The sequence below is a fragment of the Rhinoderma darwinii genome, chromosome 5, assembly GCF_050947455.1.
Source record: "Rhinoderma darwinii isolate aRhiDar2 chromosome 5, aRhiDar2.hap1, whole genome shotgun sequence".
Lineage (NCBI taxonomy): Eukaryota > Metazoa > Chordata > Amphibia > Anura > Rhinodermatidae > Rhinoderma > Rhinoderma darwinii.
Window position 1 is genome coordinate 147,221,221 of NC_134691.1, and position 121,896 is coordinate 147,343,116.

Below are 121,896 nucleotides of genomic sequence, written 5' to 3' on the forward strand. Positions count from 1 at the left end.
AGGCAGAAGCACGGCAGAAGCAGGCTGGAGCAAGGCAGCAGTGGGGCCAGGAATCCTAGAAGAATAACAAGCACTGAGGAAGAGAACACGGCAGGTATAAATGGACAGGGGGCGGAGCTAACTCCGACTGACCAGGCCGCAATAGGCTCTCCCACTCCTGAGCCTGCCACCCTGGTTGGTGGGAGCCGGTGTCAGTCTAAGAGGTCTGGCCTCAGGTGTCGACTGATTAATCCCGGGAGTATACCCAGACGTAGTACCTGGCAGATCCTTTACAGGTACAAACTGGGGACCTAACTTCTATATGGGGGCATAAACAGGGCCTAATGTCTATATGGGGACACAAAGTGTTGTTTTATGCCATTTTACTGCTGCCGTGAGTTCCCCCGCAATGGGGCCTACTAAGTTTGTGTCGCCCAAGGGCCCATTTAAACATGGAGCCGGTCATGAGTATGATTGCATATGTATCATAATACTTGCACTTAAAGAGGCTCTGTCATCAGATTATCAAATCCCTATCTCCTATTGCATGTGATCGGCGCTGCAATGTAGATAACAGTAAAGTTTTTTGTTTTTCAAAAACGAGCATTTTTGGCCAAGTTATGAGCATTTTTATATTTATGCAAATGAGCCTTTCTTATGGACAACTGGGCGTTTTTAATCTTATTTCCAACTGGGCGTGTATTGTGTTCGTTACATCTGGGTGTGTTTACTTGTTTTACTAGCTGGGCGTTGTGAATAGAGGTGTTTGTGAGCATCATATGTCAGCATCATACACTTCTATTCAGAACGTGTGGATGTTGTTTGGAGGTTTTATTGGAGAGACCTCGGCTGTTTGCACAGGACTTATGGTGGTTTATCCGTTGGTTATCAATGTTTGAATGTTTCGAAACGGCAACATATGCTCAGTAACATAGCTGATAACACCTGACAACAGCAGCATGCCCTCAGTAATATAGCCGGCAGGATACAGGTTTCCTGCTGTGTTTGTGTTAAAAGTTATCAGTCTTTATGTCCATGTTCATCCTTCTTTTATGTACATTAGATTAGCAATGAAAATAATTGTTTTCAATGGAATTCCTTGGGCAAATCGCTTTAGGCCTGAGACCAGGTGGAAGACACTAAAGTATTTTGTGTAACTGAAGTTGAGCCGCTCTTCATAGACTTCTGTATCTGTATATATTTTCATCCTCTTGTTCTTTTCCTGTGTTTTCATTATTGTGTCATGATATCTCCTCCCATGATCCCAAGTTGTGCAGGTCTCCAAGCACAGGCTCACACACAGTATTAGGCCACATGCACACGACCCTAAAAACGTCCGTAATTACAGGCCGTAATTACGGGCCGTAATTACGGGGCCATAGACTTATATTGGCCACGGGTACCTTCCCGTTTGCGTACGGGAAGGTGCCCGGGCCGTTGAAAAATATAGAGCATGTCCTATTTCAGGCCGTAATTATGGCACGGGCAGCCCATAGAAGTCTATGGGGCTCCCGTAATTACAGGTGGCTACGTGTGTGCACCCGTAATTACGGGCGCGTTGCTAGGCGACGTCAGGGGATTTAAATTTTTGAATAAAGAGAAGCAGAGAAAATGGCGTCTGAGCGATCATGTGACATAATTTCCAGCCCCATTTTTTTACGGGTCCGTAAATACGGGTTTAATACGGGTTAAAAACGTGTGACAACGGACCCTTATTTACGCCCAGGATTTACAGGAGGGAAAAAATACGGTCATGTGCATGGGGCCTTAGAAAGTCTTTCCCAATTTTTATTGGTGCTCAAGAATTAGGCCGTAAGGAACAGAATCATATCACAGGAAATAGAATCATAAGCTCAAGAGAAGAATATGTGCATTAAACCCACATGAAGTTTAACCCCTTGGCTCCGCAGCTATGTGTAAGTTTTTAACTTTTGTTTTTTCCTTCCCGCTTTCCAAAAGCCATAACTATTTTATTTTTCAGTCAACATAGTCGTATGAGGACTTGTTTTTTTGCTGGAAAATTGTAATTTTTAATTGTGCCATTTAATGTAACGTAACATATGATGTACTTGGAAATTGCAATAAAATTCTTTGTGGGGTGGAATAAAATAAAAAAACAGCAATTCCTCCATTGTTTTCTGCACTTCGTTTTTACGGAATTCACTGTGCAATTAAAACATGTTAACTTTATTCTGTGGGTCAATACGATTACGGCGATACCAAATATATATAGTTTTTTCTATATTTTACTACTTTTACAAGTAAAAACCTAAGTGTAAAAAATACAATTTATTTTGTGTCGCCATAACTTTTTTATTTTTCTGTCAATTAAGTGGTATGAGGCTTTTTTTTGCGGGATAAGCTGTAGTTTTTAATTATACCATTTTGGGGTACATGCGACGTTTTGATCACATTTTATTTAATTTTTTGTGGGAGATTAGGTGACCAAAAAAGAGCGATTCTGGCGTTTAGATGTTTATTTTTTTTACTATGCTCAAAGGGGAAAATGGGAAAAGGTTTTTTTTTTTAACTTTTAATATTTTTGTAACGATAGGGGTGGGGAAACAGACAAGTGAGCCATAATCTACCCGCCACTCAGTCCCTGCCTACTTGCAACGACCCGCCCTAGGCGACGGGGTACAACTGGGCGACGGTTCCTACGCTCAATAAGTGCACGACAGACAAACAGACAAGGGTACACAGAAGCTAAGGGAAATGGGGCAGTTGCCCACGGCAACACCGTGAGCAACAAGAGTGGTGAACGAGCCGAGTCAAACCAGGAGTGTACGAGGTACCAAACGCAGAGCAGGAGAGTAGTGAACAAGCCGAGTCAAACCAGGAGTGTACGAGGTACCAAACGCAGAGCAGGAGAGTAGTCAGTAAGCCAGAGTCAATATGAAGCAGGGTCAAATAGTTCAGAAGCTGCAGCAGGGCCAGGAAACCAAACGAGAAGAATCACAAGCAAGGAGCAACAGGAAAGGCAGGTATAAATAGACAGAGGGCGGGAGCTAGCTCTGTCTGGCCAGGCTGTGATAGGCTCTCCCACTCCTAAGCCTGCCATCCTGAGTGGTGGAAGATCGAGTCAGTCTCACAGACATAGAAGCAGGTGCAGACTGATTACCTATGGGCGTTGACACAGAAGCTGTGCCTGGCAGATCCTTTACAATTTTATTTTATTTTACATAAAAAAAAACTTTATTTTACACAGTTTTACTTTTTTTATTAGTCCCCCTAGGGGACTTCAACCAGTGATCTAATGTATTGCAGTATATCGTGATTCTGACAGGCTTCTATTAAGCCCTGCCGGAGCACAAAGATGGCGGACCTGGGGGCCTTCATTAGGCCCCCAGACGGCCATAGCAACCATCACAACCATCGCAAACATCGCCACCCCGCGATTGCATTGCAGGGGGGGCGCGATGAGCTGTTAGAGGGGGTCGCCCACCCTCTTTCTAACGATTTAAACACCGCAGTCGCTATTGATCCCGCTCGTTACTCCCTAGTGTCGGCTGTAACATACAGCCGACACCCGTATCGTATGGAGCGGGTTCACTCCGTTAGCCCGTTCCATACTTCCCCTACACGACTTTGGCATATGGATATGTCAAATGTCGGGAAGGGGTTAATGACTAGAATCCTACAAAAAAAGTGCTAGACAGGCAACATGTAGCAAAATAACAATCATTCATTAATTCATCATATAAGACAATCATAAAATATTTTAAAATGCAGAGCATCACATACAATGGACCGGACAGTGAGCTGGCTGTACCATGAAACAAGACGTATGTATACACGCAGTTAAAGTGCGTATGTGCTAATCATAAAACAATGACTATACATCAAACATATATTCTCAATATCAAAGCAGTGTGAAACATTCACCTTCAGTGGTGCTTGAAAGTTTGTGAACCCTTCAAAATGTTCTATATTTCTGCATCAATTTGATCTAAAACGACATCAGATTTTCATACAAGTCTTAAAAATAGATAAAGACAACCAAATCAAACAAATGAGTCAAACATATTAGACTTGGTCATTTATTTATTGAGGAAAATGATCCAATATCACATATCTGATTTTTTATTTTTTTTGTTCATGGAGTGGTGTGAGGAATTTTTTTGCGGGATGAGCTGTAGTTTTTATTAGATCACTTTTTATTCAATTTTTTGGGGGACGGTAAGTTGACCAAAATAGAGCAATTCAGGATTTTTTGTTTTTAATTTACGGCGATCACTTCGCGGGTTAAATAACGTTATATCATAATACTGCAAAGTTTTATGGATGCGACAATACAAATTCTGTTTATTTTTTACATTATTTTAGGGAAAATATCTAACTTTTAATATGTTGTTTTTTTTTGTAAATTAAAAAGCGTTCGTTAACCCCTTAATGACCAGCCTATTTTAAACCTTAATGACCAAGCCATTTTTTAAGTTTTTCCATCGTTGCATTCCAAGAGCTATAACCTTTTTATTTTTGCGTCGACATAGCTGTATAAGGTCTTGTTTTTTGCGGGACAAGTTGTATTTTTTAATAGAAAAAAACCTGAAATTTCGTCACTCTTTTTCGCGTCTTAAATCTACGCCGTTTACCGTGTGATATAAATAACACAATAACTTTATTCAGCGGGTTGTTACGATTGCAACGATACCAAATTTGTATAGTTTTTGTATGTTTTACTACTTTTACACAGTAAAAACGCTTTTTTTTCAAAATTATTTGTTTTTGTGTCTCCATATTTGAAGAGCCGTAACGTTTTTATTTTTTCGCCGATGTGGTTGTATGAGGGCTATTTTTTTGCGGGAAGACTTGTAGTTTTTATTGGTACCATTTTGGAGTAGATGCGACTTTTTGATCACTTTTTATCACATTTTTTTAAAGTCAGGATTCACAGAAAACAGCAATTTTTCCATAGTTTTTTATTACATTTTTTACGGCGTTCACCGTGCGGGTTAAATAATGTAATAGATTTATAGTCGGGGTCGTTACGGACGCGGCGATACCAAATATGTGTAACTTTTTAACTTTATTTTGTTTTTTTTAATAGTAAAGCATTTTGTAAGGGGAAAAGCTGGGTTTTTCATTTTTTTTCAAATTTTTTTTAAATTAACTTTATTAAACTTTTTTTTCACTTTTATACTAGTCCCATTACGGGACTATAATATGCGATTCTGCGATGGCATTTATAATACACTGCAATACTTTTGTATTGCAGTGTATTACTGCCTGTCCGTTTAACATGGACAGGCATCTGCTAGGTCATGCCTAGCAGGCATTCACTCCAGGCAGTCCTGGGGGCCTTTATTAGGCCCCCGGCTGCCATTGGAGACACTGACACTCGGCGATCGTATCGCCGGGTGTCGGTGGGAGAGAGAGGGAGCTCCCTCCCTCTCTCCAAAACCACTCAGATGCGGTGCACGCTATTGTGCACCGCATCTAAGGGGTTAAACGGGTGAGATCGATACTAATATCGATCTCACCTGGCAGAGCAGGGACGCTCCCAGCCCTCAGCTGCCTCTGGCAGCTGAGAGCAGGGAGATTTGACAGCTCCCTGCTCTGTTTACTTATTCCAATGCCGCGACGTAAAAAGTCTATGGCATCGGAATAAGGCCCGTTAGTGACCGACGTAAAAACACGATGGGCCGGTCACTAACGGGTTAACCTTTTTAAAAAAAATGTTTTAGTCCCCCTAGGGGACATGAACAAGTGATTGTTATGTTGCTGGTAAAATACACTTGTAACTTTTGTAATTTTTACCAACTCCTATTAAAGGAAGGGTGTCGCGAAAAAAAAAATTCTTACATCAATTTGCTTTTAGTGTTCTATTAAAAAATGTTGTATTTATTTGTGTGTTTATGTTTTACTTTTTTTTATTTTTGCACTTTTTCTTGTCTATGGGGGCTGCCATTTTTTTTCCATCTCTGTATGTGTTGATTTACGACACATACAGACATGGAATACGGCACATACAGCCCCATAGAGAATGCGAACGGGACCCGTTCCATTCACTATGCTGTACGCCGACTGTGTGGGAACGGCGCATGCACAGTCCAAATTGAAGGCCTTTGGCCGAGCGACGTCCGGCGCCATTTTCTTGTGGACCGGAAGCCGCGGCCGGACAGTAAGATTACTACTTCCGGTCGCGGCTTCCGGACTTGTGTTCTAATGCAAACACTTGGAGCGGAGGGAGCAGACGGAGCGGACGGACCGGAGGGAGTGGCGGCGGCAGGAGCAGGTAAGTTATTTCTGTGTATGTACGTGTTTTAGTGTGTGATTACTACTGTATGTAAGCCTACTACACTGTGTGTTCGCTCAAAAAATGGCGACACACTAGCCAGGATAAGGGAGGGGGGATTCTGTGAGCTCACTAGAGCGAGTGTGTCTTCTCAAATTTTGCAGTATAAAGCAATGTGGTTGCTTTACCACATGCCAATGCTGCAATTTTGGGAATTGCTCCATCTAGTGACCAGCACTGGGAAATGTTATAAATTAGAATCTAATTTATAATATTTCCTAACTCGTGAAAAAATTAAAAAAATTAGAACAATGTTTAATCATTTATACACTAACTGTTTAACTAAAGGCTTACTAGGAGCACAAAGATGACAGACCTGGTAGCCTTCATTAGACCTCCAGGTCACCATAATAACCATTACCACCCCGCGTTTGTGTCGTGGGGGACGATGGAAGGGGCCCCTCATCTTTCTAACAGCTATGATGCTGCGGTCACACTTGACCACTGCATCTAAGTGGTTAAAAGGACTGGGATTTATGTTATCTCCGATTCCAATCGTTGCAGTAAAGTGTTGCCTGTAACAATCGACACTCGATGAGAATGGAGCGGGTTCAGCCTTTGAGTTACATCAACGTCACCAAGGGGTTAAGAGGTTGTCCCATCCTATTAAAACATCCTACTTAGGACCGTCCCTTCAATAGCAGAAAGCCACTAAGAAGTAGTGGTTCTCAGTTTGGCGGACTTGGGGTGTCCATATATTACATGGACTGCCATTCATCTGAATAGAAGCCGTGTATACAAATATATAGCCGGATAAATATTCCCAACTGATTTTGCTGGAGGTCTTGGAAGAGGGATACACAGCTGATCGCCATAGAGGCTCTTATATTACACTGGTTATCTGTCATCTACCCTAGTCTTACGTTATATCACTAGACAGTTAACTGAGTTTGTTATAATCAATCCCAACCAACGTTGCTAACCGTAAATTTACTGGCAGTCTGCAAAAAAACGCGTGTTTTTTAGTGTCCGGCAGAAAACTTTTGTAAAGTTTTGTAAAGTTTACAATTGACAGCTGATACTGCCAGACCATGTAGGGGAGAGACTGGAGTCAGGCTCTACTTTGCAGTTGTACTGTCCAGTCTTTTTCTTCTCTCCGTACAGATTGAATCTTTATCCCTGCTCCCCCTTCTGTATGTGACACAGCCGGGGATAGAGGCACTCCTGTGCCATTGTGAGTGGTGGTGACTGTCAGTGGGTGATCGGGTAGACTGGCAGCGCTCAATGAAGCATAGTGAATGATGGTAGAGGGGAGAGTTGTGAGGGCTGTGTGCTGCCCGGGGGTGTGGTGCTCAGAATTGGCGGTAGTGTGCTTCTCTCTATGCCTCCTATTATTTCTCAAATGCCCTAAGGGCAAAAAAAACAAAACCTTGCACTACCTTTTAGTGTTAGTTTAAAACATAACTGTGATTGTAAAATAAATAGTTAGCCATTATATTGCAATTAGATTTGTGTTAACAACGATTTGCTTAGCGGAGGATCTGTGGATTTAAAACAGATTTGTCTTTTGTGTTCTCCAGTAATGTGTTGAACTAACATTGATAGGTAGTGTAAGTTTTTTTTTGCCCTTAGCCCAATTGGGAAATAATAATAGTTCAAACTCAGCTCCTATCTAAGGGGATGCTCTTTTTCTTTTTTGTACCTCTTCGTGCTCCGCTCCTTCTCCTTGCTCTATGGCTCTGGCATGTGCTGTGCTTCACTTGCAAACAAGGAAAAGCCACAAAGATGCTGCTCTGATACCTCCCATTGCTCCAACCTGATATCTTCCAGACTAGGGGTTAGGAGGACGAGGGGGGAACACAATAGAGGGAAGCAGGGACTGGGCCAGGCACAGATATCTAGCAACAGGCAGGGCAATGCCAACAATCAACAGGGTCATCTAGGGTCTTCCTTAATTAATTATAGGGCCTGTCTTGATTAAAGAGTTATTCCAATCACAAGCATTATTAGCATTTCCACAGTCACCAATTTTGAAAACACGGGTCTTTTAGTTTGGACAGGCATCGGGGGCCTGCTTTCTCGAAATAGGTGAACATCAGAGAGGTGGGACCCACATCTATCATGAATTTATGGTATATCCTGCGTATATGCCATAAATGTCTATGAAGGGAATATCCTTCTAGTCCTGGGGTCTGTCTTAATTAATCTTGGGACTGAGGTCTGTTGAGTTAGGTCGAGTGCATTTAGGGGTGCGGATTATATAAATGAATGGGGCATGTATCCGTAACAATTTTGAGCCATCCATGATTTTTAGCTCAGTTGTCTAGAAAAAATTGAAGAGGAGATTGGCAACCCCGAACCCAACATCCCTAAGGCTTAACTTATTTTTTATTCTATTGAGATTCCGTCCTCAATAAGAGGAAGATACACACTGGATACAAATATAAAACCTACATTACTATATGTGATATTTCATCTGTAATTCATTCATGGCAAAAACATTATATGGAAAAATGTCAGTTTTCAATATGGAATGTAAGGCCCCATGTACACGTCCGTGCCCGTAATCACGATTGTCGGCACGGCCCCCCGCATTTTTGGGCCGTGCTCCCATACAAAGTATGGGTGTTAGGGATCTGCCAGGTACTACATCTAGGTATACTCCTGGGATTAATCAATCCACACCTGAGGCCAGACCTGTTCGACTGACACCATCTCCCACCAACCAGGGTGGCAGGCTCAGGAGTGGGAGAGCCTATCGCGGCCTGGTCAGTCGGAGTTAGCTCCGCCCCCTGTCCTTTATTACCTGCTGTGTTCTCCTCCTCAGTGCTTGTAATTCTTCTGGATTCCTGGCCTCACTGCTGCTTGCTCCAGCCTGCTTCTGCCGTGCTTCTGCCTTGCTGCAGTTCCGCTTGACCTGCTTTGCTTTGCCCCTGGCTTGCTTCTGTCTCCGTGCCCGCTTGGGTGTACTCACTTCGTCCTGGTCCTGACTGTTCGTTCGCCGCTCCGTTTCCTCGTGGCGTTCCGTGGCTACTGCCCCTTCCCTTGCGTGTTCCCTGTCTGTTTTCCCATGCACTTAGACAGCGTAGGGACCGCCTTCCAGTTGTACCCCGTCGCCTAGGGCGGGTCGTTGCAAGTAGGCAGGGACAGGGCGGTGGGTAGATTAGGGCTCACTTTCCCATCACCTCCTTCCTGCCATTACAATGGGAGCATGGCCTGTAAAACATGAAAGAACGGACATGCTCCATAACTCCTGGCACAGTTCTACAGCACGGGCACCCATCCGTAGCGATACAGAAAGGTGTCCGCAGCCAATAGAACTGAATGCATCCGTAATTACGGAGGATTTTTACGGTCATGTGCATGGCATATGATTGGCAGTTACTGTTCACTACCTGGCACGTGCACAGTTTCATTTGTACTGGTTGTTTCAACCAGATATCAACTGCCCTGATCAGTAGAAGTGAATATTCATCTTTATCTGTATTTTTTTTTTTTTTTTTTAATTCTTTATTTTTGTGGCCAATAGCCACATTTTCACACAATAAAAAATACAGTATGTACATATGGGAAGAAAAAACACATATACAGAACTGAAGATGAATGAAACTGTACAGCCTACTGTATACCTTTTATATGTTGAAGCTTGGGTGCCTTTGAACACCTAATAGGAAATCTGGTTATTCTCGAAATTCTGCCATGAACCTGTTAGGGCCATTGCAAACTGTATACGCATGTCACTGCTAGATCTGTGTTCCTGCATCAGTAAATGCTACTCACTAGGCAAGATCCTAAAGGGGCATTCCCATCTTAAACATTGCTGGGCTATCCATGAATACCTAATAGTCATTCCACCTCTGGGACCTTCACCTATTATGAGAAAAGGGGTCTCATCTTGAAGCGTATAGCAGTTACAGAAACTGCTAGGACTTCTTGCTCAGGCCTTTCTGTGAAACCACTTTAAGGCTATGTTCACACGCTTACTATAAAACGCCTGAAAATACGGAGCTGTTTTCAAGGGAAACAGCTCCTGATTTACAGCAATTTTTTAAGCAAACTTGAGTTTTTCGCGGCGTTTTTTTACAGACATTTTTGTAGCTGTTTTTCTATAGAGTGAATGAAAAACGGCTCCAAAAATAGCTCAAAAAGTGACATGCGCTTATTTTTCGCGCCCGTTTTTTTACGTGGCCATTTTGAAAAACAGCCGCGTAAAAAAAACGGCTCGTCGGAACAGAACAACGTTTTTCCCATTGAAATCAATCGGCTGATGTTTGGTGGCGTTCTGCTTCCGATTTTTCTGCAGTTTTTTTTGCCTTTTACAGCCCGAAAACGGCCGAAAATAAGCCGTGTGAACATACCCTAACACAGTGCAGATTTGGTCAGTATTTTGCATTGATATTTTGAAGACCACGAGTGCATCGCAAAAAGAGAAGTATAAATCTTTCCATTTTTTTTACGGTTTCATTTTTTTCCTATAATAAAAGACTTGTTATAGGAAAAAAAGCAGTTTTTGTTGTAACTTATACGTTTTATATTTACACTTCTTTAAAACATTTTTATTAGCTTTTTTTTAACTTTTTTTTGTCCCACTAGGGGACTTGAAGACTTGCAGCTCTGATCGCTGCTAGAATACATTACACTACCTACGTAGTGTAATGTATTCCAACTCTCATTGTGATGTGACAGTCACTCTGACAGGAGGCCTATAACAGAGTATAATGCTCCCATAGCTACCCCCACACAGTATAATGCCCCATACAGTATAATGCCCCCCATAACAGCCCCATACCGTATAATGCTCCCCATATCAGCCCGCACAGTATAATGCCCCACATAGCTGCCCCCATACAGTATAATGCCCCTCCATATCAGCTCCCCATACAGTATAATGCCCCCATATCAGCCCCCCCATACAGTATAATGCCCCCTATATCAGCTCCCCATACAGTATAGTGCCCCCCATATCAGCCCCCATACAGTATAATGCCCCCATATCAGCTCCCCATACAGTATAATGCCCCTCCATATCAGCCCCCCATACAGTATAATGCCCCTCCATATCAGCTCCCATACAGTATAATGCCCCCCATATGAGCTCCCCATACAGTATAATGCCCCCATATCAGCTCCCCATACAGTATAATGCCACATATCAGCTCCCCATACAGTATAATGCCCCCCATATCAGCCCCCCCATACAGTATAATGCCCCCTATATCAGCTCCCCATACAGTATAGTGCCCCCCATATCAGCCCCCATACAGTATAATGCCCCCATATCAGCTCCCCATACAGTATAATGCCCCTCCATATCAGCCCCCCATACAGTATAATGCCCCTCCATATCAGCTCCCATACAGTATAATGCCCCCCATATGAGCTCCCCATACATTATAATGCCCCCCATATGAGCTCCCCATACAGTATAATGCCCCCCATACAGCATAATTCCCCCATATCAGCCCCCATGCAGTATAATGCTCCCCCATCTTATCAGCCCCCATGCCATATCAGCCCCCCATGCAGTATAATGCCCCCCATACAGTATAATGTAACCATATGTGCATAATAGAAAAAAAGCATTATTACTTACCTATCCCCGTTCCTTCACCTTCTCCGGTGTGTGCTATAACGCCATACAGCCCCCCTGTAGATAACGCCATACAGCCCCCCCTGTAGATAGCGCCATACAGCCCCCTCTGTAGATAGCGCCATACAGCCCCCTCTGTAGATAACGCCATACATCCCCCTGTAGATAGCGCCATATAGCCCCCCCTGTAGATAACGCCATACAGCCCCCCTGCAGATAACGCCATACAGCCCCCTCTGTAGATAACGCCATACAGCCCCCACTGTAGTGAGCGCCATACAGCCCCCACTGTAGGGAACGCCATACAGCCCCCCCTGTAGGGAACGCCATTTAGTCCCCCCCTGTAGGGAATGCCATACAGCCTCCCCCTGTAGGGAACGCCATACAGCCCCCCCTGTAGGGAACGCCATACAGCCCCCCCTGTAGGGAACGCCATACAGCCCCCCCTGTAGGGAATGCCATACAGCCCCCCCTGTAGGGAACGCCATACAGCCCCCCTGTAGGGAACGCCATAAAGCCCCCCCTGTAGGGAACGCCATACAGCCCCCCTGTAGGGAACGCCATACAGCCCCCCCTGTAGGGAACGCCATACAGCCCCCCCTGTAGGGAACGCCATACAGTCCCCCCTGTAGGGAACGCCATACAGCCCCCCCTGTAGGGAACGCCATACAGCCCTATATATATTTTTCCGTAATCGTATTGACCCACAGAATAAAGTTAACATGTTGTTTTAATTTCACAGTGAATTCCGTACAAACGAAGCGCAAAAAACAATGGAGGAATCGCTGTTTTTTTCATTTTCTACCCCACAAATAATTTTTTTACCCGTTTCCTAGTACATTATATGGCACAATAAATGGTGCTATGAAAAACTACAACTCATCCCGCAAAAATCAAGACCTCATTGGACTATATTGACGGAAAAATAATAAAGTTATGGCTTTTGGAACGTGGGGAGGAAAAAACGAAAATGAAAAATGGCTGCGGCGGGTAGGGGTTAATACCTATGTATTCAGAATGGGAAGTCATAATAGCTCCTGTAGGTGTAACGTGTAGGTGTCCCAATACTGTTGTCCATAAAGTGTATTAGCAGTAATCTTGCAACATCGTTAATATTGTAGATTATAGATTACTGGAGATGGATTGTTGACCCAGGGGTTTATTCTGATTGCTGTATTTGGAGTCAAGAAGGAATATCTTCCCTAAAATGAAAAAAAAACTGGCTTCGGCGTCATGCAGGTTTTTCCTTTCCTTTGGATCAACATGGGAGGATAATAGGTTGAATTGAATGGACTTATGTCTTTTTTCAACCTTGCCAACTATGTTAAACTATGTTAGATAGGTAGCATCCCTTCAATGGATTGTTAGGCTATCACCATCTGGCAGGAGATTTTGCTTGCCTAAAACCAGCATGACTAGATTAAGAAACAGCTTTTATCCCACGGCTCATAACCAGAATATGTAAGCAAGTAAACCTTTGATCTGTTGACCTAGCTATGATTAAGGACGCATGTCTGAAACCTTGTCTCTAATACCTTATCTGTGATGATAAACTGCCGTGAAATTTTAACCATTGCCAAACAAATGAAATTTATTCGAAATTTAAATTTATGAAATTGACACAAAATTGGCATAAAATTCTTCCTACCTAAACTCATTTGTCTCGACAACTGTAAAAAGAGTCTAAAATACATTATAAATTTGAAGCGCACCATTTACTGTTTCTTTCGCATAATGGCATAGATTTATTAATATTGGTGCACCATGCAAGCAGTGTGCCAGTTTCTCTCCCCGATGCAGTGTGCTTCAGCTGAACACAACAGTCAACACTTAAGCCCCGCCCAGTTTTCTTGACACATTGCTTTTTTTGCACCGAGCTGTAAAGGGATCAATTTCAAAAATGACTTTGTAAATAAGGAATAGTGTTAAGGCTGGGTTCACATGACCTATTTTCAGACGTAAAAGAGGCGTATTATGCCTCGTTTTACGCCTCAAAATAGGGCTACAATACGTCGGCAAACATCTGCCCATTCATTTGAATGGGTTTGCCGACGTATTGTGCAGACGACCTGTAATTTACGCGTCGTCGTTTGACAGCTGTCAAACGACGACGCGTAAATGGACTGCCTCGGCAAAGAAGTGCAGGGCACTTCTTTGCTACGTAATTTGAGCTGTTCTTCATTGAACTCAATGAAGCACAGCTTAAGATTTACGAGCGTCTCAGACGGCTTGCAAAATGCGAGGAGGAGCATTTAGGGTATGTTCACACGAGGGCGTCCGTAACGGATGAAATTTCGGGGATGTTTCAGCCTGAAAATATCCCCGTAATTTCAGCCGTAACGGCATGTGCAGGCGCTTGAACGCCGCGTCAATTACGGACGTAATTGGCGCTGCTATTCATTGGAGTCAATGAATAACGGCTCCAATTACGGCCAAAGAAGTGACAGGTCACTTCTTTGACGCGGGCGTCTATTTACGCGCCGTCATTTGACAGCGGCGCGTAAATTACGCCTCGTGTGAACAGACAAACGTCTGCCCATTGCTTTCATTGGGCAGATGTTTGTCAGCGCTATTGAGGCGCTATTTTCGGACGTAATTCGGGGCAAAAACGCCCGAATTACATCCGTAAATAGGCCGTGTGAACATACCCTTACTTGTGAAACGAGGCAGCTGTTAACAGTCTGTCTTTTCACACGTAAATGCCTCTCATCGTGTGAACATACCCTAATGCAAAAACACGTTGATTGTTAGCTTACAATAACAGGTAATGTAAACGTATTAGAAGCTGCAGAAAAGAGGAAACAACACACAAAAATGCATGGACAGCGCCCGGCTCTATATGTCCTGACAGATATATAATGACAGTCTTCTTTAATCTCTGACACCAATGAAGGAATCTTCAAACTGCAGCCACTGATAGGCTACTTGTTATGTAGATTCCTGGCTGCCAGCAGAGGGCGCAGTACAACAGATTAGTAAAGGTAATCTGTAGAATACTCTGACTTCTATATAGTTATTGCATGGCTTCAGGCTGCTATATTGGTATATACAGTGGTATTTTCAGGGATATACATATATATATATATATATATATATATATATATATATGTATATATATATATATATATATATATATATTCATGTAATGCTACATGCAGATAGTGCACATGTATACAGTGTATATACAGTATATAGACATATAATTATATATAGTGAGGTCACACATATGCCTCATAAAGATCAACAGTGTTATATAAACAGAGTTTACACATATAGAAGATATACTGTAGTTACATATATAAAGGGATAAAGGGTATATACATCCAGGGACGGTCTTAGGTTGGTTGGTGCCCTGTGCAGTACCTTCTATTGATGCCCCTGATCCCACCCATTATAGTGTATTATATAGTGCCTAAATAATCTTACAGTGTATAAATAACCATACTATACAGTGCTCGAATAATATTGCCTTTTTTCATGGGTTCAGGCACAAGTGTTGAATCGGGGGTGCAAGCTCTGTGTTCCCAGGTCATAAGGACCAGTGGCATCCCCTTGAGTAGTGACAAGTGATGTGCCCCATGCGATTCCACAGGTTGCACACCCCTAAGGCCAGTCCTGTATACATACACTGCAATAAAGACAATGGACTCCCCTCTTTCAACCCAAAAGTCTTTCTCTTTCTGCTTTCTTTAGAACATGACAGAGTTGTCATCAGCTGGATGAGCACCTGTATAGAGAAATACGTCCTCTGCTGGACCCTGTACTATAATGCAGAGTATTACTTTATTAGATATATTTTCAGTTCATTCTATAAATGATGAAACCATCTGCATCGTGGGACCCAAGACAAAGCTGACCATAGATTGCTTTTTGTAATTGTTTGTCAGGACTTATTTTTTATGGCGATGACCAATCTTAGTTCATTCCAAAAATGGCTCCACTCAAGAAGGCTCTGTCACCAGATTTTCAAACCCCTATCTCCTATTGCAGCAGATCGGCGCTGCAATGTAGATTACAGTAACGTGTTTTTTTTTTCAAAAACAAGCATTTTTGGCCAAGTTATGACCATTTTTATATTTATGCAAATGAGCCTTTCATAAGTACAACTGGGCGTGTTTAAAGTTATGTCCAAGTGGGCGTGTATTGTGTGTGTACATCTGGGCGTTTTTACTTGTTTTACTAGCTGGGCGTTGTGAATAGAAGTGTATGATGCTGACGAATCAGCATCATCCACTTCTCTTCGTTACCACCCAGCTTCTGGAAGTGCACAGACACACAGCGTGTCCTCGCGAGATCACGCTGTGATGTCACTCACTTCCTCCCACAGGAACTTCATCGCGTCGGATGAGCGAGGACACGCTGTGTGTCTGTGAACTGCCAGAAGCTGGGTGGTAACGAAGAGAAGTGGATGATGCTGATTCGTCAGCATCATACACTTCTATTCACAACGCCCAGCTAGTAAAACAAGTAAAAACGCCCAGATGTACACACACAATACACGCCCACTTGGGCATAACTTTAAACACGCCCAGTTGCACATAAGAAAGGCTCATTTGCATAAATATAAAAATGGTCATAACTTGGGCAAAAATGCTCGTTTTTGAAAAAAACAAAACGTTACTGTAATCTACATTGCATCGCCGATCTGCTGCAATAGGAAATAGGGGTTTGAAAATCTGGTGACAGAGCCTTCTTGAGTGGAGCCACACTCACTGAACGCTATAAGAATTTTTGCTTTATTCTTAACCTCTACCTACCCCAGGTTATGTCATTTATTAGAGTTTCTATTAATTTAAATATTTTTACATTGACCAGACCGGGCTGGTGGCTAAGACATAAAGTATTTATGGTTGTAGAATTATTTTAGCTAATGCCACCCTATCTGCTCTAGATAGGGGCATCTTAACCCACGTAGAGATTTTGTACCGTATATTAGCCAGAAGCGGTAAGACATTCAACGAGATAAAATTCTTAATGTCTGCGTCGATTTTAATGCCTAGGTACTCAAAATTTTCTGTGGGTTGCAAGACTTTCAGTTTACTCAATGGTAGTTCAAGTTTATCTAGGGGAAGCAGCGTAGATTTACCCCAGTTAATGCTCAGTCCAGGAAATCCTCCAAACTGTTCTATTGCATAGATTGGGTACAGTCTTCTCTGAATTATTCAACATAGTATTATATCATCTGCGTAGAGCAAGATTTTATCTCCCCTTCCTCCGCTGCCAAAACCCTCCATATCTTCTCTGCTTCTCAGCCAGATCTCTAAGGTTCTATAAAAACAGCAAACAGCAGCGGAGAGAGGGGACACCCCTGCCGAGTACCACGGGTCAGACAAAAAGATGTAAGCTCCCCATTTATTCTTACTCGTGCTCTGGGTCTGACATACATTTTCCTTACCATATCTATATTTTCCCGCTTTGGTCAGGATGTATTGATGAAATAACTTTGGCCAACCTCATTGCCAATGCTAAAGCATGTATCTTTACATCCGTGTTAAGGAGTGAAATTGGTCTATATGACTTAACTTTAATGGGATCTTTGCCCTTTTTTAATATAACCGTGATAATAGCCTCAGACATTGACAATGGGAGTCTCTTGTCCCTATCTGACCCATTGATGGTTTCCGCTAATACGAGGAGCAACTATTCATATTTTTTATATATCTCAAATGGGAGCCCATCAGACCCTGGAGTTGTATTTGCAGAAAATGATCTGACTGCCTCCCTAAGATCCTCTGCTGTTACAGGGGCTTCCAACATTTTCCTCTGTTCTTCTGTGGGAAATTTTATTCTATCTAGGAAGATATTCAATTCAGTGTCGCAAACTCCTATCTCGTCTGTAGTATACCTATATGAAGAACACCACGGAAAATATTCCCCAAATTCATTTGTCATAGTCATACACCTGACTTAATACATAAAATCTGTGGGGACTCACGCATGGTAATAACGGTGGAACCCGCTGTTTAGTAGCAAAACCTAAAGTTTGGAGTCTGACACACCAAAATAGTATTAAAACAAATAAACTTTATTGAATTCATCTACAATAAAATATTATTAAAACCAGAGATGATTTCCACAGTGCAGAAAGACAACCAGGTTAATTATACATAATACATCCAAATACATGAGTAATAAGCGATATAATTTTAACACAGAAATAAATTAACAGTGTATTACAATTTGTATAAAGTACATATGTATATATATATTTCTGATATATTACCAGGCAAGAGAACCTGTTCAGCAAGGAATTTAATTATTATTATAATTCGAATGAAAGAATAAATTAAATATGAAAAAATGAGTATGACTCAATACCCCTGAATAAAGCCAAATGTACAAGGCAATAGTACTATACGCAAGCAAAACACGTAGCTAAGTTAGGCTAAGTAGAAACATATCAGAGGTGCAAGATCAGGGCAAAAAGCTATGTTGACAGGCACCAATAAAACACTTAGTGTGAAGATGGGTTTATAGTTCTGAAAAAGCCTTTTTGCTAAGAAAAAATACACATGCTGAGGAGGAACTCATACCCATCGTGACAATTGCCGTCCCTGGTGTCAAACCCGACGCGCGTTTCGGCCCGGAAGCCTTCGTCGTACCACTCCCATCTGGGCTGATAACTCCTCTAGTGCATGGTTGCTCTTTTTAACTTCTAGCAATATTTCAGCCAACATGAGTTCAGACGTTTCCTGCTCAATTTCCTCTGTCCCCAAGATATTATATCTCGATCCAGAATCTGGCTTTGCTTCTCTAGCTATGGCCTTTTGAGCTAATCTAGTCCTTCCTTGGGGGGATTTCCAGAATCCGCCATCTTAGAGATATTATCCAGCTTTTGTAAGCCTTTATCTTTCTCTTTCGGACACACTCCCCCTAATCCCGATTTTCTATTGACAGATTTGGGTGCCATATATGTAGAGCAAGAGGATTTGAAGGATTCAGCTTTGAAGGGTTAGTATACACAATTAATAGCAGCACATTACCCCCAAGAATATCCCAGAGCTAGGTTTGCAGTGTATTTTATAAACCCAAATGACGTGATCCCTCCAACACCAGTCAATTCCTAAAGCATATTTAGAATGAAACCAAAGGATAAACTCCACATTTTATCAATTATTTAAAAGTTCCTCATAGAGCCATTTTGGAGTAAGAATTTAATGGTCAGAATGCAGAAAAATCCTTCAGGTCCTGGAAGGGTAAATTGTAGAATAATTGTAAAATAAGCAAAGACATAAATGAACAAAATTTAAAAATTTAAAAAAATAGCCTTGTACAATTTTAGGATTTGAATGAGCAATGACTGCTGGCTCAATGGATCATACAGGAAGATTATAAAAAACATTTGCTCTCATCATAGATACTTTAGAAGTTTAAATGTACCTTGCCTCAACACAGATATTATGGTAATAAACGGGACATGATCAAAGACAGTCCAGTGCTAAACATGTAAAGTGTACTAAAAGTCTTACTAAAAAAAAAAAAATTCTAGGGAATCTCTTACAATCACACTATGCTTGTAAGGGTGTGGGGGAGAATTCCTAACCCTTCAGGACACTTTGCTGCCCAAATTATATATTTTGCACAGTATGTCAGTATATGTATATTTATTGGTGCACTGTGTCTTTAACAATTAGGGTATGTTCACACGGCAAACTAAAAACGGCTGTAAAATACGGAGCAGTTTTCAAGGGAAAACAGCCTCTGAATCTCAGTCGTTTTTACGCCCGTGTTTGGAGCTGTTTTTCTATTGAGACAATGAAAAACGGCTCCAAAAAAGGCTCAAGAAGTGACATGCACTTCTTTTTTACGGGGTGTTTCCTTACGCACCATTTTTACAAATGCTGCGTAATAAAATGCCCGGTGGGAACGATACGCCGTTTTGCCATTGAAATTAATGGGCAGATGTTTGGAGGCGTTCAGCTCCCATATTTTCAGCCGTTTTTCTGTGCATTTACAGTCCGAAAAACGGCTGAAAATAGGTCGTGTGAACATACCCATACTGTTTGACAGCTGTTTTGCTGCTTTTATTCCCCTAGGTGGCGTTCTAGTGGCCAGTCTGGCTTGCATACTTATGTGTAGTTGCTGTTATATTAATGCTCTGAAACATTGATCATTTATTTGGTAAGGGAATATGATGGTTGGCTCTGATGGTTGGCTCTGATGGTTGGCTCGCTGGCAGGCTAAATTATTTTTCCGCCAGGATGTACAGCCTGGACGCCATCTTTGTCACATTTCTTGCTGTGCCATAACACCCCTAAGACGACGCAGCGTGGCTGCGCCGCATCCTGACAAAGGAAGCGGCGCCTACTGTATAAAACCGCCAAGCCGGTGTTAAATGTTCGGGTGGAAGAGGAGGAACCTGGGGAGAAGGTTGTGGAAAGCTACAGTGAGAGCTGCTGGAGAAGGCAGCTTTGCTAGGCCAGAGTCTCTGGTCCTGGAGTGAGTTGTGGGTGACATGCAGAGACCTCCCCAGGGTGTGTGAGAGTCCTGTGAGCAGTGGTGGGTACGAGCAAAAAATCTCAAGTCTTTGTACCATCTTTGCTGCGACACACCTGCAGGCACTACCTAGGTCCACCTTCACATGCTATTGATTGGGAAAAAGATCCTTGTCTGAAACTAGACCTCTTATTTTATATTACAAATTATGTACAATATTATCACTGATCTAAGCTGACAGCCGCTTCTTATGTTATGGGTACCCCGCTGATGAGCTGATTGCAGGTCGTCCTGCTGCCTGTACCCCATGTGATCAGCTGTTATCGCCTGGGGAAGCAGCCAATGAGTGTTCATTTCATTGCACGTCTAGCGTTACATGGTACCCTTTGAAAACAATGGGCTGTCTGCGTAACATACCCAATAAATGGGTCCTCGAGAGGAAGATTTGCTCTCTGCAGCGGTTTTCTGCCTTAGAAGTGGATCCTAAGCAGAGATCCAAAAAAGTCTTTGCTTGGTATGACAACTGTTGTTGTTTCTTTGGCACCCCCAAATATTATATATATATATATATAGAAACATTTTTGAATGAGCAACCTTGGCGCGTCTAGCCTTTTCACTGCCTGAGTCAAAAAGTGAGATGGCAGTGCCCCATCAAGTATGCAGCTTTATTTCCAAACAGTTAGGGTATGTTCACACGAGGGCGTCCGTTACGGCTGAAATTACGGGGATGTTTCAGCCTGAAAACATCCCCGTAATTTACGCCGTAACGGCATGTGCAGGCGCTTGAACGCCGCGTCCATTACGGCCGTAATTAGCGCTGCTATTCATTGGAGTCAATGAATAACGGCTCCAATTACGGCCAAAGAAGTGACAGGTCACTTCTTTGACGCGGGCGTCTATTTACGTGCCGTCTTTTGACAGTGGCGCGTAAATTACGCCTCGTGTGAACAGACAAACGTCTGCCCATTGCTTTCAATGGGCAGATGTTTGTCAACGCTATTGAGGCGCTATTTTCAGACGTAATTCGGGGCAAAAACGCCCGAATTACGTACGTAATTAGTGCGTGTGAACATACCCTAACAGATAAAACCATCTCCGTCAGTTTACGCGTTTTGAGCGGAAGTTTATAGTCATAGCCATGCTATATGAGTCCATATGGAGTGCTGGATTCTCTTTCTTCTATTGGAAAAGTCAGTTATCTCCCACTGCCGTGCACAGAATGCGTTGTGGATTTTGGAAACGTGGTCAGAAGACAATACATGTCTTTTCTTCACCTGATGAGAGGCACAGATGAAAATGTAGAAGTTTTAACATTTGTATTGTGTGTCAATTGTAAGTGAGCAATTGTGACATGTATTTGGCAATCGTGGCACTGTGAAGAGCGCTGCGAACTGTCACATTGTAGTTTCTGCTCGCTGCTGGGTCAGCTGTGCAGGAAAAATATTCTAAAGTGGGAGATGCACTTTACTGGCATTGCAGTCCCTTCATTGTTGGGATCAATTGAGGTCCCAGTTGCCAGGCCCCGACATTTCTGTAAGTTATGGCATATCCTAGTAATATGCCGTTACTTACTATGGTGGGAAAACCCTTGTTCACTTATAACCATTAGGCCTTATTCACACGAACGTGTGCGTTTTGTGCGCGCAAAAAACGCAGCGTTTTTTGTGCGTTGCAGTTGCGTGTGTCATCAGTATGTGGTGCGTGGCTGCGTGGTTTTCGCGCATATGGCATCGTTATGATACTCAGTTTTTATGTTAATAAACAGAAATGAAGAAGGTGCTTTCATTTGTCTCATCATTTCTTTAGCAACTGTAGCGCAAATCCTATTACCACCTAAGAGATAAGCTGTGTCAGAGCTGTCTCGCAGACGCTCATCTCCGGCATTGTAAAACCCTGCATGTCTGGCTGAACCATCATTAGTTATGTCGTTTGTATGGCCGCCTTTAACCCTTTAATTGCTATATATCAGACAGGCCAATTGTAGACATGGGAAGAAAATAATAGCTATTATCTGCAGATGTGGGGATTGCTGTGTAACTGGATCTCCTATTTAAATGTCTATTGGTCTTTCCCAGCTTAGGTGTAAGTACAATAGATAATGGTGGGGGCAGTTGGTATTTACTCTTCTTCTGCATTTGTATACAGGCACGCCTGTCTCTTTGTATGTGCCATGTTATTGTAATGTAGATGAGATGCCATGCTGATCACACTGCACAAGGAAGCCTGGCATAGGCACCTTGTAGATCCATAGGCACACACAACCAGCATGTGGGCACTTGTACCAGGCAGTAGCATCTTGGACCAATTCAGAAATCCTGAATCAAGTAGGTCCTGCCAGGGGACTTCAAGGGTTAACAAGTCACCTTAGCAATAGCCAATGGCGGGTGAAGCTCGGGAGAGGGCGTTGCAGGAAAACACACACACATTAGGTGACAGCAGCTGTCTCCACCCACTCCCTGTATCACAGCAATGAAGAGGGGAAGCCTGCGATCATGGCAGAAGGCTACTAGTGCTGCCGGATCTGCACACTGAGGCTAGCCCAGGATAGTCTGTATGCCAAGCTGAGATACTGGCACTGCCCTCACGCTCTTCTCTGCCGTCTCCGGCCATTTTACCTCCCTGCAGCTCTCCCCTGGGATCGCATTGTCCTTTGATGAGAAGAGGCGAGGGAAGCAGGGTGTCTGCAAGATCCTGGCATGAGCTGGACATGGAGGGAAGAGCTTGGCCCCTCCAGCCGGAGAGGTGAGGGGGGCATACAGTAGGCATCACTGATCTCCAACGGGTGGGCATCTGATGCCTGTGTATTTGTAATTCTGCATGAGACTGATTGGTGCTTCCTGCTGCACCTTGCCATTGTGCTCTGCTGGAGGAGATCCGCTCTGTTATCCTGATCAGCCATGCTGCCCGGGGTAGGGGTGTTTGGCACCAGCCTGACATCCAGGGTGATCATCCCTTTGCTAAAAGACGAGGGCTTCTCTGTGAAGGCTTTATGGGGCAGGACGCAGGAGGAGGCTGAGGAGCTCGCCAAGGAAATGAGTGTCCCTTTCTATACCAACCGCATCGACGACGTGTTACTGCACCAAGATGTGGACCTGGTGTGCATCAACCTGCCCCCACCTCTCACCAAGCAGATCGCGGTCAAGACCCTAGGTGAGTGGTACATGATACCCATCAACAAGTCTCCCAGAGTGCGAGACTTCTGCCCACAAGTGGGAAGTGGGCACCATAGCCATGGGTGGTAGCATCAGCTGGGAAGCTCAGGAATCTGATGGGTATGTGGAGCTGGGCACCCTATTGTCTAGCTATGTGTGACTGGCCCTTTACATGCTCTGCTATCTCTACATTGTATTAGGCCTTATCATGGGGTGTAGCTATTATTGGTGCCAGTCTATTGAAATGGCAGGCATTGTTGGGTTTATTTCATGTGTGACCCAGTGATCTTCTGAAGGAAGAGATGATGTAAGGCCATAAGATTAGAAGGCCTGCCAGGGCGGCTGCCTGTTTTTTTTTTTTTAAATTTAGATTCAGGGTAATTTATAGTTACTGAGACATGTTGATGGCACTTGTCACATGGCTGGTTGGGATGTGACAGTGACGGAATAGTCTGGGGTTGTCTTGCACTGATGTATCCTCTGACTAGACACATTACAATGTTGTAGAGAAGAACGCTAATGTGCAGTTGTTGTCATTGCGTGTCTGGACGGTGGTAATAGAACATTTGTGTCTTTTGTGTAGTGTTGTGGTTAATACTGGTGATACCGCACATGTATAGGGCTCACACAAACATCACTTGATATCATAGAGCTCATATTCATCTTCAGGAATCTATCAGCATGACAGTTCTTGAAATGTGTCTTTATAGGTCCCTTCTGTACCAATGATGTCCAACTGAAAGTTTGGACCTCAGGAGGCCACGTGCAAAGTTGGACATCTTGTAAGGGTCACAGGCACAGTAAAGCAAGAGACCCACATCTTACATCGTTGTAAGAGGTTGGTCATGTTGATTTAGGATGTGTCAAATCTAGAGGCCTAAATAAATCTTCAGACTTCAAGTCCCAGATTAAAGTCCTTGAAGTATTCCTCTCCTATGAGGCACAGTGGACCTCACATAGCTAAACTGTCTCAGACAAAAAGTGCCCAACCAATCCGACTACAGCTTTTATTTTTCAAACTACACTGGAGAAGTGAAAGCTGAGCTTTGATTGGTTAATATGAGCAACAAGGTCACTTTTATGTGAGTTTTACAACATGTACTTAGGAGCGGCATGAAGGCAACACGTGAGTCCATCATTTTGTGGAAAGCTGTCAGTAAATATATGTATACATAGTGATAATTAATGAGGAACACAGTCAGAAATTGCTTAGGCCGGAGTTCCATGTTGTAATTCTGAGCGGTTATTTCAGTAGTTTGACCAAATATGGCACTTATTGTACTGTCTGAGCACCACGTACAAGAGGGACTGGGATTCGGGGTCTCTCTTAGGGCAGTGGAAAAATCTCTGCCTATAAATGTCACTGGCATTAGGCATCAACAGCAGGTCATAAGCTGGCACAGATCAGAATTACAATTGCGGCAACGATCAGATAAAACCATTTTTTTTAGCTATTTTATCATTTATTCTGATTATATGTAACATCGTAGCTTTTACTTTAGTCGTTTGGAAAAGCTTGTTTGTATGAAGGGTAAATTCATCACTCGTTATCGCACCTTCAGCAAAATTGCACCATGCATGGTCAGGTCTAGGTTCAGAATCTGCAACTGACATAAAAAAAGTGGCACATTTTTGCAGTAGTCCCAAAAGATCTCAGATAATCTTAGAATTTATTTTACTAACGTAGATCTCTTTTTGGGGCCCGTTTACATATTTCAATTCTTCTAAACCACCAAGGCTCTGTTCACACTGGTGTCGGAGTCTGTTTATACTGGAAGCCATAATGCTGTACTAGAAACATCAGATGACTTAGGATGCGGGAAATCTGCAGTATTTATGCTATGTGTGAATTTACCCTTATAATAAGGTCCATTGGGATTTTATCTGTTACCTTCATCTTAATGACAAGAATAGAGCTGCACGTTGCTCTATTATTGCTGTCAAAGTGACCAAAGCCTCAACGGAACCCTGACAGAGGCTCCTCAGCACAGATGTCAACAGAACCTAAGATGCACATGTGCAGCATTAGGCCTAATTCACACGAGCGTATTTCACGTCCATGTTACGCGTGAAAATAACGCACGTCACACGGACCTATGCAAGTACATGGGGCCATTCAGACGTTCAGTGTTTTTCACGCAGCGTGTGTCCGCTGTGTGAAACTCACTGCATGTCCTATACTTGCGCGTTTTTTGCGCATCACGCACCCATTGAAGTCAACAGGTGCTTGAAAATCACGGACAACACACGGACGCACATCCGTGTGCTGTGCGTGATTCACGCAACAGTTGCTAAAGAAATGATGAGAAAAAGAAAACCACCTCCTTCAGTTTATTTTGCTGACGTAAAAAACAGACAAGCACCATACACAGATGTCACACGCAAAGTTTTTACGCGCGCAAGATGGACATGTTCGTGTGAATAAGGCCTTAGGGTATGTTCACACGCTGAGTTCTCAGTGTAAACGTAAACGTAAACACCTAGAAATACGCCTTTAAAAGCCCATATCTCAATGCCTAAAAACATCTGCCCATTGAATTCAATGGGGAAAATGGAGATTCGTTCAGATGGGGCGGTTTTTTTACGCCTTTTAAAAAAAAGACGCATAAAAAAACGCCCCGTTTTTGGAGCTGTTTTTCATTGTGTCAATGGAAAAACAGCTCCAAAAATGTCTTGAAAAAACGCCTCAAAAAATCTTTCAGCTTCAAAAACGGCTGAAAATCAGAGGCTGTTCTCTACCCTTAGGGCACATTCACACGTGGCGGAATTGCTGTTGAATTCCGCTGCGGACAGTCCGCAGTGGAATTCTGCAGCGGCCGTTTTTTACATTTGTTTCTATACATTTTTAGGAAAGTTAGTTCAGACGTTGCAGAAAATAACTGTGCGGAAATCAGGCTGATGTGCAGAATTTTCCCTCCGCAGAATGCTCATTACATTGCGCAGAAGAAGCGGAATTTCACTGCGAATTTCAGCCTTTGCAATGCAAAAACTAAATCTGTAACAAGTCCGCTGTGATATCTGCAACGTCTGAATTACCTGTCAAATATGCAAATGTTGCTGCAGATTCATTGCGTAATTGCCCCAAATCTGCACCAACATTTGCAGCGGAAAAATTCCGCCACGTCTGAACATGGGTATGTTCACACGCTTAGCAAACAACGTCTGTTTTTCAGCCATTTTTTTTAGCAACTTGCGTTTTTAGCAGCCATTTTTGGAGCTGTTTTTTCTATAGAGTGAATGAAAAACGGCTCCAAAAACGACTGAAGTGACATGCACCTTTTCTACGGCCGTTTTTTTACGCGGACATTTTTCAAAATAGCCGCGTAAAAAACCGGGCCATCGGAACAGAACACTGTTTTTCCCATTGAAATAAATAGGCAGATGTTTGGAGGCGTTCTGTTTTCGATTTTTCGTCCGTTTAAATGGCCGAAAATAAGCCGTGTGAACATACCCTTACAATTATTTCATGTACTCGGACTGATTTGGAACAAAAAAGGAAATCCTTTGCAAGATTCTGCGGACCTGTGGATCTGGTCATGTCATCTTTTTCAACCAAGAGGGATGCACTGCTTAACATACAATGCTTACTTTATTACAGCCCCCTTGCTTGGTAGTTTGGGGTGGGGGATTTATCGGGCGCAATGTCACACACCAGCTTAATATAAAGAGATCTGTCATAATGATGGTCTTTTAAATGAAAGCTCCTATAAAAAGTCCTTATTCTGCAATGCCGGTGGGCGCAGGTGGCTATTAAAGGCTGGCAAGCCAAGTCGGACTCATTGCTTTGCAGATGGTGTGACCCCCAATCCGAACATTGAGGTTCCAATCCCGAGCAGTGTAGCCGCATTATGGCATTGTAGCTGGATATTTTATCATAACACTTCCTGGTAATAGGAAATAACCTGGTTGTGAATGCATTGCACAGGATGGTGTCGTTCAACAGGAAGTGCAGTGACAGGAAATGAGCAAATCTGCTGTTCTATATGATGGTCCCGCTGATGTTATAGGTTCAGTGGCCGTCATTGTCATGTTTTACGCTTGGATAATAACAGATACTTGTAGGGACTGTATTCTATATATCTATTAAAACATTTTTCATTTATCTTGCAAAGTAAACCTATTGGAATTCATATCGATCTGTCCTATACCATATGACCATTGATTTCATATAGTGGATCCTATAGGGGGATATTAACACTTTGCATCTAGTGGCTATGTATCCCCCAGGATCAGCTGGACGCCGTCTAACAGAAAGAGGTTGTCTATAGGGGATGACCCCTTTCACTGAACCGCAATCTTTGTTTACTTCCCCAAGAAAAGGCTCCATCATGGGCCCCCCTCAATATACAGTATGTAATTGTACATCTGCATCGCTGCCACTACTGGCACGGAATCTGTGACAAATATTGCTGTTCTTTTTTATCATTATCAGACATAAGTGGGTCATATGTGTGCAAAATACACTCCTGGGCCTTAACAACGCTGGAAGTGTCTCACTGGGCGACTGGCGAGACCACAATATGTGTTTACTCAACACAAAGGGCATTTCCGGTCATATAATATTTCTATATCTTTCCCTTTAATGTATAACTATTTCATTCATTCACCATGTACATCACTTCCTAATAAATGCAGCTTTCTTGTCATCTGCAGCACATGTGATACACAATACCTCAATATGGGGGACCATTTGCAGATGTGACTGAACTAGAAATGTGACAACGTCTTTTACACAATGTTGCCCCAAAAATGCATTTATGACATATGGAAGCATGTCCCGGAAGAAAGCATAAACCAAGTAATATGTTCCAGGCTAGGGCTAGACACATTTCAGGCTAGGGCTGTGTTCCCATATGCTTTGGATGCTCCGTTCAAAATTCCATCCAAAATGGCGGTTATGCGTTGAGCAACGGAACTATTGGTTCCATTATTCCCTTGTTCTGCTGCTCTGACGGAGCAGAATGACGGAACACACCAACGCAGGTGTAAACCGAGGCTAAGCAGAGGGATTGTACACATAAAGGGGAACCTGCAGTAGCCCATTTGGGGAATTGCACACACAGCAATTCCTTAATATATTCATATCTCAGTATCTCCCTTTACGCCTCATGCACACGACCGTAAAAAGACGCCCGCCTCAAAGAAGTGCAGGACACTTCTTGGGACGTAATTGGAGCCGTTTTTCATTGACTCCATTGAAAAACAGCTCCAATTACGTCCGTAATTGATGCCGCGAAAAACACGTGCACTCAATTTCAGACGTATTTGGCGTTGCCGTGTGAACATACCCTGAGTCATGCTGTTTTATGTCTGCAGGTCAATAGACAGTACAGAGTGCAGACTGTATCTACTGTTGTATTCTGCTGATTTGTAAGATAATATTGCTGGAATTTGCTGAATCCGTGCGAGTTTCTGATGGGAATTATCCATCTTGTAAATTCAGCGCCTCTGATACTGAATATATATATATATATATATATATATTGGGGTTTCTATAATTCCCCAATAAATTATTTGAACATGTCCAGTGATCCTATGTTGTTAAAGCCATATTTACTCAGTGATACAAGTTAGGGCCTGTTCACATCAGCATTGGCTTGCCGTTCCGTGGTTCCGTCTGAGGTTTCCGTCGGGTGAACCGCGCAACAAAAAGTCAAACTGAAACCACAGCTTCCATTTCCGTCACTATTGATATCAATAGTGACGGAAACATTACTGGCAGGTTTCCGTTTTAACGACGGAATCAATAGCGGAGTCGACTACGCTATTGATTCAGTCGGAAAAACGGAAACCTGCCGGAATGGTGACGAAAGGAAACCATTAGCAATGTTTCCGTCACCATTGATACCAATAGTGAGGGAAACAGAAGCTGTGGTTTCAGTTTGACTTTCCGTTGCGCGGTTCACCCGACGGAAACCTCAGACGGAACCCCGGAACGGCAAGCCAACGCTGATGTAAACAGGCTCTTAGTTGTTTGTGGGCAGTGTGGAATGTGTACTTGTTCGTTCTCCCTTCTATGGTCCTGTGTGCAGATTATTTACATAGAAGTGGAGAATACTGGAATTGGCCTTTGCTCGTGGCTATGCACATGGCAGGCAGCGGGTTTGTGTGAAATCTTTAGTCACCAGAAATTCCAGCTTTTCCACATTGCTTCAAGCTGATTGTGACTTGTGACCCAGCTCAGTTATTCTCTAGGTGAAGGAACTGTTTACTTTTGCATATGACCTTTTTGCGGTTATTTGTCTTTAGCCAGTAGGAACTATTTTAAAAGCTTAGATTGCTCCACATTACCGCTACCTTCAAGAAAATCTGGGAAAAAGATGAAGGTGCTGCTATGGAGGAATGACAGAGAGCAAGACTTGTGGCGCTCTATGTGTAGTCCAAATGTTGGATTCCTATTCGCCTCTTATAAAGGGGAATTCCACCATTGGACGACAGTCCACGATGCAGCGCCCCAACAGTTATGACGTGAATTATTTCGATACGCTGTGGGCCTACGGGTTGGATCTGATTGAATAGTTTGGATTATTATGTCTTATCCTTTCACCCAATTTACACAGAATAAGAGATGTCCGGTGGCTGCTTATCTCCCCCTCCCCTGACATCTTCCATTAATATTTTTTTTATCATGTTCAATTTTTTTCCTTTTCTATATTATTAACCTGTACAACCAATACGGCTACTGTTACAGCTTGGTTGTCACAGAACTTTCCTAGATTTCTGAAAGTCAATTCTGCCGTCTGTCATAATGAGGCAGGTTTTCCGTTCCAGATCCAGGCAAAGATGGGTGATGGTGGCTACATTGGTTATCCTTCTACGATTTGTATTGACTGGCGATTTAATTTAAGGGGGAAAGCAGGAAGTTTGACACGCAAAGGAAATCCTTCCTCCCTGATCTGGCTATGGCAGTGGCTAGTGTTGAAAATTTCCTGCCGAATTATTATATTTTCTTGTGAATGTTACTAGAGGTATATAATACATATTTGAATCGAGCCATTCTTTTAAATGCAAGTTTTATTAATGGATTGAAGCCCTTAATTGACTTTTCATATTCATGATGGTCCATAGAATAGTAAGTACTGTGTTAGATATTGAATAGAATAAAAGTGGTCTAGCTATCATGATGATTCATCTGGTCCTTCGTCACAAAACACTGTAAAGGGGAAGTAGTATAGCGTAATAGTAGAGACGTGCTACACCCAGCACTGCATTTTCCATTCATGTCATTTTCACTCTACTAGACTATTACAGAGCTCCAATGAGAAGTGACTATGTAACAACACCCTCCATGATGGTGGAGAGATATATAAAAACCATCTAACATGAAAATGTGCCAAGGCAACCAATTTAGAACTATTTCTTTAACTTGTCTGGTAAAATGAAAGCTGTGCTGTGATTGGTTGCTCTGGAAAACAAGGCCAGTTTTCATGTTAAACAGTTTTGATAAATAAGGCCCTATCTCTGTTTTCTATGATCCCCATTTTACATACTGATCGATTGCCATGTTGTCGTAAAAGTGTCTCAGAGACATCAATATAGAAAAGGGTTCTTTACAGTTAGAGTGGTCAAGCTATGGAATGCCCTTCCCCAGGAGTAGTGATGGCAGATACTATGTCAGCATTTAAAAAAAGTCTAGATGATTATTTACTGACGAATGGCATTGAGGGTTATAGTAAATCAAACAAAGAATGACGGATAATTTATTGAGAAAGGTTGAACCTGATGGACCTATGTCTTTTTTCAACCTATGTAAGGCCTCATGCACACGTCCGTGCCCATAATCACGGACCGCGATTGCGGGCACAGCCAGCCGCTGATGCCCGCGGGCCGCATTTTTGTGCCGTGCTCCCATACAAAGCACGACCCGTAAAAAATTAAAAGTACAACATGCTCCATAATTCCCGGCACGGTTCTACGGCACGGATACCTAAGGTGTACGCGGCCAATAGAACCGGGCGGGTCCGTAATTGCGAACCGTATTGCGATCCACAATTACGGAGATTTTTCATGGTTGTGGACATGGGGACTAAGAGATATATCGCTTGTTGTATATAACAACCAATCAGAGTCCAGGCTTCATTGTTTTCCAGTGCAGTTTACTAAATGAAAGTTGAGACTTGATCCATGGGGCCCATTAATGTATACATAAATGGGTTTATAGGAAAAGTTACACAACTTGGTAATAACTTTGGACCTCGGTCTAACAGAAAAACTGGACCTGTTGCCCATAACAACCAATCAGAGCTCCGCTTTCATTCCTAAATTTGCTACACTGTGATTGGTTGCTATGTACAACAAGGCCAGTTTTTCTGTTAGACAGTTTTGATAAACTAGATCCATTGTGTTTCAATTAAAAATCATTCAATATCTCTGCTTGGATAAGGGTATGGGTATGTTCACACAGGGCAGTTAAAAGCACACAGTGTATCTGTATCTGCCCTGATCGCCGCAGGGAATTGTGGCTGAAAAACCGCATCAAATTGTGGTGGAGTTTTTTGTCCGGAATATCCGCTGCGACAAACTGCAAAAATATCATATGTACCCACAGCCATGGCGACGCGTCCCTCTGCCGTCCTGCAGCCCAACTTCCGGGTGCCGCACGTGATGCGCGCTACAATAGTAAAATAAATGAATGAGAACAGAACACTTCGTGCTTTTCTGTTTGTAAACATAAAAACAGAGTGTCATAATGATGCCGGCTGCGTGAAAATCACGCAGCCACGCACCATATGCTGATACCACACGGACCTTTTGCGCGCGCAAAATGCAGCATTTTTTTGCGCGCGCAAAACGGACACGTCCGTGTGAATAAGGACTCAGGCTGTGGATTTTCCGCAACGAAATCCGCAGTATTTATGCTACGTGTGAACCCGGCCTAAAACCCCATACTGTACTGCTTACTCAGTGTAGGTTAAAGCTATCTGCCTTGAGTTCAGGACAGGAGAGATATTTGTGTTGCTGTTTTGTTTAGTGCACAGGGAATCACTTACACTGAGATACACTATGTGGCCAAAAGTATATGGACAGTCCTAATTATTGAGTTCAGATGACTCAGCGACACTTATTGCAAACTGGTGCATAAAATCAAGCACACAGCCATGCTAAAGAGCTCAGTGACTTTCAACGTTGCTCTGTCATAGGATGCCACCTTTGCCACAAGTCAGTTTGTGAAATTTCTGATCTGCTAGATCTGCCTTGGTCAAGTTTAAGAGCTATTATTGTGACGTGAAAGCGTCTAGGAGTAACAACAGCTCAGCCACAACCACACGTCAACCCGTAAGGGTATGTTCACACACACTATTTACGGACGTAATTCGGGCGTTTTAGCCCCGAATTACGTCCGAAAATGCGCCTCAATAGCGTCGGCAAACATCTGCCCATTCATTTGAATGGGTCTTACGATGTTCTGTTCAGACGGTCATTTTTTTATGCCCCGCCTTTTGACAGCGGGGCGTAAAAAGGACGCCCGCGTCAAAGAAGTGTCCTGTCACTTCTTGGGACATAATTGGAGCCGTTATTCATTGACACCAATGAAAAGCAGCGCCAATTACGTCCGTATTGGACGTGGCGTTCAAGCGCCTGCACATGCCGTTACGGCTGAAATGACGGGGCTGTTTTCTCCTGAAAACAGCCCCGTAATTTCGGCCGTTACGGACGCTGTAGTGTGAACAAACCCTAACAAACGCCTATCTGTTGCATCACTCACTACAGAGTTCCAAACTGCCTCTGGAAGTGACATCAGCACAGGAGCCATGCGTCCAGAGCTTCATGAAATGGGCTTCAGCAGCACACAAGCCTAAGCTCACTATGCGCAATGCCACGTGTTGAAGCATGTAATGCACGCCGTCACTGGAATCTGGAGTAGTGGAAACCTGTTCTCCGGAGTGACAAATCATGTTTCACTTTCTTGCAGCCTGATGTATGAATCTGTGTTTGCTGGATGCCAGCAGAAGGCTTACCACCAGAATGCATAGTGTCTGCTGGAAAATTTGCCTGAAGAGGGATAACGGTCTGGGGCTGTTTTTCAGGGTTTGAATTAGGCCCCTTATTTCCAGTGAAGGGTTAATGTTAATGTTTCAGCATGCAAAATACATTTGACACAATTATATGATTCCAACTATATGGCAAGAGTTTGGGAAAGGCACTTACCTATTCCAGCATGACTGTGCCCCAGTGCAAAAAAGCAAGCTTCATAAAGACATGATTTGAAGAGTTTGGTGTAGAGCAGGGGTCTCATGCACGCGGGCCGCATGCGGCCACTGAGGCTGTCATCTGCGGCCCGCGGGACACAGAGCCGCTAGTATAGGCTCTGCTCCGGGACTCTGTGGAATTCCCTGACATCGCTGTCCATATATGGACAGTTTTGTAAGGGTCTTCCCCAGAGCGGAGTCCCGGGCAGAGCGGTAGTAGAGGTTCTGCTCCGGGACTCTGTGGAATTCCCTGACATCGATGTCTATATATGGACAGTTTTGTCAGGGTCTTCCACAGAGCAGAGTCTCGGGAAGAGCGCTAGTATCGGCTCTGCTCCGGGACTCTGTGGAATCCCCTGACATCGCTGTCCATGAATGGACACGCAATGTCTGGGGCTTCCCCAGAGCCTGAGTCCCGGGCAGAGCGCTAGTATGTGTTCTGCTCCGGGACTCTGTGGAATTCCTTGACATCGCTGTCCATATATGGACAGTTTTGTCAGGGTCTCCCGCAGAGCGGAGTCTCGGGCAAAGTGCTAGCATAGACTCTGCTCCGGGACTCTGTGGAATCGCCTGACATCGCTGTCCACATATGGACAGCGATGTCTAGGGCTTCCCCAGAGCTGGACAGTGATGTCAGGAGCACAGATGGAGTCCCAGTAGGAGCGCCAGTAGCGCTCTGCCCGGGACTCCAGCTCTGGGGTTGCCCCTGACATCTCTGTCGATTATATGAACAGTGATGTCAGGAGCAGAGCTGGAATCCCAGGCAGGGTGCTAGAAGCGGCTCTGCTCCGGGACTCCAGCTCTGGGCAAGCCCCTGACATCACTGTCCATATATGGACACTGATGTCAGTTGCTTCCCCAGAGTTTCGGAGCAAAGCCTATACTAGTGCTCCGCTCTGGGACACCGGCTCTGGGGTTGCCCCTGACATCACATTCTGGTCCAGTAGGATCCACTGACGTCACTGTGTATGAATAGTGACATTAGGGGCTCCTCCAGCAGAGGAATCCCTGGCCAAAGCGTTGTAAACTCTCTGGCTGGGGATTCCACTCCTAGAGGGAGCCCCAATAGAGCTATCTACTGGGGGTGTCTGTGGCACTATCCACAAGGGGTGTGTGTGGCAGCATCTACAGAGGGCACTGTGGCAGCATCTACAGAGGGCACTGTGGCAGCATCTACAGAGGGCACTGTTGCAGCATCTACAGAGGGCACCTTGGCATTATCTACAGAGGGCACTGTGGCAGTATATACGGCAGTATCTACAGAGGGCACTGTGGCATTATCTACAGAGGGCGCTGTGGCAGCATCTACAGAGGGCGCTGTGGCAGCATCTACAGAGGGCGCTGTGGCAGCATCTACAGAGGGCGCTGTGGCAGCATCTACAGAGGGCGTTGTGGCAGCATCTACAGAGGGCGCTGTGGCAGCATCTACAGAGGGCGCTGTGGCAGCATCTACAGAGGGCGCTGTGGCAGCATCTACAGAGGGCGCTGTGGTAGTATCTACAGAGGGCACTGTGGTAGTATCTACAGAGGGCACTGTGGCAGTATCTATAGAGGGCTCTGTGGCACGATCTAAAAAGGGGCTGCCTAATTTTGACATTTGTGTGTGTGCCAAACGCTGTCAACTGAGCTGCCGGACTGCATTTAGCGACACTTAAACTGCAAAACTGTTTTGTTGAAATAAGCACGTGGAGAACTCTCGCAAATTTCCGGTGAGTTTAAACCTAGAGCTATTATTATAGTAATGTAGTATTGTTATAGTAGTTCAAATAACTAATTAATTAACAATAATTTTGTAATGTATCAAATTTGAAAGTAATGCGGCCCGTCAACTTCACATTTTTTCTATATGTGGCCCACTTACCCAACCGAGTTTGAGACCCCTGGTGGCTGCACAGAGTCTTCACCTCAACCCCATCAAACATCTTTGAGATTGCGAGCCAGACCTTCTCATCCAACATCAGTGCCTGTTCTCACAAATGCTCTTTTGGCTGAATAGGCACAAATTCCCACAGACACATTCTAAAATCTTTCAGAAAGCCTTCCCTCGAAGAGTGGAAGCTGTTGTAGCCACAAAAGGTTGCCTAACTCCATATTAACACAAGCTCATGTAGGTGTTTGGTGAAGTATCCAAATACTTTTGGCCATATTGTGTACATTGTAACTAACATTCGCTGTGTGAGCAGAACTAGGTCAAAATTAATTTTCAGCTTGTCAATATCATGGCCGCCTGTCCAGCCATCAGCCCCCGCCGATTTCCCTTGAAAGGCCAGCGTGCGCCATTATCCACCCCACTATCCCGGGCACATAAGGTACACTTCCACATTGCTCTTTGCCTGAGAAATTAGGTTCCATACTCTAGCTTGCTAGTAGAACTCTCCTGTGTTTTTTTCTATTTGGATTACATGTTACCGACCCTTCCTGAACTTGACCTCGCCTGCCTACCGCCTGCCCTGACCTTTTTCATGTTCACTGTGACAACCGTCTTCTGCCTGCCCTGAGCTACGTTATAGTTTGGATCCTACATCTTACCTGCTGTTATTGCATCTCGTCAGTCCATGTCGACAATTGCCAATGGGGACTACTGTGGGGGTAGTAAACAGGGGATTCTAGCGGCCAAGTCCACATATGGAGGTTAAAGAGTGAACACCTAGCTATCCCTTAGACTCCGTTCTCCAGTTTAGCCCTTTGCTAAATCCGTTGGCTGCACAGTTAGTCCACACCACCTTCTGTTGGTCCCGCGACAGTCGCCAAAATGTACGAGCTCCCTGACCGTAAACAATGAATGTTTACATTCATTGACCAAAAGTGAAGATCTTGAAAATGGCAAGGAATTGAAAAGTATATTAGAAAGCTGCACAACTATTCATTATAGGGAATAGATCTCATGAATTTGTAGTGCAAATCAATTGCATACAATATATTATATGCACACATTTTCTGAAATCATGGGATTCTTTTAGAGCTTCAGGCAGTACTATATCTTTTCAGAATTTTGGGACAGTTTTCTAAAAAAAAAAAAATTAAGGAAAGGGACGAATAAAGAATCCAGTATATAAATGCTCTGGAGGACTTGGCACAGTATTTCATGGTTTCCCATTAATTTGAATGTGGGTTGTGTAATATTAAATTTCCCCTGAAGCAGCTGCACCAGGGCAAATGCGTAGCCTCTTGCATCTCCTCTCCCCGGGCAATATTAGCTTTTCGCCATGTCAACTAGCTCCTGTCCTATTGTTGGCCATTTGTCCCTCTGATGCTGGGTTATGCACAAGTGTAAAGTTCATAGGGAACGGCTCTGAAATGTGCTACCTTAAAGGGGTTTTCCCATGCGGGACATTTATGACAAAACCACAGGATATGTCATAAATGTTAGAGAGATGCAGGTCCCACCTCTGGGACCCGCACCTATCTCTAGAACGGGGCCCCCTAAACCACGTTCTAGCTTTTTGTACTCTGGCTGCCTCCCGGCCACTTACTGATTACATGGTCGGGAGTTATGGAAACAGCGTAACTCGCTGACCTATACTGTTTCCGTAACTCCCATAGTAATGAATGGCAATTACAGAAGCAACATAGCATGCGAGCTACGCTGTTTCTGTAACTACTATTGAGTTCTATGGGAGCTACGGAAACAGTGTAGCTCAGCAAGTTACGCTGTTTTCGTAACTCCCGACCATATTATAACCAGGAAGTGGCCGGGAATCAGCGTGAGCACAAAAAGCTATAACGGGGTTTAGGGGACCCCGTTCTAGAGACAGGTGCGGGTCCCAGAGGTTGGACACGCATTTATCTTACATTTATGACATACCCTATGGATATGTCATAAACGTCTCTGATGGGAAAAACCCTTTAAGGCCAGGAACTTACAGTTTTAATGCAGTCTTTGGCTCAGTTTTTTTGAACGAAACACAGAAGTGGACACAAAATGTAGGAAACAAGTGAATTTTACTTCACCTTTAATGGTATTAAATAAACATTACACCTGTAATTTCTAACCATGGGGAACATCTGAAATAAAAGATTACTCTCCTGGGGGACCCATTCAACGACCTCATTGTTACTGTAAAACTGGGGAACCCTGACTAGGTTCCAAAGAACATTGCATTACAGTGTAGTGTAATATATCCCATTAACAACAGATAAAACGCTAAATAATCATTTATGGAGCTTTGGAATTGATTATAAAACGCCAAAAATTTACTTTCATGAAAATTGCAACTATTTTTATCTTTGTCTTTGACGGTCACAAAGGATCTTTTGCCCTGTGTCGTGACTGATTGTGACTAATGCTGGCAGGCTCTTTGTACTACTGTAGAGGTGATAAGTTGTCCTATATTTGTTGTACCTAGTTCTCCTCATCTGCCATTTCTACAGATTTATGATGGTCATCTGATTTACGTGCTGTCACCTCTACTCTACAATGTTTCAGTGCTTTAGTAAATACTTATTATACTCATATCTAAAACAGCTTTCATAAACATTAAATCAATTGTCCACCTTTGAACAACATTTTTGCAGCTCGAATAAAGAAGTTGATCTAGAATTCTGCAGGCTTTGGAGCTGGTGTCCTAGTATCACTTGCTGGTTCAGTGTCTGGACAAAGTTTTAAAAAAAAAATCATCTTTACTCAAGGCCCTATACAGTAATGTTATGTAGATAAAATAACTGTACCACTGGACTATAGGTGCTCAGCTGAGGCCTAGTTGACATCACGTTTCTTACTTCTGTCAGAAATTTACATCGGAGGACTCCCGGCGTATAACTCAGACGGAAGGCTGCAACATATTCCACTGTATAGGCATAATTTGTCTGAATCCCCCATATATAGATAGTGATGTCTGGAGCTTTACAAGTCCTTCCGATGCTCTGGCCCTGGAAAAGCTTTACAATTCCGGAGTCGCTGGGCAGAGCATTTGAAGCGCTTTACCCGGGGTGCTAGACATTGACGTCAGGAGCTTCCCCAGGGCCGGAACTCCCAGGCCGAGCGCTACCTGATGCTTTTCTCATGGACTCCCACTCTGGGGAAGCTCCTTGATGTAAACATTTAACGTAAACTTGTGGAGGATGCCGTACAGTGCCATTTGTCACATTTAACACATATGTTAAAAAACATAAATAGTGGGGTATACTTTTTTTATCGAAATAGCGTACTGTACTATGCTACTCTATCCTTCAAATAAAGGTATTTTGACGTATTCTAGTCCGACAGAGGCTAAAAAGACACTCTTTTGGCCTTCGTCGGGCTAATGGAGCCTACAAACATCTGCCCGTTGAAATCAATGGGAAAAACAGCATTTAGTTCATACGGGGCCCCTTTTTACGCCTCTGTTTAAAAAAAACGGAGCGTAAAAAGACGCTCCGTAAAAAGAAGTAGGGTATGTGCACACGATAAGTGTCTTTTACGTCTGAAAAGACAGACTGTTTTCAGGAGAAAACAGCTGCGTCGTTTCAAACGTAAAAGCTCCTCCTCGTATTATGCGAGGCGTCTGTGACGCTCGTAAATCTTGAGCTGCTCTTCATTGACTTCAATGAAGAACGGCTCAAATTACGTTGCAAAGAAGCGTCCTGCACTTCTTTGCCGAGGCAGACAATTTACGCGTTGTCGTTTGACAGCTGTCAAACGACGACGCGTAAATGACAGGTTGTCTGCACAGTACGTCGGCAAACCCATTCAAATGAATGTGCAGATGTTTGCCGACGTATTGTAGCCCTATTTTCAGGCGTAAATCGAGGCATAATACGCCTCGTTTACGCCTGAAAATAGGTTGTGTGAACCCAGCCGTAGCATGTCACTTCTTGAAGCATTTTTTGGAGCTGATTTTCCATTGAACACTATGAAAAACGCCTGAAAAGAAGCCTCAAAAGAAGCTCCAAATTTCATTTTCAGCTTAAAAAATGCCTGAAAACCAGAGGCTGTTTTCTCTGAAATCAGCTCCGTATTTTCAGACGTATTTTGTTAAGCATGTGAACATACCCTAGTTATGTCCTAATAGGAAACATCATGGATTAAAATTTATTAAGTGGCGCACGTTTCTTGATAAATTTGGTTGACCGTGCGCCACTGATTGAAACCTACGCCAGCCAGCAGCTGGCATAAATTTGAGCAAATGCCCCGGGTGACCCCATCCCTTTTGCTAAGATCCACTTTTATAAAATTAACGAACGGCAGAAATGGATCAAAAGTCTAAATTTTATGTCTTTTATGTCTTTTGAGCCATTTGCGACTTTTCTATGCCTGAAAACTGGTGTAGAAAAGTTTTTAAATTCCTCCCCTGGTGTTTGTGCTGGAGGAGTAGCGTGAACTTGAAATATTTTTAGAATTTCTAATTTAAGGTGTAACTGCGAGTCCAGAGCGTTGTAAAATGTTTTCACATTGAAGCGAGTCATAGCTATAAAGCCTTAAAAGGAAGCATTGTGTATGGGGTGTATGCGACTTGCCAGATACGTGAACATTTATGTATATGTGTATGTGTGGAGCTGAGATAAGACAGTCCGTTATTATTAAAATTAAATATTATTAAAAGGGATTTATTTTTATGGGATAAGTTCTAAAAGGCAAAAGGAATATTTGAACTATTTTGCTAAATAAAAACACTTATGCTCCAGAAAAAATCAGTGCGCTGTGGATTTTACAACGCGCAGCTTGTTCATTACTCCCATGTGGCACATTTGTTGCAGAAATTTCTGTGACTGAAATTCCTCTCTATTCATTTGATTAAGGTTCTTTCTACAGCATGTACATTGATTTCTGCATGTCCCATTCAGATGAATGGGACGGCCGCATTATGAATATACCCTTAGGCCTCATGCACACGACCGTAGCCATGTGCACGGCCGTGATTTTCGGGTCAGTCAGCCGCGGAGTGACACCCGCGAGCCGCCCGCAAATCGCGGGCCGTGCACTTGGCCGCGTCCATTATTTCCTAGGAGCCTGGACCGCAGAACACGGCCGTAATAAGACATGTCCGTTCTTTCTGCGTTCCGGGCTCCTGGGCCAAGCACGGACCGTGGAAACCACGGTCGTGTGCATGGGCCCATAGGAATGAATGGGGCTGCAATTGTCCCGTGGATTTTCGGGGGAATTGTGGCCGCAAAAGCACGTTAGTGTGCATGGGGCCTGAGGGTATGTTCACACGGCCTATTTTCGGCCGTGTTTCGGGCTGTAAACGGCCGAAAAATCGGAAGCAAAATGCCTCCAAACATCTGCCCATTGATTTCAATGGAAAAACGGCATTCTGTTCCGACAGGCCGTTTTTACGCGGCCGTTTTGGGAAAAAAAACGGCCGCGAAAAAGAAGGTTACTTCTTGGGACGTTTTTGGAGACCCTATAGAAAAACAGCTCCAAAAACGGCTGTAAAAAACGCTGCAAAAATCGCGAATTGCTCAAAAAGCGTCTGAAAATCAAAAGCTGTTTTCCCTTGAAAACAGCTCAGTATTTTCAGATGTTTTAGAGTTTGCGTGTGAACATACCCTTAGGCTGGATTCACACGAGCATGTTCGGTCCGTAGAAAACGGAACGTATTTCGGCCGCGGATCCCGGACCGAACACACTGCAGGGAGCCGGGCTCCTAGCATAATAGTTATGTACGACGCTAGGAGTCCCTGCCTCGCTGCGGGACAACTGTCCTGTACTGTAATCATGTTTTCAGTACGGGACCGTAGTTCCACGGAGAGGCAGGGACTCCTAGCATCGTACATAAGTATGATTCTAGGAGCCCGGCTCCCTGCACTGTGTTCGGTCCGGGATCTGTGGCCGAAATACGTTCCGTATTTTACGGACCGAACATGCTCGTGTGAATCCAGCCTTATTGTTACCAATAAGGATATATTCACACACTACAAATTGTTGCAGTCATTTCTGCAACCTTCCCATACATCTGAATGGGGCTTGCAGAAATCCATGCGCATACTGCAGAAACAACCCCATTCAGATGTATGGAACAGATTTTCAGTCCCAGAAATTTCTACAACAAAATCTGCCGCGTGTGACTGCACCCACTTTTTCAGTTTTTACATAAGCAAATCGGCCGTGAATTTTTTAGTGAAGTCAAATTGAGCTAATACAGAGCTATTGAGCGCAGAGAATAGATCCAGTGTGTTCATGTGCGGCAGATTTGTTGTAGAAATATTTGCGACCAAACGAGTGAATGGGTTTATTTCTGCAGCATGTGCATGGATTTCTTCAGGCCTCATTGAGATGAATGCAATAGTCGCAGTGATTTCAATGGGGCTGTTCACACATGCGTGAGTTTAAACGCAGCGAAAATCTGTTGCGTGAAACTCACTGCATGTCCTATATTGGTGGGTTTTCACGCACCTACGTGCCCATTGATGTCAATGGGTGCGTGAAAACCACTCACCGAACACGGATGCACATGCTCGTTAATCTCACATCAATTCCATTAACAAAAAGTAAATAAAAAGAAGTGCTTTGCGAGTGCGTGAAAAACACATGCCAATCACAAAGCACACTGATGCAATAACGGAACGCACATGGACAGATTTACGCGCGTAAATCTGTCATGCTCGTGTGAATGTAGCCTAAGGGTATGGCCCTGCTTATCGGTGTCTGCATGAAACCCTGCCCACATGCGGTTGCAAATGACCCACAAAATCGTGTGGCCATTGGCCACCACAAGTGAGCGAGGTTTTCGGCCGCATGCAGATGCCGCTATGTAGAATCTTACCCTAACTTCCCCGTGTTAATCAGTAAATTGGTCAATGATGTACACCAAAAATGTATTTCTCATGAAAGAACGAAAGTTTATTGTTCCACCCATTAGGTGTCAATTTAACAATTTTTTTCGACTTCCATCGTTTCCTACACTGAGAAATCTCATAGACATCAACAGAAACAACCCACAAAGCAAGGCTTCTTTTAGTCGACTACGCTATTGTTTCCATTATAAAAAAAAAGGAAACTTTACGGAACGGAAACCAACTGAAATGGAAGCATTGCCATTGAAATCAATAGTAATTCAAATGGGAGATATAGTTTCCGTTCGGCTTTCCGTTCATCTGTTCCTCTGACAGAATGGATTAATAGAAACCCCAAACGGAAACCAACACTGATGTAAACAGGCCCTAAATACATCAAATTTCTCTGATAGTTTGCTACAATGTGTCAGTCTGGAATCCTGGCTGTTTAGTTTACAGGGAATTGCCTAGACTGGATACAATTGTATCCACTTCTGAACGGTGTGCAGGACTTAGTGCAGTTGCGCACGACTGAGTGCCACTCGGGCCATTTTTCATGGCTTCCGAGTGTTACCCGATAGTTTTCACGGACCCATTCACTCTTAGCGGGTGAATCTGGTCCGTGAAAACGGACTCGGCTTTCCGTTCAGTGGAAAGATAGGATATGTCTCGGCCCGGCCAGCACACACAGTCGTTTGCATGAGGCATTATTATGCAATCATTTGCAGCCTATGAACAAGAGTTTTCACATTCACTGACAGCAAACAAACATCTTGAAAATGGTAATGAATGGAAATAGATGTTTCGTTTAAGTCTATAGGGAAATATAGAAAACACTACATACAAAGAATTTTGGTTTGAGGTGTTTTTGTGATGTTTCTGGAATCAATGGCGTTATTTTTTTTTAAACGCAGCATGCTCTAGGTATGTTTTTTTCTGACATTTTTCCCGTAGGATTCTCTATTGGAGTTACAAAAATGGCAGAAAAAAACTTATGTTCAAAATGTTACAAATTAAAAAGACGCCTTTTAAAAAAGCAATCAAAATGCTTGAAATTCATGGCGTTTTATACAAACATTTAGTCTGTGTGAAGCAGGAAGTTTTATGTGCTGAAACTTTTAGTAGGCCGTATTCATTTCAGTTATAATGGCAGCAAATAACTGATCGCCTACAAAAACACAAATGTCCCCATGATTCTATCCCAAAAATCTTCAGTTCTGATAATCTCCAGACACGTTTATCTTAATATATGTGAATGTTAATCACATTTCCTAATATATTATATATAACTTTTCTAAGCTATATACCTTCTGTTTGCGCTCCTTCTTGGCAGGCAGTGGTCAGGTCCTTATGTCTGCTGAGGAAATGACTACATCATGGTCCATTAACCACTATTATTAGATCTGCTGAGTCTTCCCTCAGACGGGTGCAGCTTGTGATAAGAGTAGTTCAGTTCCAGATACCATATAAATGTAAATTGTCCATTATTGCGTGTTCTACTAGAGTGCATTCCTTCCTGTCTGCCTAGTCCATGTGTGCTAACCCTGGTGTGAACTTGTAGAGATTAGATTTTCATTGATGGGAGACGTCCCATGAAATTGAGAATATTAGATATGCTTGCACTTAGGCCCCATCCACACGACCGTAAAAAACGCCGTAATTGCGGACTGCAATACAGACGCGCCCGGTTCTATTGGCCGCAGACACCTTTCCGTATCGCTACGGAAAGATGTCTGTGTCGTAAAAGTGTGCCCGGAATTATGGAGCATGTCCTATTTTTCTTATTTTACGGCCCGTGCTCCCATACTTTGTATGGGAGCACGGCACGAAAAAGTGGCATACGGGCGTCGGCGGCCGGTCGTGCTTGCAATCGCGGGCCGTGATTATGGGCACGGCTGTGTGCATGAGGCCTTACTATGTGCTGTCCAGTGACTTTACTTATTATAACCAAATGTCATGATTGCAGCAATGGATGTATACAATGTGACTAAGGGTCCTCTTACACGGCCTGACGTGGGCCGTGTAAACGAGCGCTGATCAATGAGACAGCTTTCACAAGGAGCTAGTATGGGGACAAGCACTCGTTACTCCTATCGCTCGTCCCCATACATTTCTGTCATGTTGGCAGCACATCTCCCTGTTTACACAGGGAGATGTGCTGCCGACAATGATAATATTTTAGGCTACATAAACGAGCGGATGAGCTGATGAACGAGTTGATCGTTGCATTGTTTACACAGTGCAATGATCAGGAACGAGGCCCGTGTAAAAGGGCCTAGAGGCTGGCCATATATTTTAGACGTCAGCCGAACAATTCCTTCCGACTCTCCCATACACATTCCCTCTCGGCTAAACTATGCGTGCATGCGTTCAGTCAACTCCTGTGGCAACGGCATATCTCCTGGCAAACAAAAGGATTGGACGTGTTAAATTCCTATTTTCTCCCCTGACAGCTGCAGTCGGGGGTAGCGTCAGGACACCGCCATACACATTAGATGGTCGGCTTGTCAGGCGGGAACAAAGCACCCGGTAGGAGGATGACTAGCTACATTCAGCCCTGACATCCTTTCCTCCGTTCTTTTACTGCAATCCCAACATTAGTCATTGTGACCACCAGTGGCAATCTGGGGGAAGCAGTAGTCTGATACTCCCCTTACACTGTGCTGACATCTGGAATTATATGTCAGCAAAGTGCAAGTGAATGGAGCGGGCAGGCACGTCTGTTGTCGTTATTCGAGTTTGGGATGAGGGGCCATCGCATATGCGTAGCGTGTGTGGCAACAACATTTTTAGCTCTCTGATTGGCACTACAGGAGCCTGTTTAGTGGGCGCAGATTACACCTCTACTTTAATATTTGTCTATATTTAAGACGCCTGTGAAGGGACTTGAGCCTTATACAGGTTCTATGTGATGAAGTGAATATTTGCCAGATCATTGCATCCTGTTTGTGAGGTCTGATTCCTTCCTCATCCAAGATATTGTGTGTCGGACTGGCTCCTTAGAACGGTAGTGTATACAATATAGTAGGGCCAGACTCAGAGGTCGCACTACATATTTTCCAGCCCGTTAAAATTCTCGTCTTAGCATTTTTTAGGAGTATTTTTTTTTTTGCTTTTTGCCAAGGAGGAATACGTAATTTACAGTAATTCAAATAATATTGCGTAGGCATAAACTGTGTTAAAAACTCGCTACTTATGCATGGAAACATTACTATAACTTCTAACAATTCTTCCATGCATAAATAGACAATTGAGGCAATGCTAAGCCTATTTTACCACAGGTGACCTTCTAGCGATGGGAGAGGGCACTAGTGGTACATCCCCTTCACTAACGAGGGCAAACAGGCGCAACGTCTCTAACATGCACCATACCATCTACCACCATTAGCTTGTGAAGAAAAAGCATCGTACACTCTACTGGTTGACTTTGCCTATACAGTTACAGTATGATTGTATCGGTAAAATAGGAGCCTGGGTATGGGGATGGTATTACATCATGGTGGCGGTTTAGGGGCCTAAAACATCCTCACAGGTACCCTTTAAAATGCGCGTTGCTTATACTATCATAACAAGATTCTGTAAAGTGATCTTGTCTGAAAATAATATAAAGTCCTTCATGAAATAGAATAACCTCTTTATATGCTGTATTCGTGTTTTATGCAGGTTCACAATAAAAGGGCAGCATAGTGGACTAGGTGAGGGTGGTAGATCACATTGCCAATGCCACCCTCTCCCTATTGTCATCTCTTTCCCACTCAAGCATGGCAAAAAAATCTTCCCTACATATACACAGTCGAGTCCCATTATTATGACCACCAGCTAATATCCAGAGTAACCGCCGTGTGCCGCACGGACAGCAGCTAGACGGCTGGGAGTGACTCAATAAGGTGCTGGTAGGTTGTCTCAGGTATCTGGAGCCATGCTGACTGCATTGCATCCCACATTTGCTGGAGGGTGCGTGGGGAAGGATCTATAGAGTGAATAAGAGGATCGAGGGGGTCTCACAGATGCTCAATTGGGTTCAAGTCTGGAAAATTAGGGGGCCAAAGAAGTACTTGGAAGTCTTGGTCGTGCTCTTCCAACCACTGTCGGACATTTCTAGCCGTGTGACATGTCGCATTGTCTTGCTGGAGGATTCCATCTGCCCCAGGGAAGACAAACGGCAACTCGGTGCCTCGGTGAAGGCAACTCTTTGCCAATCATTGGTGGTCCAATTCCGACACTACTTGCAAATTGAAGCCTTTTTTTGTTGTAATGCACTTTTGTTAGCAAAGGAGCATTGACCATCCGTCTGTTTCGAAGCACCGTACGCAGTAGGGTTCGCGGAACTGTTGTCTTAGACACACATCTGGTAGTCCCCTGGTTGATTTTCACGGTGAGCTGCTCCACTGTAGCGTGCAGTTCGGCCCTTGTGAACCTTCATAGCCGTCGTTCACCTCTCACATCAATGGCACGTGGTACTCCGCAGCTTCCACCTCTGTTATTCCCAATAGTCCAATTTGTCCACTGACGATACAATTTCACCACAGCAGCATACGAACAGTTCACAAACTGCGCTGCTTGAGAAATACTGCCACCTTTGGCACGAAAGCCAATAATCATCCCTTTTTGCAAGTCTGATAAATCGCCCCTTTTACCCGTGGCAACAACGAGTGACATGTGTTCAGACAGCCTATCGCACACCTTATATACCCACCAAACCCACCGTATGTTTTATCTGTAATTATGGACCGTCATTACGAACCGTAATTACAGACCCATTCATTTCTATTGGTCACAGACATCTTTCCGTATTTTTACGGATGGGTGTCTGTTGAAAAAGTTATAGAACCTGTCCTATTCTTGTCCATAATTACGTCACGGACTCTCCCATAGAAGCCTATGGGCGCTTCCGTAAATACGGACGCTACGGATGGTGGTGACATTCTGGTGACATAATTTGCAGCCTCCCTCTTTTTCTTGCGGATCCGTATGTACCAATCAAATACGGATGTACTACGGATCGTATTTGCAGATACCGTTCCGTATATATGGATAAGTTATGGATGACTAAGGATCTGTATTTACGGACAGTATTTACAGATAGATGAAAATACGGTCGTGTGCATGGGGCCTGAGGACAATTCTATCGCCATGCTTGAGTCGGGGAGGGATGAAAATAGGGAGAGGGTGGCACTGGCAATGTGATCTATCAGGTTGGTGCTGTACAACTACCAGTCACTAGCAGAGCATAACTGCGCAGCGGAATTCACCATTCATTTTTTCACTGGTTGCGCTGTACATTATCCTGTAGTCTGCCCAAACAGACCAATCGGCTGATGTCTACACTTGTCAAAGAGAAATCTCCTTACTAGCCCTCGGCGCTGCCTACCATTGGCTGTAAGTAATCCGCTTTCTTGTTCGCTCTCCTTCCCCGGCTGCACGCTGTAGCGCTTCTCAGTTAAAGGTTTTGTGCATAGAAATACGCATGAGACTGTTTCCAAAGGTTAAAATTGCCTGTAGAGGCGTCAATGACGTCTGTCCAGGTGTTATTGCGACCTCTGGCCAGACTGATACAATATATACCTGAGGATATCTCTTATACATTCATTAAAAATTAACTAATGATGTAAAACATTTCATTTTCATATTCTCCATGGACCCAGTGGCTGGTGGTTACTTTCGATGAAAAAATGGAAAAATCTATTTTAGGTATAGTTGATTCCTGTAAATGAAATAAGGATGATGCACTGAGCCCTGAGCTCTTCTACCTATAAGGCTATGTTCACACTGAGTTTTTTTACTAGTTTTTTTACGCAGAAACCGCGCCGCAAAACTCCTCAAAAACGGCCCGAAAATGCCTCCCATTGATTTCAATGGGAGGTGTCTTTTTCCCGCGAGCGGTAAAACCGTCATGCGGGAGAAAGAAGGGACAAGCCCTATATTCGGGGGCGTTTACGCCTCTGACCTCCCATTGACATCAATGGGAGGCAGAGAAAGCGTATTTCGCTGCGTTTTATGCCCGTTGCTCAATGGCCGCGGGTGAAAAACACTGCGAAAATCGGCGTGCAGGCAGAGGAAAATCTGCCTCAAACTTCCAAACGGAATTTTGAGGCAGAATTTCCGCCTGCAAAAAACTCAGTGTGAACCCAGCCTTAGGCTATGTTCACACGGGGTATTTTGCCGAGTTTTTTGACGCGGAAACCGCGTCGCAAAACTCGGCAGAAACGGCCCGAGAACGCCTCCCATTGATTTCAATGGGAGGCGTCGGCGTCTTTTTCCCGCGAGCAGTAAAACTGCCTCGCGGGAAAAAGAAGCGACATGCCCTATCTTCGGGCGCTTCCGCCTCTGACCTCCCATTGACTTCAATGGGAGGCAGGAGAAAGGGTATTTCTCGCTGTTTTATGCCCGCGGCGCTCAATGGCCGCGGGCGAAAAACGGCGCGATAATTGCCGCGAAAATCGGCGTGCAGGGAGAGGAATATCTGCCTCAAAGTTCCAAACGGAATTTTGAGGCAGATATTCCTCCCCCAAAATACTCCGTGTGAACATAGCCTTAGTAGAACTGCGAGAGGATTTCTTGGCAAATGATGTTATACTGGCATATGTCTGGAGGCTTCTTATTGTTACTAAACAACTTTTAAGATCGAATGTTTGCTTTCTGTGGCCATAAGGTCCGGTTACACGGGCCGCCGAGGGCCGTGTTATCGAGCGCCGATCAACAAGACAGCTCCGATCACTCGTCCCCATACATTTCTATCAAGTTGGCATGACACTTCCCTGTTTACACAGGGAGATGTGCTGTCGACAATGATAATATTTTAGGCTGCATAAACAATACAATCAGCCGATGAACGAGCGTTTGCTTGTTCATCGGCTGATCATTGCGCTGTTTACACAGGGAAATTATCAGGAACGAGTGTTTTGTGAATGCTCGTTTTCCCGATAATTGGCCGGTGTAAAAGGATCCTTAGAGGGTTTCCATTAAATAGGTTTAATGGCTTATCACTTAGCCATTGATGAACTATATGCAAATGACAGGGGGAGGAGAGAGTAACACTTAGGCAGCTCACTAGATCAAAATACTAGACAGAAAAATGTTAGGCACAATGGACCCGCTATTACATGAAAAACAGGCCCATCTACAGGCTGGGGATCGCTAGGGGACCACAGAGTAATGTGATCAAAAACACCGAAGAGAAGTAAGAGAATAAAAAGAAGGGAGAAGAGAGAGAAGAAGGTGAGGACTGAGAACATGCCAGCATCAAGCCCACACAGACAACTAGTAAAAATGTCAACTCCAACCAGGCTCAAGAGGAGAGAACAGGGCGACCAAATGGGGTATTATTGACGTAGTCAACCCAAGGGAACCATATAGCTTGAAACTTATTTTGTTAAGAAGGGCCTCCTAAGGGGTTTTGACCAGTAAGGATCAGGATAAGAAAATATGCCCGCACCCAAAGCCTCCACAATCTAGGGTAGCACCACCTTGTATGAAGCACCCCTCTGATTCCTGGCAACCTTTAAAACAATATGGAAAGTATGGCACAACGTAGTAGACCTCATTAAAAGTATACCACACAGTATATATTTTTTTTAACATGGGAGCTTATGGGTAACGTATTCTACAGTATGGCATACGTCACAGGCAACCTTTTAACGTATACGTCATGGGCTTTTCAATAGCTTTTTGTGATGTATACATTAAATGGATACCATACCATAATAGTATGACTGTGACGGGTGCCGAACAGAGTTCATGAATATTCGTTAACTGGATGAATTGAGAAGTTGATGCTGAAAAGTTTGGCGACTTTCTTGACAGTATACTTCGTTTTAAACATATACCGTCAGGTTGTCTGATCAAATGTGGTGTGAACCCAGCCTAAACTAGGAGAACTAAAATTCCTTGGGCTGTATCTGGTTTGGGTGAGTGTTGACTTCTTTGGCAAGCTACAAACAATATTTCCAAGCCCTCATAGTTTCAACATAGTCTTTTTATATAGTATTTTCTCTCATGTCCTATTTACTACTCTTTGATCTTGTATGTATGTCACTGGGGGGGGGGGGGGGGGTGTCAGCAGCTATGTCTGAATTTGAAGCACTATAAGCCATAAAAATGAGGACAGCCACAGGATTCCTAATTTCTTTGTGGCACGTTGATACAGAGAACAGTGCTGTGTCATTTTAAATGGGCACAAGTCCAAATAAATGTGTGCCAGACTGTACTGAAGGCTGCGTGCGTGCCCTAGTTCTGCAGCTGCATGGCAGTCTTTACAGTGCATTTTCTTGGATAGAGCTTCATATTTCAAGTACAACCGGCTCATTCTCCAATCTTATCGAAAGCACAATTTTTGGTGGAAAAAAACTCTGGAAAATTGGGTTTATTGACATGATTTTTTTTTTACAGCTGAAACCTTTTAGGGTGTTGTGTCATTGCATGAGCAGCTTTATTCTATACCACACATCCGTAACCATGAAAGACTTTGTTTTTGTATTGACAGAGTGCCACATTATGTTTTTTACATTTTATTTACCCAATCAGACTATATTAATGGCCAAAAGCCTTGCTGGACATGTATACTATACCTTGTCATTGCAGTGAAACACATCAATGAGATAAATTGTATTATTAAAAAATTCCGACAATATTGTACACTCTGCCGCTGCATGTCAACTCATAGCAGATTTTCTTGACTATTGGATGTCTTATTATCCAAATAAAATTCAGACTTTGCAAAATGTGGATTTATTTGGGGATTATTTTGGCATTTTTGGACAAGGAAAACGGGACTAAACCTATATATTCGTGGAGATGAAACAAAACGTGTATACAGGTGCAAGAACACCCGTGACTGCAAATTTATACAGCAAACAAAAGAATGGCGACAGCACACTGCAAACACTAATCCCAAAGAATATGTGGGTTTAATCCCAGTTCTGGGTGTAAGTGCAGCGTAGGTTCCCACCTCATAGAGGTTGCCTTGTCGTGGCAGGTGGGCTCACACAATTTGATCAAAATGTGCGCTGAGAACCTCCCTATTGTAAGTAGATTTAGCAGTAATGCATATTTATTTATATTTGGTGGCTTAGGTGACATTAGTGTTGGCAGTGTGCTGTCGCCATTCTTTTGTGTGCTGTATAAATTTGCAGTCACAGGTGTTCTTGCACCTGTATACACGTTTTGTTTCCATTTGTTGGAACGTGCTGTTCAAACTTTTGTGTTGTTTATACTCTGTGGATATGCCATAAAGGTATTATATGGGAAAAACACTTCAACTCTAGAGGGATTTTTAAAAAATTAGAACAGTGTCTTCAGAAAGTAACATTTTTGCTCTGTGTGCTCTACATTTCATATTAATACTTTATCCTTGATTACAATTCAATCAAATACTAAAATAATTATTTTGGGAGGCATAGAACTAGACAAAATATCTCTTCTAAACATACTAAAGCTTTGCAAAAATAAAGGTATACAGACATATAATATAACGTTACCATAGGTTTCTAATGTTCAGACACATCTCAAATGTGTGTTATTTGATATTAGATTAGATAGCTTTTTTCTTTTCCAGGGTACTGGATAGTGTATTCTACAGTACTATGTTTTGCAGAACCACAAAAATGTACAGGAGAAATGCTAAAGGGACCTCTGTCCCTTTGTTCTCCGTATCGGTGGGGGTCCCAGAGATCAGACCCCACCAATCCAATTGTCTTTCGTTTGATGGAACAGAGGAACGGAAAGCCAAACGGAAGCCTGACGCTGATGTGAACAAGACCTTAGCTATAGTTATATAAAACATGTATACACATAAATAAAACATATTTAACGTATTTAATACTTTCTGCTGTGAATGCTTGTAACACCAAGACCAGCAGTTTTTCACCCAGGGGTATATCCTGCTGAATTGGAAATCTAATTTTACCAGCATCTGTTGTTAGAAGAACTGCCGAAGAAGCAGGTTTTCAATAAGTGACCATTTACTGCTCAGTGGGACCTTCAATATATGTCAATGAATCAGGATCTGTTTAGATGTAGAGTCAATAAGGTTTTAGTGTGAGTAGACGTACAAATAAAAATTCTTTACGCAGCATTCGTTTTTTGCAAAAACAGCATTATTGTATATGAGTGACTTTAGGATGTACAAAAACATTTATCTGCGGGATAAGTTACATCCCCAGTCTCAGGACTATAAAGGGAATCTGTCACCAGAATGATCATTTTAAATGAAGCATCTTACAGATTTAAATTGTGCCATGTAATGCGTCTCTGAGACCCATTAAACCTAGTTAGAAGTCTCAAGAGGCCTCATGTGCCAATGTTTTTTGCCCTGTAGACTAACGCATAAAGTCTCTTGTCATTGGTACCCATTGGACCACATAGGCATTGATGGTGGACATGGGGAGGGTGGCGGAGGTGATAATTTCTCAACCAGTGTCCCACCTTAGGTTCAGTACAGATTTTAGTGAGGAAGGTAAAGCCTTGGAGAAAGGCAATGCTAGTTGAGTAGAGTTGGCAATGTGTGGCATGACTACTGGTGAGAATAAGTTGGCACTGTATTAGAGCACTGTAATTTGTAATTCACTCATATGCACGGTGTAAAGGTATTATTGAGGCACTATATGGTGGAATTATGGTGTATGGTATATTATATATTTTTTGGGGACTATATGGCTGTATTATTTACAAAAAAAAGGAGGAGGTCCTCCACAATACTTTTTGTGATGAGGCCACCAAATACCTTGATCCAGACTTGCCCATAAGTCAGAGATCTGAAACAACATTCTTCTTCTTCTTATTATTATTATTATTATTATTATTATTATTATTTAACCTATAGAACTTTGTCCATCTGTCCATTCATACCAAATATGTAACACTCACAACATGCCACCTGTATGAAAAAGTGTATGTATTGGTTTGACCTTAAGAAACCCAACGTACCAAAGAAAAGTTCTGTAACCTCCATTCTATCCATGTTTTTGATAACCTACACCATAAAACATAACATATGTTTATTCACTCTAAATTCGTCTATGACATCAAATAATGGGGCTGTATTTTTCTGCTTTGTAAGTCAGCATTATATAACATATGGAGGAAATTAAACGGTGACCCCCTTCCTCCACCTATTTCCAAACCAATTGTTCAAATGTTTATAAGAGTGGTACAATAGTAGTGAAAACAATAGTACGTCATTCACGTTTCATTTTGGGCCAACAAACCCTGGGATTTGTTCTGAATTGTGCTCTTAAGTTTGACTATGCCTCACGCTATGTTAAACTCCAATGAAATTTTATGGCAATAAGACCTAAGGACTAGAAGTTCTTCTTACATTTACTGTTATGTGAAGCAGGGTTGGACAGATCTCAGGAGCCAGGTGGCCAATGTATTAATTTGCATCTGAAGTGGTCAAGTTGGCTCCTAAAGCGTAAGTACAGTATACAGGTAAGGCTAAGTTCACACCGTCGACTACGCTATTGATTCCGTCAAAGCGACGGAAACCTTGCACATGGAGACAAACGGAAACCATTGGCACCGGATCCGTCACCATTGAAAATAAATGGTGATAGAAACGGAAACCTATGGTTTCTGTTTGTGTCAGTCAGGGCTCTGTTCCAACGGAAAGCTCAGACGGAACGTCGGAACGGAGCCCTGACGCAGATGTGAACGAAGCCTTAGTGCTCAAGTCAACAATAGTCTTATGGCCCTTTTACACCGGCCAATTATTTGGCAAACCAGTGTTCACAAAACGCTTGTTCCCAATAATTGTCATCGGCTGATTATATCGTTTAGCCAGCCTAAAATAGTATTGTTGTCGGCAGCACATCTCTCTGTGTAAACAGGACGTTGCCAACATGATAGAAATGTATGGGGACAAGCGATCGTAGTAACGAGCGCTCGTCCCTATAATAGCTCCTTGTGAAAGGACCAAATAAGCTCCGAAAAAATACTGTAGACTCTACAGGTTAGTCAGGCCAGTTTTGGTATTAACTTTACTTTTTTAGCGGACCAGCATAAAAACCTTCATAGACATCAATAGAAAACAACCCAAAAAGTTTGGTGTATTGGCTACCTAACATTTTGGATTTGTTCAGCCCTGGCCAAATTTGTTTTAGAAGTATCCACATGTAGCATATATCTATATTAGGCATCATCCATAGATTATGTAAAGTAATTTGCACTAAACAAATAAACATACCCTAATTTATTTTCCTAACGTGGATAAAGAGCTGTGAGATAACCGTAATGTTATTATGGTAGTCATCAGATACATGTGAACCTCCAGAGCCTACAGATTGGCTTCCTATGAGAGCTCATGAAATCCACCAGCACGTGTATGAGTAGGCTTGTCACGATACCAGAATTTGGAACTTCGAAACCGATAATTTGTGTAGCAATGCGACTCTCGATAACAAAATGATACTTTGCCAACAATAATAATAAAACAAAAGTTCTTCCATTTTCTGATGTGAGGCTCGTGCAGTGGCGTAACTACCGCTATAGCAGCCGTAGCGGCTGCTACGGGGCCCGCAGCATGAGGGGGCCCGTGCCATCCGCCGGCACGGGCCCCCCCATGGCCGGAGGCTCTGCTAGCAGCCGCTATGGCTGCTACAGCGCGACGCCACTGAAGGGGTTGTTCCTACAAAAGACATGCATCCCCTATCCACAGGATAGGAGATGTATGTGTGATAGCTGGGACGCCCAGCGATAAGGAGAACGGGGGACCGAAAGTCCCTCGAAGTTCTCCATGACAAACCTCGGACTTCCGGGGTCTGTCTGCAGCTCCATAGAAATGAATTGTGCACTGGTCGCGCTTGTGCGCATTCGTGACCAGCGCACCTTTCATTTTATTGAACTACGCAGACTTCGGAAGTCTGAGGTTAGTCATGGAGAACTTGGGGGGACTTTCGGTCCCCCGTTCTCCTTATCGCTGCCAGCGATCACACATGTATCCCCTATCCTGTGGATAGGGGATACATCTCTTTTGTAGGATAAACTATAGGCCGTTTTTTTTTTGGGGGGTGGCTATATGGCGTTATCTACAGGGGGGGGGTCTGTATGGCGTTATCTATGGGGGGTTCTGTATGGTATCTACAGGGTGGTCTGTATTGCGTTATCTACAGGGGGGTCTGTATGGCGTTATCTACAGGGGGGGGTCTGTATGGCTTTATCTACAGGGGGAGGTCTGTATGGCGTTATCTACAGGGGGGTTCTGTATGGCGTTATCTACAGGGGGGTTCTGTATGGTGTTATATACAGGGGGGTCTGTATGAGGTTATCTACAGGGGGGACTGGTCTGTATGGCGTTATCTACAGGGGGGTCTGTATGGCGTTATCTACAGGGGTGGTCTGTATGGTGTTTTCTACAGGGGGGACTCTGTATGGCGTTATCTACAGGGGGGACTCTGGCGTTATCTACAGGGGGGACTCTGGCGTTATCTACAGGGGGAAATCTGTATGGCGTTATCTACAGGGGGAAATCTGTATGGCGTTATCTACAGGGGGAAATCTGTATGGCGTTATCTACAGGGGGTCTCTGTATGGCGTTATCTACAGGGGGGACTCTGTATGGCGTTATCTACAGGGGGGACTCTGTATGGCGTTATCTACAGGGGGGAATCTGTATGATGTTATCTACAGGGGGGACTCTGTATGGCGTTATCTACAGGGGGGACTCTGTATGGCGTTATCTACAGGGGGGTCTGTATGGCGTTCTCTACAGGGGGGCTGTATGGCGTTATCTACAGGGGCGCTGTATGGCGTTATCTACAGGGGGGATTGGGTCTGTAAGACGTTATCTACAGGGGGCTGTGTATGGTGCTATCTATAGGGGGGCGCGGTGTGGTGGAATCTATAGGGAGGCACTATCTACAAGGGGGGGTTGTGTGATACCCAGCGGAGGGAGGGGGCCCCAGTCAAAAGTTTGCTATGGGGCCCAGTCTTTCCCAGTTACCCCCCCCCCCCCTGGGCTCGTGGTATCATGAATTTTGAACCTCCATGTTCCTCACAGTCATAATGGACAACATTGGGTTAATGTGTGAGGTACATGATGGGGTTAATTAGTATTAATGTGAGGCTCATGGAGGTTCAAAATTCATAATACCATGTGCTTCACATTAATAAGTGAAAGAAAGCAGTTTTTATTTTATGTTTTAACCGCGTAAACATCATAAATGATGCTATACATTTGTTATTACGGTCGCGACGATACCGAATATGTGTATATTTTATGTATTGAGACTTTTATTTTAAGGTTTTGTAAAGGATCTGCCAGGCACAGCTTCGGGGTTAACTCCCTTAATTAATCAGTCAGCACCTGAATCTACATCCCTGAGACTGACTCCAGCTTCCACCACTCAGGCTGGCAGGCTTAGGAGTGGGAGAGCCTATCGCAACCTGGCCAGACTCAGCTAGCTCCCGCCCTCTGTCTATTTAAGCCTGCCTTTCCTGTTCCTCCAGTGCTTGTGATTCTTTTTCGTGTGGTTTCCTGGCCCGGCTACAGCTCCTTCTATTTTGTTCCTGCTCCATACAGACCCTGGCTTACTGACTACTCTTCTGCTCTTCGTTTGGTACCTCGCACACTCCTGGCTTGACTCGGCTCGTTCACCACTCTGGTTGCTCACGGTGTTGCCGTGGGCAACTGCCCTTTCCCTTGCTTGTATTCCCTTGTATGTTTGTCGTGTTTGTCGTGCACTTACTGAGTGCAGGGACCGCCGCCCAGTTGTACCCCGTCGCCTAGGGCGGGTCGTTGCAAGTAGGCAGGGACAGAGTGGCGGGTAGATTAGGGCTCACTTGTCCGTTTCCCTACCCCCCGGTCATTACAGGTTTATTGTAAAAAATGTGTGTATTTATTTTAACTTTTTATTTTATTTAACATTACTTTATTTTTGTTTACTTTTTTATTTTTAAACTTTAATGTACTAGCATATATCTATATACCAGTACATTAGCCTGTGTACTGATAGTACACAGGGAATTGTTAAGACATACCTAAATATGCTCTAACAACAGGAAATATGGTCAGGCAACCCTGGGGTCCTTCAAAGGACCCTGGGCGGTCTGCCCATATATGGTATGTCCCTCGATCGCGTCACAGAGATTCCCTGTGACGCGATCCAAAGGGCATCCTCCCTTCTCATTTTCCCCTTTAATGCTGCGGTCAGCTTTAATCAAGGGAGAGCGGCATTCAAGGCAATGGTGGCAGAGATAAATGGTTTCTTTGATCTCCGCTGTTAGAGCGGGGCTGCGGCTATGTAATACAGCTATTGCCCTGCTCCTGACAACAAGTGTGCGTGCGCGGTCAGCATGAGGGGACGTGGCCAGTGCTGTACTTATGAGTGGCGATGCAGGCACTGAAGACAAAGAACATGGGGGTGTTTTGCAGTGCGCCCGCCATGTTCTGTCTTCAGTGCTGGTGCTCATTAGTGCATCGCTGGTTGCATCACATCATGCTGACCGCGCGCGCACACTTGTCAGGAGCAGGGCAATGGCTGTATTACACAGCCGCAGCCCCGCTCGGACTACATTCATGTGTTACAATTCTAAGCTATGCGGCCGCACAGCTTCGTATCTAAATACATAAATTAACTGTATTGAACCGTTGGAGGGTGCGCGGCATTGAAATAGTATCGATATTTCAATGCATCGTGCAACCCTAATTATGAGTTATGTTGATGACTGATAATAAACTCACTGAAATTTAGTAAAAGCATAGACCGTACTATCATTGCCAATGCTAACAAGCCGAAGTTATCCATTTACTTTACCTGCATATAGCCATCTTTATCAAATGAAGGCAATTGTCTCATTCTTTACAATGGTTTATTGCAAGTTGGACCTTTGAGCAATAGTAGATAATCCTCACCGTCCTTCAAACTACTAGAGCGTCGGCATGAATTATTACTTTCAACTTTAAGACTTAATGCTATTTTCCTAGTATAGATGAGCCCAAGGATGTGGAGAAAGCTGAACTTCAAAGTAGGTAATAGGAAAATGACCTATCCTATTAAAACATTACAAGCAAAGCCCAAAGGATTTCTAGCTTTCTATATATTTGCTGTAACTACTCCTGAGGCAAACAGTAAGGGCTTGTCCACACATAACGGAATTGCTGCAGAAAATTTCTGCAGCATTTAATCTAAAACTAGCAGACATTCGCTGTGGAAACACCAGACCATTTCCTGTGAGAGGGTGAGATCTCATCTGAAAACCGCAGGAACTCAGTCCACTTTCCGCAGCATGTCGGTAACTAAAAATACGCACCGTAGGTGAATTTCAGGACTGAAATTTTACGCAGCGTGTGGATGACATTTGCTCATTCACACCCACTTTGCTGCTACTGTATTCTGCTGCGTATTTTCTGTCCGCAATTCCAGATGGAAAATACGCAGCAATTTTGTTACATGTGGACAAGCCCTAAAGGGTAAATGAGGTAAACCATAGACAGTTTAACCAAGTCTCCAGATTGATTGACCTGAAATACAATCTGCATGTATATAGCCAGCATACAATATTTCCTAGTTACATCCCCTGGACTAAAAAGGCAGGTGATCTAGTAATTTACCTCTAGCCAGTTTTACATAAGTGTATTGGGCTCCATGCTGGAGTGATATACACTTTTCAACACTGAAATTGCAAGACCAAGAAGGGCAAACCGTAAGGTTATGCAAATTGGGGAAGTAGCAGGTGCCGCTAAGATCTGCAAATTATCACATTTTCAAGCACCTAGCTCCAAGTTGTGGCAGGGGCATAAAAGCCGGATTTCAAGTTTTTTAGCCACATGAAACCTCAAAAATCAGGTCAAGTGGTGTTGGATGATTGTGCGATGCCTCCTGTTAATTGACGTACCAGTTAAAGCCATTTGTCGGAAACTGAGAGGGACAGAATCCTTGAACTGAGAGACCTTGGTTTATCACTCCGGCAGATCGGTATGCGCTTAGGCCGAGATGTTCAACATTGTGTGTCCCAGAGGTTTGGAGAACAACAATGTACGGGAATGACAGCAAGAGGTTAGCCTCTGCATGGACAGATCATCTGATTGATAGAATGGCGTGTAGTGATCCATTCTTTACTGCAAGTGAAATTGGACATCACATCCCAAGCATAGGACGCCAGCCAGTGTCGACACAAACCATCAGAAGGCGTTTGCACGACATTGGGCTTCGAGCCAGACGTCTAGCTACAGGTGTTCCATTGACCAGACGCCACCGCTCTCAAAGGCTATCATGGTGCACAGCAAGACGGCACAATAGAGGCTGGAATGGGGGTCTATCTTCAGCGATGAGTCACGCTTTTGTCTCGGACGCAATGATAGCCAGAGATTGGTCTGGAGACCAGGTGGGCAGCACCATGAAGAGTCCTTCACAAGGGAACGTCACTCCGGTCCTACTATATGGTGTGGGGTGGCATAATGTACGGTAGCTGGATCCCTCTAGTCTTCATTTCAGGTACACTAACAGTTCTGGGTTAGATTGATTTGGTCGTGGAACCAGTGGTACGGCCATTTCTCCAAGGTCTCCCAGAAGCCGGTTTTCGACAGGACAACGCCAGGCCGCATGTTGCTCTGGCTACCATGAGTAGCCCGTGTGGTCTAAACATCCTACCATGGCCTGCAGCATCTCCGGACTTGTCTCCAATCGAGCACATCTTTGAAGTTATTGGTCGGCAATTGCAAAGGGATCTGCTAGCATCCAATCTTGATGATTACCGATCCCAAGTGCATTCAGCGTTGTATAACATTCCTCAGACAACCATTAATAACCTCATTAATAGCATGCCAAGGCGTGTAAGTAAGAGTATTTCCGTGCGTGGCTCTCAAACTCGATACTAAATAAATCAAGATGTTTGTAATATTTTGTTTCCATTTTTTTATCATTTGCATATCATTAACATGTCTATCAATCCTGTGATTTCCACAATACCAAAACGTTTCCTTCTTAGTGTTTCAATTTCACTGTTGAGGAGTGTATGTTAAATATTAAGGAAGTGGTCGGATCAGTCCTGCGAGTTCAGGCAAGCCTATCCCAAAGAAGGCTTTAGGAAAGGCTTTTCTTATCTCACAGAATGAAATCCAATCCTGTCCTTGACGCTAACTATATGGCTCCTGCATCGAGCTGCAATATGCTCATGTAAAACAGGCCTTACAATAACAACAGATAAGCAAGATCACTTACGACAAAATTAGTTTGGGTGCAATTACCACCTTCCCAAAATTCTATGATGCATATCTATTTTTTATAGAATATAGAATAGAATATCAATAGAATATTTGTGTCTTGCTTTGGGCTGAATATCGTAGATGACATGGGTTTCCACTAAAGCTACACTTGACAACATCGCTGTAATATAAGAGCAAAACCCGTTACCATAGTCCCTGAAGTTTTTTCTATTCTATCTTATTAATATTGACTTTAGAGGAAGCAAACTAATTCTAAGGACTTCTTTACATCGCAACAGGAAGGAAAACATTTACATAGGGCTGTGATCTGTTTGTGCATTATTTAGCATTTCAAGTGTTACTTTATTTAACCCCTTAAGGACGCAGCCTAGTTTGGGCCTTAAGGCTCAGAGCCCATTTTTCAAATCTGACATATTTCACTTTATGTGGTAATAACGTCGGAATGCTTAAACCTATCCAAGCGATTCTGAGATTGTTTTCTCGTGACACTTTGGGCTTCATGTTCGTGGTAAAATTTGGTCGATATATTCAGTCTTTATTTGTGAAAAATTGCAAAATTTAGAGAAAATTTACAAAAAATAGCATTTTTTAGAATTTAAATGCATCTGCTTGAAAAACAGACGGTTATACCACCCACAATAGTCACTAGTTCACATTTCCCATATGTCTACTTTAGATTGGCATCGTTTTTTGAACATTATTTTATTTTTCTTGGACGTTACAAGGTTTAGAACATAAACAGCAATTTCTCATATTCTTAAGAAAATTTCAAAAGCCTTTTTTTGAAGGTGCCAGTTCAGTTCTGAAGTGGATTTGAGGGGCCTATGTATTAGAAACCCCCATAAAACACCCCATTTTAAAAACTAGACCCCTCAAAGTATTCAAAACAGCATATAGAAAGTTTTTTAACCCTTCAGGCATTTCACAGGAATTAAAGCAAAGTGGAAATGAAATTTGCAAATTTCATTTTTTCGGCTGAATTTCAATTTTATTCAATTTTTTTTTAGTAACAGAGAAGGTTTTACCAGAGAAACACTACTAAATATGTATTGTCCAGATTCTGCAGTTTTTAGAAATGTCCCACATGTGGCCCTACTGCGCTCGTGGACTAAAACACAAGCCCTAGAAGCAAAGAAGCACCTAGTGCATTTTGAGGCCTCTTTTTTATTAGAATATATTTTAGGCAGCATGCCAGGTTTGAAGAGGCGTTGAGGTATCAAAACAATGGAAACCCACCAGAAGTGACCCCATTTTGGAAATTACACCCCTCAAGGAATTCATTTATGGTTTTTGTTATCATTTTGACCGCACAGTTTTTTCACAGCACCTATTTGAATTGGGCTGTGAAATGAAAAAAATGATATTTTTTCCAATAAAATGTCATTTTTGATCAAATTTTCTTATTTTCACAGGGAACAACATACCCCATTTTGTTGCCCAATTTGTCCTTAGTGCGGCAATACCCCATTTGTGGTGATAAACTGCCGTTTGGGCCCATGGGAGGGCTCAGAAGGAAAGGAGCGCTATGTGTTTGTTGGAGTCCAGATTTTGCTGGATTGGTTTTCGGGTGCCATGTCGCATTTGCAGAGCCCCAGAGGTATCAAAGCAATGGAAACCCACCCGAAGTGACCCCATTTTGGAAACTACACCCCTCAAGGAATTCATTTATGGTTTTTGTTATCATTTTGACCGCACAGTTTTTTCACAGCACCTATTTGAATTGGGCTGTGAAATGAAAAAAATGATATTTTTTCCAATAAGATGTCATTTTTGATCAAAATTTCTTATTTTCACAAGGAACAACATACCCCATTTTGTTGCCCAATTTGTCCTTAGTGCGGCAATACCCCATTTGTGGTGATAAACTGCCCTTTGGGCCCATGGGAGGGCTCAGAAGGAAAGGACCACCATTTGGCCTACTGGAGCTTTTCTGGTGCTAAGTCATGTGTGCAGAAGCCCCTGAGGTACCAGTACAGTTGAAACCCCCGAGAAGTGACCCCATTTTAAAAACTACACCCCTTAAGACATTCATCTAGAGGTGTAGTGAGCATTTTGACCCCACAGGTACTGTGTAAAAGATAATGCGCAGCAGATGGTGCAGTGTGAGATTTGCAATTTTATATATGTATATGCCATTTCAGTGTCCAATATAGTGTGCCCAGCATGCGCCACCGGAGATATACACCCCTTAAATTGTAATGTGGGTTCTCCTGGGTACGACAATACCCTACATGTGGCTGTTATCAGCTGCCTGGGCATACGGCAGGGCTCAGAAGGGAAAGATGAGGGGGGTAAGCTGTGCGGAGTGCATCAGGGTAAATTAAAAATCAAGGGATGTATGATACATTTTAAAACAATCTTTTATACAGAGCCCTGGTTTTTCGGGACACGTGTCACATTGGTATATTGTGTTCTTCCTTATCCCCCTCTTATAGCAGACTCTGCACCTCTTTTGACTCTTTCCCTTTCCACCGGTTTGGGGACCTTCTCCTGGAAAGTGTTGCCCTGGTACGATGCGTGTGGCCTCGCTTCCAGAAGTACTGGGTGCCCCCCCTTCCTGGTCCCTAAAGATTAGATCTTGAAATTCCAGGAAAGTTCCCCTCTGGCCTGCACATCGACGTAGCACATACGCATTGTACAAAGCCATCTGTATGATGTGCCCGGCCAGCTTCTTATACCACACCGCATGGCGCTGTAGGGCTTCAGGACTTGATTTGACAAGTCCATCCCTCCCATGTACCTATTGTAGTCCAGGATGCAGTCTGGTTTGGGGGTGGCCTTTCCTTCATATATCCTAAACCTGTAGGTATACCCTGATGCACTCTCGCACAGCTTATACATCTTCACGCCATACCTTGCCCTCTTACCTGGCAGGTACTGGCGGAATTGAACCCTCCCTTTAAAATGTACCAGGGACTCATCAATAGAAAAACACTTCTCGGGGGTGTATGCTTGGGAAAACCGGGCACTGGAACGGTCTAATAGGGGTCTCCGTTTATACAAACGGTCAAAACTGGGGTCATCTCGGAGTGGGCACGGCTCATTATCAGTATAATGTAAGAAGCGAAGTATTGCCTCATTTATTTATTTTTTTAGGTTCCAGTTCATTTCTGAAGTTGCTTTGAGGGGCCCATATATTAGAAACCCCTATCAAACACCCCATTTTAGAAACTAGACCCCTCAAAGTATTCACAACAGCATTTAGAAAGTTTATGAACCCTTTAGGTGTTTCACAGAAATTTAGAGCAAAGTAGAGGTGAAATTTACTCTTTTTATACCATTTTTTTATAACACAAAAGGATTTATCAGAGAAACGCAACTCAATACTTATTGCCCAGATTCTGCAGTTTAGAGAAATATCCCACATGTGGCCCTCGGGCGGTAATGGACTGAAGCACCGGCCTCCGAAGCAAAGGAGCACCTAGCGGATTTTGAGCCCTCTTTTTTATTAGGCACCATGTCCGGTTTGAAGAGGTCTTGTGGTGCCAAAACATTGGAAACCCCCCAAAAGTGACCCCAATTTGGAAACTAGACCCCTTGAGGAATCCATTGTAGTTTTCTTGGGGTGCATGCGGCTTTTTGATCAGTTTTTATTCCATTTTTAGGTGGCGTGGTGACTAATAAACAGCAATTCTACTATTGTTTTTGTATACTTTTTTTTTTACAGCGTTCACCATGCGCTATAAATGACATATTCACTTTATTCTGCGGGGCGATACGATCACGGCGATACCAGATGTTTATAGTTTTTTTTTATGTCTTATGGCGTTTGCACAATAAAATACGTTTTGTAAACAATCATTCACTTTTTGTGTTACCTTATTCTAAGAGCCAGAACGTTTTTATTTTTCAATCAATAAAGGCGTGCGAGGACTTATTTTTTGCGTAACGAACTGTATTTTCCATCAGTACCATTTTTAGGTACATGCGACTTTTTGATCTCTTTTTATTCCATTTTTTGGGAGGTGAAGTGACCAAACAATTGTGATTGTGGTACGGTTTATTAATATTTTTTTTTACGGCGTTCACCGTGCGGGATAAATAACAAAATAATTTTGTAGCTCAGGCCGTTACGGACGCGGCGATACCAATTATGTATAGTTTATTTGTTTGTTTATATATTTTTATTAATAATAAAGGACTGATAAGGGAAAAAGTGGGACTTTTACTTTTATTACTTTTAAAACTTATATTTTCTTATTTTTACACATCTTTTTTTAACTTTTTTTTTACTTTATTACTTTGTCCCACTAGGGGACATGAGGGCAGGAGGCCCTGATCGCTATTCTAATACACTGCACTACATGCGTAGTGCAGTGTATTAGAACTGTCAGCTACTCACTGACAGCAAGCATAGTGGGTCCTGACGTTGTCAGGACCCACTAGGCTTCCGTCTATGGCATAGCCGGACGCCATTGTTTGGTGTCCGGTTGCCATAGTCACCATCGCCGGCCGCTATCGCGTAGCAGGCCGGCGATGGCAGCTTAACCCCTAAAAAGCCGCGATCTCTATAGAACGCGGCTTTTAAGGGGTTAATCAGCGGGGACACAGCGATCGGTCCCCGCTGTAGGAGCTGTGACAGCTGCTGAACAAGACAGCAGTGTCACAGCTCCTGTATGTGTCGGGAGGACGGCCGAAACGGCCGTTACTCCCGTGACGTACTATTACGTCATGGAGCGCGAACGATACAGCTGCCATGACGTAATAGTACGTCAAGGAGCGGGAAGGGGTTAAAGAGACTCTGTCACCACATTATAAGTGGCCTATCTTGTACATGATGTGATCGGCGCTGTAATGTAGATCACAGCAGTGTTCTTCATTTAGAAAAACGATCATTTTTTGACGGAGTTACGACCTATTTTAGCTTTATGCTAATGAGTTTCTTAATGGACAACTGGGCGTGTTTTACTTTTTGACCAAGTGGGCGTTGTGGAGAGAAGTGTATGATGCTGACCAATCATACACTTCTCCCCATTCATTTACACATCACATAGTGATCTAGCTAGATCACTATGTGCAGTCACATACACACACATTAATGTTACTCAAGTGTCCTGACAATGAATAGAGATCACTACTAGTCAGGACGTGATGTCTATTCAGAATCCTGACACTTCGGTAACGTTTGTGTGAGATTTACAGCAAGGCAAGCGTAATCTCGTTTTAAATGACCGTTTACAGCGTAATCTCGCGAGATTACGCTTGCCTTGCTGTAAATGTCACACAGACATTACCGATGTGTCAGGATGCTGAATAGACATCACGTCCTGGCTGGTAGTGATCTCTATTCACGGTCAGGACACTTGAGTAACGTTAATGTGTGTGTATGTGGCTGCACATAGATATCTAGTATGAACACTATGTGCTGTTTAAATGAATGGAGAGAAGTGTATGACGCTGATTGGTCAGCTTCATACACTTCTTTCCACAACGCCCACTTGGTCAAAAAGTAAAACCCGCCCAGTTGTCCATTAAGAAAGTCATTCGCATAAAGCTAAACTAGGTCATAATTCCGTCAAAATTGATTGTTTTTCTAAATAAAAAACACTGTTGTAATCTACATTACAGCGCCAATCACATCATGTACAATATAGGCCACTTATAATGTGGTGACAGAGCCGCTTTAAAGTTAATGTTAGTTTTTTGAAAATATCGAAGGGTTTATATTAAAGGGGTTTTCTGGGATTTTCTAATCTTCTCCTATCTCAACGATTAACAGAATGAGCACTGTGACCCCTTCCATCGAACACTCCTGCCTATTCATTCTGCTGATAGGTTGGGGACCGATCATTAGGTCCTAACCAATCAATTCGAGGTCGTGGACAACCCTTCAATGAAAGTCCGGGATGGCTATCATGGCCCCAAAGTAAACTCTATGATGGACGTGAAGTTTAAGTTTAAGACAGAGAAAGTTTGGCATTTTTTTAATTTCAAAAACAGTCTATAATTTTTTTATATTTTGCCTTTTTCGATGGGCTTATCTGGCAATACACAAATATTGCTCAAATACCGGAGCTTTAGATGTGCTCATACTTCCTAAATTAAAATAGTTTATTTCATATATGCTACATCAACAAGAGACCTATGTTCGCAATTGCTATTGTAAGGGTGAATGTACTAACAGCTGCATTCGGAGACAGATTACACAGGGAGTCCCAGTCCCTGCAGCATTTTCTTTACTGTCCTATTTTCTTATTTTGTTTTTAGATAAAATAATACAAGTTGTAATTTCATGTTTTTAATCTTCCCCTTTGGGCGGATTTACACGAACGTGATATACGTCCGTGCAACGCTCGTGCTTTTCACGCGCCTCGCACGGACCTATTTTAGTCTATGGGGCAGTGCAGACTGTCAGTGATTTTTGCGCAGCGTGAGTCCGCTGCGTAAAACTCACGACAGGTCCTATATTTCAGGTCCTATATTTTCGCGCATCACGCACCCATTGAAGTCAATGGGTGCGTGAAAATCACGCGCACCACACGGAAGCACTTCCGTGGGACGCGCGTTATTCGCGCAACAGCAATCAAAAGTATGTTTGGAAACAAAAGCACTACGTGCTTTTCTGTTTACAAACATCCAAACGGAGTGTCATAATGATGGCGGCTGCGTGAAAATCACGCAGCCGCACTTCCTATCTGATGACACACGGAGCTGTTATGTGCCTTTTGCGCACGCAAAACGCTCCGTGAAAATCCGCCCTTTAACATATACCTTCCCAAGTGACAGGAAGCATTTGGGCATTCTCTATGCACCGTGTATAGATATTGAAAACATTGGGAATAGGGAAAAACTTAGAAATCCTAAGCCCTCGTACAAGAACGGTATTTGGGCCCCTTGCTTCCCAATAGTTCATCACAGAGCACCCCTTTATGTCTCTAAAATCCACCAGTAATTGTGAGCCATGAAACTTATTATCTCAGTGCCCTACATGTAATGTAATATGCACAGGTTGCATATATGGTATGTCCGCCCAGGAATTTGTATGTCTTGTTTTATGCCTACGCTATATATATATATATATACACATATGTATGTATATATATATATATATATATATATTAATACAGCGGATACGTAGAAACAAAATGTTCCTCAATGGAAAAATAAATCGTGTTACTTGTTAATAAACATGGGCATTAAGTATGAGAGCGGGAACTCGCTTGACTGGTTTCTAGAGCGGAAGGTTAAGTTGGACTGATGTCTTATCCTAGAGAAAACACGTACTGCCAGATTTCCCCTGGCTATAGCACAATACATTTTAATTATGCAGTCATATCATCAGCTCTATTCCCAGACTTTATCTTCTGGGTGTGATATGCCTTCTTCATCTTGGTAAATGACAGGTGCCTTCCTCGCTATGATTTTCCAAATAAAATACTGGTTTTCTGGTAAGAATTTCACAAAGCTGGGCCCTTATAGATCCCAACTGGAGGTCGATTGACAAGGACCAGATAGTGGTTTGAAACCCAGGAGCAAAAGTGAGGTTTGTTGAGGGGGGTACATGAGTAGACGCACCTAAACTCTTCTGATTGGGGAGCTGTTGTTTTCTAACTTATAAAATATTGATGATCTAGAGTAGAAAATGCTTTCATGTCATGCTAGGACTTGTAGTTTCACGACAGTGGGATGGTTACAGGAGAACGGTGTGCATGTGCAAGGTATATTCAGTGATAAGCAGAACACTGTCCAGAGCTCCAGGGTTGAGTTATGTCAAACACGTCTTAGCACATTCGGAGGAAAGGGAAAACAGCTCCTGATTTTCAGCCGTTTTTTAATCAAACTAGCGTTTTTCGCTTCGTTTTTACGGACGGTTTTGTAGCTGCTTTTCTATTGAGTCAATGAAAAACGGCTCCAAAAGCGGCTCAAGAAGTGACATGTACTTCTTTTTACTGGGCGTCTTTTTACGCGTTTTTGAAAATGAGGCGTAAAAAAAGCCCCGTCGGAACAGAACGCCGTATTTCCCATTGAAATCAATGGGCAGATATTTGTAGGCATTCTGCTTCCGATTTTCAGCCGTTTTTCGGGATGTTTACAGCCCGAAAAACGTCTGATAATAGCCTGTGTGAACATACCCTTACAGTGATAGGTTGCCAGGGAGCGCTGGGGGAGGGGAGCCAGGAATGACTGTCTTGTAGGCACCAGCCTGGCTGATTTTAAAAGAGCTTATATGGCTGACATTAAGTTTACTTAAAGGGTGACTCCACTTTGGACAATCTCTACATGTTAGAAGGGTCCATTGACTGATCAGCTGCAATTTGTGGGCAACTTGGCAGTAGGGCCTCATGCACACGACCGTAGCCATGTGCACGGCCGTGATTTTCACGTCGGCCCGGGGCGGAGTGTCACTCGCGAGCCGCCCGCAAATCGCGGACCGTGCACATGGCCGCATGCATTATTTCCTATGAGTCTGGAAACCACGGTCGTGTGCATGGGCCCATAGGAATGAATGGGGCCGCAATTCTCCCGTGGATTTTTGGGGGAATTGCGGCCGCAAAAGCACGTTCGTGTGCATGGGGCCTAAGTGTTCAATTTTCCTGCAGCGCCACCCCAAGCGAAATTAAGCATTACACCGTGTACATTCATATCAATAAGTTGTCTGTGTAATGCAGGACAGGATAGGTCCTCCACAGCGAGAGACACTCTTTATTACCGCTCTCCACTATGGCCAAGAGATGAGGATCCTGAACAGGAAATCCCTATCTATTACCTCAGAATTAACCAGCAGGGTAAATAAAATTGGTGTTTCTAAACTGGACAACCCTTTTATTGTATGTTATTTTATTGTTGCTGATATTCGACTATGCATATTTTACAGGTGTTTTCATACATTGTCTTTAGGCCTGCATGTCTTATGTCTTACTATATGAGTAAAACAGGAAGGAAGGATGCTACATGTATAACCCATGACCAAGAAAGTGTCATTTATCTTAAAATAACAATATGCTACATTATTCAATGAACACTCACGTTAGATGTCGTCTGCTTCCTTTCCTCTTTTATGGTATCGTCATACCCACAGAAACCCAGAAGGGTGTGTCATCCATTGCATCAGTTGTGGCAGGCATCTACATGTTCTATATGTTACCAATATAAGTGTATATGCTTCCTCCCTATTACAACATGGCTTACAGTCAGTTTCACCAATACTTTAGAGTGCACAATCTTTAAAGGGAAGCTAATCTAGGACCATCGTTTATAGTTGTACTGAAGAAACACTGTGTATGTAGCTAAAAGGCCTTTTAGACTACTCGATTCTCGTTCGATTAATCGTTCGATTGAGCAAAAGTGATCAATCAGCCTAGGTGTAAACACTGCAAGCGATCGAACGATTAACGATATATCCTGAGAGAAATATTATTGTTCGTCGTCACTACATCTGCAAGTTTAAAAAGGTATCGTTTGTCTTTCAACAGCAAAGCAGGTGCAAATGCACAAAATGACAAGCGACCTAAACACGGATCATAATAACGACTATTTCAACGATAAAAGATGCAATTAAATAACGATCGTTCGCTAATCATTCGATCGTTACAATTTCTTGGCTCGTCTAAAAGGCCCTTAAAGGTCCTTTTACAAGAACCTATTATCGGGCAAATTAGCTTTCATATCTACCCTCGTTCCCAATCATTGTCCTGTGTAAACAGGGCAACGATCAGCCGATGAACGAGCAAAAACTTGTTCATCGGCTGATCTACTAGTTTATGCAGAAATAAATGTTATTGTTGCCTGTTCACATCTCCCTGTATAAACAGAGAGACGTGCTGCCGACATGATAGAAATGTATGGGGACGAGCGATCGTAGTAAATATTGCTCGTTCCCATACATAACCAAGCATTGCTCTTTGAAAGGAGCGCCGATCAACGAGCTGTCTCATTCATCGGCGCTCGTTTTCACGGCCGATATCGGCCCGTGTAATAGTTAAGACTCTGTGCAAACTATGTTTTGGCTCCCAATGTACTGTACATGCTAAGCGTGTCCATAGGGCTCAAATAGCCTGACTGTGGCCAAAAGAGTGTTCTTTTACCCTCCGTTGGGCTGGTATGCTTTAGTATACATTTTTTTTGGAGGATGAAATAACAAAGTAAACTATGCTTTTCCATCCCGAGGGATCCCACAAAAAAAGTATACGGTGCAGTATATGTTTTTTTAGCATGGGAGTCTATGGGTAATGTATGCCAGTGAACTAAACGTCATGGGCTTTTCAATAGCCTTTCATATGTAAACAGATCATTTGGCAGCAGAGCCAAGTAAGCTTTAGCGGGAACACAGAGTGGTAGAACAGGGTTTAGGGGCCCCGTTCTAGAGATAGGTGCGGGTCCCAGAGGTGGGACCTTCTTTTTTCTGACTGTTACGCCTCGAATTACGCCTGAAAAGACGGCTCCAATACGTCGGCAAACATCTGGCCATTGCTTGCAATGGGTCTTACGATGTTCTGTGCAGACGAGCTGTCATTTTACGCGTCGCTGTCAAAAGACGGCGCGTATAATTACGCCCGCGGCAAAGAAGTGCAGGACACTTCTTGGGACGTAATTGGAGCCGCTTTTCATTGACTAGAATGAAAACCAGCTCAAATTACGTCCGTAAAAGACACCGCGAAAAACGCGTGCACTTGTAAAAACGTCTGAAATTCAGGAGCTGTTTTCTCCAGAAAACAGCTCCGTAATTTCAGACGTATTTGGCGTTGTCGTGTGCACATACCCTAAAGGTGCCCTTACACATCAGAGTTCAATTGGCCAAACCCGCTGATTTGGGGCGGGACTGGCCTACTCTCTGATGTGTATGGGGGTGTCTCGACTTTCCCCTCATGGCAGATGTCGGAAGGACAAAAGGATCAGGCATGTTGGATTTCAACACAGCGATCCTTTGTTCCCACAGGAGATAAATCGTTTCCAGTGGTGTCTGCAGTGGCCTATTCCTCTCCCATTGAACACACATGTCGGGAGGAATAGCTGTCGGCTGAACAAGCATTCGGCTGACAGCTATTTTAAGTGTATTTAATCATAGGATCATCTGTGTTTTTTTTGTAAAATAACTTTGAAATCGAGTAATATTTTCCTGTGAGATCGATATGAACGGAATGCGGATCTGCGGTTACACAGACGGCAGTCTTACATTTCCCACACATTTGCGGTATCCTCTGTGACAGATACTAGCCTGTTTACTTCTGGTCTTATCATGTTATCAGTACAAGCACAATGCAGAATTGAGCTGCTTGTCTGTTGTGGTGCAAATCCACAGAAAACTTTTTCCGCTACAACGTTTTTTTCTTATTTGTGGTTTTCATCCTAAATCTGGGAGTTAACCGTGTTCCCACATATGCTGTATAATATGAGCACCGTCAGTTTTATGGCTCATGCACACGACAGAGTGTGCCGTCCGAGTCCCGTCAGTGATCCGAGGAAAGATAGGACATGTTTCACGGACACGATTCACCCGTCAAAGGGAATGGCTCCGTGAAGACTATCGGGTGCCACTCGGATTTTGTAAAAAACGGCCCGAGTGGCACAACGGTCGTGTGCAAGAGGCCTTAGGCTACAAATACACATAAAAAAAGGAAAATGCAGGTACTTTGCAGGTAAAAAAACTCACCTAATCGTGCGTTTTTCTGTGCAGTTTTTTACGTTTTGATGCGTAAATCGGTGCGTTTTTCCATAGAACTAGCCAGATACAATTTGTAAGCGGAAACGCAAGATAAATTGACATGCTGCAGATTTTGAAATACGCACCGCAAGTCAATTTATGTTCCGAAAAAACTGCTTACTTTGCTGGTACTGTATTACGCTGCAGATGTTTTGCATGCAAATACGGGTGGCAAAACCGCACGTAATACGCAGCTTGTGAATTGAGCCTTAAAAGTGCACATTTGCTTCACAGTTGAACTCAATCTATTGCTTCTTACACATTGATAAAAGACGGACTGACAACTGGCTATGCTACCAAGTTGATTCATGTGTACGACATTCCCAAACACATTTCACTCAGACAATAGTCCCATAAATTTACTTAGGCCATATTCATATGAGAGTGAAAAAAATGTCCATTAAAAATTAATCAACGGTCAGTTTTTCATGGCCATTTTGCATCAGTGTGTCTCCAAATTTTCATCCATTTCCAGTCCGTCTGTCCGTTTTTAATGGCCGTTTGACATCCGTTTTGCATCCGTTTTTTCATGGCCATTAAAAGATCTGATGAATTTCATTGGTCAGGCTTTTTTTGTCTCAGCCCCCTGAAAACACCCAAAGGAAGGTCACATGTTCACCTAGACACTATTTACAGCCTCCCTGTGTATGATGCCACACACCTCCTGTATATGATGCCACACACCTCCTGTATATGATGGCACACACCTCCTGTATATGATGCCACACAGCCTCCTGTATATGATGCCACACACCTCTCTGTATATGATGCCACACACCTCCCTGTATATGATGCCACACACCTCCCTGTATATGATGCCACACACCTCCCTATATATGATGCCACACACTTCCCTGGTATATGATGCCACACACCTCCTGTATATGATGCCACACACCTCCTGTATATGATGCCACACACCTCCTGTATATGATGCCACACACCTCCTGTATATGATGCCACACACCTCCCTGTATATGATGCCACACACCTCCCTGTATATGATGCCACACACCTCCCTGTATATGATGCCACACACCTCCCTGTATATGATGCCAAACACCTCCCTGTATATGATGACACACACCTCCCTGTATATGATAATGTCAGGGCTAAAACTTCCTTTTCCCCTGTTATCTCACACCGAATAACCACCTCTGTAAATTGAAAACTGAAAGCATGCATGGAAAAAAGTACACCAGACAGACAAGTGTTAGTAGACATCTTTCCCTCAGTCAAGTAGGAAGTGAACTGAAACTTTTTATTGAACAAAGAAAAGAAACACATGTTCCCTCCCTAGAGATGTGGGACGTGCTTAAAGAGACTCTGTCACCACATTATAAGTGCCCTATCTCCTATATAAGGAGATGGGTGTTGTAATGTAGGTGACAGTAATGCTTTTTATTTAAAAAAACGATCTTTTTTCACAACGTTAGGAGCGATTTTGGTTTATGCTAATGAGCTTTCTTAATGCCCAAGTGGGCGTACTTTTACTTTCGACCAAGTGGGCGTTGTACAGAGGAGTGCATGACGCTGACCAATCGGCATCATGCACTCCTCTCCATTCATTTACACTGCACTAGCGATATAGATATATCGCTATGTGCAGCCTCATACACAAACCCTAACATTACTACAGTGTACTGATAATGAATACACATGAAATCCAGCCTGGACGTCATGTGTACTCAGAATCCTGACACTTCTGACTCTTTTTTGTGAGATTCCGGCAAGTGAAACCAAATCTCGTTTAGCTCCGTGATCTCGCGAGATTTGGTTTCACTTGCTGGAATCTCACAAAAAAAGATTCAGAAGTGTCAGGATTCTGAGTACACATGACGTCCAGGCTGGATGGACATGTGTATTCATTATCAGGACACTGTAGTAATGTTAGGGTTTGTGTATGAGGCTGCACATAGCGATATATCTATATCGCTAGTGCAGTGTAAATGAATGGAGAGGAGTGCATGATGCCGATTGGTCAGCGTCATGCACTCCTCTGTACAACGCCCACTTGGTCGAAAGTAAAAGTACACCCACTTGGGCATTAAGAAAGCTCATTAGCATAAACCAAAATCGCTCCTAACGTTGTGAAAAAAGATTGTTTTTTTAAATAAAAAGCATTACTGTCACCTGCATTACAGCGCCCATCTCCTTATATAGGAGATAGGGCACTTATAATGTGGTGACAGAGTCTCTTTAAGCCCCATTGGCTCTTCAGCTGTAAGTTCTTCTGTACACTCCTCTTGCATTCCAGGGGCGGTGTCTCCATAGGCGTGTTTCTCATACAGACTCCATCTTGTTTCATTTACAAATCTTTGTGTAATATACTGATTTTTAGTTTATGTAAAGTAATAATGTTTTTGCAAACAATATACATGGTAATGATCCCTGACAATGCCACACAGACCCCCTGTAACACAGACCCCCTGTATATCATGCCACACAGACCCCCTATATATGCCACACAGCCTCCCTGTATATACCATACAGCCTCCCTGTATATGCCATACAGACCCCCTGTATATTATGCCACACAGCCCCGATGTAGATGATGCCACACAGCCCGATATGAATGCCCTACATGCTCACCGATGCAGCGCTGTCTTCTTCAGGTAAGGTCTCTCGTCTTCACGGGATCTGCGAAGGCGATGCATTGACACTCACTGATGCAGCGCGGCTTCACGTGTGGTCTCTTGTCTTCACGGGATCTGCGAAGGCTGTGCGATGACGTCATTGCGTCGCCTTCGCAGAACCCGTGAAAACGAGAGACCACACCTGAAGAGGTCGGCGCTGCATCGGTGAGTATGTCATCGAGTCGCCGATAGCCAGCAAGGGAACTAGTACTTCCCTTGCCAATCCCCATGTCACAGATCTGTTTTTAACGATTGTTACATGCATTGACTTCTATGGGGGCGTCAGGCTGTGAAAACGGCGAAAAATAGGACATGTCCTATTTTTTGACGCCCATTATTGACGGGCCGTTAAAAAAACCGGCAGTGTGAATACACCCATAGAACATCATTGTTCTGAAAACGGCCGCGTGACGGCCGTTGAAAGAACGGCCGCCACACGGACGTTTTTCACTGTCGTGTGAATAAGGCCTTAGGGTTAGAGTTAGGTGTGTGCGACCTGTGCAGTGAACATCACCTGTCACTACAGAAGGGATGCCACTGATGGCAGGGGCACACATAGCTTTCACACCTGATCCCACACTTTGTACCTGAACAGGACAGCACAAAATGCAGCAATATTCCCTAATTTATTAATTGGACAGTGTTATTTAGGCAACTGTATGATTTAGGCACTCTATGCTACACCACAAGGGGGCAGCATCAATCAAAAATCACGCATTAGGCACTAAGCCCTGAATATACCACAGTTATAGAAAAAATGTCAGAGTTAAAAAAAAATCTCATTAAAAGGAAAGGAAATTATATACAGGATTTTTTTTTTACCCGTCCTGTATTGTAGTATTCGGAGGATGTTTAAAGGTGTTTTCTCATCTCATAAAGTGATGGCATATTGCTAAGATATGGATAGGGCCATGCTGCAGTTCCCTGCAGAGCGGGTTGCCGGGAGCGCCGATGTGCAGGGAAAAGGAGTGCTGCCTCCACTTCAGTCTCGGGATTCTTTGCGATTTGCCATCCCTTTATGAGATGGCAATAAGGCTATGGTAACATCCATCTGTTGGAGGTATACGTCGGGAGTATTTCCCAAAGCATACCGCCGATGTATACCTCCGACATATGCCTCTGTATAGCCATACAGTGGCATATTTTAGCCACTGGCCACAATGTTAAATAATGTATACCGCACAGTATACAATTTTACGGTCATGAGTGCCAAAGGCTCAATGATGAATGAGCATCAGAACTGGACCATGGAGCAATGGTAGAAGCTGGCCTGGTATGGTGAATCATGTTTTCTTTAGGCAGGCGGTTTTAATGTTATGGCTGAACAGTGTATTTCTACAGTTGACGATGGTGATAGCAGAGTGTATGTAATTTCTTATTAGGCACTTCTTTCTACAATATTAATAATAATGGGATCCACATGAAAGGGGCATTATAACTGAGCCTCATATTATAGAAGCTCAATATTGATCCTTTTATTATTGCAGATCGGCAGTTAATATATTGTCTGGATGAACTGAGAAGCCTCCACAACAGACGTCACTACCTGCGTCATCAGCGCTCACACTCTCAAAGAGCAAAGCCAATGACTTACATTAATATTTATTGCAAGCTGGCATAGTTGGCCTCCTGCTTTGTAGATCTGCAGCTCCGGCCCATAGATTGAGTTTTTAAATCTAATGCAGTGACTGAATGAACATGAATGAATTTGTAGAATCGTTGATTGTTTCAGAATGACGATATTACATTGTTTAGAATTTACAGAAAAAATACGACGTTAAAGGCTATGTACACCCTTGACATCGGTTTAGGGTTTTGTTTTTTTTTTTATAAAAAAAATGTGTATCAGTGTGATTGGTGCAACTTTGTAATTACATTTTATTAAAAAATATTTGTACTTTTCAAGATACAGCTGCTTTGTATTCTCTATAAAGAACAGTTGTATCGTTCGTTAAGACCTGAATCCGTCAGGTCTCAGACACGCAGGATCCACCTGTAATCAATCACATCTAAGCTATGAACTGTGATGTGATCGGTAAGGGTATGTGCACACGAGAACTGTCTTTTACGTCTGAAATTACAGACTGTTTTCAGGAGAAAACAGCTGCGTCGTTTCAGACGTAAATGCTCCTCGCATTTTGCGAGGCGTCTTTGACGCCCGTAATCTTGAGCTGCTCTTCATTGACTTCAATGAAGAATGGCTCAAATTACGTTGCAAAGAAGTGTCCTGCACTTCTTTGCCGAGGCAGTCAATTTACGCGTCGTCGTTTGACAGCTGTCAAACGACGACGCGTAAAAGACAGGTTGTCTGCACAGTACGTCGGCAAACCCATTCAAATGAATGGGCAGATGTTTGCCAACGTATTGTAGCCCTATTTTCAGACGTAAAACGAGGCATAATACGCCTCGTTTACGTCTGAAAATAGGTTGTGTGAACCCAGCCTTACTGTTTGATCCTGCGTGTCCGAGACAAGCAGGGCCCGCTTTCACTGAACCCGCCAGTGCCGCTGACCTGACGGATACAGCTGCTCTGTATACAGAATACAAAGCAGCTATATCTCAAAAAGTAAAAATAATTATTAATAAAATGTATTTAGTAAGTTGCACCCATCACACTGATTGACCTTTTTCACAAAAAAAAAAAAAAAAAAACGTCAAATGTTTACATAGTCTTTAAAGGAGAAATATTTGAAGTATGACATGTTCAGCAGACGTTGCTCAGACCAATGACAGTTTGTAGCAATGTGAAAGGTACTTAGCATATCTACGGCTTAAATATATAAGAAGCTGAGCTGTGCCAAACCCCATTCCAGACACCTCTACCCTCTATTTTCTGCTGTAATTAGTTTAAAAGGGTTTTCCAGTCCCCAGGCCATCAATAGCTGATGGGTTGTGGTCCGGCTCCCAGGACCCTTGCCGATCAGCTGTTTTGATGGGGCAGCAGTGCTCATAGGAGTGCTGTTTTGAAGGGGCCGCAGCGCTCATACGAGCGCTGCTTCCCCTTCATTCAAGTCAAAGCTCACACTGAATCACCGACACAGCACTAGTGGCGGTTCACAGTATTATAACCTTCTCCCATTGAAGTAAAAGGGAGAAAGTTGTATTAGGGTATGTTCACACGCTTAACAAAAAACGGCTGAAAATATGGAGCTGTTTTCAAGGGAAAACAGCCTCTAATTTTCAGCCGTTTTTTAAGCAACTTGCGTTTTTTGCTGCTTTTTTACGGCCGTTTTTGGAGCTGTTGATGGTGCTGAGCTGCAATACCAGGCACAAACCATGGATAGGTGTGGCGCTGTTTCTTGAAGAAGGGCAAGACACAGCAGAGAGGAAGAGACTAAGGCCTCATTTACACGAGCGTAATATACGCGCGTGCTTTTCACGCGTGTCGTACGCACCTATATTACTCTATGGGGCAGTGCAGACAATGCGTGAATTTTGCGCAGCGCGAGTGCGTTGCGTAAAACTCACGACATGTTCTATAATCGTGCGTTTTTCGCGCATCACGCACCCATTGAAGTCAATAAGTGCGTGAAAACCACGCATGCCGCACGGAAGCACTTCCATGCGAACTGCGTGATTCGCGCAAGAGCTGTCAAACTGAATGTAAACAGAAAAGCACCACGTGCTTTTCTGTTTACAAACATCCAAACGGAGTGTCAAATTAGAGATGAGCGCACCGAACTTCACCGGGTTCGGCAGAACTCGTTTTGACCGAACCTGGCAAAAAAAATTCCGGTACGCGACGTCAGGAGACAGTCTCTGTCCACGGTGCTGAAAGAGTTAAACTGGTTCAGCACCCTGGACAGTGACTTCCGATCACAATATACATGAACGTGTAAAAAAAAAAGAAGTTCTGACTTACCGATAACTCCCGGCTTCTTCCTCCAGTCTGACCTCCCGGGATGACAATTCAGTCCAAGTGACAGCTGCAGCCAATCACAGGCCAATCACAGGCTGCAGCGGTCACTTGGACTGCCGCGTCATCCAGGGAGGTGGGGACGGATGACAAGAGAGGCGCGTCACCAAGGCAACGGCCGGGAGACTGGAGGAAGCAGGAAGTTCTTGGTAAGTATGAACGTCTTTTTTTTATTCACAGGTTGGTGTATATTGTGATCGGAATTCACTGTCGAGGGTGCTGAAAGAGTTACTGCCGATCAGTTAACTCTTTCAGCACCCTGGACAGTGACTGACGTCGACTAGCCTCATCTCTATGATGGCGGCTGCGCGAAAATCACGCAGCCGCGCATCATACACGGATGACACACGGAGCTGTCAAGTGCCTTTTGCGCACGCAAAACGTTGCGTTTTTTTGCGTGCACAAAACGCACACGCTCGTGTAAATGAGGCCTTAGTTTCATAGTGTCAGGAGAAATTAGGTAAGGGCTACATGGTGACATCTGTCGCAGGCAGTCTTGCTGGCAGAATCCCTTTTGATTGGCTTCTTCTGCTGCCACACCATTGGTACAGTCTTCTTGTTTTCCCAGGGCTTCAGTATCTCATCATGTTTCAGCTGTATTTTATCACACACGCTTGCAAAGATTTAGTTATGACAGCATGTCATGTTTCTGTAATAAACTGTATGGGTTCTACTGTTCTGCTTTAAGCAACTTAAATTGCATGGCTGCTTTCTTCCAGAAACAGCGCCACACCTGTCTATAGGTTGTGTCTGGTATTGCAGCTCTGCTCCATTGAAGTGCATAGGGCTGAGCTGCAATACCGTGTATAACCTGGCACGGTTTTGGAAGAAATCAGCCATGTTTTTCTAATCCAGAAAGATCCCTTTAGATTTTATTAAGGTCCATTTGATCAGTCATTGTGGCCCCCGGACCAAAATAATTATTATATAAGACGTTTTATTTCTAGCTAGATGCTTGGTTATATAGCATGATTATTATCTCAAATATATAGATCTAACATGTCTCGTTTCTCTGTGTAAAAACTTGTTCAGCTATTCTCTAAAGAAGAATGTCATGACCTTGGCCTTTGTTCAACCTCCGTAACTATGCGACTGAAGAGTGGTGACTATGGTACCAGGTACCAAGTATCTATTTAAAGTGCATGTAAAATTGATTAGCAGAACGTTGCGAACAAAAAAGAATATTGTGCTATGCCATCCAACAAACACGTAATGGCGTTTCACTGGCGTTTATACAAAGGAAATAATTGGAATAACTTGTGCTCTTGCCAGCACAGTCTTCTCCAAATAGTTTAATCAGTGTAATGTGTCCTTTACTCACAGCCAAGGTCAAAGACGTCCTCACTGTAACGTGTCCGTGCCATTCACCAGGTATAGAAGTCAGCGGAAAATATACCAGTAGGATTTCAACCTTTAAAAGATGTCATAAGAGTCTTGTAAATTGCTTGTTATGGCAAAGTCTCCTATTAGCAGGTTTTTATTTTTTTTGTATTTTTTTTTAAGGTGTATTTTTTGAGTCGATTAAAGAAAAGAAAAGCTGCAACAACGATCCAAAAACATCTTATGTTCACACGGGGTATTTTGCCGAGTTTTTTGACGCGGAAACCGCGTCGCAAAACTTTGCAGAAACGGCCCGAGAACGCCTCCCATTGATTTCAATGGGAGGCGTCGGCGTCTTTTTCCCGCGAGCAGTAAAACTGCCTCGCGGGAAAAAGAAGCGACATGCCCTATCTTCGGGCGCTTCCGCCTCCGACCTCCCATTGACTTCAATGGGAGGCAGGAGAAAGCGTATATCTCGCTGTTTTATGCCCGCAGCGCTCAATGGCCGCGGGCGAAAAACGGCGCGATAATTGCCGCGAAAATCGGCGTGCAGGGAGAGGAATATCTGCCTCAAAGTTCCAAACGGAATTTTGAGGCAGATATTCCTCCCCCAAAATACTCCGTGTGAACATAGCCTTAAGGCCGGGTTCCCACGTGTCGGATACGCTGTGTGTCCTACCGGAAAAATCGCACCACATTCTGGTGCGGTTTTTCAAACTGAATTTCGCTTATACTTAGCCCCTCCCTCTTCTCTGAATGTAGTCTGGCCGCCTATGATGACGTTGCATGCTATGTGATGCTGCAGCCTGTGATTGGCTGCAGCGGTCACATGGGATGAAACGTCATCCAGGAGGCCGGACTGCAGGAAGTATGATTTATTTTTTATTTTTCCAGAGTTGCGATTAGGCTGCAAACACTTGTAACACTTGGCTTTTTGTTGCAGGTTTTGCTACCCCATTGAATACAATGGGGAAAACCTGCAACAGGAAATCAACAAAAATGCAGCATAAATTTACATGCTGCGGAATTAAATTCCGCACCACAGGTCAATTTATTAACCTTTACGCTGCATTTTTTGTGCGTTGCAGTTGCGTGTGTCATCAGTATGTGGTGCGTGGCTGCGTGATTTTCGCGCATATGGCATCGTTATGACACTCTGTTTTTAAGTTTAGAAACAGAAAAGAAGGAGGTACTTTTATTTTTACCTTAATTTATTTAACAACTGTAGCGCGAATCACATGCGGCATGCGGCTTCCGTGTGCCGTGCGCGATTTTCACGCACCCATTGACTTCAATGGGTGCGTGATGCGCGAAAAACGGGCAAGTATAGGACATGTCGTGAGTTTTACGCAGCGAACATACGTGAAAATCACGGACTGTCTGAACAGCCCCATTGAGTTACATAGGTCCGTGCGACGCGCGTGATTTTCACGCGCATATCACGGACGTGAACTACACTCGTGTGAATAAGGCCTAATTCTAAGACTTGACGTGTGGGGGTTGTCACTGCAGTCTAAATTGTTACCAGACTATTGTAGAAATACAGGTTAGTACACCTTTATCACTTACGTCTTTTATCAGTAACGCATAAAAAGTTGCACTGGAAAACATTTTTTTGCATACGTGTAATCTGTCTTTTAATGGCATCCTATAGCTATACTGTGATAAAATGTCTGGCTTAGAGACCGGGTACAAGTTCCTATTTGATAGCACCCCTATAAAGAAGCAGAATAGCTGTTTATTTAGTGATTTATAAGTGGTTTATACATGTTTTGCAAGGCCTACACAACAAGGGTGTGTGTACCCCAGAGCCGTTTACAACAGGATTTTCTGGAAAAGCTGGTCCTCTGCAGGAAATCTTCCCATCTGTCAGTATAATTTGTATTACACACAAATGCTATATTCACACTTGTATTAACTGTGTAGTAGGGATTGCTGCCTCTGCTATGTCCTATATTTTGAGCAGGGGAAGACGAAAATTGGCCAGGAAATGCTGGTGTACAGATTACAGTGGGCAACAGATGACCATGATGAAAATGTTATTAGTTCACACATCAGACGTTGTAACAGTCGTTGGATCCTACGTCTTTTACATTAAATAGACAGGGAATCAGCAGCGACTTAATAGACCCTGTCTGAATTTTTTAACCCCTTAGGATATGTGCACACAACCTCTTTTCAGACGTAATGGAGGCGTTTTACGCCTCGAATTACGCCTGAAAAGATGGCTCCAATATGTCGGCAAACATCTGCCCATTGCTTGCAATGGGTCTTACGATGTTCTGTGCAGACGAGCTGTCATTTTACGCGTCGCTGTCAAAATACGGCGTGTAAAATTACCGCCGAGCCAAAAGAAGTGCAGGACACTTCTTGGGATGTTTTTGGAGCCATTTTTTCATAGACTATTGAAAACAGCTCCACAAAAGGCCTTAAAAAACTGCTGCCAAAACAGCGAAAAACACGAGTTGCTCAAAAAACGTCTGAAATTCAGGAGCTGTTTTCCCTTGAAAACAGCTCCGGAATTTCAGACGGTTTTTGTTAAGCGTGTGAACATACCCTAAAGTTGTTTTCCAGCCACTAAAAATTGATGGCCTATCCTCAGGATAGGGCATCAATAGCTGATAGGTCAGGGTCTGACTTTTGGGACCCCCGCTGATCAGCTGTTTTGAAGAGGCCGCAGCGCTCGTACGAGCTACTACCCCTTCATTTCTTCTTTCTCACTGTGAGTCGTCGACACGCATTTAGTGGCGATTCACAGGTATTGCAAGTTCTCCCAAGGCTACAATACCTGTGAATATCCGCTAAATGCATGTCGACGATTCACAGTGTGCAAATAGAAATTAAGGGAAAGCAGCTCTCGTTCGAGCGCTGCGGCCCCTTCAAAACAGCAGATCGGCGGGGGTCCTGAAAGTCGGACCTGACCCATCAGCTATTGATGGCCTATCCTGAGGATAGACCATCAATTTTTAGTCCCTGGAAAACCCCTTTATGCGCCAATCTTTGTTTTTTAATTTTTTCCTCCCCGCCTTCCAAAAGCCATAACTTTTTAAAAATTTTTTTGTCTACATAGCCATATAAGGACACACATCTGGCACCGCTCATCTACAAAAAAACTAATTATGTGGCATGTTAAAATCCAACATGTCTTATTTTTCCATGTTTTGCCTTGTTTTTACTAATATTTGGCCAGCTGATAGAGCTTGTCCAATTTAGAAACCCCATTTTCATGTACCCTATTCGGGAATAGAGGAGGGGGGTTTCCCCTGTTCAGGATCCTCATCTTTTGGCATGAGTATAAAGCAGTTACAAAGAGTGTTTCCTGCTTTGGAGGTCCTGTCCTGTAGGGCATTACACAGACAACCCATTGATTTGAATGAGCACTTTGTAATGCTTAATTTCTCCTGTGGTGGTGCTCCAGGAAAACTGAACACTTACTGCCAGTTTTCACAACAGCTGATCGCTGAGGGTCCCAGCAGGGGGAAACTTTGTGGTTAGCTTATTGTCAAGGCACGCTTCTAACTAGTAGAAATTGTCCAAAGCGGACAACCCCTTTAAGTGTTTTTGTATGCTTATTTTCTAACTTTAGCTTCCCTTTTAAACATTTTTTTAGAGGTTTCGTCATTGCTGTCTTTGAGTAAAAGGGTAGGTCAAATATATTTTGACTTGTAACATTCTTGGAGTGGAAGGGCCTTGTTTCTTGTGGTGTTTTTGCTTTATAAATAAGGCCTGCAGCTTGTTAACTAATTGTTTCATAGAGTGCATTTGTGTATATGTCTTTTTAATGAGCTAATGCCCTCTTTTACTGTTTCAATTATGCAGCCTTTTCCTGCCATGGGAATTTATAGCTTTTGACTTTGGCCTGTGACCTATATAACCGAACAAGCCTAGTGGTAGTAGAGCTTGAGGATTATATTAATTGGTGGAGCCGTGGACAGATTTTTTTTGTTTTATTGCCAATAGTTAGCAGATTTCTATTATCGAGACAGAAGTATGGGCTTTTAAGCAGTACATTCTAGAGAAAGTGTATTTTCCTTACAAATAAGGACAAATTGATGTAAAGAAGCCAGCAGAAAAAGTGGAAATGGTTTGTTAGGTCCTGAACAAAGCAACATCCTGAAAGTAATCAAGGCCGGAAGAACGTTCATTTTTTCTTTGTTGCTTAAGAATAACGGTCAGAAATATTTTACACTTTTCCACATGACTGGTTCTAATTGAACAGAATATTATCAAGGAAGTCACCAAATGTCACTCTGGTAAATTAATTTGTTGTTATAAAAGGTATATAATTTATCTTTGTAGAAAATAGAACAATTTTACTTTAAGGGTTTAGGGACATATTTGAGGTGAATAGTTTGACTGGTCTATATAATTATTGGGTGATAGCAGTCATTGGTTACAGGAAAAGGAAATGTTAACGCAAAAAGCAATTGTTAACAATCTGGCATATGTCTGTGCGAAGTCTGGTGACCTTTAGTTTATTCTGTAGCACTCTGTATAGAGGTGTATATACTAAGATTTAGACACAAGCATGACATACAGCCAGGGACCAAGTATTAAATGTTTTCTAAGGCAATGTTCACACGTTCAGGATTTAGGCGCCGGTTCCGCTCCTAAATTCAGACAGAATCCAGTCACATTCCGCCGCAGTGCATGTGGTGTATTATATTCCATTCACTCTCACAGGAAAATATCTGCACGGAATATTGAACGCGCTGCGGATTTTAAAATATACAGCGTGTTTTTTATTGCAGCAGATTTTGCCTGAAAAAGCGCAGATTAGCTCCATTGAATCTACCACACAAATCCGAGTGTCAACTGCGGACTTCTGCCGCAGATTTTCTGTCATAGGCAGATCCATGACGTGTATACATAGCCTAGGAGGGTTGCTGTATGGCATCAGACGCATTAGTGACAGTAAAACTCATAGCTGTTGGATTATCAGAATCCGGATTAATGGATGGTTATAGAAGTATACTTGTATGGATAAAGAACATTCTGAATAACAGCCAGAAATAGAATGCTAATATAAAACGCGCTGCTATCACATTTTTGTAAATCAGTGGAGTTTGAGCTCGAGCTTGTGGTTTTATGAGATTTCTGATGATCTATGTTAATATATTCTCATGTATGAAAAAAAATCCATTCTGATTCCAAAGATCGCAATAAGTTTTATTCCCATTGTTTATATAGCACCAATTTATTCTACATCATGGTAGCACAAACCCCACTGTTAGGGATCTGCCAGGTACTACGTCTAGGTATACTCCTGGGATTAATCAATCCACACCTGAGGCCAGACCTGTTCGACTGACACCATCTCCCACCAACCAGGGTGGCAGGCTCAGGAGTGGGAGAGCCTATCGCGGCCTGGTCAGTCGGAGTTAGCTCCGCATCCTGTCCTTTATTACCTGCTGTGTTCTCCTCCTCAGTGCTTGTAATTCTTTTTGATTCCTGGCCCCACTGCTGCTTGCTCCAGCCTGCTTCTGCCATGCTTCTGCCTTGCTGCTGTTCTGCTTAACCTGCTTTGCTTTGCCTCCGGCTTGCTTCCTCATCCGTGCTCACTTGGGTATACTCCACCTTATCCTGGTCCTGACTACTCATTCTCCGCTCTGTTTCCTCGCGGCGTTCCGTGGGCTACTGCCCCTTCCCTTGCGTGTTCCCTGTTTGTTTTCCCATGCACTTAGACAGCGTAGGGACCGCCGCCCAGTTGTACCCCGTCGCCTAGGGCGGGTCGTTGCAAGTAGGCAGGGACAGGGCGGTGGGTAGATTAGGGCTCACTTTCCCTTCACCTCCTTCCTGCCATTACATAATTACAAGCCTAGAATCGGCCCGGGAGGTCACTTGGGCGCACAGGTATTTCCCGTTAATGTGAAACGCAATAAAATTTTGCTTCCCTTTCAGGTCTAGTTTTCTGGCCGGTCTGCCACTGGCAGTGCCTTCGTGGATTCTGGCTCATCTGCTAATATCATGTCTGTGGAATTTGCTATGTCTCTAAAAATGCCTTTTATTGATTTACCTTATCCTATCCCTGTAGTAGGTATTGACTCAACTCCCCTTGCTAATGGTTATTTTACTCAGCATACTCCGGTTTTTGAACTCCTGGTTGGCTCCATGCATTTGGAGCAGTGCTCTGTACTGGTGATGCAGGGATTATCGTCTGATCTGGTATTAGGTCTTCCCTGGTTGCAGTTGCATAATCCCACGTTTGATTGGAATACTGGGGATCTCACCAAATGGGGTAATGAATGTCTTATGTCATGCCTTTCTGTTAACTCTATTTCTCCCCGGGAGGAGGTAAACACGCTTCCTGAGTTTGTTCAGGACTTCGCCGATGTGTTTTCTAAGGAGGCCTCCGAGGTGTTGCCCCCCCATAGAGATTACGATTGCGCCATCGATTTGGTGCCTGGTGCCAAGCTTCCTAAGGGTAGGATATTTAATCTTTCATGTCCTGAACGTGAAGCTATGAGGGTGTATATCCAAGAATGCCTGGCCAAGGGTTTCATTCGCCCCTCGACTTCTCCTGTAGGTGCTGGCTTCTTCTTTGTGGGGAAGAAGGATGGTGGTCTTAGGCCGTGCATTGATTATCGTAACCTGAATAAGGTCACCGTAAGGAACCAGTACCCACTTCCTTTGATTCCGGATCTTTTTAATCAGGTTCAGGGAGCCCAATGGTTTTCTAAGTTCGATCTACGGGGGGCATATAACCTTATCCACATCAAATAGGGGGATGAGTGGAAAACTGCGTTCAACACACCCGAGGGTCATTTCGAATACCTGGTCATGCCCTTTGGGTTGTGTAATGCCCCTGCTGTCTTCCAGAATTTTATTAATGAAATCCTGAGAGATTACCTGGGTAATTTTCTTGTTGTGTACCTTGATGACATACTGGTGTTTTCCAAGGACTGGTCCTCCCACGTGGAGCATGTCAGGAAGGTGCTCCAGGTCCTTCGGGAGAATAACCTGTCTGCTAAGACAAAAATGTGTCTTTGGGGTACAGGAGATACCATTTTTAGGGCAAATCCTCACTCCTCATGAATTCCGCATGGATCCTGCCAAGGTTCAGGCTGTGGCGGAATGGGTCCAACCTGCCTCCCTTAAGGCGTTACAGTGTTTTTTAGGGTTCGCCAACTATTACAGGAGATTTATTGCCAACTTCTCGGTCGTCGCTAAGCCTCTTACGGACCTTACTCGCAAGGGTGCTGATGTCCTCCATTGGCCCCCCGAGGCCGTCCAGGCCTTTGAGACCCTCAAGAAGTGCTTTATCTCGGCCCCCGTGCTGATTCAGCCCAACCAAGAGGAGCCATTTATTGTGGAGGTTGAAGCATCCGAGGTGGGAGTGGGGGCCGTCTTGTCCCAGGGTACCAGCTCCCTCACCCATCTCCGCCCCTGTGCTTACTTCTCTAGGAAGTTTTCGCCCACGGAGAGTAACTATGATATTGGCAACCGCGAACTTCTAGCCATTAAATGGGCTTTTGAAGAGTGGCGGCACTTCCTGGAGGGGGCCAGACACCAGGTAACGGTCCTTACGGATCACAAGAATCTGGTTTTCCTAGAATTGGCCCGGAGGCTTAATCCTAGACAAGCTCGGTGGGCACTATTCTTTACCAGATTTAATTTCTTGGTTACCTATAGGGCTGGGTCCAAGAATATTAAGGCTGATGCCCTGTCACGTAGTTTCATGGCCAATCCTCCTTCCGAGAAAAATCCTGCTTGTATTTTACCCCCTGGTATAATCATTTCTGCCACGGATTCTGATTTAGCTTCTGATATCGCGGCTGATCAGGGTGCAGCTCCCGGGAACGTCCCTGGGGACAAACTGTTTGTTCCCCGGCAATAACGGCTAAGGGTACTCAGGGAAAACCATGACTCCGCTCTATCTGGTCATCCTGGCATCTTGGGCACCAAAAACCTCATTACCAGAAACTATTGGTGGCCTGGGTTGCCTAAAGACGTTAGGGCTTACGTCGCCGCTTGTGAGGTTTGCGCTAGGTCCAAAACCCCTAGGTCCCGACCTGCGGGCCTACTACGTTCCTTGCCCATTCCCCAGAGACCTTGGACCCATATCTCCATGGATTTTATCACCGATTTGCCTCCATCTCAGGGCAAGTCGGTGGTGTGGGTGGTAGTAGACCGCTTCAGCAAGATGTGCCACTTTGTGCCCCTTAAGAAGCTACCTAACGCCAAGACGTTAGCTTCTTTGTTTGTGAAACACATCCTGCGTCTCCATGGGGCCCCAGTCAATATCGTTTCTGACAGAGGGGTACAATTTGTTTCCTTATTTTGGAGAGCCTTTTGTAAAAAGTTGGAGATTGATCTGTCCTTCTCCTCCGCCTTCCATCCCGAAACTAATGGCCAAACGGAGAGGACTAACCAGTCCCTGGAACAATATTTAAGGTGTTTCATCTCTGACTGTCAATTCGATTGGGTCTCATTCCTTCCCCTTGCTGAATTTTCCCTGAATAACCGGGTCAGTAACTCGTCAGGGGTCTCCCCGTTTTTCTGTAATTTCGGGTTTAACCCAAGGTTCTCCTCCGTTTCCCCTGGTTGTTCCAATAATCCTGAGGTAGAGGATGTTCATCGGGAACTGTGCACTGTCTGGGCCCAGGTTCAGAAGAACCTAGAGGTGTCCCAGAGCGCACAAAAGATTCAGGCGGATAGTAGACGTTCTGCTAACCCCCGGTTTGTCGTCGGGGATTTGGTCTGGTTGTCGTCCAGGAACTTGCGCCTTAAGGTCCCGCCCAGGAAGTTTGCTCCCCGATTTATTGGGCCTTATAAGATCATTGAAGTCCTCAACCGTGTATCCTTCCGTCTGGAGCTGCCCCCATCCTTTCGCATACATGACGTCTTCCATGCCTCCCTCCTTAAACGCTGCTCCCCGTCCTGGTCCCCCTCGAGGAAACCTCCTGTTCCCGTTCTCACCCCTGAGGGAGTGGAATTCGAGGTGGCCAAGATTATGGACAGTAGGATGGTCCAGGGCTCCCTCCAGTACCTGGTCCATTGGAGAGGGTACGGGCCGGAGGAGAGGACTTGGGTACCTGCCCGTGATGTTCACGCTGGGGTATTGATCAGGAGGTTCCACCTTCTCTTCCCTACTAAACCGGGTCCTCTTAGTAAGGGTCCGGTGGCCCCTCATAAAAGGGGGAGTACTGTTAGGGATCTGCCAGGTACTACGTCTAGGTATACTCCTGGGATTAATCAATCCACACCTGAGGCCAGACCTGTTCGACTGACACCCTCTCCCACCAACCAGGGTGGCAGGCTCAGGAGTGGGAGAGCCTATCGCAGCCTGGTCAGTCGGAGTTAGCTCCGCCCCCTGTCCTTTATTACCTGCTGTGTTCTCCTCCTCAGTGCTTGTAATTCTTTTGGATTCCTGGCCCCACTGCTGCTTGCTCCAGCCTGCTTCTGACGTGCTTCTGCCTTGCTGCTGTTCTGCTTAACCTGCTTTGCTTTGCCTCCGGCTTGCTTCCTCATCCGTGCTCACTTGGGTATACTCCACCTTATCCTGGTCCTGACTACTCATTCTCCGCTCCGTTTCCTCGCGGCGTTCCGTGGGCTACTGCCCCTTCCCTTGCGTGTTCCCTGTTTGTTTTCCCGTGCACTTAGACAGCGTAGGGACCGCTGCCCAGTTGTACCCCGTCGCCTAGGGCGGGTCGTTGCAAGTAGGCAGGGACAGGGCGGTGGGTAGATTAGGGCTCACTTTCCCTTCACCTCCTTCCTGCAATTACACCCACAATACTCAATCAAACGAAAATAAAACATGACAACAGTTTCTTTGGATAAAAATGGCCACGGTGTTTATTAAGGGTAACCTAAGATAAAATAATTCGAAGAGAATAACCATAAATAATCGAATAAATAATAAAATATAAATATTTTGACCAATAAAAACCAAGTCCGCCAAGCATTAGCTGGGTGACAAACCCCTCTAACAAACAACGTGACGTGAAGGAATTAAGAACAATAGGGCGGGAGGGTGGGCGACGGTCCAATCTTCAAAACTGGCTACTTGACCACTATGAACTGCTCCTTTTATGTCAAATTTTCCCGCCTTTAGGATTTTATCAATGACCAATCAGCTGGCCTTCACAAATCTGCCTGGAGATAGAATCTGCCACAACCTGCTCATGCAATTGCACAGCTGACCTAGGTCCAATCAGCTGGGACCAACTCCAAACTGCCCAGAGACAGAAACATCTGGAAACCGGCTCGTGCCACCAGCACAGCTTACCCGGGGGACACCAGGATGGTAAGTACCATTCTAATATAAAATAACAAATGGAGAAAAGAGGGAAAGTGGGAGAGAAAAAACATACCAAGCAAAAAAACACATTTTATTAACAACTTATGGGGGCCGTGCGACCATGTGTCCCCCAGGCAATAGCCTGGGGGGCCCCTGACACTCTACTCATATTGTTTTCAGTCATATTAGCCCTGTCCACAGCGGGGCACAATCTCATTTCCTTATCTTGTATTAAAGGGGTTGTCTGGGGCTTAGGATAGGTTATCAATGTATGACCAGTGGGGTTCCAACCTCTGGGATCCCCACCAATCAGCAAAACAAAGGGCTTTTCATTGTTTATTGAGGCACAGCTTGCTGGTCCTGCAACTTAGCCTATCCTTATGAACAGGACTGAGGTGCCGTATCAGGCACAGCGCCGTACATACTGGTGTGGCTGTGCCTGGTAAAATAAGAAAGCGTCCATGGTGCTCCGGCAAGCACTATAGGCCATTTGTTCTGCGGATCTTTGGGGATCCCTGGGGTCTGACCTACTCCAATCATATCTAAGGATTGGCCATCAATTGAAAGTTTTGGATGACCATTTTGATATGTTTTTGGATTGTTGGGGGAAATCCTTGCAAGTACGTGAGAAGATACAGATTTTACCCTGGGCTCATTTAGACTCAGGACTGCTACTCTACAAGGCAATAATGCTAACCACTAATACACCATTCCACCCTGTCAATCAGAATATCTCTGGATCAATTGCCCTTCATACCTATTTATTGGAACAGGTGTCAGCACCTTTTTCTATGCGGGTGCTGACACCTCATTTTTGTAGTCCTTGTAATGCCTTGCTCTTCATGAAGGATAAGTAAGAAATCAAATCCAACTTGAGTGCTTTGTAATATCTACACGAAGCGTCCGCTATAATAGTTCAGATGTGTTGGTCATTGACAGCATGTTAGATAAATGCATTTGGTTTACACACTATATGCCAATATGCTGAAAAACTATCACAGAAGTTGCTTAAAGTGTAGCTAAACGTTTAACAAACTTCTGACATGTCATAGAGACATGTCAGAAGTTTTAATTGGTGGGGGTCCGAGCAATGAGACCCCCACCAATCACTAAAAGTAAGCAGCTAAAGCGCTCGTGTGAGAGCTGAGCCACTTAGTGTCTGTTTGTCTTTTTCTGGAAATAAATATATTGGTGTACGGGCTCGTAGACTTTCTATTGAGTCTGTACTCCGATACATTCATTTCTGGAAAACGCCGAACAGACACAAAGCGGCTGAGTGCTCACAGTGCGCTTTAGCTGCTTACTTTTAGTGATTGGTGGGGGTCTCAGTGCTCGGACCCCCACCAATGAAAACTTATGACATGTCAGTATGACATGTCAGAAGTTTATTAAACGTTTAGCTACACTTTAAAAAAGTTACTTAAAAAGTTGAAAGCACTATAGTAAATGTGGTCTCTTACTACACTCGTTTTAACCACATATATGCATTTTTATAGTTCCCATACATGTCCCCCAATATAAATAGCATTTTCTAGATAAATAAAGTTTTTAAAAGTCTACCAAAATGGGTTAGTGGTTTAGTTACGTCTACTTAGAGTACTTAGTGACTCCTAAAAGAGGGAACGTGCAGCCAGCTAATTCTGACGGTACAGTTTGCCACATGCTTAGGCAACAGAGACAGATGTTATTATGAAGGTTTTGGTAAAACCGCACCATCAAGTAGTCCCATAGTTAAGGCTCATTTACACGGGTCTGTAATCGGGAACGAGTGTTGTTTGCCTGTGTAAATAAGGCAGTGATCAGCCCACAAACGAACAAACGCTTGTTTGTCGGCTGATCACATGTAGCCTATAAAATCATTGTTGTCGGCAGCACATCTCCATGTCTAAACAGGGGATATGCTGCCGACAATGATGTAAACTGATGAGAACCGAAGGATTGTTCGGCCTGTGTAAAAGGGCCTGTTAACATGCACCGATCGGCTCATTATTATATTTTTTAATTGATCTATTCTGGTGGTTTAATGAGTTGGGTCTGTTCATCTTGGACCTATGTAATGTGCAATTTGTTTGGTTATTATTTGTTATTGAGGATTAAGGCGATCTCCATGTATGAATCCAGTTTAAGTGGAGTGGGAACTAAAACTCTGTGTCAGATCTTGTCACAGTTTGTATCTTGAAGAAATGTAAACATTAAGGTTATAAAGGGGAACGGGTGTCACACCAAACCCAAGGACTTCCAGGCTATGTGAGCAGTTGGCATAAGGACCCCTTTTTCGAGAAGAAAGGATCTTGGTGATGCAAAGCTCTACAGCTCACAAGTGCATCATGATACGTGTTCTAAGAAGGAAAAACTCTGGACATTATTCATGAGGCTATCCTTCAGACTCCCGGATGAATACACTTGTCAACAGATTGCAGGACTACCTTATTCCTATGTGACTGAGGTTGTCAATAGTATGTAGTGGTGGAACATATTGAGAACTCACCACTTGCACTTCAGCAGTCTTGAAAGGAAGATGGGCTCTAGTACCCGATGCTGGATTTAAGAATACAAGATAAACAATAGGGACCTTCAGATGACATTGGGGCACATTTATATCTTTACTGTCTTGGACAGCTTAAAACTATAAAAGGAATTTAGAAGATGCACCAAGTTTATCACAGTGGCTCACGGTGTATGATGCATTTGGCACATCTTGACAGACACGTTAGACACTTTTCTCCTACTTACGCCACCCTTTGGTTAACTTACTTTAGACCAATATTTTAATGCAATTTTTGTGCATTTTAAGCCTCTTCACTAGCCCATGTTCTTTTTCTATACACCTTTCAAAACTGTCTAGTGAGACACAAAGTGTCTAAAACACATAATACATCTGGTGCAGGGCATCTACGCCAGGTTTTTTTGGCACAAATTGAGACAGAATTTTTGCCTATTTAGCCTAGTAAATCTCCCCCCTTTAGTCCAGTCTATGAAGTATCATATTGCATAGAAAACCATCCATTTTCACCCCCCTTGCCCAATAAGTGATGGTCCAGTGTTCTAGGTGTAATGAATGATTAGTAGAAGTGGTCCCTTTAATGTACAGTAGATAACAACTATTTACGTACATATCTATTGGATACAGCAATGACTTTGTATTGATTTTGGGTGTTTGTACATATAAGTAAGGAAAGTGCAATAAGTCGAAAGATACAAACAGACACTAGTTCTAAGTCCTCGTCTCCATAAATAGACTGATGAATTGGTAGAACCAGGATGGAAATAGAGGTCATCATATTAAATATGCACTGAGCATCGATGGGCAGTTTGGACGGCTAATGGGTCTGAATAGCTCCTGGAACACAAACATCATACACGGAACCTCATTCATCAACTTTTGCTAAACCATCATACTAATTGAATGAAGGAGAATTTACTGCTGCTCGTGGATTCTTTTCCAGGAGGTCCCTAAGCAGCAGTTTATATTCAAGTAACCATTTATAGTGCTCTGTATAGCAGACTCGTGCCCTCATCTTAATTGAAATGGTCTCATATAAAACTGGGGTTCATGAATGAATTGGTGAAGACATAAATGGAAAATGGAATTGTCCCCCACTATTACTAATAGGTATAATACAGGACTCCAGATGGCAACAAAAAAAGGTTGCAAATGCAGCCAAAAGATATAATTTGGCTCCTAAACGTTTAGACAGGAGCTAAAGGTGCCCAAGTGTTTTGTTTTTTTACCTTGGAGCCCAGCTCCATAGACAATGATGTAAAGCATTATGCAGCTGCCACCAGAGCAGGGGGCACAACCTTTTCTAGTCCAAGGGCCACATTTTCAGTACGCTCTCAAGGTTCGTAATAAAACTTAAGGAAGTATCTCCATCTGGGATATTTATGGCATGTGAATAGTATGTGCCATTTATGTTTAACTGGTTCCCGACTGCTGGCTGTATTTTTACGGCCAGCGGTCAGGGTCCTTAAAAGCCGAGCCATAGACTTTTTACGGCTCGGGTTTTAACTTGCTGCCCGCGCGATCGGGCAGCTGAATGTCGGGTCTCCGGCTGTCAGTGACTGCCGGGGACCCTGAGGAGAAGATAGAAGCAGCTTTCGCTGCTTCTGTCTTCTCTGATGTCTTTTTAAACAGCGCTCAATGAACGCTGTGTATAGGAATAGAGACAGCAGCAGCGGCGCTGTCTCTATTCCTCCCGGTGATCATGTGACTGGTCGCCGGGTGCCGTTACTGACAGACTGCTGCTGGGTCTTACTAGACCCAGCACAGCCCTATTAGTGACAATCATCACTATGACAGGGCTGATTTCCCCTGTAAGGGTATGTTCACACGGCCTATTTACGGACGTAATTCGGGCGTTTTTGCCCCGAATTACGTCTGAAAATAGCGCCTCAATAGCGCTGACAAACATCTGCCCATTGAAAGCAATGGGCAGACGTTTGTCTGTTCACACGAGGCGTATATTTACGCGCCGCTGTCAAATGACGGCGCGTAAATAGACGCCCGCGTCAAAGAAGTGACCTGTCACTTCTTTGGCCGTAATTGGAGCCGTTATTCATTGACTCCAATGAATAGCAGCGCTAATTACGGCCGTAATTGACGCGGCGTTCAAGCGCCTGCACATGCCGCTACGGCTGAAATTACGGAAATGTTTTCAGGCTGAAACATCCCCGTAATTTCAGCCGTAACGGACGCCCTCGTGTGAACATACCCTAACTGGGGCTGCTGTGCAGCTCCAGTTACAGTGGAAAAGATGGTGTAAAAGAAAGAAAAAAAATATATAAAGTTCCCCAAAGGTCTTTTTTGACCTTTTGAGGGACAGACCATAGTAATAAAAAAAAAAGTAAAGTCAAGTGCAAAAAAAAAAGAATAATAAATACACATAAAATACCCACCCCCAAAAGAAACATTCCCCCAGCCAATCATTTTTGTAACGCTAGCGCTGACCCAATTACCCTAATATAGACATGTAATATATTAAAATTTACGGTAGACAATGGCGATCACAAATAAAAGGTCTATTTTAGGGTAAAACTATGTTATTACCAAAAAAAAATTGCTGAAACGTAAAAAAGCTTATTTTTTCACTATTATTTTCAAACTTTATGAATAAAAATTCTAAACTAGCAAAAAAGGTGTGTATAAAAATGATAAAAAACGAAACCTGCATTGTCTACGGAACAAACGTCGCAAAAATCACGTAGTTAGCGCAACAAATAAAAAAGTTATAGCCATTTAACTAACACGTGCTAAAAAGGGCAAAGCCACACGTGGCGGAATTGCTCTTGAATTCCGCTGCGGACGCTCCGCAGCGTTAATCCGCAGCGGAGCCGTTTCTCCATTGCCTTCCACTTCTTTTTAGTAGGCTTCGTTTAGACGAGGCTGAAAATTCCGCTGCGGAGCATAGGCTGCGGTGCAGAATTTGGTGTCCGCAGCATACAATGGATGTTGCGGACCAGTGGCGGACTGGTTGCGGACTCATTGCGGAAGTTCTCCATTGACTTCAATAGAGATTCTAAATTCCGCAATGAAGTCCGCAGCTGTCATGCACATGTTATGTGTGCTGCGGATGCGTCTTGCTTTTTTGACATGACATTTCTTCACTCTGGCTGGACCTATGTATTTCTAGGTCTACAGCCAGACTGAGGAAGTCAATGGGGCTCCCGTAATTACGGGAGCGTTGCTAGGAGACGTCAGTAAATAGTCACTGTCCAGGGTGCTGAAAGAGTTAAGCGATCGGCAGTAACTGTTTCTGCACCCTGGATAGTGACTACCAATCCCAATATACAGCAACCTGTCAAAAAAATAGAAGTTCATACTTACCGAGAACTCCCTGCTTCTGTCTCCAGTCCGGCTTCCCATGATGACGTTTCAGTCTAAGTGACGGCTGCAGCCAATCACAGGCTGCAGCGGTCACATGGACTGCCGCGTCATCCAGGGAGGTCGGGCTGGATGCCGAAAGAGGGACGCGTCACCAAGACAACGGCCGGTAAGTATGAAATTCGTTTACTTTCACTAGGGAAAGTGCTGTCCCTTCTCTCTATCCTGCACTGATAGAGAGAAGGGAAGCACTTTTACTGCAGTACGCAGCAGCTAATCCGCATCAATTTACTGCACATTTTGGGCAGATCCGCCGCAGAATCTGCAACGCAGATTCTGTGCGCCATTGATGCGGACAGTTGCGGAGGAAAACCGCCACGTGTGGGCATGCCCAAAGGGCTAAACGGTGTCTGGTCCTGAAGGCGCAAAATAGCCCGGACCTGAACTGGTTAACAAGTTTTAGGACTACCACCTATCGAGAAAACACAGAAACAGTGAGGAGTTTTGCAACTCCCATGAACTACAATGGAGAGAGCAGCCTGTATGCGCGGCCCCCTTATCTCTTCCCCTCTAAAGTTTCAAACAGGATATCAAGAGATATGCCATAAAATTCTCTGATGGGAATACCCCTTTAAAAGATCACTGCTGATGCACTACTTTATGCTTAGTGCAGGGCCTGAGGATGCAATGCATTACACGGATTCAAAGAACACCAATGAGAGAATACCCCCTCAGGCCTGAACTGAGTATAACTCATACTGCCATACTCTCTGTGTCCTGATGGTTGAGGGCCGAATAGAACAGCATGACGGGCCGTAAATTGTGCACCCCTGAACTAGGAGCATGGGAGCCTACTGCATTCTGTGTTATTATGGAGTTAAATGCATAACAGTATGCAGTAAGCTCATACGCGCCCTCTAGTGGTGGCTGCAACTAATAAAATATTGTGTCTCCTTGATCTAGGCGTTACATAACAGATGGACAGACTCAAGACTACCTGTCTGTGCCATTAATTTCTCTGCTCTGAATTATCTGATGCCTAGCAGGCAAAAGATGAGTCTTTAGGGTAGGTTTCAAACTATGGCCTTTGAAAGGCTTTGTCGAAGTGGTTATTTATTGTCCCCAAAAAAACAAGATGAATTTTTCTATTTTTATAGATTTTTACCTCAGCCTGGAGTTCTGCTTTAAACGTAAACAGGAATGTATATGATATTTAATAAAATGTACACTACCGTTCAAAAGTTTGGGGTCACGCAGACAATTTTGTGTTTTCCATGAAAACTCACACTTATATTTATCAAATGAGTTGCAAAATGACTAGAAAATATAGTCAAGACATTGACAAGGTTAGAAATAATGATTTTTATTTCAAATAATAATTTTCTCCTTCAAACTTTGCTTTTGTCAAAGAATGCTCCATTTGCAGCAATTCCAGCATTGCAGACCTTTGGCATTCTAGCTGTTCATTTGCTGAGGTAATTGGGAGAAATTTCACCCCATGCTTCCAGAAGCCCCTCCCACAAGTTGGATTGGCTTGATGGGCACTTCTTGCGTACCATACGGTCAAGCTGCTCTCACAACAGCTCTATGGGGTTGAGATCTGGTGACTGCGCTGGCCACTCCATTACAGATAGAATACCAGCTGCCTGCTTCTTCCATAAATAGTTCTTGCATAATTTGGAGGTGTGCTTTGGGTCATTGTCCTGTTGTAGGATGAAATTGGCTCCAATCAAGCGCTGTCCACAGGGTATGGCATGGCGTTGCAAAATGGAGTGATAGCCTTCCTAATTCAAAATCCCTTTTACCTTGTACAAATCTCCCACTTTACCAGCACCAAAGCAACCCCAGACCATCACATTACCTCCACCATTCTTGACAGATGGTGTCAGGCACTCTTCCAGCATCTTTTCAGTTGTTCTGCGTCTCACAAATGTTCTTCTGTGTGATCCAAGCACTTTAAACTTCGATTCGTCTGTCCATAACACTTTTTTCCAATCTTCCTCTGTCCAATGTCTGTGTGCTTTTGCCCATATTAATCTTTTCCTTTTATTAGCCAGTCTCAGATATGGCTTTTTCTTTGCCACTCTGCCCTGAAGGCCAGCATCCCGGAGTCGCCTCTTCACTGTAGACGTTGACACTGGCGTTTTGCGGGTACTATTTAATGAAGCTGCCAGTTGAGGACCTGTGAGGCGTCTATTTCTCAAACTAGAGACTCTAATGTACTTGTCTTGTTGCTCAGTTGTGCATCGGGGCCTCCCACTTCTCTTTCTACTCTGGTTAGAGCCTGTTTGTGCTGTCCTCTGAAGGGAGTAGTACACACCGTTGTAGGAAATCTTCAGTTTCTTGGCAATTTCTCGCATGGAATAGCCTTCATTTCTAAGAACAAGAATAGACTGTCGAGTTTCACATGAAAGCTCTCTTTTTCTAGCCATTTTGAGAGTTTAATCGAACCCACAAATGTAATGCTCCAGATTCTCAACTAGCTGAAAGGAAGGTCAGTTTTATAGCTCCTCTAAACAGCAAAACTGTTTACAGTGGTGCTAACATAATTGCACAAGGGTTTTCAAGTGTTTTCTAATCATCCATTAGCCTTCTAACACAGTTGGCAAACACAATGTACCATTAGAACACTGGAGTGATGGTTGCTGGAAATGGGCCTCTATACACCTATGTAGATATTGCATTAAAAACCAGACGTTTGCAGCTAGAATAGTCATTTAGCACATTAACAATGTATAGAGTGTATTTCTGATTAATTTAATGTTATCTTCATTGAAAAAAAACTGTGCTTTTCTTGCAAAAATAAGGAAATTTCTAATTGACCCTAAACTTTTGAACGGTAGTGTATATTTCCGTAAAAACAAAAACATTCAGGTAATGAGGTGAATTAATTATATGTTTCTGACAAGAAGGACAACAGACAGAATAAATCATCTGAGAAACAGGCCTCCGATACACGTGATGGAAGCAAAGCCCTCTGTCTCCTCCGCAGCTCTGTTAAGATATCTCTTCAGCTTTAATACGTAAATCAGTTGTCAGTGCCATGCTAAGAAGTTGCATAGGAAGAGCTAAACCTGCAAAATAGTGATGTGGCTATACGGATGTTTATATGCGCCTCTTATGTTTGCTTCTGCTGGACATTTTTTCCATGCAGTTTGTGGAGCCTCAGATACAAATCTCTGCATGTGAAGCTAGTGACATGTTCTTAGTCCACATTATTTCTAAATTTAGGTATGCACTTGCTTTATATACTATACTAAATAAGATGACTACGTATGCTGTGGTAAGGGAAATCAATCAATGGGACAGATGACTGCAGTGCATCCCACATTTTCAGGAGGGTGCGTCGGGGAGGATCCGTAGAGCGAACAAGACGATCGAGATGGTCCCACAGATGCTCAATAGGGTTCAAGTCTGGGAGCCAGGGAAGTACTTGGAAGTCTTGGTCGCGCTCTTCCAACCACTGTTGGACATTTCTAGCCGTGTGACATGTCGCATTGTTTTGCTGGAAGATTCCATCTGCCCCAAGGAAAGACAAACCGCATGTATGGATGGACGTGATCTGCATCGATACACTTTCACCACAGCAGCATGCGAACATTTCACAAACTGCGCTGTTTGAGAAATACTGCCATCCTTGGCCCGGAAGCCATAATCATCCCTTTTTGCAACTCTGATAAATCGCCCCTTTTACCCATGGCAACAACGAGTGACATGTGTTCAGACAGCCTATCGCACACCTTATATACCCACCAAACGAGCGCACGACACGTCACTGCCTTCATGGTCTACGCGCTGCCGACGTCGAAATTAGGAGGTGGTCATAATAATGTGACTCGACTGTGTATATACTCAACATTTTGCCGCAACAGTCTGCACTGTGTGGGTGGATACCTACAGGGCAACTTAATAAAGTAATCTCTTTAATTTCAGTCAATTTTGCACACATTTTGGATAATTTTTCACAGGATATTTTTTTTTTATAGGCTCAAATGCTGTTCCCCGATGTGTTGTGGGAATCTATAAGGAATTCTAAGAATTTGTGCACACCCACAGTGGTTTGGTTTGTGGTGCTTTTATGACTTTTTTTGGTCAGTGCCAATTTTTGAAATACAGCATGCTTTTTAATCTATTTAAAAAAAAATGCATGTACAAAAATATATTATTGAAAAAATTCCATGAAAAAAATACTTCAAAATTTAGAAGCCACAAACGTGTTATGGCCAGTTTTACATTTGTTTTTAAACACGTAAAAAAAAAACAACCCTGTCTGAACGTGACCTCACGGGATCTTGTCCCTTAAATACAAAGTGAACAGACAAGATATGATATTCTGCATGTTCATATTCATTTCTTTTAATAACCTTGTAACATTCCCACGGTTATAAAGCGGTTTCAATGTAGCCAATGCTGATGCTGTATCAAATTCCCAGGATAGAATTAGGCGACGAATAAACAATTTGGAATCTTTAAAAGACCTATACACGGAATTTCGTTTAGCGACAGTGATAGAGAAGCACTTTGCGTCCTAAACTATATTCACATGATCCGATTTCCTGCCAGCAGCTTCCGAATCTGTTTGTACTGAAAGTTTATATAGTCTTTTAATGAATCTCACATGTAACGCAGATTTCCCACGCTCCACCTCTTCTCCTTATTTTAAATGCTCCTTAAAATATAAAAAAAAAATAAACTGGAAAGAGATGTTGAAATGACTGTACATTTGCTGTGACACTCCTCATTGAAAATGTATGTTATATTTAGATTTTACCTGTATTTTGATATTGTTTTACACACTATTCACAATTTACTATTTTTGACTATAAGTAGTTTATTTACAGATGGAAGCAGAGAATTCTGATTGTATTTTTTATATGTACATTTTTTATTTAAATATTATATTGTCTGCAAAAGTGGGGTGAAAGTAGTTATGGCAGTAGGGGCAGCACAAAAATTGGCTTGCTTGGGTAAAATCATTTATATAAAAGCTTGAGCTCATTTGCATCTCTTTGTCGCTATTAGGCCAAGTTCGCATCAGGACTTTTTTTTATTTTTTATTTGATCCTGTCGTTATACTTAAAAAACAAAAAAACAAAACAGTGGTCAGATGTTTCATATGTGTGAATGGAGATTCATGAATTAGGTGGTGTCCTTTTCTATTGTCTATATGCTGAGTCAATATATACTCACATGACATTATGGATTTGTATATTTATGGCACATTATCCAATATGATAGATCGAAGCTTCTTTTCTTCCGTTATATATTCTTAGAAATGGGGACACGCAATTACTTTTGCCTCTTGTATCACCGTAGACGTATGAATTTGTCTTTACCGTTTGCTGAGATGTTACTGTATAGCCCCGTTTTTATTTTATTTTTGCCAACCCTATTCAGTTCATAGAAAATAGACCATGTGAATGCGCCTAAGGGATGTGAATCTCGTGAGATACAGCTGAGGCTATGAGTTGAGTGTGAGGAACTTTTTTTGACAGCTTTCATAAGCCTAAATGCAGCATATAGGGGTAGATTTCGTCACTATTTTTCAGTCGATTATAAAGAGGGTGCACCTAAAAGAATAATCCATCTTTTCTTAGAAAAGAATCATGTCATTTTTTCTTTTTACACATAAGGACAAACAAACAAGACAAACCTGAAACATCACATATTAGTCTGGTCATACATGTAGGCTTACCGTAATTGTCCTAATAATAGAATGGCATCTCTATGTTAGGCCTTGTGCACATTAGTGTCATGGCTTCTGTTCATAATGGAGCCTTGACAGCTATGACAGATCAACCTTGAAACAGATCCCAACGAAACTTGCTGCATCCCACAAACTTATAATGGGGACTGTCAGGTTTCCAGAATTTGTTCTGGAATATTTCTGTGGACTGCGCTATTCTTGTCCTTTAAAATTGCTCGAATCCAGCAAAGAGCATTACACAAAGTGGTGAATTTATGGCAATAAAACAAGCCGGTCGTGAGCAAACTAAGCGTGACGGTGGAATCCATAAGGAACTATAATCAGCAGTGTTGCTTGCCATATCCATCTTCTTCCCGGCAGTCTCCCACTATTTTCTCAAGGCTCCTTCGATCTTCTGTATTTGGACTGTTTGCTGAGCTGAGTATTAATGAAGCAGCATGAATTCTTGTTGCCTGCAGAGATCTGCAGGAAACTGGTCAGTGCTCAACAGTATTATATAGGCCTATTTTGGTTTGCATAAGAGATAGAAAATGATACCGGCAAATGATCCTGACCTTAGGACTAGCCTCTCTCAATGATGCCCTTTTTGTAGCTTTAGTTATCGCCTCAAGTTGAGCATATGTGACAACCCTCTGGTAGCTCTCATCGTCACTAAGCACAACGATTTATGAGCAGCAACAATGGATCTAATATGTATGGGCTACGGTCCCCCAATTGGGGGATTGGCCAATGGATCTAATACTTATGGGCTACAGTCCCCCAATGGCTGTCTAATGTGTATGCCTGGCTAAAATGGGTATGACATCTATGTGCCCTAATGGTTTTTTAGCAGGTAAATTAATAATGAAGTAATATTAATATCTGATAGCAGGGACAGCAGGTAGGAACTGGAACTAGATGCAAATCTTCTTTCATGTTTACTATGTAATCACAGGGTAGTGCCTGTTATGTTTCTGTGAATGTACTGTGGTTAGATATTAACTAAAAGACTCAAACCATGAATTAACTTTATAAACTGTATACGACTTTAAAAAAAAAACATAAAAAATGTAGCTTCTTGGAGAGCAGAGCATTATTCATAGTGCAGCCGCTTTATTGGCTCCGTATAATGTCATTAAGTCTGCATTCTCAGGCATTATTTCATGTTTCTAAAGGACGTGACATACAGCACATTCCTATAGGGATTACATTTCCAGAAACTTTCATGGCGTGTGGAGTAGTGATGATCACTTGTAAGAGCATATTTTCCTAAACGGTATCTTAAACAATATTCTCATAGTATAGACTATGTACATTGTTAGGAATCAGAAATCTGGTATCCTATTAGAACATGTAAGGTGTCTACGTGTTACAGGCCTTCTCCACCGGCCATTGCTCTATAGAAGAAATATGCAATCATAGATACTTCTGTTTCTAGGAATAAATTCTTTCCTTTGTGATTAGTGACATTGTAACTGAGTAAATAATGCCACGAACATTAGATACAATGTATCAATTATTGTATGTAGGGCATAATGTAGTCGTATATGGCTAATGCTTTCCTTATTGTTCTGCAGGGATTGGTAAGAATGTCATCTGTGACAGAACAGCAACACCCCTTGATGCATTTCGAATGATGTCGGCTGCCCACTATTATCCCAAGCTCATGAGCATCATGGGAAATGTATTGCGATTTCTGCCCGCTTTTGCGAAGATGAAGCAGCTGATTCAAGAAGGATACGTGGGCGAACTTCAAGTGTGTGAGGTACAGGTCCACAGTGGAAGTCTACTGGGAAAGAAATACAACTGGAGCTGTGATGATCTCATGGGTGGTGGCGGACTACATTCTGTTGGTAGCTACATAATAGACCTCTTGACTTTCCTGACCAACCAGAAAGCAGTGAAGGTCCATGGACTGCTGAAAACCTTTGTAAAGCAGACAGACCACATACAAGGAATACGACAGATAACCAGCGATGATTTCTGTACATTTCAGATGGTCCTTGAAGGTGGAGTGTGCTGTACAGTTACCCTCAACTTTAATGTCCCTGGGGAGTTTAAACAAGATGTAATAGTTGTTGGATCATCTGGTAGACTAATTGTAATGGGGACAGATCTCTATGGACAAAGAAACAGCTCCTCCGAGCGAGAACTACTTTTAAAGGACTCCACACCCGTCAGCAATTCCCTCTTGCCTGAAAAGGCTTTTAGCGACATTCCCTCCCCATACCTGAGAGGGACTATCAAAATGGTACAGGCAGTGCGGCAGGCATTTGAAGACCAGGAAGACAGGAGAACGTGGGATGGCAGGCCGCTGACAATGGCAGCTACCTTTGATGACTGTCTTTATGCTCTTTGTGTAGTGGACACGATAAAACAATCAAACCAGACTGGCGAATGGCAGAATATAGTAATTATGACAGAGGAGCCTGAATTAAGCCCTGCTTACTTAATTAGTGAAGCTATGCGCAGAAGCCGGATGTCTCTGTACTGCTAGCAGTCATACCAAACATGGCCAGAGGGGGAAATGTTAGCAGTTGTAAATATATGCTGCTTTGAGAGGCATTCATGTACCTGGGCAGATGGTACAGGTCTATGGTATAACTTATGCATCTTTCTATTACTGCTGTAGTTGGAAAGGAACTGGATCTTCTCTTTCCACTGCAGACAAGCTGTGAACATTTATCAGAATGTATTTTAGTGTGGGATTAGTATCCATGATTATATAACATCATTTGCTCTTGAGCTATAGAAATTGGTCATCATTGCACATTTTCATGAAGATTGTTCTACATTTTGAAAATGTGAATGTCCAATTTATAAAAGAAAATGCTCAAAGTGGTCAACTGTTGGCTATTGTTTACTTACTCCCAAAACACATGGTCAGCTATGGCTTATTGCTCAAAGCACATTGCACAAAAATCTCACTTGAATTGCTGTTCCTTATAAGTGGTATATTGTTTAGGATGTGTACTGCAATCTGAGCTGCACTATCTAATAGTAGTGTATAGTGATATGCATTACTGAAGTTCTGTACCATTATATGGCTTCTTATAATCATCTAGGAAGGTCATCCCAGGAGAGGTTGTGTCCCTCATAACTTAATATTAGAATATTACTCCCTATTTAAATACTATGATATAGCTAAACTGTGTAAATCCCTTCTGAGAGATCCAAATTTGGATTATCTCCACATCCCCTCATATAAAGAATACGTTTATTCCTGCTGGGTTACGTTATTAATAAAATTGCCTAATAGTATATATTTTTTATCAGATCCCTTAGTAAACTACAGAATAGATGCTAAATCTCATGAGAAGACCCTATTAAGGAGCTTCAAAAGGGATATCCTACCATGACGTTTGCTTTTGGAAGGTTACATCACTGGACATCTTGCAGCATTAAAGGGGTTGTCCACTACTGAACAACTGATGACCTATCCGCCGGATAGGTCATCAGAATATCATTGGTGCGGTTCCGACACCTGGATCCCGCATCGTTTAGCCTCTCCAGCTATCTCCGGGCACCGGATGTTATGGCCCATTATGCTATGTACAGAGCCGGAAGCAGTTGGCTCCGTACATAGGACAGCGGCAGAGCTGCCGAACTGCAGCTCTGCTCCTATTCACTTAAATAGGAGCAGAGCTGCAGTACGGCAGCTGGCCACTATTCAGTGGCCGGAGCCAACTTCTTCCGGCATGTATGTCCGGTGATCGGAGGCAGCCGGAGCGGCTTAAAGAGGCTCAGTCACCACATTATAAGTGCCCTATCTCCTACATAAGGAGATCGGCGCTGTAATGTAGGTGACAGCAGTGTTTTTTATTTAGAAAAACGATCTATTTTTACCACGTTGTTAGCGATTTTAGCTTTATGCTAATGACTTTCTTAATGCCCAACTGGGCGTGTTTTTACTTTAGACCAAGTGGGCGTTGTAAAGAGAAGTGTATGACGCTGACCAATCAGTAACTAATCAGCGTCATACACTTCTCTCCATTCATTTAGTCAGTGCATAGGGATCCTGCTAGATCAGTATGTTCTGTCTTATACTGACACATTAACGTTACTGAAGTGTTTAGACAGTGAATAGACATTCCTTCCAGCCAGGACGGGATGTCTATTCACAATCCTGACACTTCGCTAACGTTTGTGTGGGACTTACAGCATAGCAAAGCGTAATCTCGCTGTTACCTGGCATTTACAGCGTGATCTCGCGAGATTACGTTTGCTCTGCTGTAAGTCCCACAGAAACGTTAGCGAAGTGTCGGAATTGTGAATAGACATCCCGTCCTGGCTGGAAGGAATGTCTATTCACTGTCTAAACACTTCAGTAACGTTAATGTGTCAGTATAAGACAGCACATAGTGATCTAGCAGGAGCCCTATGCGCTGACTAAATGAATAGAGAGAAGTGTATGACGCTGATTGGTCACTGATTGGTCAGCGTCATACATTGCTCTCCACAACGCCCACTTTGTCTAAAGTAAAAACACGCCCAGTTGGGCATTTAGAAAGTCATTAGCATAAAGCTAAAATCGCTCCTAACGTGGTAAAAATAGATCGTTTTTCTAAATAAAAAGCACTGCTGTCACCTACATTATAGCGCCCATCTCCTTATGTAGGAGATAGGGCACTTATAATGTGGTGACAGAGCCTCTTTAACGGTGCAGGGTTTGGGTGTCGGACAGCTCCGGTGGATAGGTCATCAGTTGTCAAGTAGTGCACAACCCCTTTAAATTTTACACCATTAGCTACATGACATCAGATGATACATTTAGGTAGAGTTTCCCTTTAATAAATGTTATCTTATCGTAACCAATCCTTTTTAAATAGAAATATGCATTCACTATATTAAAAATCTCTAGAAGATGCTTTTCAAATCTGGGTTTATATCTCTTGTGTTGAGTAACATTTGCCTGTCCAAAACAATTCTCAACATCATTTTTATATAGGATTTTAAATACTACACTTGTGAAAAGTCATACACAGAAATCTGTAGAAAGTCTAATGTGGACTTTACCACCCAACTTTGCCACCCACTGAGGCCATGTTCACACCATATTGGTGCGTCCTACATCAGATGGAAACAAAATTTTTGTTGTTTTTATTTGCGTTTATACTTGCAAATGTATACATTTGTATATACATTTGGATCTGTCTGCCATTGACTTCTATTGTAACAAAAAAAAATGTTTACTTTAACATGTAAGATTTTGTAAGACTGAAAGGTTTGTAGCCTAAAATTATTCAGTAACCCCCAAAAAACAGCATTCAGACACAAATTTGCCAAATGTTACGCTTTCGGTATACATCTATGCAATGAAAGCCAATGGGTACATTAGAGTAATTGTTAACTTTTTTTTTGTCTTTTGATTTGTATACATCTGTCATAGAAGATGTGATGTGAACAGAGCCTTACGCAACTATCCACACTGGATATGCAGCTGGTTTATAGCACATTTTTAGCTAACCCTGCAAATGACATACAGAGATGGCATTTATTGAAATTCCTTTTTCAAGCACGCTTCTTATTTTAAGGTACACTTGTGACAAAACCAGGCCAGTTTATCAGTCTATCCTTCTAAAGAACGTGTGGCCAGCCCAATTTTATATCTAAACCCAAATTTTGTTTAGTCGATGTTCTATAGGAATAAGAATCTCAAATGTAATGAATAAAAGTAGCTAGTTTATATCAGTTTTGGTCATACAGATACTAATGCATATAAATAAAGCTGCCCTTTTACAGGAAATAGTATATTGCATTGTATGTGAGTCATGTGCTCAGATTTATTCATCGAGACACTCATATAGTGACTTGTAGAGTGAACTTGTGGTGTAAGCATTTAGAATAGCTTGCTAATACTTAGAGTCAGGTTTATCATCTAAAAATAGAAATATAATTGGGACATTATACTAAAAAAAACAACAAAGTCCCTTTATGTTCTGTAGAAGTAAAGTTTGGATGAGTTTACACTGTTCATAAACGGTTTTCAAGACCCAACTGAAATGACTGTACTCCTAAGGCTATGTTCACACAGCGTATCCGTCCTGAAACCCGCAGGGAATTCCGAACGGAAAACCGTACCACATTGTGGTACAGATTTTCGGGCAGAATCTCCGCTGCGGAAGACTGCTGTAGAAAAAAAAGTTCATACTTACCCCGTTCTCCATTGTGATAGTGATTCGTCCCTCTGTTCTCCGTGCAGCCCGGCCTCCTAGGATGACGCTGCAGCCCATGTGACTGCTGCAGCCTGTGACTGGCTGCAGCAGTCACATGGGATGAACTGTCATCCCAGGAGGCCGGCCTGGACGGAAAACAGAAGAACGCGTCGCTATGTAAATGTCCGGAGGGTATGTATTAACCTTTTTATTAATATTAAACAGAAAAGGTTGTTTTTTTCTGATTTGCGATTTTTGCGGCAGAACGGGTAAGATTTGTTCAAATCTCATCCACTCTGCTGCTACTGTAATACGCAACGGATTTTCCGTAATTAAATCCATTGCGGAAAATCCGCAGTTTTTACTCTGTGTGTGAGCATACCCTCACTGCAAGCGAGTTGCGTGAAGATAGCAGTTTCTATTTTGCTAAATATGGGGAAAAAAATATGTTTTTTTTATTCCAGACACAGAAAGAGTAACATGCATTTCTGTGTTAGGCTGGGTTCACACGACCTATTTTCAGACGTAAACGAGGCGTTTTACGTCTGAAAATAGGGCTACAATACGTCGGCAAACATCTGCCCATTCATTTGAATGGGTTTGCCGACGTACTGTGCAGACGACCTGTAATTTGAGCTGTCAAACGACGACGTGTAAAAATACAGCCTCGTCAAAAGAAGTGCAGGACACTTCTTTCAGACATAATTTGAGCCGTTCTTCATTGAACTCAATGAAGCACAGCTCAAAATTTACGGCTGTCAGAGAAGCCTCGCAAAATGCGAGGAGGAGCAATTACGTCTGAAACGAGGCAGCTGTTTTCTCCTGAAAACAGTCTGTCATTTCAGCCGTAAAAGCCTCTCATCGTGTGCACATACCCTTACAGATCCATTCAATCTGTTTCTTACTCTGTACATCTGCTCATAGAGAAATTGCATGACTGTGGAATGCATTTTAAATTATAGACTATGTAACATTCTTAACATATGAACTCATATAACACAAAGGAAACTACGTTTTTAAAGAAAATCCTAGGTTGTCTGTAAATGGCAAATAACAGCGGTTATATGCGTAAACCCCAGTCATCACATAATGGTTAATGTAGGGTACCTATGATGGTAGAGCTTTACATTTGTACAATTAAAATCTATGAGTGCTTGCATCTTTGCACTATGTTGCCTTTTAAAATTAGGCCCCAAAGTTGAGCTTTTAAAGGCTATGTCTACCTTTGTGCAAACCGTTTCTGCTCCAAAGCATTTAAAATGAAAAATAAAGCAACTTTGCAAATATTTTTCATTAGAAATCTACTCTTTTGTGTCTACAGCTTATATAAAAACCTGTGTCTCCATGGTAACAGACTACAAACAAAGCCTGTGTAGTCTGCCCTACAATCAATCTCCATTCTGTTGCCCTACGTTGGTTAAAGAGGCTCTGTCACCAGATTTTGCAACCCCTATCTGCTATTGTAGCAGATCGGCGCTGCAATGTAGATTACAGTAACGTTTTTATTTTTAAAAAACGAGCATTTTTGGCCAAGTTATGACCATTTTTGTATTTATGCAAATGAGGCTTGCAAAAGTACAACTGGGCGTGTTTACAGTAAAAGTACAACTGGGCGTGTATTATGTGTGTACATCGGGGCGTTTTTACTTCTTTTACTAGCTGGGCGTTAGGAATGGGAGTGTATGATGCTGACGAATCAGCATCATCCACTTCTGTTCGTTAACACCCAGCTTCTGGCAGTGCAGACACACAGCGTGTTCTCTAGAGATCACGCTGTGACGTCACTCACTTCCTGCCCCAGGTCCTGCATCGTGTCGGCACCAGAGGCTACAGTTGATTCTGCAGTAGCATCAGCGTTTGCAGGTAAGTAGCTACATCGACTTACCTGCAAACGCCGATGCTGCTGCAAAATCAACTGTTGTAATGGCAGGAAGGAGGTGAAGGGAAAGTGAGCCCTAATCTACCCACCGCCCTGTCCCTGCCTACTTGCAACGACCCGCCCTAGGCGACGGGGTACAACTGGGCGGCGGTCCCTACGCTGTCTAAGTGCACGGGAGAACAAACAGGGAACACGCAAGGGAAGGGGCAGTAGCCCACGGAACGCCGCGAGGAAACGGAGCGGTGAATGAGTTGTCAGGACCAGGATGAAGTGGAGTATACCCAAGTGAGCACGGAGGAGGAAGCAAGCCGGAGGCAAAGCAAAGCGGGTTAAGCAGAACAGCAGCAAGGCAGAAGCACGGCAGAAGCAGGCTGGAGCAAGCAGCAGTGGGGCCAGGAATCCAGAAGAATTACAAGCACTGAGGAGGAGAACACAGCAGGTAATAAAGGACAGGGGGCGGAGCTAACTCCGACTGACCAGGCCGCGATAGGCTCTCCCACTCCTGAGCCTGCCACCCTGGTTGGTGGGAGATGGTGTCAGTCGAACAGGTCTGGCCTCAGGTGTGGATTGATTAATCCCAGGAGTATACCTAGACGTAGTACCTGGCAGATCCCTAACAACTGTAGCCTCTGGTGCCGATGTGTCCTCGCTCGTCTGACACGATGCAGGATCTGGGGCAGGAAGTGAGTGACGTCACAGCGTGATCTCTCGAGAACACGCTGTGTCTGCACTGCCAGAAGCTGGGCGTTCTGAAGAGAAGTGGATGATACTTCTCGTCAGAACGCCCAGCTAGTAAAAGTATTAAAAACGCCCCGATGTACGCACATAATACCCGCCCAGTTGGACTTTTACTGTAAACACGCCCAGTTGGACTTTAGCAAGCCTCATTTGCATAAATACAAAAATGGTCATAACTTGGCCAAAAATGCTCGTTTTTTAAAAATAAAAACGTTACTGTAATCTACATTGCAGCGCCGATCTGCTGCAATAGCAGATAGGGGCTGCAAAATCTGGTGACAGAGCCTCTTTAAACTACAAAAAAATAGTTAGAAATGAGGGTGGATCCGATTACACATATTTTGGCTTGTTGTCGTCTGTTACCATGGACATTCATAGGTCTGCACAGCTGTTATAGGCACAAAAAGGTAGCACATTTTTTATTAAACCTATTGCAAAAGTTGCTTTATTTTGGAAGCCTTAAAGTAAAAAAAAAGGTTCTGAAGGCTTACATAGCCTTTAAATAAGGTCCTATATAACAATGCGTTTACTAATTGCTGTAGAACCTCCGTGTCGTTCCGGCTGCCATGAGATATATTATAGGTTCATTGATCACAGATCTAATTTAATTTCTAAGGTAGTTTTTAACTAATATGTAAATTTGACATAATTTTCCCCCATTACACTCACATTGCCAACTGTACTGCATCACACGTTGTTAAATACGGTGGTTTAGGGGTTTGTGATAGTATTCCTGGTAATGTCCCTATTCGTCTTTAGTCATCTAAGGGGATACGTAATATTTCTGGTGATCTAGGGGAGGGGTAAATTAATATCTGTGATGATCTAGAGAGGTTATGAGTTAACACCTAATATTCCTGGTGGTTTGGGATGTTGAACTCTGGAGCTGCAGGGACTCTGTGTGCCGCAGTACAATGATTCATCGTATGTTGTATGTATGGAGCTATTCTCCGCTAGAAAAGCTTTGTACATATGGCATCTGATGGAGCATGCCGTGATTTTTTTTTTCTGTCAGATTCATACCCTATCTGTCAAAAAAACAAAACAAAGAAAACTTCAGTATACATTAGCATGAAATTGAAGGCATACCTGAGGTACCGTCTATTACGGCTCTGTGCAAAATCACAATACAGCTCTCTGTATGAGGCCTAATGCCGACGTAAAAATGCATCCCTACGATGGCCGTCTGAAAGCGGAGTAACGTAAATGTTTTTAGAATTGCTTTTATGAAAATCGTACCACACGATAAATTATTTTAAATGCTGCTTTTCTCCCCATTAAAGTATAAACTATATTAAATAAAATGCCAAAAGGGTGTGCTATGGTTTTAGGAAATAAAAAGAAAAGTGCACTGAAAATCACACAGCGTGTGAATTGAATGGGGTCCGTCCGATTTCCTTCATACTGTACGCAGTTTTACCGGTAACAATATCGCAGCATGCTGCCGTCGTTTCTAGTATATTGGGCCGGATCTGTGACAGAGGCCCCTCACGGAGCCTCCAACGCTGATGTGAACAGGCCCTTAAATTCATTAAAACACCATTAAATACAATGTAACATCTGAAGTAATTCACTGCATCAGTCACAACACAAATCAAACCGTACTTGTGACCGTACGCTAAATCTAGTTGTGCCTCCGGAAAGTCACATTACTGCAGAAAGATGTGCTTTTTTATGGCTGTACCAAATAAGAATGTAATCATATTAAAAAGAGAACATTTAATTATGAACAAAATGTTCTCCGCTTAATAGATCATGTTGCCGCATACAGACAAGCCAGGATTTCATTTATAGAAAGTGTCATTTCTCCTGCAATTGTAAACTGCGCTCCGGTTTCTATTCTATTATAATTTATCTTAAAAAGGGTCTGTCTTTGAAGAGTTAATGAATGTACTATGACTTTGTGATGGCAATCAAGCCTTTGCAGAACAGAAAAATTAATATTTTACCAGTTATCTACCAAATGACATTTCGTTCTGCTTGCAAAATATGACAGATATTTTTGGTAAGGTATCAGCGACCCTACAGAGGTATGTTTTGTATCATTCGTGGTTTCCTCTGAAGGTCTGTGTGGTTAATAGTTAATGGAATGGACACAATAAATTCTGTGCTTATCTAGTGTTGAAGTCCAAGGCTCCTGGAAGTTCGTCGTTTGTCAACTGCGGTAGCTCCTTCAATATTATGTCATATGGTATAATGTGGATTACATTGTCGGTAACTCACATAGGGACATGTGCTATGGAAATGTAAATAAAAAGGAATGTAAGATGTGAAGCTACTGTTCTTTGTGATGGTTAACTACAGAATCCTCAACTCAAGAGCAAGATCTGTCCTTGCCATGAAGGGATGGCCAACCAAACAAATTGGGCTACCAAGTGAATCACTGAAACGTTTTCTTCAAAGGGTTAATTCAAGTCTTCTTTAAGATTCAACTGTTGAGATACTCAGTATTGTACTCTGAGGGTTTGGAATTTAAAGGGAAGTCCATGTAACGACACAGCTCCCACTTTGTCGTTTTAGGCCTGGTTCGCAAGGTTTGGATTCCACTTCAAATTTTGGAGTTGATTTTCTAAGAAGCAAAAAAAAAAAAAAATTATTTCGTTAAAATCCTCACTTGAAAATTTTGCCACGGATCCGCAGCAAAATTAGCAACTCTACATGAACTGCGGATTTGATCGCAGATTTTTCTTCCCCATTTAAGTCAATTGGGAAAATCCGCAACATGTGGATGAGATTTGTTTATGTTGTATGTGGTAGTCAACTATGCTAATTAATACAGTGTACCGGCCGGACGTATGCCGAAAAAACACCCTTTTGTCATATGTGGGGTCAATGGAGTCCTATGGATAAGTTATGCGAATGCATCCGGAGCTTTACCGGCACATACCCAAATGTACACAAGAAACCATTACCATTGTCCCTCTGCTCTGGTGGGACAATCTGTTCAGACAAATCCCTATATAAGACTGCTATGAGTTAATATAGCCCTAAATAAATAATTAAGTAGAAATGCACTCAGCAAAACACATAGTTATTCGTTGCAGGATTTATAATCACTCGTGCCCTTGATCTTAAGTCATTTTCAGGGGGGGAATTGATTAACTTTTCTGTGCCAGTTTTTCGGCAAATGCATTAAAAGTCGCAATTTGCAAAATTGTTTTGACTTTTGATGCATTTACGCCGTCAACGCTACTTTACGGACAAATTTACTATAATTTAGGTCAGGAGCACGGACTGCCAGAGATGCGCCTAATTTAATAAGAGACGTGCGCCTCTTAATAAATTGGGTGCATCTTACTCCAGCGATCTTTATATCAAGACTGGCATATGAAAAGCCAGTTTTAATGAATTTCCCCCACAGTATTTAAAACAATGCACACTTTAGATCAATGCAAGCCACCACACTTGCCTATCTGTTTCCATTGAAAAAATGGGACAATAATGGCCCTTTTACAATGGCCGTTGCAGCGAGTACCGGTCAACGAGACATCGGCTATGGATGGGGAGGAGTGGTCGTTACGCCGATCGCTCGTCCTCATCCATTATTATCATGTCGGCAGCTCGTCTCCCTATTTACACAGTGGGATGTGCTGCCGACAACGATAATATTTTACCTTTTTAAAACGATACGACCAGCAGATGATCGAGCGTTTGCTTGTTCATCTGCTGATCGCTGCCCTGTTTACACAGGGAAATTATCAGGAATGAGGGTTCTATGAACGCTCGCCTGCCCGATAATCGCCCAGTGTAAAACCCCCTTAACGGTCTAGCAGTCGCTTATCCCAACCATGGTAACACAAGCGCCACCCAACCTTCAAAACACACATACTAAAAACGTAATTAATAAATAAAGACCAAGAAACAATGCAGATGGAATAAAATGGCTGCGGTATTCTTTAAGGGGTTACATAATAAATAGAATAAATTAATATTAAACTTGTAATAAATACCAAATATTTTAATAAATATTATACCAATAATTCATGACCTTGTCCACCCATAAACTGGGCGACTAACCCCCACTAACAAGATACCGTGACAATAAAAGGGAGGGGGGGCGATGATGTTCCTCTTCTTCATCCAACTCGGACGGGCAGCAGACCACTCCAAAACCTGGGAATATATATTCAAAATTCCCGCCGTTTTACCAAAGGGAACCAATGAAAACACCAGATTTTCCTGCCACATAGGAATTTTCCAGAACCTGTGCGTGCCAAGACCAAGTGGGTGGGGCACCACTGACCTGAACTTGACCTCGTACAGGTAAGTACCAAATAAAAATAGGAGAAAAAGAGGGTTAAACCAAATGACCTTTAATTAATGACCATAAAAGGAACTGAAGAAAAACCGGAGGAAAAAAGGGGGGGCGCCGTGTTACCATGAGGGGCTACGCTGTAAACAGGCTAATAGCCCCTATTCATGCACTTAACATATAGGTGGAGGTGGGACCTCTGCTGGGTTCCTGCTTAAGTAGGGAAAGTAACTGCTTACATATTCAGTTTTTGCATGGTGTTTATGTACGGTATATTCACACCTCCTATATATATATATAACATAAACCACTGCACTGTGCTGGATCTGTCATACCATCAGCGCTATTTTTATTAGCAAATTAGATCAAATCTGCGATGGAGGCTCCGCATGGAGTCTTCAACGCAGGACATGCTGGGTCCACCGTGGTGAGAACGTCTTTTTGTAGTGGCTCTCCACTCTACCACATACAAAGACCCATTTCTATAGGCATTCTGTATTGTATTCCTTACTATATAATTGTGCATTGACACTTCCTGTTTCACATTTACAAATGAGCTATAAATACAGCCAGGCCATTTGCTGCCGTAGAGGCCTAAATGAGGGTCCAAAGAGATATTGTTCACAATGTGGCTGGAATTTTTCTGAGGATGCTCTTTACAAACATCTCCCTGGATAAATAACTGAATCACCAAGCACAGCAGGGATTTTATTAAGTAGTGTTAGGACTCATGCACACAGCCCGTAATACGATTACGGCCACGGACAGCCGGGTAGTGTCATCCGCGGGCCATCCGCAATCACGGACGGTGCACATACAATATGTGCATTGACTTTTAGTAGCCCGGACAGCAACCCGTAAAATGACTTGTCCTATCCGGACTCCCGGCCAATGCACGGACTGTGGAAACTACGGTCGTGTGCATGGGCCCATAGAAATGAATGGGTCCACAATTTATCTGCAGAAACACGTTCATGTGCATGTGGCCTAAGGCTCTGTTCACATCTGAGTCCAGCTTTCCGTTTGTAAGGTAAACCAGAAAGCAGTGCTGGATGCATTGTACGACAGACACTACTGGCACCCGACACGCCTACAGACTTATAATGGAGTCTGTGGGTTTTACTGTGGTGACAGGAAAAATAGCGATGCATGCAACGTTATCCTTCTTGTCAAATGGGACAGTGATGCTCTGAACGGAGCCTCTGATGCGGATTTAAAGAGGCTCTGTCGCCAGATTATAAGTGCCCCATCTCCTACATAATCTGATCGGCGCTGTAATGTAGATAACAACAGTGGTTTTTATTTTGAAAAATTATCATTTTTGACCAAGTTATAAACTATTTTAGATTTATGCTAATTAGTTTCTTAATAGACAACTGGGCGTGTTTTTACTTTTTACCAACTGGGCTTTGTAAAGAGGAGTGTATGAGGCCGACCAACCAGTGACCAATCAGTGTCCTGCACTTCTCATTGCTCCAGCCCAGCTTCTTTCACTGCACAATCATACTAACAATGGGCTGGAACAATGAGAAGTGTATGATGCTGATTGGTCACTGATTGGTCAGCGTCATACACGTCTCTTTACAATACCCAATTGGTAAAAAGTAAAAACACGCCCAGTTGGTCATTAAGAAACGAATTAGCATAAATCTAAAATTGCTCATAACATGCTAAAAAAATTATAGTTTTTCAAAATAAAAACCACTGCTGTTATCTACATTACAGCACCGATCAGACTATGTAGGAGATAGTCAAGTTATAATCTGGTGACAGAGCCTTTTTAAACATTACCATAGATAAGCTTTCAATAAATATTTGACTTTAATAAAACTTTTACTTACATCCTGTTAAACTGTATTATATACAGTCACGGGAAACAGAAAGTACACCCTTTCACCATCCTTGAATTCTATGTTTATATGAATTAGGGCCTAAATAACAATTTAGTGGTCCTCACCAACTTTTATAAACAAATAACCTATGGTGACAACAAAAACCACAACAGATTTCAATATGTTGTCAGTCTTTCCAAAATGTAAACCAACATTCAGAAAGCAAGCAGCCAGGTGTTAGGGCCTGTTCACATCAGCGTTGGGCTTCCGTTCATCGATTTCGTTCCACCTTTCCGTCAGAGGAACCGATGAACGGAAAGCCAAACGAAAACCATAGCTTCCGTTTGCATTGCCATTGATCTCAATGGTAATGCTTCCGTTACAGTTGGTTCCCGTTTGTTTCCGTTCCATGAAGTTTTTTTTTTTTGCGAAAACAATAGCGTAGGCTATGCTATTGTTTCCGGAATGGACTAACGGAACCGATGCTCGGAATCCGGCGCTGATATGAACATAGCCTTACTAACCCAATGCACAAGATTAGTTACTCATCGAGAAGTGTTGCTACCTCTATAAGGGTCAGTTCACATCACTTTTTTATTATCCACTTGACGTAAAGTAATATTTTTCCATGTCACTCATCATGACTGCTATGTCAGTCTTAGGGTATGTTCACACGCTTACTAAAAAACGTCTGAAAATACGGAGCTGTTTTCAAGGGAAAACAGCTCCTGATTTTCAGCCATTTTTTTTAACAACTCGCGTTTTTCGCTGCCTTATTTACGTCCGTTTTTGGAGCAGAGTCAATGAAAAAGGCTCCAAAAACGGCTCAAGAAGTGACGTACACTTGTATTTCGCTGGCGCTTTTTAACGCGGCGGTTTTTAAAAACTGCATTTTTCCCATTGAAATCAATGGGCAGATGTTTGGAGGTCTTCTGCTTCCAATTTTTCGGCCGTTTACGGGCCGAAAAATGGCCAAAAATAAGCGGTGTGAACATAGCCTTAGTAGGAAGTGCATCTATCATATCACATAGCTCATTTCATATACCAGAAACATACAAACTTATACTGCCATTTTTGTTTTGTTATTTTAAGCTTACCTAAGTGTATAATGAGCATTTGTAGGCAAATTCAAGAGTATTCAAAATAATAGTGTGCGTCAGGTCAGGAATATCGCTAGAGTATTTTGTGAGTGCAGTACTAGAAGTGGTATAGTCCAGGGGTTTATGGAGTATTTTATAGTTCTTGGTAAATTCTCCTCTATCCCCATCAAGTCAAAACCAAGAGCACAATGTAGGTTTCCATTCAGCCTCTGACAAATTAGGTCGAAGTTCATCAAAATAGCTCTGAAGTTGTAATTGAAAGTGGTACGGAAAGTTCTCTATATTTTTGACGGAGGTTGTTGAGAGTTAAAATAGGTTTAATGGAGAGAGAAACTAATTCACACAGTGACGTTATGCCAGACCTATGCCAGCAGTTAAAAATAGGGTAAGGCTGTTCGTGTGTAAATCTGGGTTGTTTATCAGGGGTAGGTGAAGTGGATAATTAAGGGGCAAGTGTAAAAGTCAGATTTATTTTTTTTTGCTATGTTTTCCAGGCAGTTTGCAGCACAGGTACACAACTTGCAAAAAGTATCCTCTATGATAAACCAGGGCGTCTGCACAAACAATTAAACCAAGAAGAAAAATACAGAGGAAAAAATGCCCGCAATGATATAATCACAAAATATTTTAAAAAAAATTAATATCATGTGTATATATACAAATTGAACAAACTGAGTCCTCCTCCTCAATGGTCCTAGTCGACCCTTAGGGGCTACACAATACCCTTCTAAATTATTAAAATCACTAGACATCCCTCTCAACTATACAAAGCCAACAATACCCACTATCTGCTGGAAACTATCTTAACTACATGATCGCTCTCATGCCATGATCCGAGATGATACTAAAGGCAACCCCTTTCTACTAACTGAACCAAGAAGAAAAACAGGAAAAAATACCCGAAATTATATAATCACAAAATTGATAAAGCAACACTCCATAAAGTATGTGGAAAATTATGTCCAAAAGAAGTATATAGATACCAAATGTATGGTGTAGGTTAACTATCAACAGGACAACTTACAATGAATATATGCCCCACTATCTAAGGGTATTTATGTATATTAAAATGTAGTCCATAAGTAACATCTAAAATATATATTTATCCAGGTACGGAATAATAACATCCAAAACATATGTGTATCCAGGTATTAAATGGCTGCCTCTACATAGTAGATACAATACAGCGTGCGCATGTCACAGATGTACATGTACTATAACAGTATACAAAAAGTCACAACCAAATACACAACACATCCTGAAGAGCCTATATTAACATAGGTCAGTAATGGATCGATCAATCAATCCAATTCACACTTTCAGATTATGATGCAGTTTTTTTTTAGCGAAACACAGGAGTGGACCCAAAAAGAAGGAAAAGTATAAAGGAACGGCTCATACATTGCCTCTCTTTTGTATCCACTCCTGTGTTTGGCTAAAAAAAAACTTGCATCAAAAACAGCATGTGTGATTTCAGTCTTACGGAGACATTCTCTTAATATGGCCGCATGCATGAGATCTTAAAGGGGTTGTCCCAAGTTGACTCAAATTTTTTTTTTTATACATTCTAAGCAGGAAATGAATTTTAAAACATTTGGTGTTAAAAAAAAATTAAAATTCATTTCCTAAGTGCCTTTTTTTTACACTTGATAACTCAGCAAGTGCTGGTTATCTTTTCTAAAAAGGGGCGTGAGCGGCTCGATGTCAATCAAGCCACTCTGCTCTGCAGTGTGCGCGCTCCCGATGTTGCTAGATACTGTAGTTCTAGCAACATCGGGAGAATGTTCGTCTCAAGCGGGCATGGTAAGCCCGATTGAGACGAACTTACCGTGAATGTCAACTACACTACACTACACTCACCCCGTTTCGGCAAGCCACTTTTCCCTCCCCCACCCTGTCACTACATTTTTGTACCCGCCGCATCGGTGCTGCATCAGCATCCGGCGAACAACTAAAAATATATAAAATAAAATAATAATCACCTAAGACGTTCTAACGGCGCTCTGAACCGTCCCGTCACTTGCCATCTTCCTTCTTCTTGGCGCCGCTCGCATTCATAGTAACAATGCGTTGTGGCGCAGATGACGTAATCATATCAGGCCCACGTGATTACTTCATCTGCGCCCACCGCTCTGTTATTGTGAATGGGAGAAGAAAAGTGACGGGACCGTTCAGCTCTTCGTGGGAACGTCTTAGGTGATTTTATTTTTGTATGTATGTTGGTATGTATGTATGTATGTATGTGTGTATGTATGTATGTATGTATGTGTGTATGTATGTATATGTTTTCTTGTATGTATGTTGTCATGTTTGTATGTGTATATGTGCATGTATGTGTATATGTGCATGTATGTTTGCATGTATGTATGTTTTCATGTATGTATGTTTGCATGTATGTATGTTTGCTTGTATGTATGTTTGCTTGTATGTATGTTTGCTTGTATGTTTGCTTGTATGTATGTTTGCATATTTGTATGTGTATATGTGCATGTATGTGTATATGTGCATGTATTTTTGCTTGTATGTATGTTTGCTTGTATGTATGTTTGCTTGTATGTATGTATGCTTGCTTGTATGTATGTATGTTTGCATGTATGTATGTTTGCTTGTATGTATGTTTGCTTGTATGTATGTTTGCTTGTATGTATGTTTGCTTGTAGGTATGTATGTTTGCTTGTATGTATGTATGTATATGTTTTCATGTATGTATGTTTGCATATATGTATGTTTGCTTGTATGTATGTTTGCTTGTATGTATGTTTGCTTGTATGTATGTTTGAATGTATGTATGTTTGCATATACGTATGTTTGCTTGTATGTATGTATGTATGTATGTATGTATGTTTGCATGTTTGTATGTGTATATGTGCATGTATGTGTATATGTGCATGTATGTTTGCTTGTATGTATGTTTGCTTGTATGTATGTTTGCTTGTATGTATGCTTGCTTGCATGTATGTATGTTTGCATGTATGTATGTATGTTTGCTTGTATGCTTGCTTGTATGTATGTTTGCTTGTATGTATGTATGTTTGTATGTGCATGTATGTGTATATGTGCATGTATGTTTGCATGTATGTATGTTTGTATGTATGTATGTTTTCATGTATGTATGTTTTCATGTATGTATGTTTTCATGTATGTATGTTTTCATGTATGTATGTCTGCATGTATGTATGTTTTCTTGTATGTATGTTGTCATGTTTGTATGTTTTCATGTATGTGTTTTCATGTATGTATGTTGTCATGTTTGTATGTGTATATGTGCATGTATGTTTGCATGTATGTATGTTTTCATGTATGTATGTTTGCATGTATGTATGTATGTTGTCATGTTTGTATGTGTGTATGTTTTCATGTATGTGTTTTCATGTAGGTATGTTTGCATGTATGTATGTTTGTATGTATGTTTTCATGTATGTATGTTGTCATGTTTGTATGTGTATACGTGCATGTATGTTTGCATGTATGTATGTATGTTTGTTTGTATATATGTCTGTATGGCCATGTATGATACTGTCTGCTGGCGCCCTGTATCTAAGCCAACTTTGCCGCAGGCTTCTATACATGGTATAACAGTCAGTATCACACATGAAAGTGAAAGTAAGCCTACGACATGTTTTATTTCATTTTTTTTTATATATTTTTGATTTTTTACAGGTTTGGTGTTTGGACTACGTCGGTTTCGAGGACTACTTAGATGACGCTTTTTTTTTCATCAATAAAATGGTTAATGAGGGTTGTGTTGGGGGTGCTTTATTTCAATAAAATATTTTATCTAGATCTTTGTCTTTTTCTTTTCAAATTTTATTACTATCACTTTAGTAATGGCCGCTGTCTGAGTGACAACATCCATTACTAAGGCGAGGCTTAGTGTTAGCCGGTGCAGAGGCTAACACTAACCACCATTATTACCCCGGTACCCACCACCACCAGGGGTGCCGGGAAGAGCCAGGTACGATCCAGTACCCGACCATCTGTTGTGATGGTCGGGCTCTGGGGCGGCCGCAGGCTGGTATTATGAGGCTGGGAAGGGCCAAAAACAGTGGACCTTCCCACCCTTGTAATGCTAGGCTGCTGCTGCTGTGTTGTATCTGGCTGGTTATAAAAATGGGGGGGACCCCACGTCATTTTTTTTAATTATTTATTTATTATTTTTATTAAAAAGACATGGGGTTCCACCCAATTTATCATAACCAGCCACAAACAACACAGTGTTATTAGCCTGGGAATGGACAAAA

At 42.9% G+C, this 121,896-nt stretch overlaps 1 protein-coding gene and 1 long non-coding RNA gene across 2 annotated transcripts; one reads left to right on the forward strand and one right to left on the reverse strand.

Annotated features, from left to right (window-relative positions):
* Positions 1 to 22,654: 22,654 nt before the first annotated feature.
* GFOD1 (Gfo/Idh/MocA-like oxidoreductase domain containing 1) lies at positions 22,655 to 105,459 on the forward strand. Its single transcript, XM_075828424.1, has 2 exons — positions 22,655 to 23,393; positions 103,277 to 105,459. The coding sequence occupies exons 1-2, from the start codon at positions 23,141 to 23,143 to the stop codon at positions 104,194 to 104,196; spliced, it is 1,173 nt and encodes a 390-aa protein (XP_075684539.1). The 5' UTR covers positions 22,655 to 23,140; the 3' UTR covers positions 104,197 to 105,459.
* Positions 105,460 to 111,992: 6,533 nt separating this feature from the next.
* LOC142652750 (uncharacterized) lies at positions 111,993 to 119,725 on the reverse strand. The gene is made up of 2 exons (XR_012847914.1): positions 119,638 to 119,725; positions 111,993 to 113,040 (listed from the first exon to the last, which is right to left on the reverse strand). It is a non-coding gene; the product is annotated as an uncharacterized LOC142652750 (long non-coding RNA).
* Between the last annotated feature and the right edge of the window lie 2,171 nt (positions 119,726 to 121,896).

Excerpts from the sequence above, each read along its gene's own strand:
- GFOD1 (XM_075828424.1), top strand. The coding sequence starts at position 23,141 with ATGCTGCCCGGGGTAGGGGTGTTTGGCACCAGCCTGACATCCAGGGTG. Across the intron at positions 23,394-103,276 it reads GATCGCGGTCAAGACCCTAG|GGATTGGTAAGAATGTCATC; the intron begins GTGAGTGGTACA and ends ATTGTTCTGCAG.